Raw genomic sequence first — 144179 nt, forward strand, 5'->3', positions numbered from 1 at the left:
TAAACATTCACTCCCTTCACCACCGGTGCACGGTGGCTGCAGTGTGTACCATCCACAGGATGCACTGCAGCAATTCGCCAAGGCTTCTTCGACAGCACCTCCCAAACCCGCGACCTCTACCACCTAGAAGGACAAGGGCAGCAGGCACATGGGAACAACACCACCTGCACGTTCCCCTCCAAGTCACATACCATCCCATAAACGAATTTAAAAAAAGAACAAGTACAGTTCAGTGCCTCTTTGATCCAGCACTTGCTCCAGTGCTGGATGGTCATTGGGTCAAAATCCTAGAACTCCCTTCCTAACAGCACTGTGGGAGCACCTTCAGCACACGGACTGCAGCGGTTCAAGAAGAAGGCCCGCCACCACCTTCTCAAGGGGCAACTAGGGATGGGCAATAAATGTTGGCCTCGCCAGCGACGCCCACACCCCGAGAATGAATATTAAAAAGAAGTTACATGGCTCAATGGGAACTAAATTAATGATGCGGCTCTCTGGCTGGATGAAAACCTAGAGTGAAATGAAGAATTGACATTTACCTGGGCAATCTCCATCAATCTCTACCTGCAGCACCATTAGTATTTTGGGAAAACTAATACAACCGATTTCTGATGCTGTCAAAAGTCACAATCATCTGTCTTTGTGTTCCTGTGAAGAGGGTTGATGCCAAACAAAGCTCTTTAGAATGTGGAAATGTGTCAACTGACCAACCAGTGCAGGATTACATAGAATTTACAGCACAGAAACAAGCCATTCGGCCCAACAGGTCTGTGCCAGCGTTTATGCTCCACACGAGCCTCCTCCCATCTTACTTCGTCTCACCCTATCAACATAGCCATCTATTCCTTTCTCCCTCATGTACTTATCAAACTTCCCCTTAAATCCATCTATGCTATTTGCCTCAACTAGTTCACGTGGTAGCAAGTTCCACATTCTAACCACTCACTGAGTAAAGAAGTTTCTCCCGAATTCCTTATTGGATTTATTAGTCACTATCTTATATTTATGGTCCCTAGTTTTGGACTCCCCCCATAAGTGGAAACATCTTCTCTACGTTGACCCCATCAAACCCCTTCTCCCCTTTCTTTCGGCCAGAAATGATAGTGTATTTGTCGAGAAAAAAAGTTTGAAAATCCACAACATCTGAAAGAGAAAAGTAGGTTAACATTACAGATGTGACCTTTCATCAGCAGGTCCCACCAAAAATGTTAGGCTGGCTTTCTGTCAGATGCATGTCCCTCACTCACTGCTTAAACCCCATTTGTAATAAATGGCGATGCTGCACTCCCACCAGAGAGGGCGCTGCGTTTAAGGGCAAGCGTTGGTCCTCCGAGCAAGGGGAGGCTGTGGTCCTCCACCTTCCCGTCAGGCTCCGGTCCTCCGGGCAAGGGGGAGTCTGTGGTCCTCCACCTTCCCGTCAGGCTCCGGTCCTCCGGGCAAGGGGGAAGTCTGTGGTCCTCCACCTTCCCGTCAGGCTCCGGGGTGGAGAAGATGGCGGCGTCCATGGGCAGGCTCCTGCGGGCGGTGGAGGAGCCCCTGGGACGGGGTGTGAACGCCAGCCGGCAGGTACAGCAGCCTCAAAACATCGGGGGTTGGGGGCTGCAGGTTTCGGTAATGGCGGTCAAGGTGAAGCGAAGGCCCGCGTCCGTCACCATGGAGCCCGGCCAAAGACTCCCTGCGGCCCACCTCCATCAGCCGCGGGCTGCCTGCTTCCTAACTCCTCATTTCTAAAAGCCCCGAGGTTGCTTTGACCTTGAGGGCGGGGATGTAAACCTGACAAATTTCTGAGCCGCTCTGGGCAACCTGTTGAAGTGACCTCTGTGAAATTTCCGACACTATCAATGAACATTAAATCAAAAGCAAAAAACTGCAGATGCTGGAAATCTGAAATAAAAACTGAAAATGCTGGAAATACTCAGCCGGTCAGGCAGCTTCTGTGGAGAAAGAAACAGAGTTAACGTTTCAGGTCGATGACCCATCGTCAGAACTGCAGTATTAGTCAATGAACAGACTCTTATTTGACCTCTTGCCTCTTGAAGGTCTTGACTCTTCTTGGCTGGGGTAGATCTGCAGGGCTGCACTCTGGTACCTCTCCCAAGTGGCTATGAATGAGTGAGTCTTGACCGTGAATGGTGACAGGCTATTCAACTGAATGGGGCATCACAGCCAAACTCGTTCCTTGTACACTTTTCTCCTCCCTAGCCGAGAGACTTTTTAAAAATTTGTTCATGGGATGTGGGCGTCACTGGCAAGGCCAGCATTTATTGCCCATTCCTAATTGCCCTCGAGAAGGTGGTGGTGAGCCGCTGCCTTGAACCACTGCAGTCCGTGTGGTGAAGGTTCTCCCACAGTGCTGTTAGGAAGGGAGTTCCAGGATTTTGACCCACTGATGATGACGGAACGGCGATATATTTCCAAGTCGGGATGGTGTGTGACTTGGAGGGGAACATGCAGGTGGTGTTGTTCCCATGTACCTGCTGCCCTTGGCCTTCCAGGTGGTAGAGGTTGCGGGTTTTGGAGGTGCTGTCGAAGAAGCCTTGGCGAGTTGCTGCAGTGCATCCTGTGGATGGTACACACTGCAGCCACGGTGCGATGGTGGTGAAGGGAGTGAATGTTTAGGGTGGTGGATGGGGTGCCAATCAAGCGGGCTGCTTTATCCTGGATGATGTCGAGCTTCTTGAGTGTTGTTGGAGCTGCACTCATCCAGACAAGTGCAGAGTATTCCATCACACTCCTGACTTGTGCCTTGTAGATGGTGAAAAGGCTTTGGTGAGTCACTCGCCGCAGAATACCCAGCCTCTGACCTGCTCTTGTCGCCACAGTATTTATATGGCTGGTCCAGTTAAGTTTCTGGTCAATGGTGACCCCCAGGATGTTGATGAGGGTCTGTTTCATGCTGTGAAGGAGTCTGTTTCTTTTTAGACCAAAGGCTGTTTCTTCCCCCCCACCGCCCCACCTTAGCTTTGTGATTCATAGAGGCAACTTCAACCACTTGCATTTCTATAGTATCTTTAACAGGACGCTGCACAAACAGGTGTAAGGAAAATGGACGCCAAGCCTGGAAGTGCGAGATTAGCAGTGAGATAGAGTTTGGCCTAAGAGATGAGCTTTGAGATCTTTAAAGGTGGAGAGAGAGATGGAGAGTTTTAGAGAGGAAGTTCCAAAGATCAGAACCAAAGTGGCTAAGAGCTCTGCTACCAGTGATGAGGGGGGGAGAGGAGGGAATACACAGAATGGAACGAGCATTCAGGAGGGGATATAGGGCTGGAGCAGATTTCAGAAAGAGGGTGATTTAAGACCATGGCGGTATTAATAGACTAGAAGGATTTCGAATTCAATGCATGGGGGGATGAGCAGTCAGTGTAGGTCGGTGAGAGTGGGGGCCATGAGCGAGCAAGATTTAGTGTAGAACAAGATACGTGCGGCAAAATTCTGGTTAATGTTGGAAATTATAGTGGGTGGAGGATGGGAGGCCTACGAGCATTGGAGTATTCAAGTCTGAAGGTGAGAATGGCAAGTGTAAGGGTTTTCAGTGCGTGAGAGGCTGCTGTAGCGGTGGATGGTGTTGGGGAGGGGCAAGTAAGCAGTCTTGGAAAGGATATGAGGCTTCAAGCTCAGCTCAGGGTCTAAACAGAGGCCAAGATTGCAACCAGTCTGAGAGTCACCAGGGAGGGAGATGGTGTCAGTGGCTGGGGAGCAGAGATTGTAACTGGGGCCAAACACACTGGCTTTGGTGTTCATGATGTTGAGCTGGAGAAAACTGAGACTTTTTTAAGATTGGATGCCAAATGAGCAATCTAAGAGTACAGAGTCCTTTGAGGGGGTCACAAAAAGTGGTGGAGAGATAGAACTGGGTAGCATCAGCGTTCATGTGAAAGCTAATTTCACGCCAGCAGATGTTGTTGGCCAGAGGCAGAACGTAGATGAGGAGGTTGGTTACCATGTCGGCTTAGTAAGAACGTTGGCTGCAACGCATTGTATGAAAATCATAGTTGTGCGCCCCTTTGGCTCATCGCATCAAATTGCTCCTATCTCTACGACCAGCAGTTTACTTTCATATTGTGCTGCTAATGTAGCTTCATAAGGGAAATCAGATCTTGAGTAAGAATTGGAAGAGTTAATTGCAGGGACTGAAGGTGTCGGCAAAGATGCAGATTTTGAGGAGAGCTTTGAAGGTGGAGAGAGAGAGAAGAATGCGGAAGGGTTTAGGAAGAGAATTCTGTAATGCAGGGATGTGATGGTTTTAGACTCTGATGGAGCAGATGCAGGAAGGTGGGATGCACAGTAGAGCAGAGTGAAAGTGCAAACTGCGACATATGACTGGAGGAGGTTGCAGAGGTGGACTGTGGAGGGATTTGTAAATAGCCAGTGCTTCATCCCAGTCTTCTATACACGTAAATTAATTGTGAGATTAATGGTAACAAAAGAATATTTGTCTGCCTGACAGGTTTTCCAGGGCTTGGAAGCACTGCTTAGTCCTGTAAAGCTGTGTGCCTCTGCTACAGTCATTCCCGTGAGAACTAAGAGGAGACATTATGTTCCACCACGTAAACAGGACAACTCTGCTGATCAGGAGCAAATAGCACGAGCTGCGGGAATGGTGATTCGACAGCAGTACATGGAACGGTCTATCAATATATCAAGTACAGGTACAGGGGATCCATCATTAGCAACACAGTTAAAGGCATGTACTGCATGATCTTTAGAAGGAAACCAAATTGCTTCGGAAGAGTTGTGAACGATTCACCTTCAGTATCCGAGGAAGGTTACGATGATGTCACGGTGGTTTATTTTCTGTATCTTGGGTCGGTGACTTTTTAATTTAAACAAATGACCCTCCCCTCCTGCGGACATTGACCCATCCTCTGGCACAGTCCTGCTAGTACTGGACACCCTCTCAGCCAAATGGCTGCTCTTCATGTTTGAGCCTGGACATTGAGTGTTGGCAAGTGATTTGATTATGGAGGGCAGCTCAGTGACCGAGTGGGTAAATTCACTGTCCATTGTGGTACTGAACTTTATTGACCAGAAGATCTTAGAGCACAGAAAGAGGCCATTCGGCCCATCATGCCCGTGCCGGCTTTTTGAAAGGGCTATCCAATTAGTCCCACTCTCCTGCTCTTTCCCCATAGCCCTGCAGATTTTTCCTTTTCAAATACATATCCAATTCACTTTTGAAAGTTACTATTGAACCTGCTTCCACTGCCCTTTCAGGCAGCGCATTCCAGATCACAACAACTTGCAGCGTTAAAAAAAAATTCTCCTCATCTCCCCCTCTGATTCTTTTGCCAATTACCGTAAATCTGTTTCCTCCGGTTACCGACCCTCCTTCTAGTGGAAACAGTTTCTCCTTATTTAGTCTATCAAAACCCTTCACAATTTTGAACATTTCAGTTTGTTCCTCAGTATTTTCTTTCCCCCATTTACTCTTGGGACGTGGATGACGATATTATGAGCAGCATTTATGCCTCATCCTTGGTTATCCCGAGGACAGTAAGAGAAGACTAAGAACTTGCATTTAGATAGCACCTTTCACAACCTCAGGACTTCCCAAAGCCAGTCAAGTACTTTTGGAGCGTAGTCACTGTTTGAATGTAGGAAACACGGTATAGTGTGCAACTGGAGTCACATGTAGGCCAGACCAGGTAAGGTTCACAGACTCCCTTCCCTAAAGGACGTTAGTGAACTATCTGGGTTTACATGATAATCCGACAGCTTTCATGGTAATTTTTCTGGTGCCACAATTTGACACGGTCGATTGCTAGCCCAGTAACGTAACCACAAAGCTACCGAGCCCTTGTAGGGTTGCCAACTCTATTGTGGTCTATTCCTGGAGGCTTACATCCTGCCTCAAACTGCCCCGTCCCCACACTCTCGCCGTTGGTCCATCCTCCAGGCGCACTGCCTTCGCACAGCCAATTGGAAAGGGAACAGACTCTTTGATGCCCATTTGGATTAATCTTGACTGTTAGTGAAACAGTTTGTTTCCCCCATCTCCGTTATTTTTATAACTAACAAGTTAAAGTGTTCAAAGAAAATGGAAAAAACCCACTAATTTGTTTAATGCTCCTCTGATCTTTCTTTCGGGTTACAAATAATTACAAAGAATGTACAGCACAGAAACAGGCCATTTGGCCCAACTGGTCCATGCTGGTATTTATGCTCATTGCGTGCCTCCTCCCTCCCTACTTCATCTAACTCTATTAACATATCCTTCTATTCCTTTCTCCCTCATGCGTTTATCTCGCTTCCCCTTAAATGTATCTATGCTAGTCGCCTCAACTACTCCATTGTGGTAGCACATTCCACGTTCTTACCACTCTCTGGGTAAAGAAGTTTCTCCTGAATTCAAGAGTTGCTTGCAGCAGTGTCCTGGAGGTTAATGTTCAATTCCTGGAGACTCCAGGACAATCCTGGAGAGTTGGCAACCCCAAGCCCTTATCTTCGTCAGGCTGGCAGTGATGGGTTAGAGGAGTAATCAGCCGGGGGCTCCACTGCGTTTTTCCATCTACTGGCTAATTGCCAGAAGTGGATGTGTGCGGATGTTGGGTGAGATCAGGATCAGGCCGATCTGCGATGCCCTCCGTAGCCAAATGGCTTACTGACACTCAAAGTCCAGGCTCATACATGGAGGATGACCACTTGGACAAGGGGTATTGCAGGGCGGCTAAAGCCTTTGGGACAGTGCCATGGCGCAGTTCAAAGCTTGCAGGAGAGAAGGGGAGAAAAACTGGTCAGTTTTCTGTTCTTAGTACACAATTGGCAAATACGTATTCAGTGTGAAAGCATTTAATTATAATGAGATTCATTATAAGAGGGTTGCACGTATATGTTTTTAGCATTCATGTTGCCGGCTGGTGTGGTGGGTGCTGACTCTCTGCCTTCAAGAGGGAGCTGGACCGGTTCCTGACTGGGGCAGAGATCGCATCATGTAGAAGGTAAATGTCTTTATAGATAATACATTGTCCGTGTGATCTCCCGGACTGGTCTCGATTACGTGAGCGGGTCGGTGAGGAATTTTCCAGAGTAGTTGTTCCCTTATTGGCCCTGGGGTTTTTTCTGTGATTTTTTTTTTTGGGCCTCCCAGGTGATTACATGGCTGAGGGGTGGGCGGGGGTGAGTGTGGGGGGGATGTTTGGAAGTGATGCTCCGACCATCATGGCGTGTAGGGCAGGCTTGATGAGCCAGCTGGTCTTTCCCTGCCCGTTAATTTTGTATGTTCGTATGTTAATCGCATTGTTATTTATTTTTTGTAGCTGGAATATTCGATCCATACATTCCACCGGAAGGTGATGCTCGCATGTCCTCTCTAACAAAGGCAGGTCTTAAACAACGTGCAGAGCAGATCAAGCAACAAGCGACCTCACAGCTTGCGTAAGTTGCCCTTGTGCATTTTCATTGAGTAATGAAGTGTTCCCATCTGATTCCTTCTCAGCCCATGGAGCGCAGGCACAGGTGGTAGATGAGGTAACTGTTAGGAATCCTAGTTATTTATGTTAATGTATGTGCTAACGTTCCTCAATAAAAGTGAATTTGCAAACAGCAGATGGCTTTATCACAGTATGGGGATTAAACATAGCTCAGTGGGTAGCACTCTCACCTCCGAATCAGAAGGTTGTGGGTTCAAACTCCACTGCAGAGCCTTGAGCACGTAATCTAGGCTGACACTTCAATGCAGTTCTACGGGAGTGCTGCATTGTCGGATATGCCGTCTTTCGGATGAGATGTTAAACCGAGGCCCCGTCAGCCCCCTCAGCTGGATGCAAAAGATCCCATGGCATTATTTCAAAGACGAGCGTGGAAAATTGTCCTGGTGTTTTCGCCAAAATTTATCTCTCAAACAACATCATTAAAACAGATATATGTCCATTCATCTTACTGCTGATTGTGGGATCTTGCAGTAAACAAATTGGCTGCTGCATTCGCCTGCATTGCAACGGTGGCTACATTACAACGGTACAGAATTGCTGTGAAAAGTTTTGGGACGTCCTGAGGTTGTGAACGGCACAATATAAATTCTTTTGGAACAGTAGAGAAGTGAAGTAGTTGGATTACACAGCGTGTAACAGTGTTATTTTATCGCTGGAACTGGGACTTGAAATTGGGCCAGATAGACCGAGATAAAGTAATCTTGCTCGGCTGTTAAGGTTCACCAGAAATAAGTTCAGGAAGACTCAATCCGTGGGGACTTGTCCCATTTTCAGAATTAATTAATGTTAATTTCACAAACTCAATCAGGTACCTGAAGGAGAAAAGGTGTAGCGAATAAAAATGTTACACTGTTGGAGTAGTGAGGCTGGTGTGAAGCGGTAGTTATGCAGAAGTTATGCTGCAGCTATACAAAATCCTGGTCAGACCGCACCTGGAGTACTGTGAGCAGTTCTGGGCACCGCACCTTTGGAAGGACATATTGGCCTTGGAGGGAGTGCAGCGTAGGTTTACTAGAATGATATCCGGACTTCAAGGGTTAAGTTACGAGGAGAGATTACACAAATTGGGGTTGTATCCTCTAGAGTTTCGAAGGTTACGGGGTGATCTGATCGAAGTTTATAAGATATTAAGGGGAACAGATAGGGTGGATAGAGAGAAACTATTTCCGCTGGTTGGGGATTCTAGGACTAGGGGACACAGTCTAAAAAAATTAGAGCCAGACCTTTCAGGAGTGAGATTAGAAAACACTTCTACACACAAAGGGTGGTAGAAGTTTGGAACTCTCTTCCGCAAACAACAATTGATACTAGCTCAATTGCTAATTTTAAATCTGAGATAGATAGCTTTTTGGCAACCAAAGGTAGTAAGGGATATGGGCCAAAGGCAGGTATATGGAGCTAGATCACAGATCAGCCATGATCTTATCAAATGGCGGAGCGGGCTCGAGGGGCTGAATGGCCTACTCCTGTTCCTATGTATCAGGTTCACTGTACATGGTGGGAGGAGGCATGTGTTTCACCTGAGCCATCATGTACCTGGTTATCTTTAGGTGCAAAAAGGACAATGAATCGCATCCTCCTGGACCATTATCTTGTTGGTTGTGTCCTCACCAAAACCCAAAGACGGAATGATTCACTGACTTCACTGAACCTCGTGGTGCCATCGAGAGCCAGACAGACCCCTGGTTCAGTCCCTGGTTTGCGCTGAGATAGCTGACCAGCAGTGGTGTTGGGATGAGGGTGTTGCAGTTTGCCCCAATGTCCCCAGGCTAGGAAGGGGAAAACTCAGGTTCCTGTTTGCTGTGTACAGCTGCCTGCTGGAAATTGCATGTGTGTGGACATTGGGAGAATCCAATATAGAATCATAGAAATGTACGGCACAGGAGGCGGCCATTTGGCCCATCGTATCTGTGCTATCGGAAAAAGAGCTATCCGGTCTCATCCCACTTTCCAGCTCTTGGTCCGTAGCCTTGTAGATTCCAGCACTTCTAGTGCATATCCAAGTACTTTTTAAATGAGTTGAGGGTTTCTGCCTCTACCACCCTTTCTGGCAGAGTTCCAGTCCCCCACCACCCCCTGGGTGAAAAAGTTCTCCTCAACTCCCCTCTAATCCTTCTACCAATTACTTTAAATCTATGCCCTCTGGTTATTGACCCCTCTGCGGGAAATAGGTCCTTCCTATCCACTCTATCCAGGCCTCTCATAATTTTATACACCTCAATTAAATCTGCCCTCCGCCTCTTCGGTTCCAAAGAAAACAACCCCAGCCTATCCAATCTTTCCTCATAGCTAAAATTCTCCAGTCCTGACAACATCCTCGTAAATCTCCTCTGTACCGCCTCTAGCGCAATCACATCTTTCCCGTAATGTGGTGACCAGAACTCTACGCAGTACAGTGATGCTGCCATTGGTTGAATAGCCTGCTGATGCTCATTGCCTGGACTCGTACACGAATAATAGCTACTTGGAAGAGGTACTGGAGGGCTATTGGTGTTCGTAGAATCGTACCCCAGTTCGAGTCACTTTGAGAAAGGTGGGGTGGTGCAGGGTAATTGAAGTCTCATGGCTAAAACCAGGCAGAACAGGTGGATATTGTGCTATGATTGAGCTGCGACTGATGAGATTATTGGAATGTATCCTTTTACTCCATCTTAATGTTTTCATTCTTGGCCAACAGAGAGGTCACTCTTCAGTAACAGCTACTAATGGTCTTTCTTTTAACAGAGTCCGAAAGGTGAAAGAATACGATCGCGAATTCAACACAAAAGACTTTGCCTCCAAGGCCCAGGACATTTACATAGAGGCACACAGCTGCCTTGCGAAGTGAGTAACGTTTCCACTGACTTTTGCAAAAGTAAATAAAAATGTAAAACCATTGTCCTGCGTTTCCTTGTGACAGGAGGGCAAGGGATTTGAACAAGGCATACTTCAAGTGACTGTCTCTGTAACCTGCTCCAGCCCTACAACTCTTCGAGATCTCTGCGCTCCTCCAAATCTGACTTCTTATCCATCCCCGATTTCCATCGCTCCATCACTGGGGGCCATGCCATCAGCTGCCTCGGCCCAAAGCTCTGGAATTCCCTTCCGAAACCCCTCTACCTCTCTCTCCTCCTTTAAGACTTTTCCCAAAGGTAGAGGAGTCTATAACGAGGGGGCATAGATTTAAGGTGAGAGGGGAGAGATACAAAAGGGTCCAGAGGGGCAATTTTTTCACTCAAAGGGTGGTGAGTGTCTGGAATGAGCTGCCAGAGGCAGTAGTAGAGGCGGGTACAATTTTGTCTTTTAAAAAGCATTTGGACAGTTACATGGGTAAGATGGGTATAGAGGGATATGGGCCAAGTGCAGGAAATTGGGACTAGCTTAGTGGTATTAACTGGGCGACATGGACATGTTGGGCCGAAGGGCCTGTTTCCATGTTGTAAACTTCTATGATTCTAAGACGCTCCATAAAACCTACCTCTTTGATCAAGCTTTTGGTCACATGTCCTAATATCTTTTTATGTGGCTCGGAGTCAAATTTTGTTTGCTAACTCTCCTGTGAAGCACCTTGGGACGTTTTACTATGATAAAGGTGTTATATAAATGCAAGATGTTGTTGATATCCCAGCCTTGATTGTGCTGCTGGGGAGTGAATCTGCAAAGTAGAAGAGCGAGAGGAGAAATTGGAGAGGGGTTCATTCTAGACCACTGCCGTGCAACTCCTATTGACCAACTGCACGGCACCATTGCTAGACAGTGCGCCCCTGGTCACCTGCCCAGCTTTCAACTGGGGAATGGGAAGTGGTGCCCTGGGCAAGGGCACGCATTCATCTACTGCTTGTTAACTTCTGGGCAGAGGAGATTTACTAGAACGGTACCAGGGATGAGGGACTTCAGCTATGTGGAAAGACTAGAGAAGCTGGGGTTGTTCTCCTTAGAGCAGAGAAGGTTAAGGGGAGATTTAACAGAGGTGTTCAGAATTGTGAGGGGCTTTGATAGAGCAAATCAGGAGAAACTGTTTCCACTGGCAGGAGGGTTGGTAACAGATTTAAGATAATTGGCAAGAGAACCGGGGTGGGGGTCGGTGGTGGGGAGGAGGGAAAATGTTTTTACGCAGCGAGTTGTTATGATCTGGAATGCGCTGCCTGAAAGGGCGGTGGAAGCAGATTCAATAATAACTCTCAAAAGGGAACTGAATAAATACTTGAAGGGCAAAAATTTGCAGGGCCATGAGGAAAGAGCAGGGACGTGGGATTAACTGCTCTTTCAAAAGAGCTGGCACAGGCATGATGAGCTGAATGGCCTCCTTCTATGCTGTAAGATTCTATGATTCCCTGCTGTATTGTACTGTAACTGAAAAGAATTTGTGCATTTACTTCCCTGAGGAATCCACAAGCACAATTGATGTGATTTGTTTTATTTTTGTTTACAGTTTTGACAAAGTAGCCCTTCACAGGTTGGTGACAGAGAGATGTTACCCGGTAAGTTCAGTTTCTCATTCTGTGACTTTACCTCTGCAAGTTTAAAAATAAAATTGGCTTTTGACAGGGTGGGAGGATTGATCCAAGTTGCTAGACGGGGGTACAGAGCAGCCTGGATCAATCCTCCCCCCTGTTGAGGAAAGTAGACTAACCCGAATCACTGGTCTTCCCATCAGGATATGGTGCGTGGCAACAGATACAAGACCATCCGCTGGAAGTTTTTGCATTCGCTGGAGGCGCCGAGGGTTGTGCACGTTCGATGCCCTGACATGGTCCACAAAGGGAACCTGTACGGTCAAGTCACTGTCCGATTCCACACCCAGCAGGTATTCATCAGCTGTATTTAGTATGGACCGAGGACCAGTGAATGTGAGAATCATGAAAGCATAGCTAAGACTGGCAACGGTAGTCTGGTACAGTATAGAAGCAAGTGATATCCAGGCTTGCTTATCAATGTTAATAGAATTTACAGCTCAGAAACAGGCCATTCGGCCCAACTGGTCCATGTTGGTGTTTATGTTCCACACGAGCCTCCTCCCACCCTACTTCATCTCACCCTATCAGCATATCCTTCTATTCCTTTCTCCTGCATGTGTTTATCTAACATCCCCTTAAATACATCTATGCTATTTGCCTCAGCAACTCCTTGTGCTCTCTAATGCCACTTCACCCAGAGACTGCACATGGTCTTTTACTCTCCGTGTAGAGATTGATTAGTATATTATTAAAAAAATCTTGCGTATGATGTGTTCTTCTTGTCAAGATCGCTCAGATCCGGGGTAAACCGCCTCCTGCAGCTTCCCAGTGATGCCATCAGTGGGTTAGGTGATTTTCACTGTGACAAGTGGAATTTTGCACAGAGTTTCTCTTCTTTTTGTTTCAAAAAAAATTGTTTTAAGACACGACACTTAAACGGAGGTCACACTGCAGACGAGATGTCTGGGTCATTGGCTCCGGCTTCTTTTGAAAGAGCCGAAGTATGTTAACATGCTGCAGGGAAAAGTCTGCTTGCTTTGGATCAGCAATAAATCCATTAAGCTGACGGTGCTTTGAACCAATGTGCAAATGGAAGGTGTCCAATGCTTATTGTGGGTTGCAATTGTAAAAATTGCCAGACCTAGAAACTGTGGGCCAGATTTTGCTGAAAAATAACAGCGTCCGAATGACACATGGAATTATTAATGCGCAAATTGGCCAGCAACTTGTAGCGAGGGAGCGACACCCCGTGTATTGCAAATCGCCACAAGTTGCTGGCCGATTTGCACAGCTCCACCATTAGCTTCACGAAAACCGTGTCTTGCTCTTAACCTCCCCGTGAGTTTCATGAAGTACATTTGTACATTCATTGCGCATTAAACTCGCCACAGAAAGTTTGGTCTAGTAATTATCAGCGTTAGTGTCCTTTTAATGACTTGATAACTGTTAATGACTGCCAATCAACCTCTCTGGCCCAGAAAGTAAACAATTATAAGTGCGGAGTCTCATTCCTTCAGGTTGTGAATTGTATTAGGAGATATCTGACTCTAGCCATCTACATTTTCTACTGAAACGGTATTGAAATTGGTGCATATTCTTTAAAGGAAGGGAGCTGTGACAATCATCATGGAGTTCAGGCATTAATTTGTGCTTTTCCTTAAACTTTGCTTGTCCAGCTGTCCCTGTTTTGACACAACAATCCCATCGTGCGCCCATTATTGACAAAGCTGAAAAGCTCTGATATTGTTAGAATGTTAACTGTAGCAGCGGAGAAACAATAAACTGCTATCTCTGTCCCCAGACTTTGGCGATTTACGACCGGTTTGGCCGGCTGATGTACGGCAATGAAGATCTGCCGAAAGATGTCCTGGAGTACGTGGTGATTGAAAGACACTTGGTCAATCCCTACGGCTTGTGGAGAATGCACGGAAAGATAGTACCTGCATGGGCGCCACCCAAAGATCCTATCATTAAGGTAATCTGTGTGGGTTATTGTACCTCAAATAATGCAACGGGCACAGGACCTGTTTGGAGCCAAGCGATGTGTATATGCTGCGAAATACTAATCATATTATTAAAATCAAATGTCTCAATATCTGAAGGATGTGAAGTTCATTTGACTTGTGAGCTTATTAATTGAGACATGTGAAGGGAGGAATATAGGATAAAGGAGTATGCAGAGTAATTGGATTAACATGGTTCTCCAATGAATCGTAGAATCTTGCAGCACAGAAGAAGGCCATTTGGCCCATCGTGCCTGTGCTGGCCCTTTGAAAGAGCTATCCAATTAGCCCCACTCCCCTGCTCTTTCCCCATAGCCATGCAAACGTTTCCTTTTCAAGTTCGTATCCAATTCCCTTTTCAAAGTTATTATTGAACCTGCTTCTATCACCGTTCCAGATCATAACAACTCGCTGCGTAAAAATATTTCTCCTCATCTCCCCTATGGTTCTTTTGCCAATTACCTCAAATCTGTGTCCTCTGGTTACCGACCCTTCCACCAGTTTCTCCTTATTTACTCTATCAAAACCCCATATAATTTTGAACACCTCTATTAAATCTCCTCTTAACCTTCTCTGTACTGAGATGCAATCTGTGATTTTTTTTTGTGTTAAATTTCTGTTTTAATATATATCGGATAAGTGCTCACTGGCAGACTATCGCTGGAGATGGTCATGTTTGAACAGCATCCAGTTTTTAAGACTTTCCTCCAATGCTGTGATACTTCCTGATAGTCTGCATCGCTGTCGTGTGCAGATTTGCAAGTCTTGGCGAAACATCAGAAAATACTATTTGTTGAAGTAATTGCTTTGCACCCATTAGAGCATTAGGGAGCTCACCTCTTCAATATAACCCCGGAAGAGTTGGGCAGTGAAGCTCATCTCGTCTGGGGCTCGTCCTGTCACTGTTTGGACTGTTCAATATCGTGGAGTTTCACTTGGTACCATCAGAGTAAGTTCGCTGTCGGAGGAAGTTTGGTGATAGTCAGGTTCGGCTTTTCTTTCACGCTGTGAAAAGGCCACCACTTTCAACCCCGCGTCCTGTACAATGCTGTGAACCCATCCACAGCTAACAGCATTCGCTGAGGATACTTTTGCAGCCATTGTGTCCTCTTCACATTTGTGACAGTGTAGAGTGACGAATTGTCAAAGTAATGTTGATACAAACTGCAGGACACCATATTTTAATGTATTAAAAATCGTGCATCTGTGCACATTTCCTGCCAAGTTTTTCCATTATAAATTCTTATGTCCAGGTTTGTAATGGGAGGTGCCTACGTAAAACCTGCAAGGCTGTAATTACACTCCCCCCCCCCCCCCCCCCCCCCCCACAGTGGAGGCACTGCAGTACCACCACGGACGTAATTACAACATGACAAAGTTGAATGGACAGTTTCTATTAGAAGTGTGGAATAGAAATTTATCATGGAATATATAAACAAGGATTGAATCTATGACTTGTAATTCAGTCCCTGTTTTAATCTGCGCACCTTGGTCTAATTGTCCCTTGCCTTCTAACCCCACTTCACCTAATGGCTATTATTTGATCTTGACTCCCCCATGTGTAACGTTGCAGAAAATCAACTAGTTTTTAACGCAGTAGAGAACTGGGTGGCTAATAGTGTGTAGTGTTTAATTTCTATGTCATGCACAGCCTCTATATTTGTGTTATGAGGAATGTTCTAGATTTCAAATACTGAGCTCTGAATAACCTAATTTCTAGTGTGTCCGTCTCATTTGCTTGTTTTTTTGGAGGGAGGGGGAATTACTGTAAAAGCTTTTAATTCATTGAGTTTCATAACAGTCAAAATGAAGTTTAATCCACCCAAACCAAAATGATAATGGACAATCATGAAGTGTCACCAGCAATTCCCAAATGGTGACAACAGCTGTGATTATTAAGCAGCCAGTGTTAGCGATAACAACAGGAAGTTTGAAATCTGGTCAAAAGGACACAAAATCATTCCGAAACCAGCAATGTTGATAGATTCCTCTGCAACTAGAGGGCAAAAAGAGTCGTCATCTCTTAAACCAGGAGGAGATTTTGCGAAAATTCTCGGAGAGCAACGCCTGGAAACACCACGAGGAGAGACTTCTTTTAAAAGCTTGGCCCTGCTCGCTTAAAACGTGCCACTGAGTGTCAATCTGCGTGATGGTAGGTGATGGAATTACTGATGAATCCTGTGCTTCTGATCCACTGCCCTGATCCAGACACCACCTGTGTTGTGCTGTACTGGAGGAAAAAATTGCCAAGTGTGCAACGATTTTATTTATAGAAATATTTATTTTGTTTTGTTTCTTTTAAACTCCAGACCATTATGATCCCTGGACCCGTGCTGAAACCGTGGGAAGAGTTTGAGGCGAAGAATACCGAGATTCCCAAACCTGAATCCATACAGTGGAACAAGTGAGAAACTCTGCGGGAGAGAGAGAGACTAAAAACCGTGTTTGCACTCCATCGTATTTCATTCAGTGCAGCGGACACAAGTTACATTTTCACACACCCACCTTCCTGTGTTTACCACCTCATTTTGCCCATAAAATGGACAGTGCCAAACCTCTCCAACAATAGTTTGGGTGTGTTGGAAGCAACACTGCTGCTAGCCCAACTTTGTTTCATTCACATCAAATTTCCTACTGAATCACTTTAAACCCAGAACCAAAGGCTGAATTCATTTACCCCAGTCTAATCTCAGCTCAAGTTTCTTGCACTATTTTTTATTCCGCGCATTTTATTTCTAATCAGCTAGCCCCAACCCAGTACATTACAGCTACGGTAAACTGGGTTTAATTCTAGATGTACCTACAGAGGCTTAATTTAAAAACGATAGTGAACACTGTCTTAGCCAGTCTTTATACTGACAGCAGAACGCTTGTGCCCATTTACTGTTGCATCTAAACATTTATAAGGTGAGTAGCTGCCTATAGAGAACATAGAATTCATCCCAAGGTAGTGATTCTAGTTTGGTTTTCACTGCATCCCGTACAGAGTAATTAATGCCCAGGAATGAGTAACAAAATTGTAATTTAATGGAACAAGTTTGGAAGAAGTCATGAACTCTGAGAGATGCCTAGAGTGGTCTATAGGAGTCAGTTGAACCCTAAGTTAGATGCTCGCCTTGCAACTTACTCTCTTGGGGGAAAAAGCTCCAGAAAGAATGAAGGGTGCAACTTTGTAAGTGACGGTAATTACAGTCCTTGGTTTTGCAGAACACTGGTTCAGAGTCTAAAGTTTGATGTTTCTATTTGATAACAATGAATAATAAATCATAAATCAGATAGTGTGTGTGTATGAGGGATGTAATGCATTAGAGCATCAACACCGGCTGTGCTGTGGAGCGGTGGGACTGGGTTCCTATGTAGTGAGACCATGCACTTCCCCATGGGGGAAGGAGGGCACGTGAGTCAGAGAGAGAGAGAGAGAGACCCCACCACATATACTTTCCCGTGGGTGATTATAATCTACACCAACATACATCTGGGAGCAGGTTTCCTCTCCACCGTTATGGTGCACTGAATGATCTGGAGGGAGGCGTGAAGAAAGGGGAGAAATTGTAAAAATACATTGTGACGATAAAATTTGAATTGTTTTGAAAACATTTCCTTGCAGTTACAATTTTCATTTTTATTGATTAAGGCCATGGTGCTAATTGGAAAATGTGCTATAAACATAGATGTCTCATACACAACACAAGACCTGCAACATCCTTATTTGATCTCGGATATCTCTGAACTGGTGTGATACTTGCATTGGATATTCTGGCCAATTTTGCTTCCTTCCTTTATGTGTTTCCCCTTGTGGCACTTGCCATTCACGGGTTGAGATGAACAGTAGGCATGCAATCCTCTCCTAAGCTGCTGCCATTTCTGCCCTTGAGCCATTTGCTGGTAAGTGACGTGTGTTAACCCACCCGTTGTTATTCCTTATTGGGGAAGTGCTGAGTGAAACTGGAAATGCCCTTCTGATGGGATTTGAGATTGGGCACCCGCTGTATAGGAAATGGAGCACTTCTCTAAATTTATATTTTTCGGTGAATTTCAGAACTCAACCTGAAGGATGTTAGTGTAAAAAAAAATTGAAATGTTTCATTTTCCATCACTTATAGCTAGCATGAAGCATTCTCAGGCCTGTTATCTCACAAGCTGGATACAGAGTAAAGCTCTTTCTAACTCAGTGATGTGCTTTAATTCCCAACCCCAAAAGACCACCCATTAGAGCATCAGTGTGAATTTTTTTTCCTCATTTTTGCACAAACCATCCTTGTTGACTGAATGAAATTGCCAGTTTACTGCTAAATTGTGGGCAGTTTTGTGCCATGGACTCGTGCACAAGGATGTGGGTTAACTCTTCCCCAAACTCTGTCACCCCGGGACTTTTACAGCTGGCAGGGAGCGGTGATTTTCATCCCACCAGTCTGGGTGGAATTCAATCCCAGGTTCCAGAAATGCAGTAAGATATGTAGAACTTCATTTGTATAGAATCTGTCCTATCCTCCGGACGTCCAAAGTACTTTACAGCTGGCGAATTATTTTGAAGAGTGGGGGTCACTGTTGTTTTGTCACAAGTGTAGCAGCGAATTTGCAAGCAACAAGGTCCCACAAACAGCAATGAGATGGATGATCAGTTAATCTGTTTTTGGTGGTATATTTGGTTGAGGGAATAATGGCCAGGGCACCAGCAGAACTCCCTATTCTTCATTTAAAATAAAAATGCCACAAGATCTTTTATGCCCAACTGAACAAGCAGATGGGACCTTGGTTTAGCTTCTCATCTGAAAGATGGCATCTCCGACAGTGCAGCACTCCCTCGGTAGTGCACTGAATCGTCAGCATAGTTTGAAGGTCAAGTGTGGTAATGCACTGTAACACTCAGTCCCTCAGCTCTACTGCGTTCAAATCAGTGGAAACATTCTACTTGTGACAGTAGAATTTTTTGCCAAGAAGGTGTTAATTTATAGCATTATCTTTGCACCAGTGCCTTAAGATTAGTTGATAACTTCAACCGACTGTTGAATCTTGCTGGCTGTGTTCATCAAGGACAAAACTGCTCTACCCTCAAAAATATTTTTAATATTTTCGAAATTTTCTTTTTGACTTGTATATGGAAAGTTCTGGGAACATATTTCAGATTCATGGGGGGGCCATTGCTCTGGTGTGAAAGGCCTCGGCTGCCAGAATATATTCAATGTACCGTCTGTTTGCAATCTGTCAAAGGGATATAACTTGAGCCTGTCAATTTGACTCATCTCAGTGGAAGTTATGAAATAATCTTTACTGAAGAAAATATTTTAAATAAATTGGGAATCAATTGGAGCCTGAGCGAAATCCCTGTATAAAATAATGACCCATTGCCCGTGATACTGTTCAATGGCATTGGGTTTGTTGCTTTTTATAAAGGTATAAGTTCCATGGCACGATGTCAGAGCGTTGAGACACTAAATTAATCACCAGTAAACCAAAGCGGTGATAGACAAAGGAAGTGGATTATTCCCTTGTCATCTCAGTGGTAGATGTGTGGGATCTGCTAATGACAGGAGGAAAATTGAGGTTTTCGAAGATATACTAAAATTAGCCAAGAAAGATCATTGCTAAATCACGTTGCTTCCCTCCAGCAGGACGGTTCAGTGACAGAGTGAGTATTAACTGTGGATCGGGAAAATGCAAACTAGTCATTTTATAACCATTTTAGAACATTTGTGTTTTAGTTCACCGTGGTTTGAGAGCATGGACTTGGGATTTGCTCACACACTAAGACCTGTTTGGGCTAATCCCACCTGGGGTAGAATGGACTAGCAACCCAGAGGTGGTGAGTTCAAATCCCACCAGGCCAAGTAATGAAATTAAATTCAATAAATCTGATCTGATCACATCATTCAAGTCCATTGTTCAGATCTAAGAACAAATAACAATAATAAAGGAGAACGTCTTCACATCGAACTCGACATCAGCAGATAGAACTTGCAGGTTCAATCCTGGTCTCTGGTGCGATTGCCTATTGGTCCACTAATGTCCTTCCCTACCTGCTTTAGCCAAACCTGACTCCATTCCCAAACTACATGATTGACCTTTAGCTGCCCTCAAGTAAACAAAAAAAGTTGGCATCCCCTCAGGGCAACGAGGGATTGGCAATAAATTCAGCTTTGGGAGTGTTGTCCACATCCTGAGAACTCATTAAAAAAAATATGAGTTGGGACAGTAGTTGGAGTGCAATGATTGGCCTCTCTGTACCTAGGCTAGAGATAAATCAGCCAGGGATAATCCTCCAAATTGCTATCCAGTGGAAGGGCATGCATCTTTTTTGTCGGGTAAGTCTTTGCTACAATGCCCTGATGTGCATGACCCAGGATGTTAGGCTTTCATCTGGTAATATAATGTGGTGTGAATTTGGGCAGTTGGGAGGTAAATAGATTGAACTTTATTCCAGGGTCCAATTGGAGCACATTATCTTAGAACAGATGCAGGCACCGGTATAAAGAGAAATATTTCTCCATCTAATTCCATTGGGAAGCCACCGAAACAAACCCGGGATCTGTAGTTTTAATGAAGCCATTGTCTTTGGTCCCTGCCACAAACTCCATTCCCTGGCCACCGACTCCATCCCTCTCCCTGGCCACTGTCTGAGGCTGAACCAGACCGTTCACAAACTTGGGGTTCTATTTCACCCTGAGATGAGCTTTCGATCACATATCCGCTCTATCACCAAGACCGCTAACTGCCACCTCCGTAACATCGCCCGTTCCCGTCCCTCCCTCAGCTCATCTGCTGCTGAAACCCTTTGTTACCTCTAGACTTGATTATTCCAATGCTCTCCTGGCCGGCCTCCCATCTTTCACCCTCCATAAACTTGAGCTCACCCAAAACTGCTGCCTGTATCCTAATTCACACCAAGTCCTGTTCACCCATCACCCCAGTGCTCGCTGACCGACATTGGCTCCCGGTCTGGCATGCCTCGATTTTAAAATTCTCATTGTTTTCAAATCCTTTCATGGCTTGCCCCTCCCTAACTCTGTAACCTCCTCCAGCCCTAGAACCTTCTGAGATCTACTGCGCTGCTCCAATTCTGGCCTCTTGCGCATCCCCGATTTTCATCGCTCCACCACTGGTGGCCGTGCCTTCAGCTATCTAGACCCTAAGCTCTGAAATTCCCTCCCGAAACCCCTCTGCCTCCCTACCTCTCCTTCTTTAAGACACTTCTTAAAATCCACCTCTATGCCCAAGCTTGAGGTCACCTCTCTTAATATCTCCTTACGTGGCTCGGTTTTTAATTTTGTTTGATAATCGCTCCTGTGAAGCGTCTTGGGATGTTAAACCATGTTAAAGGTGCTACATAAATGCAAGTTATTGTTGTTTTCAATGTACTTGTGTTAGGCCATCAAACCATCATCACCACTATCTTAAGGGATTTGCAATATGAATGTGATTGCTTAGTTGAGAGTAGACTATTTAGTTGCACACAAATCTATTATTAGCCACACCTTTTGGGAAGAAGCTGTTTATTATGTTGCACAATATGTATTTACACCAGAAATTCTTGCATCCAATGAATTTAGCTTTTTCCCATATCTTGGACAAGTTCACATAAAAATGACACATTTCACGATCCCTATATATTTAGCTTTGGCATCTCAACAAACTCATCAAAAACCCATAGGACAGCTGACAGTCGAATCACTAACATTCTCTGCCTTTTGGTTTTCCAGCTTCCTTATTTTCAGGTTGGTTTGCTGCTGTCCCCTCCACATCCCATGGAGAAATTGAAGTTAAATTACGTTCAGCTTTTGTACCAGTTTGACTTTCTCCAGTTGCTGATGTTTCTGTTTCCCAGGGACAAATATTTGCAACTTTTGATTTATCTATGGGCAGTGATTTTTCCTCTTTGCTTCCGGTATCTCCTGTGTCCCAGGGGCAGATATCTGCAACTTTAGATTGATCTATGGATGTTTCTCTGCTTCCGGTATCTCCTGTGTCCCAGGGACAGATATCTGTAACTTTAGATTGATCTATGGATGTTTCTCTGCTTCCGGTATCTCCTGTGTCCCAGGGGCAGATATCTGCAACTTTAGATTGATCTATGGATGTTTCTCTGCTTCCGGTATCTCCTGTGTCCCAGGGACAGATATCTGTAACTTTAGATTTATCTATGGATGTTTCTCTGCTTCCGGTATCTCCTGTGTCCCAGGGACAGATATCTGCAACTTTAGATTGATCTATGGATGTTTCTCTGCTTCCGGTATCTCCTGTTTCCCAGGGGCAGATATCTGCAACTTTAGATTTATCTATGGATGTTTCTCTGCTTCCAGTATCTCCTGTGTCCCAGGGGCAGATATCTGCAACTTTAGATTTATCTATGGACAGCGCTGTTTCTCTGCTTCCAGTATCTCCTGTTTCCCAGGGGCAGATATCTTCAACTTTAGATTTATCTGTGGACAGTGGTTTTTCTTTATTCTCTCTATCCATCACCTTTCCTGGTGCCATCGTAGGTTTGAAGGACAGTCCAAATCGTTTAGGTTGCTGCAATGAATCATCTGCATTCTTTGTCTTCAAGGTGCCATGCACAAGCGATCCCAGAGTAGCAGCACAAACCGATGAAGTCCTTCCCTTCGTCTGATCTGCACTTGTGCCCATTGCTGATGTCTCGTCTAAAATCATGTCCCAAGGACAAATGATTGCATTATTAGTTGATGTTTGTTTTAAGAGTGACATATATCTTTGCCGCTTGCTTCCTTTATCTCCCGTGTTCAGTGGAGAGTTATCTGCGACTTTAGATTTATCTGTTGTCTGTGATTTTTCTTTTTTGCCCTTGGTCTCTCCAGTTTCCCATGGGCAGATATCTGCAACTGTAGATTTATCTATCGGATGCATTGCTTCTGTTATGTTCTCCTTTTCTTTTTCCTTGCCTTTATTGCCCTTTACTTTCTCACTTTCTTTCCCTGACTTCTCTTTCTTGCTATCCTTCATCTTTTCTGGTGCCATCAGGAGTTTCAAGGACAGTCCAAATCCTTTAGATTGCTGCAATAAATTATTTGTATCCGTTGTCTTCAAGGTGTCACGCACAAGGGATCCCGGAGTACCAACACAAAACGATAAAGACCTTCCCTGCTTCTGATCTGCATTTATGCTCATTGCTGACTTCTCTTCTACCATAACATCCGACGGACAAATGATTGCACTATTAGTTGATGCTTGTCTTAAGAGTGACTTATATCTTTGCTGCTTGATCCCTGTATCTCCTGTGTCCAACGGACTGTTAACTGCGACTTTAGATTTATCTATGGACAGTGATGTTTCTCTGCTTCCGGTATCTCCTGTGTCCCAGGGGCAGATATCTGCGACTTTAGATTTATCTATGGACAGTGATGTTTCTCTGCTTCCGGTATCTCCTGTGTCCCAGGGGCAGATATCTGCAACTTTAGATTTATCTATGGACAGTGATGTTTCTCTGCTTCCGGTATCTCCTGTGTCCCAGGGGCAGATATCTGCAACTTTAGATTTATCTATGGACAGTGATGTTTCTCTGCTTCCGGTATCTCCTGTGTCCCAGGGGCAGATATCTGCAACTTTAGATTTATCTATGGACAGTGATGTTTCTCTGCTTCCGGTATCTCCTGTATCCCACGGGCAGATATCTGCAACTTTAGATTTATCTGTGGACAGTGATGTTTCTCTGCTTCCGGTATCTCCTGTGTCCCAGGGGCAGATATCTGCAACTTTAGATTTATCTATGGACAGTGATGTTTCTCTGCTTCCGGTATCTCCTGTATCCCAGGGGCAGATATCTGCAACTTTAGATTTATCTGTGGACAGTGATGTTTCTCTGCTTCCAGTATTTCCTGTGTCCCAGGGGCAGATATCTTCAACTTTAGATTTATCTGTGGACAGTGATGTTTCTCTGCTTCCAGTATCTCCTGTATCCCAGGGGCAGATATCTGCAACTTTAGATTTATCTATGGATACTGATCTTTCTTCTTTAATCTCTCTATCCATCATCTTTCCTGGCGCCATCATAAGTTTGAAGGACAGTCCAAATCGTTTAGGTTGCTGCAATGAATCATCTGCATTCTTTGTCTTCAAGGTGCCATGCACAAGCGATCCCGGAGTACCAGCACAAACCGATAAAGACCTTCCCTTCGTCTGATCTGCATTCATGCCTGTTGTTGATGTCTCGTCTAAAATGATGTCCCAAGGACAAATAATTGTACTATTTGTTGATGCTTGTTTTAAGAATGACATATATTTTTGCCGCTTACTTCCTTTATCTCCCGTGTCCGACGGACAGTTATCTGCGACTTTAGATTTATCTCTTGATTGTGATTTTTCTTCTTTGCTCTTGGTCTCCCCAGTTTCCCTTGGACAGATATCTGCAACTGTAGATTTATCTATCGGACGCATTGCTTCTGTTACGATCTTTTCTTTTTCCTTGCCTTTATCGCCCTTTACTTTCTCACTTTCTTTCCCTGACTTCTCTTTCTTGCTATCCTTCATCATTCCTGGTGCCATCAGGAGTTTCAAGGACATTCCAAATCCTTTAGATTGCTGCAATAAATTATTTGTATCTGTTGTCTTCAAGGTGTCACGCACAAGGGATCCCGGAGTACCAACACAAAACGATAAAGACCTTCCCTGCTTCTGATCTGCATTTATGCTCATTGCTGCCGTCTCTTCTACCATAACATCCGACGGAAAACTGATTGCACTATTAGTTGATGCTTGTCTTAAGAGTGACTTATATCTTTGCTGCTTGATTCCTGTATCTCCTGTGTCCAATGGACTTTTATCTGTGACTTTAGATTTATCTATTGGACCCACTGCTTCTGTTATGTTCTCCTTTTCTTTTTCTTTGCCTTTACTGCCCTTTACTTTCTCACTTTCTTTCCTTGACTTCTCTTTCTCTCTATCCTTTGTCTTTCCTGATGCCATCATAAATTTGAAGGGCAGTCCAAATCGTTTAGGTTGCTGCAATGAATCATCTGCATCCTTTGTCTTCAAGGTGCCATGCACAAGTGTTCCTGGGACACCAGCACAAACCGAAAAAGACCTTCCCTTCTTCTGATCTGCACTTCTGTCCGTTGCTGATGTCTCGTTTAAATTGATGTTCCAAGGACAAATTATTGCACTATTAGTTGATGCTTGTTTTAAGAATGACATATATCTTTGCCGTTTGCTTCCTGTATCTCTCGTGTCCAACGGACAGTTATCTGCGACTTTAGATTTATCTCTTGATTGTGATTTTTCTTCTTTGCCCTTGGTCTCTCCAGTTTCCCTTGGACAGATATCTGCAACTGTAGATTTATCTATTGGATGCATTGCTTCTGTTATGTTCTCCTTCTCTTTTTCCTTGTCTTTATTGCCCTTTACTTTCTCACTTTCTTTCCCTGACTTCTCTTTCTTGCTATCCTTCATCTTTCCTGGTGTCATCAGGAGTTTCAAGGAAAGTCCAAATCCTTTAGATTGCAGTAATGAATTATTTGCATCCTTTACTTTCAAGGTGTCATTCACAAGCGATCCCGGAGTACCAACACAAACCGATAAAGACCTTCCCTGTTTCTGATCTGCACTTATGCCCATTGCTGATGTCTTTTCTACCATAACATCCCATGGACAAATGATTGCACTGTTAGTTGATGTTTGTTTTATGAGTGACATATACTTTTCCCGCTTGCTTTCTTTCATCGGACCATCTGTTTTTACTTGATCTATCTTTTCAGAAGGTAATTCTGTTCTCTTAGCCTTGGGAGTTACTTCTTCCTGCTCTCCAGGTCGAATGTCTTCTGTTCTTGAAGATTCTACTGATTTGCCAACTCTTGGTGATGTATTGGCTCCCCGGTGCATGTCCATTGACACTTCAGCTTCACGTTGCATCGTTGATGTCTCCTTCACATCCCAACCATTAACATTGCTAATACTATCTTGATGCAAACTTCGATGCTTCTTCACCAATTCAGCAAATCGTTTTCTGTTCGCATTCGGCTTTCCCGACGAGTGCGAGATGTCAACGCTGTTGCTTTTGATCGGTGTACAGCTGACGTGTTTGTGAACCGTTGTCTCAGAAGGTGGAGGTCTCATGCTTTGAAAGTCCCAGGGGCAAACCAGAGTCTTGTTCGAGTCGTCTTTTAACAGTGATCTCACTGATCCTTGACGGAGTTCACTGGCTGCTTGCTGCCTGACTGAGTCAGACATTTTATTTGCTTCTTCCGACTGTGCTGCAGCTGTGGAAGGCTGTAGCTTAGTGGGTGTTTGCTTGTCTGAATGCTTCTTTTGAACTTTGTCCCCCATTTGTTTTGTGTTCTCTTCATACTTTTCTGTGAGCGTCAGTGTGTTTTCTTTTGCATAAGTAAGAACACTAAGAGATTTGTGCAGCGTGGTTGCCTTGGTGTGTAATGGGTTATCTACAGTTAGGTTATGTGCACTAATGGACTTGCACACTAAAGGGGCAGCATCTAACGAATCAGCATCTGTTCTCTCGGAGGCCTTCTTAGCCAACTTCTTCCTCATCATAGAGTCCAGCAGGGAAGGGTCTCTGCTGGAGGAATTGGTTCTGCTGATGGGGCCATCCCGATGGTCCCTCACATGGTCGTAGGTACTGTGAGATTTTCTTATTGAGAAAAAACGATTTTTTATGGAGTCGTCTTTCACTCTCATGCTGGAGCTGGAGGATTCATAAAGCTTTTTCCTGTACGAGCCTGGATAGCTCCCTATTCCAATATTTGCACCTCTCTCATCCCTGCTGCACCGTCTGCTCATTGACTCAGGAATTTCAGTTATGCGCCTTATGATGGAACGACCTAGGCTTCTTCTGGTACTCCTCTTCTTCTGAAGGTGTGGGTTGTTGGCTGTCATCTTCTTTGTTTTATGTACTTCTAGTTGGGCGTAAAGCCTTTTCAGTTCATCCTGCAGAAGAAAAATAAGAGAACGAAGCATTAGTGTTTTCCAAAAGCTTCAGATTAGCCTGGCAACATCTTTTCACCTTTCTGTGAGGTTTATCTTTCATGGAGGGGACTATATGACAGCAAAAGGGGTTGGTGCTCTATTGGGATTGCAGTGGAGAGGCAACAAAAATCACTCCTTGTTTATACCCTTTGTGACCTCACTACTAGGGTTGCCAACCCTCCAGGATTGGCCTGGAATCTCCAGGGATTGAAGATTAGTTTCCAGGACACTGCTGCGAGCAGCACCCAGGAGAAAAATCACAGGGGCGTGAAAAAACAAGAATGTTTTTTTTCTCATTTTCTTTGGACATTTCTGCTTATTAGTTATAAAAAAAGTTGGGGGAAAAAGGCTGACTGAAAGTCAAGAATCATCCAGTTGGGTAATGAAGAGTCTTTTTGCTTTCCAACTGACGGGACACCGTGAGGATGGACGTGTTGGGCGACCAATGGTGGTGGCGGAGTGGTTGGAGGCAGGAGGTCGGGTGATGAAACTGCCAGGAATACATTCATCCAGAGTTGGCAACCCTGCTCACGACGGCTTCATTTGTCCAACAACACCTGATCCACGATCGCCACTATTGTTCTTGGGATGGTTGCTCCACTGCTGATCTTGTTGCCAATGTTACGAGCCTCTGGAATTCTGCTCCTGAACATTTTGTTAAATCACCTGCCATTGCTTTGGACATCTCACTTCTAATCACATTGCTAACAGACCAAAAAGGACAAGAAGGGACCAGCCCATTGAACCTGACTCACCCTGGCATGGCCCAGCTCCCGCCCACCACCACTCCCACCCACCCTAGCCCCCCAACCTCCCGGCAGTCACACAATCTCCCAGAAGAGGCCAGTTCAGGAAAATACTCAGGGAAATTCCTCTCCGAGCCCTGAAGGCGATTAAGCAAGATCCAGGAAGCCATAAGTGACCGAATGATACCCAATGACTCATCAATCTTCTCTTTGTAGATAGGTTTGCCACAATCACGTGACCTCCTACCAAAGCTATGTTCCCAGCTATCTAGTTTCCTCTGAAGCTGCGCTCCCTACATTATAGTTCAGAAGTTTTCAAACTGTGGCCTCTGGGCCGGTGAGATGGTCTCAAACGATACACACAATCATCGGATTTCCATATGAGACGTTAAACCGAGGCCCCGTCTGCCCTCTAAGGTGGACGTAAAAGATCCCACGGCATTATTTTGCAGAACAGCAGAGGAGTTATCCCCGGTGTCCTGGACAATATTTATCCTTCAACCAACATCACCAAAACAGATTATCTGGTCATTATCACATTGCTGTTTGTGGGACCCTGCTTTGTACAAATTGGCTGCCCCGTTTCCTACATTACAACAGTGACTACACCTCAAAAATACTTCATTGGCTGTAAAGCGCTTTGGGACATCCTGAGGTCGTGAAGCAGGACCATGTTAATGCAAGTGTTTCTTATGATGTATTCCTTTATTTGATAACTTACCAGCATGTTGGTTAGGATAATAACAGTGTTGCAATGACAGAACTATTTCACTTTGGGCTGCAGACAATGATTTTTGAAAGTTAGGAAAGCAATCAGTTCATATGGCTCCTGGAATAAATGTACCACCTTTTGTGACACTAGGAAAATCTCAAATTCAATTCCCTGTCTTTTTTTTTAATATTAATTCTCGGGACGTGGGCGTCGCTGGCAAGACCTCATAAGTGGTTGAAAGTTACTTGCTTCTAGGGGCCTGCTGGAAAGTAGGATTTCTTCCCCCCCCCCCCCCCCCCACCTCAGCAGTGACCGACTTATTGTGGACGTTAGGGCCACCTCGTTTCAATTCCTTTCCCGTTGCTCACCCTGATATCATCTGGGTCCAGGCTATGATCACTCCAGGCAGACGTGATACTGGTGTTGAGATAGGAACCAGAGCAACGCATGTCCAGCTCCTCCTCATATACCTCAGCCGCTATGTCCTCCCTCAGAGGTGCTCCCATATGGATGAACTGCAAACAGAGATGAAAGTTAAGAGAGCTGAGTAACAATCTCACTGGGAAACAACAATCTGAACAACTCCTTCACACAAAATCTCTTTTTGCTAAACAGGCCTTACCACTGTATTTACCGCGAACGTTGTTCATGTTAACACATTGTAAAATTATTCTGAAGGAGTTGGCCCTTTTTAATGTCAAGATGATAAAAACAGTGGGGCAGATCTGTGGTGAGATCATTGGGCGAAAAACAGGTGATAGCGAATTGGCCACTTGCTTCACACCTGGCCCGATTTTCTTTTCCAAAAGTTAAAATTACCCCCAGTGAGCTTTCAACTTTTCAAGCCTGTGCATGGACTTTTCAGCCTCATGAGAGCAGAGGCTCACAAGATAGTAAATGGTAGAAGGGGTAAATTCAGAACTTGCTTCAAGTTCGACCATGACTGTAGGTTAAGGTGATTTATGTTTAAGATTTAGATCAGGAATTTGTGCTCAGGTTTATGGGGTGGGGTTTGAACTCACAACCTTCGTGACTTAGAGGCAAGAATGTCACCAACTGAGCCACAGCTGATACCTTGGAAAATATAACCACAGCCTCAGCCATGCAAATGATCACATTTATCCGAGCGCCTGCTTCTTGGTGCAACTTAATGCAAGAGGTGTAGATGGAATTCAGTAGTAAATGTGTGAAATTGGAGTATATTTTCAGCTTCAAAGCCTGGGTGGTGATCCACTGAAGCAAGATCACCTTCACGTTATAGAATCCGTCCCTAATCTTATTCCTTTGAAACCGATGGAATGATAATCAGCCATTTTGCCGCCCGGTGTGGTGAAAACGGAAATTTACCCCCACCGCCTCTCTTTGTTTTCGGAAAAAAAAAAGGCATTAATACCTTGGGGATGAAGAGCAGAATTAGTGTCACCGTGACAGTGAGATGAGAATGCGCGAAGAAGAGTAGCAGCATCCAATCAGGATGAAGAGTCGTCGCCATGGAGAACCTAGGGGAAGAAATGGACCTCATCTTAAAGTCATGGTTAATGAAAGCAACGATCTGATAAATTGGAAGGATGAACACCATGAGAGGAAGCTCGGTTTTTAAAAGCTCAATTTAAAAAAAAATGATGAATACGCTTACAAAACACATGTACGACTCATATACTCCCTGCACAGAGTGTGGGGGATGTAAGGTGGTAGGGATGGGGCAAGACCATGGAGAGATTTGAAAACAAGGGCAGGAATTGAGGAGCCAGTGGTTAGGAGAGGATGGGACTGCGTGTGGGTGAAGATGTGGGCTGTACCGTTTTGGAAGAGTTGAAGATTGATGGTGAAACTGGGGAAGTCAAGCCTTGAAGTGATGAAGGAATGGATTAGGGTTTCTGCAGTCGAAAGGGGGAGACGGGTGGAGGCGGGCAATGCTGTGGAGGTGGAAGGAACCAGCTTTTGATAATGGAGTAGACATTGGAGAAGGTGAGCTCAGGACTGAACAAGATGCGAAAACTCTGTTTCAGTCCTGAGATGGCAGTCAGGGAGGTTGATGGAGTTGAGGGCAGAGGCATAGAGGACCGGGTGGAGGCCGAAAAAGATAGGCTCAGATTTGCCGACATTCAGCTGGAGGAAGTTTTGGCTCATCCAATTGATTTAATTTCAGACAGGCAATTTGTGCGTGTGGCAGCAAACTTTAAATCAATGGAGGAAGGAGTGAGGTAGAACTGGATGTCATTGATGTATCTGTCAAAGCTGACCCCATGCTTCTAGATAATATTGCTAAGGCATAAGGGTGAAATTGAAAAGTAAATTAGGAAAGCAAAGAGAGGGCATGAAAAAATACTGGCAAGTAAAATTAAGGAAGACCCAAAAATGTTTTATAAATGCATCAAGAGCAAGAGGATAACTAAGGAAAGAGTAGGGCCTGTTAGAGACCAAAAAAGTAGCCTATGTGTGGAGGCGGAAGATGTGGGTATGGTTCTTAATGAATACTTTGCGTCTGTCTTCACAAAAGAGGGGGTCAACGCAGAGATTGTAGTTGAGGAGTAGGAGTGTGAAATATTGGATGGGATAAACATGGTGAGAGAGGAAGTATTAAGGGGTTTAGCATCTTTGAAAGTGGATAAATCGCCAGGCCCGGATGAAATGTATCACAGGCTGTTAAGAGAAGCACGGGAGGAAATAGCGGAGGCTCTGACCGTCATTTTCCAATCCTCCCTGACTGCAGGCATGGTGCCGGAGGATTGGAGGACTGCTAACATTGTACCGTTGTTTAAAAAGGGAGGAAGAGATAGACCGAGTAATTATAGGCCAGTCAGCCTAACCTCGGTGGTGGGCAAATTATTGGAATCAATTCTGAGGGACAGCATAAATTGTCATTTAGAAAGGCATGGGTTAATAAAGGACAGTCAGCATGGATTTGTTAAGGGAAGGTCATGTCTGACTAACTTGATTGAATTTTCTGAGGAGGTAACAAGGAGGGTCGATGAGGGTAATGCGTTTGATGTAGTGTACATGGATTTTAGCAAGGCTTTTGACAAGGTCCCACATGGCAGACTGGTCAAAAAAGTAAAAGCCCGTGGGATCCAAGGGAAAGTGGCAAATTGGATCCAAAATTGGCTCAGTGGCAGGAAGCAAAGTGAATGGTTGACAGGTGTTTTTGTGACTGGAAGACTATTTCCAGTGAGGTTCCGCGAGGCTCAGTACTAGGACCCTTGCTTTTTGTGGCATATATTAATGATTTGGACTTGAATGTGGGGGGCTTGATCAAGAAGTTTGCAGATGGTACAAAATTGGCCGTGTGGTTGATGGTGACGAGGAAAGCTGCAGATTGCAGGAATATATTAATGGACTGGTCAGGTGGGCAGAAAAGCGGCAAATGGAATTCAATCCAGAGTTGTGTGAGGTAATGCATTTGGGGAGGACAAACAAGGCAAGGGAGTACACAATAAATGGGAGGATGCTGAAAGGTGTAGAGGAACAAAGGGACCTTGGAGTGCATGACCACAGATCCCTGAAGGTAGCAGGACAGGTAGATAAGGTGGTTAAAAAGGCATACGGGATGCTTTCCTTTATTAGCCGAGGCATAGAATATAAGAGCAGGGAGATTATGCTAGAACTGTATAAAACATTGGTTAGGCCACAGCTTGCATACAGTTCTGGTCACCACATAACAGGAAAGATGTGATTGGACTAGAGAGGGTAGAGAGGAGATTTACGAGGATGTTGCCCGGGCTGGAGAATTTTAGCTATAAGAAAAGATTGGATAGGTTGGGAATGTTTTCTTTGGAACAAAGGAGGCTGAGGGGAGATTTAATTGAGGTATATAAAATTATGACGGGACTAGATAGAATCATAGAATCATAGAATCATAGAAGTTACAACATGGAAACAGGCCCTTCGGCCCAACATGTCCATGTCGCCCAGTTTATACCACTAAGCTAGTCCCAATTGCCTGCACTTGGCCCATATCCCTCGATACCCATCTTCCCCATGTAACTGTCCAAATGCTTTTTAAAAGACAAAATTGTACCCGCCTCTACTACTGCCTCTGGCAGCTCGTTCCAGACACTCACCACCCTTTGAGTGAAAAAATTGCCCCTCTGGATCCTTTTGTATCTCTCCCCTCTCACCTTAAATCTGTGCCCCCTCGTTATAGACTCCCCTACCTTTGGGAAAAGATTTTGACTATCGACCTTATCTATGCCCCTCATTATTTTATAGACTTCTATAAGATCACCCCTTAACCTCCTACTCTCCAGGGAATAAAGTCCCAGTCTGTCTAACCTCTCCCTGTAAGTCAAACCATCAAGTCCCGGTAGCATCCTAGTAAATCTTTTCTGCACTCTTTCTAGTTTAATAATATCCTTTCTATAATAGGGTGACCAGAACTGTACACAGTACTCCAAGTGTGGCCTCACCAATGCCCTGTACAACTTCAACAAGACATCCCAACTCCTGCATTCAATGTTCTGACCAATGAAACCAAGCATGCTGAATGCCTTCTTCACCACCCTATCCACCTGTGACTCCACTTTCAAGGAGCTATGAATCTGTACTCCTAGATCTCTTTGTTCTATAACTCTCCCCAACGCCCTACCATTAACGGAGTAGGTCCTGGCCCGATTCGATCTACCAAAATGCATCACCTCACATTTATCTAAATTAAACTCCATCTGCCATTCATCGGCCCACTGGCCCAATTTATCAAGATCCCGTTGCAATCCTAGATAACCTTCTTCACTGTCCACAATGCCACCAATCTTGGTGTCATCTGCAAACTTACTAACCATGCCTCCTAAATTCTCATCCAAATCATTAATATAAATAACAAATAACAGCGGACCCAGCACCGATCCCTGAGGCACACCGCTGGACACAGGCATCCAGTTTGAAAAACAACCCTCGACAACCACCCTCTGTCTTCTGTCGTCAAGCCAATTTTGTATCCAATTGGCTACCTCACCTTGGATCCCATGAGATTTAACCTTATGTAACAACCTACCATGCGGTACCTTGTCAAATGCTTTGCTGAAGTCCATGTAGACCACGTCTACTGCACAGCCCTCATCTATCTTCTTGGTTACCCCTTCAAAAAACTCAATCAAATTCGTGAGACATGATTTTCCTCTCACAAAACCATGCTGACTGTTCCTAATTAGTCCCTGCCTCTCCAAATGCCTGTAGATTCTGTCCCTCAGAATACCCTCTAACAACTTACCCACTACAGATGTCAGGCTCACTGGTCTGTAGTTCCCAGGCTTTTCCCTGCCGCCCTTCTTAAACAAAGGCACAACATTTGCTACCCTCCAATCTTCAGGCACCTCACCTGTTGCGGTGGATGATTCAAATATCTCTGCTAGGGGACCCGCAATTTCCTCCCTAACCTCCCATAACGTCCTGGGATACATTTCATCAGGTCCCGGAGATTTATCTACCTTGATGCGCGTTAAGACTTCCAGCACCTCCCTCTCTGTAATATGTACACTCCTCAAGACATCACTATTTATTTCCCCAAGTTCCCTAACATCCATGCCTTTCTCAACCGTAAATACCGATGTGAAATATTCATTCAGGATCTCACCCATCTCTTGTGGTTCCGCACATAGATGACCTTGTTGATCCTTAAGAGGCCCTACTCTCTCCCTAGTTACCCTTTTGCCCTTTATGTATTTGTAGAAGCTCTTTGGATTCACCTTTGCCTGATCTGCCAAAGCAATCTCATATCCCCTTTTTGCCCTCCTGATTTCTCTCTTAACTCTACTCCGGCAATCTCTATACTCTTCAAGGGATCCACTTGATCCCAGCTGCCTATGCATGTCATATGCCTCCTTCTTATTTTTGACTAGTGCCTCAATCTCCCGAGTCATCCAAGGTTCCCTACTTCTACCAGCCTTGCCCTTCACTTTATAAGGAATGTGCTTACCCTGAACCCTGGTTAACACACTTTTGAAAGCCTCCCACTTACCAGACGTCCCTTTGCCTGCCAACAGACTCTCCCAATCAACTTCTGAAAGTTCCTGTCTAATACCATCAAAATTGGCCTTTCCCCAATTTAGAATTTTAACTTTTGGGCCAGACCTATCCTTCTCCATAGCTATCTTAAAACTAATGGAATTATGATCACTGGTCCCAAAGTGATCCCTCACTAACACTTCTGTCACCTGCCCTTCCTTATTTCCCAAGAGGAGGTCAAGTTTTGCCCCCTCTCTAGTCGGGCCATCCACATACTGAATGAGAAATTCCTCCTGAATACACTCAACAAATTTCTCTCCATCCAAGCCCCTAATGCTATGGCTGTCCCAGTCAATGTTGGGAAAGTTAAAGTCCCCTACTATTACCACCCTATTTTTCTTGCAGCTGTCTGTAATCTCCTTACATATTTGCTCCTCAATTTCCCGTTGACTATTTGGGGGTCTGTAGTACAATCCTATCAAAGTGATCTCTCCCTTCTTATTTTTCAGTTCTACCCATATGGACTCAGTGGGCGAACCCTCGGATATATCCCCTCTCACTACTGCCGTGATGTTCTCCCTAATCAAGAACGCAACTCCCCCTCCTCTCTTACCTCCTGCTCTATCTTTCCTATAGCATCTGAATGGATAGGAAGGATCTATTTCCCTTAGCAGAGGGGTCAGTGACAAGGGGGCATAGATTTAAAGTAATTGGTAGAGGGATTAGAGGGGAGTTGAAGAGAATATTTTTCACCCAGAGGGTAGTGGGGGTCTGGAACTCACTGCCTGAAAGGGTGGTAGAGGCAGAAAACCTCAACTCATTTAAAAAGTACCTCGATGTGCACTTGAAGTGCCGTAACCTACAGGGCTACTGACCAAGTGCTGGAAAGTGGAATTAAACTGGATAGCTCTTTTTCAGCTGGCATGGACATGATGGGCCGAATGGCCTCCTTTTGTGCTGTAACTTTCTCTGATTCCATGATAGCATTTGGTCATGAGGAGGGGTGTCAAAGATGGGACCCTGAGGCACACAGGAGGTGACTGTGAGCAGAGGCCATTGGCTGGAATGCAGTGCCTTTGGTGAGTCAGGTGAGAGAGTGGGACCATAGAGCAGTGCTCTGAAGGTGGACTGCAGAGGAGAGACATTGGAGGAGTGGTCACTTGTCTTGAAGGCAGCAGGGAGGATGAGGAGAGAAAGGAAAACAGTGATCTTGGTGCTGTGGGTTGGGGAGAAACCGGAATGGAGGAATATGAATAAGGAGTCAAGAGTGAGAAGGGAAGCATCCCATTCCAGGACTTGAGAGGAAGCTGAAGTTGTGAGTCAGGGCTGTAGTTGCAGAGATTGGATATGGTTAGGGTGGGTTCCTTGAGGAGGGGAGTAATTATAGTGGCTCTGAAGGAGGTGGTGACGATGCCGGACGAGAGAGATAGGTTGTTGATGTTGACAAATATGGGGGTGAGGAAGTGAAGTTCGGGAGCTCGGATGGGAAGGCAGCTAGTGGGCCTCATGAAGGAGATAAGTGAGCTGAAGGCTGAGGGGGAGGCAGAGTGAGAAGCTGCAAAGAATGGGAAGGGTGAGGGTACGGTTAGATAGAGGGCAGATGGGGGAGCTGGGAGTTTGAGTGGGAGTGGAGGCAGTCAAAGATAACAGCGACTGCAATGCAGTTCACCTTCATTGGGAAGCATGAGGAGTAGAATGGTACCAGGTGTTAATTGTATGATTTATAGCAATTAGTGTTTTTTTTTTATTCGTTCATGGGATGTGGGCGTCGTTGGCGAGGCCGGCATTTATTGCCCATCCCTAATTGCCCTTGAGAAGGTGGTGGTGAGCCGCCGCCTTGAACCGCTGCAGTCCGTGTGGTGACGGTTCTCCCACAGTGCCGTTAGGAAGGGAGTTCCAGGATTTTGACCCAGCGACGATGAAGGAACGGCGATATATTTCCAAGTCGGGATGGTGTGTGACTTGGAGGGGAACGTGCAGGTGGTGTTGTTCCCATGTGCCTGCTGTCCTTGTCCTTCTAGGTGGTAGAGGTCGTGGGTTTGGAAGGTGCTGTCGAAGAAGCCTTGGCGAGTTGCTGCGGTGCATCCTGTGGATGGTACACACTGCAGCCACAGTGCGCCGGTGGTGAAGGGGGTGATTGTTTAGGGTGCTGGATGGGGTGCCAATCAAGCGGGCTGCTTCGTCCTGTTAAATTGCATTCAGGTGGGGCCTATCAGTTGGGGACTCTCTGATATCTATTTATATGGAAACTTATCTAGGGTGTGGAGCTTGTAATATGGATCTTTGTGAATAAAGGCTCGGAAGCAACTGAAGACCAGGTTCTAGTATGCTATCCTTCACCACCGGACTATTCAGCTTGGAACACCAGCGATGAAAGACTTCAGTTACGTGGCGAGACTAGAGATACTATGATTATTCTCCTTAGAGCAGAGAAGGTTAAGGGGGGATTTAATAGAGGTGTTCGAAATCACAAAGGGTTTTGATAGAGTAAACAAGGAGAAACTGTTTCCGGTGGTAGAAGGGTCACAGATTGAAGGTAATTGGCAAAGGAGCCAGAGGTGAGATGAGGAGCAATGTTCTTAGGCAGCAAGTTGTTATGATCTAAAATGCACTGCCTGAAAGGGAATTGGGTTAATACTTGAAGGGGAAACATTTACAGGGCTACGGGGAAAAAGCAGGGGAGTGGGACTAATTGGATAGCTGTTTCAAAGAGCCGGCACAGGCAGGATGGGCCAAACGGCCTCCTGTGTGGTATCGTTCTATGATTCTATGAATTCCTGTCAGTTTCAGACTGAGGTGAAGTCGAAGGGTGAGGTTGGGGGGAGGGGGAGGTGAGGGAGAGGTTGAGGAGGCAGTTAGTGATGGAGAAAAGGAGTTTGGAGTCGTTTCTGCTCTGGGACAATCTTAGTGTAGAAGCGGTTTTGGCCAGGGAAAGGAAGTGACCGTACGACGACACCCAGACCACGAGCGCCCAGTGCGTTCAATGACCTGTTGATTTGTGACTGCGGGGGCGGCTGCTATGGCAGATGGGAGACTGCACATGACCTGAAGGGCGGTGGAGGAGGTGGGGGGGCGCGAGGGTACAGATGAGTTACAGAGAGAATCAATTGATACTTAAATCAGGCTTCCCCATCAATGCATCAGCGACTGTTTTGCTTTTTAAAAGAAACTTCATTTTACCAGACTCGACCGTAGCAGACGCTCGCTGATAATAGGCCTGAGGGCTTTGCTGTGGAATTTCCTCTAGCCTTTCTGTTAAATCACGTGAAAATCTTTCTTTGTGTAGTTAAAAAAAAATCAACCTAGGCCAGAGGGCAAATAAGAGCAGAAATAACATCTATTTTAACCCTTTAAGAACTGAAGTAGCATGTCTGCATAAAGTAAACAAAATGAAAAAAGATTACAGCAAAAACTTGCATTTATATAATGCCTTTAATGTAGTAAAAAGTCCCAAGGCCCTTTACAGGAATGATTATCAATCAAAATTTGACACCAAGACACATAAGGAGATATTAGGACAGGTGAATAGAAGCTTGATCAAAGAGGTAGGTTTTAAGGAGCATCTTAAAGGAGGAGATAGAGGCGGAGAGGTTTAGGGAGAGAATTCCTGAGCTTAGGGGCTAGGCAGCTGAAGGCACGCCAAATTCTTTTCCCAATGTTCTCCCCTGGAGGCACTAACGCTTGCTGGGAAAACACTTACGTAGGCGCCAGCAGCCATCTGGGAAGCAAGTCCCCATTCTTCAGGTGTGAGCCTAGATGGTTAGCACCGGCAGGCTACTCGACAGTGGGGGGACTCACAGTCAAGGCCGACATCTGCCAGCAATTAGGAATAGAACATGGCTAATTTTCCTGTCTTGCTAGCCTTCGATCACTGAGGCAAATCGCAGCACCCCAACTGAGATCAGCCAACTCAGTGCAGACTGGGGATTGAACCCAACGCCATCTGATCTGTATGGCTCAGTACCGCACCAAGTGTTATATTTATCTGCTGTGCCATTAGGGGAGCTGACTGATATCAATTAAACATGCATCATAACATGCATTATAATAACGAACGTAATACCTAAAGTATAAAGGTAATATCTCCCTCTATTACTTTTAATTACTTTAAAATTTTGTTCGATAATCACTCCTGTGATGCACCTTGGGATGTTTTACTACGTAAAAGGTGCTATATAAATGCAAGTTGTTGTTGTTGTTAATAGTACTGCCCACTACCCCATTGGTGGCACTATGCCAGGAGTAGCCCAGGTTTGTCAGTCATTTTTGGCCTGTTGCAACTAACACAGTGAAAAGATAAACCATTTCCTCTAACTGTGAGCAAGACCACGGCAGATTCACTAGCGAGAATAAAATTTGTCATAGATCTGCTGCAGACTCTTAGTGGGACCCCATCTGGAGTAATGTGTTCAGGTTTGGGCACTGAACCTCATTGGGAGAGGCTATAGCGAAGATTCATCAGAATGATACCCTTTGATGGTGGAATCCAGAACATTAGGGTTAGGGTCTTAAATTTAGAGCTAGGTCATTCAGGACCAAAATCAGGAAGCAAAGGTTAGTGGAAATCTGGAACTCGCTCCCCCAAAAGGCTGTGGATGCTGGGGGTCAATTGAAATTTTCAAGACTGAGATCGATGGATTTTTGTTGGGTAAGGGTATCGAGGGATATGGAGCAAAGGCGGATAAATGGAGTTGAGATACAGATCAGCCATGATCTGATTGAATGGCGGAACAGGCTCGAGCAGATGAATGGCCACCTACTATGTTGAACCAAACATTCATCCTTAGCAGGAGATTACCACTGGGGCTAGATGAGAGAAAGAAAAGAAAGACTTGTATTTATACAGCGCCTTTCACGACCTCAGGACTTCCCAATGAGCTTTACAACCCAATTAAGTTCTTTTGAAGTGTAGTCACTGTTGTAACGTAGGAAACGTGGCAGCCAATTTGCGCACAGCAAGCTCCCACAAACAGCAATGAAATGAATGACCAGATCATCTGCTTTAGGTGTTGATTGAGGGATAAATCTTGGCCAAGATATCGTGGAGAACTTCCCTGCTATTCTTCGAAATAGTGCCATGGGATCTTTTATGTCCACCCGAGAGGGCAGACGGGGCCTCGGTTTAACGTCTCAACCGAAAGACGACACCTCCAACAGTGCAGCACTCCCTCAGTACTGCACTGGGAGTGTCAGCCTGGATCATGAGTTTAAGTCTCTGGAGTTACAGTAGAGTTTCACATTACCTGACACTGTGGAAGGCAGCAGACATGAGGATTTCATTGTGGATGGCAAAGCCCATGAAACGTGGCTCATGGTACGCTGATGGTACTGTTCGCACAGTGTAGCACAGATAACTGCCCCAACATAGGAAGAGGAACTCAGCTGTCAACAGAAGGTACAAGAGAATTAAGAGTAGAAATGGGCATGTTCTCATTGGAAAAGAGAAGGTTGAGAGGTGATATGATTGCTATTTAAAGGATTCTAAAAGCACTCAATAATGTAGACCATGACCAGCTGCTTCACCTTGTCCAGTGCGGTAGAACCAGAGGACACGGCCTGCGCTTGAAGGGGGTAAATTCAAAACTAATCTGGGGAAACAATATTTCAGCGAGCGAGTGGTCAATCTATGGGAGACAGTAGAAGCAGTTAATATTGAGTCAGTCAAATGCAAATTAGATAGATTTCTTTCAGAAAATAACATTTTGGGATACAGTATATGAGTAATTGAAGACATGACATGTGGTAAGTGTAATTTGCTTGGGAGGAACAGGTGACTTTGGACCTATGGTTCCCAAAGCTCTCCATCACTGGGATTTTCCTTGTCTCATGTCTGGGTCTGTTGTAGACAAATTGATAGAGATTGATTGCTCTGATTAGTCAACAACTCAATTATTGTAGTATCATGCAACTATCAGGATGGCAGAAGGTGAACTAGATGGACCTTAGTCTTTTTTTTAATCTAGCAACTCCTATGTAACAGATTTAAGGATCTCCCAATATATATGAGTTAAAAATCCTGCTGGGGCTCAGCTCCTGTTATCTGGGCCTTGAAATTATGCTGTGCAAATATTAGTGTGCCGACACTTCACACATCTGTAGGACATTTCCCTGTCTGCTACTTATTTTAAATAGCCTCAGCTAAAATAGCATGTAAAGGAATTTCATATGAATGTGTTTTGTGTTTCTACACTAATATTCGCATGGTATGATTTCAAGACCCTCCTGTTTCGAGGTCAGAAAATATCTTTAAGTGACAGAGACTGAGGCCAGTGGGGGGGGGCGTGGGGGGAAGGGGGAGAGGGGATGGGGGGAAGGGGGAGAGGGGGAGAGGGTAGGGTTGCCAACCCTCCAGGATTGTCCTGGAGTCTCCAGGAGTTAGATTTATCTCCCGGACACTCCATATGCAACCCGGAAAAAAAAATCATGGAGCCATTAAAAGAAATTGTGTGTTTTCTTTCATTTTCTTTAAACACTTTTGTTTACTAGTTATAAAAATATTGGATTGGGCGGGGCGGTTGGAGGCAGGAGGTCATGTGATGAAACTTCCAGAGTTGGCGAGTTTAAGAGAGGGGAATGTTATACGTTGAAAAATTTTGAAAAGTATCAGCAGTGTGGAAAGAGAATAAGACGATGTAATTGGTGGCTGGGTTTGCAATTAGCTTAAAAACTGCCCGTTAGAATTACCGCTCAGTCTTATTTTTTTCAAAACTTGCTCCTCATCCCCAAAATGGCCAGTGGGAACCAGGAGAAAGAGAAAGCGAACTAAGTTTATTTTAGGGTTAGATAAGCTGGATAAAGGGTCAAAGTCAAATTGGAAAGCAATATTATAACAGAAGGAGAAAGGGAGAGAAAGAAGAAAGAGTAGTATTTATACACCATCATATTACATCTCAGAAAGATCTCAAAGTGCTTCACATATAATGAAATGAACTTTGAATCACTGTGACTTGTCATGTGGGTAAATTTGACAACCTGTGGGGAAAATAGGATGTGCAGATTAAAGTGTTCAAAATATTTTATTTTCAATTCGAGTTATGACGGCCACTACACTCCAAACGTAATTCACTGCGTGACGTGTTTTGAGATGTTTCAATATTATAAGCTGCAGTGTAAATGCAAGTGTTCCTTTTATGTTTGAAGTGTTTGTGTAGCGTTAGTATTACAGTAACTGAGCTGATCCAGACATTGAGGTACTTGCATTAATGTAACACTAATGTGAGGCGTGACCCTGTGGCAATCAATCCCAGTGTGAGCCTGTGGCTCTGGTGAGATCACATCTGGAGTACTGTGTACTGTTTTGGTCTCCTTACCTAAGGAAGGATATACTTGCCTTAGAGGGGGTGCAACAAAGGTTCACTAGATTGATTCCTGGGGTGAGAGGATTGTTCTATGAGGAGAGATTGAGTAGAATGGGCCAATATTCTCTGGAGTTTAGAAGAATGAGAGGTGATCTCATTGAAACGTATGAAATTTTTAGAGGGCTTGACAGGATAGATGAGAGGCTGTCTCCTCTTGGCTGGAGAGTCTAGAACTAGGGGTCATAGCCTCAAGATAAGCGGTCAGCCAATTAGGACTGAGATGAGGAAAAATTTCTTCACTCAGAGGGTTGTGAATCTTTGGAATTCTCTACCCCAGAGGGCTGTGGATGCTCAGTCGTTGAGTCTATTCAAGACTGAGATCGATGGCTATTTGGACACTTAGGGAATCAAAGGATATGGGGATAGGGCGGGAAAGTGGAGTTGAGGTAGAAGATCAGCCATGATCTTATTGAATGGTGGAGCAGGCTCGAGGGGCCGTATGGCCTACTCCTGCTCCTATTTCTTATATTCTTACATTAAGAGAGGATGGGAGGAATGTGGATTTTTTTAAAAATAGAAATAAATCCATGAGTAGAATTCTCATTGAAACTGGCCGCTAATAAGCAACTATTTTCTTTAGAGACCTGGGTTAACAGGAGATCTGAGAGGGGCTCAAAATTATAAATGGTTCTGAAGGGCAACTAGCGATGGGCAATAAATGCTGGCCTTGTCAGCGATACCCGTAGCCCGAGGATTAATTTTTTAAAAATTAATCAATCTTCAAATTACTGCCTTCCTCCAAAAAAAATCCCTCCCCCACATCAGCAGCACATTGTAGCTACGGAGTATGTGGCCACCTTGGTTACTATGACGACAAGCTTTAAAACCCAATAGAGATTAACAGGTGAACTGGCTAGTTTATTCTTCAAAGCCCATTCCCCCCATTCCCCCCATTCCCTTGTAGTGAATGGAGTTGTTCCACTCAAATTGGGACCTGTTTGAGAATCTTTCTCACTGTAATACATGTAATATCATATTACATAGATTTTACAGCACGGAAATAGGCCATTCGGCCCAACTGGTCTATGCCGACATTTATGCTCCACATGAGCCTCCTTCCACTCCTCTTTATCTAACCCTATCAGCATATCTTATTCTTTTCTCCCTCATGTGTTTATCTAGCTTTCCCTTAAATGCATCTATGTCATTCGCCTCATCTACTCCTTGTGGTAGTGAGTTCCACATTCTAACCACTCTCTGGGTAAAGAAGTTTCTCCTGAATTCCCCATTGGATTCATTAGTGACTATCTTATATCTATGACCTCTCGTTTTGGTCTCCCCCACATAGATACAAAAGGATCCAGAGGGGCAATTTTTTCACTCAAAGGGTGGTGAGTGTCTGGAACGAGCTGCCAGAGGCAGTAGTAGAGGCGGGTACAATTTTGTCTTTTAAAAAGCATTTGGACAGTTACATGGGTAAGATGGGTATAGAGGGATATGGGCCAAGTGCAGGCAATTGGGACTAGCTTAGTGGTATAAACTGGGCGACATGGACATGTTGGGCCGAAGGGCCTGTTTCCATGTTGTAAACTTCTATGATTCTATGATTCTATCTACCCTATCGAACCCCTTCATAATTTTAGACACCTCTATCAGGTCACTCCTCAGCCTTCTCTTTTCTAGAGAAAAGAGCCCCAGCCTGTTCAGTCTTTCCTTTCTGTTGCTCTGTCGAGTCCAATGACAATATTAGGGAGGCTGAGCAAGCATCTCTCATTAAACTGAGCAGCTTGGACTCAGGAGCTGTCACAAACAAAACACAGAACTGTCGAGCCCAAGCTGCCGTCTTTAATGAGAGATGGTTGGTCCATTTACCCAGCATTCCCTGCTGGCATACTTTGTTCCACATCATTGGTCCAAAAGGGGCAATGCTGAACATTTGATTGACACCTGGATACAGACAGAAGAGCTGCAATGACCTTGACTGCACCAGGAGCAATTCATCAAACCTTACAGCTTTTGTCATCAAATCTGGTCCATATTATTCGTTACCAGCTGTCCGATGAAGGGAAGGCTAATTTAGAAACTAAGGGATTTACAGACAGTTTGTGCGTTTCCTTCTCCCCAGAGTACAACTGAATGGCACTACCATTTGCTTGCATCTGATTTCAACGCAAGCATCATTAGCCCAGATTGTGAGCTAGTTTTATATTGTGTGAATTCTTTTTTTTTTACTTACCAAGGTTAGGAATAACAGTGGTGCGAAATGAACCATTGCAGGCACTCAATGTCAGATATAGCATGGTTTAGAGGCGGTGTAAAGTTCCCTGTACTCTGGCCTAACAACCTACCTCAACCCCAAACTCAGAAGAACACCAACGTGACATTTTGCCACTTGCTTAGTATCAGCTCTCCTTGTGACCTATCTGAGTGAAATGGCCAAATTAGAGATCCGTGTGTACTGGGAATTTGATTGATGTCCCACTTACAACCATGAGAGAGAGGAGGCTGACAGGATTTGAACCCAGGTGTCAAAGATGCAAGCCATTTTACTCCCTTGCAAAAAAAAGAGTTCACAATGGGAAACATCACAGCATGTAGCTTGCTTATTGAGTGATGTCTTAAAATGGGAGTGGGAAGTAAAGAAGATTTTAAACAGCTTGCTGACAAGTAATGCTGCTGCATCTAACAGTGGTTAAAAATGTTGGAATATAAATAAAAGAAAAAAGAAAGTTATGCATTTATTTTGCGCCTTTCATGACCTCAGCACATCCCAAAGCGCTTTACAGCCGATTAAGTACGTTTTGAAGTGTAATCACTGTTGTAATGTAGGAAACGCGGCAGCCAATTTGCACACAGCAAGATCCCACAAACAGCAATGTGATAATGACCAGATAATTTGCTTTCCCGGTGTTGGTTGCAGGATAATTATTGGCCGGGACACCGGGGAGAACTCCCCTGCTCTTCTTCGAAATAGTGCCATGGGATCTTTTACGTCCACCGGAGAGGGCAGACGGGGCCTCGGTTTAACGTCTCATCCGAAAGACGGCACCTCCGACTGTGCAGCACTCCCTTAGTACTGTTCTGTGAATTAGAGTCAAATCAGGTACAGAAAGAGAATTAAAGAGAGGGAAAGAAAGATTGGACTAAGGGAGAGAGAATTTTTTTTTAAATTTTAAAAATCTATCAGATCAATTTAGTACCTGCAGGAACGAGACTCCACAGTTTCTATTATTCCCTTTCTGGGTCGGAGAGATTGAATGGCATTGCGGGAACATAAATCTTGTAATTAAAAAGGTCCTTACGCTGTTAAATACAAGCCCAAGCTTTTTGTGGCGATTTTAATTTGCTTTAACAACGCCAATACAGAAATTTCTTGAGGCTAACAGTGGAGTGGCACAGATTGCCCAGCATTTTGTTGCGATTTGCAACTCAGGGTGTATCTCTTCCTCGTTACAAATTGCTGGACGATTTACACATTAATAACGCGAGCGCCATTAAACTAGCCATTATTTTCCTAGCAAATTCTGGGTCATTAGAGTGTTAAATATATTAATAGATACTTTGCCAATTATATATTTTTCACATAGCCATTGTGGAGCACTATGAACAAAAATGTTCCTCTTTGGCCGACAATTTGCTGAAAACACTTGTAAGCACAAGAAAATAAAACCAATAGTTCCTACCAATGGCTGTCATGTAGTCCCATCGATCGAGCTGGCACATGTTAAATGTCTGTCCGTCTGGAGTTTGTGACTGGATGACCAGTGGGATTTTCCTGTCCATGTTCTCCCAGGCAGCCACCGTCCAAGCAACAAGGAACCAACAGACAGTTATCATGATGATACCCAACATCTTCAGCACCCTGTAGCAAGTCATGTAGGGAACCCGCTGGGCAGTGCGGGATAGGAACACCTTCAACACTCTGGAGAAAAAAGAGTGAGAGATGAAAAGGAGGGGGGATGAGGGGGAGGGAGAATGAAAGAGAAAGAAATGAAAAGAGATAGGAGGAGGAGAGATGGAAAGGGAGATTAGAAAACACTTCTACACACAAAGGGTTGTAGAAGTTTGGAACTCTCTTCCGCAAACGGCAATTGATACTAGCTCAATTGCTAATTTTAAATCTGAGATAGATAGCTTTTTGCCAACCAAAGGTATTAAGGGATATGGGCCAAAGGCAGGTATATGGAGTTAGATCACAGATCAGCCATGATCTTATCAAATGGCGGAGCGGGCTCGAGGGGCTGAATGGCCTACTCCTGTTCCTATGTTCCTATGGAGAGATACAAAAGGAGGAAGAGACAGAAAAGGAAGGTGTGAGAAAAAGAAACATGCAGAAGTGAGGAGAGGGAGAGAAGAATAAACAACAACAACAACTTGCATTTATATAACGTAGTAAAACGTCCCAAGGCACTTCACAGAAGCAAGATTCTGGAAGTTAATGAGTTAATAAGTTAAAGATAGAGAGAGGGAGAGATAAGAACATAACATGTGGTGTGGGGAAAGGCCATTCAGCCCATCATCTCCAATGGACCATGTATAATTTGCATTGTCATGCTTCTTAACTTATTTCAATTTCCCGAGGGAGGCGATTGAACACTGTTAAAATATCGAGAAGCCAAAACTGCGAACTTCCCCTCGATAACATTGCCACATGGTGAATCACATGACAGATATTGCTTCAGCAAATTATGTAATCATCTGTGCCTAAAATTATCTTGGTAAGTTTCAATTCCATTTCTTGTCAGATGGAGAACGCATTAACTTTCAGAATGTTGCATTGTGGCAACACTGACATTGCGATGTATGGACTCCCACAGACACACCTCACATCATTAAGATTTCAGGTCAATCTTGTTCCATATGGTGAACTGTAGGTTAACACTGGCCCAATAATGATCTGATCCCAGTCCCTTGGCAGTGCCTCACTCGGAGATGCACAGAGATTACCAGGGTACAGTACACGGTAGGAGAAGTGGCAGAAAATGTACAATGATGTAACCCAAACCATCGATGAAACATTTCACGTGTCTTCTCCTTTCTTGTCTCTCTTCCCCTCTTGAAAGTACGGGGGGGGTTACCCTCCAGCACTTTGCCCAAATGTGTGGGCCTCGACACTGAGTGTCAGCGGGCTATCTGATTGCAGAAGACATCACAGTGCACTCATGCGCCCCTGGAGTGATTAGAAGTGGGAACCCTGGTTGATTTTCCCTTTCCTAACCAAGGGGTGCTTTGGCCAACTGTGACACCTCCACTGCTGATCAGCTCGCTCAGCACAGGTCGGGATCCTGGTCTGTATGGCTTTACCCCTGAGTCATTTTGGATGGGTGTAGGGAGGAAGAAAAGATCGAGCACCTCCATGCCCAGCTCCCCCCCCAAAAAAAAGTTTAGATAAAGACTTGTTAAAAGTAACAGACAAGTTGACAGCTTCTAAAATAAGTCATTGACACCTTCGTATGAGCAGTTCAGTCCTGGGCACCGCACCTCAGGAAGGATATATTGGCTTTGGAGGGGGTGCAGCGCAGATTCACCAGAATGAACCGGGAGCTAAAAGGGTTAAATTATGAGGACAGGTTTGTATTCCCTTAAGTGTAGAAGATTAAGGGGTGATCTAATTGAGGTGTTTAAGATGATTAGAGGGTTTGATAGGGTAGATAGAGAGAAACTACTTCCTCTGGTGGGGGGGGGGGGAGTTGAGAACAAGGGGGCATAACTTTAAAATTAGAGCCTGGCCGTTCAGGGGTGATGCCAGGAAGCACTTCTTCACACAAAGGGTAGTGGAAATCTGGAACTCTTTCCTCCAAAATGCTGTCATGGTTGGGGGTCAATTGATAATTTGTTTTTTGTTGGGTAAGGTTAAGGGTTACGGAATCAAGCCAAGTAAATGGAGTTCAAGTACAGATCAGCCATGATCCGATTGAATGGCGCAATAGGCTAGAAGGGCTGAATGGCCTCCTCCTGTTCCTGTGTTCCTAGGCAGACAGAATAGTGGGAAGGTGATGGCTTAGCATTGAAACAGGTCACAGGGAAACATGGGCAACAGTGCAGCACACAGGACACAACAGGCAGTCTGGGTCTTCAGACAAGGCTGCTGGTAGCTGGTTTCACAGGGACGGGCTAGAGGTTACATGGATCACAATTGCTTACAAATGTACCTCACAGGATGATCGAGGCCCAGTACTGCTAACAAAAATAAAATGATCTAACTGAACCTGTGCTCTTTTCAAACCACTTACAGAAGGGCCGGGTTTAAAGCGTTTCGTTGTATTAATAATTGAACAGCTCCTACCGAGGAAACACAATGCTACATTCTATTGCCAATTCTCCATGGTATTTTTCTTTCCAATTTCAATTCTCTTGTTGCCTTTTCACCGTGCGGTCTTAAAGGGACAGTTCCTGACAACCAGTCTTTTCCAATCCTTTGCTCGTTTGTTTTCAATCACTTCCTGTTTCTAATGGGATATTGATGCAGAGAATAAACAAGCACAGCATCGCCTGTCCACATAACTTCAAGCACCGCCCCGCAGGCAGCCTGTCAGCTTATTTTCACTGTGATAGTTTACATACCACAGTTTGGTGGGATGTGCTTCCTCTCCCCACATGGTCAGTTAGGAACATGAGGAGACCATTCAGCCCCGCGAGCCTGCTCCGCCATTCAATTATACCATGGCTGATCTGTATTTCAACTCCATGTACCTGCCTTGGTTCTGTAACCCTTAATACCCCTTGGCCTAACATAAATCTATCAATCTCTGTTTTGAAATTTTCAATTGACCCCCAGCCTCAACAGCTTATTTGAGGGAGAGAGTTCCAGATTTCCACTACCCTTTGTGTGAAGAAGTGTTTCCTGAGAGTTCCCAGTCGTTGCTGCACAGTGAGCGAGACCCCCCCACCCCGCCCCGATCAAAGGGGGAGCAAACGGAGCAGGAGCCACCCCCACATTGCTCTCTCTCACCTCCTGGTGGCTGTTTACAGAATGACAGTTACAGAGTCCTGGGAGCAGCTCCTCCCAAACACTGTCAGGGGTCATGGCATCAGGGAACCCAAATGAATAGGGAGAGAAATTAATAAAGTATTCAAAATATAGATTTCAGACCTATCGTGTTCAAAAGCTTCAACTCTAACCTAGGAAATACTAGCCAATCTCCCATGGCATTGCACATTCAATAAGATCATGACTGATCTTCGACCTCAACTCCACTTTCCCACCCGATCCCCATATCCCCTGATTCCCTTAGAGTCCAAAAGTCTATCGATCTCAGTCTTGAATATACTCAACAACTGAGCATCTACAGCCCTCTGGGGTAGAGGATTCCTAAGATTCACGACCCTCTGTGTGAAGAAATCCCTCCTCATCTCAGTCTTAAATGGCCGACCCCTTATCCTGAGACTATGACCCCTAGTTCTAGACTCTCCAGCCAGGGGAAACAACCTCTCAGCATCTACCCTGTCAAGCCCCCACAGAATCTTGTATGTTTCAATGAGATCACCTCTCATTCTTCTAAAATCCAGACAGTATAGGCCCATTCTACTCAATCTCCCCTCATAGGACAACCCTCTTATCCCAGGAATCAATTTAGTGAACCTTCATTGCATCGCCTCTAAGGCAAGTATATCCTTCCTTAGATAAGGAGACCAAAGGACCAAGTATAATCTACGGTGAATCAGGATTAGAGGGTGGGGGAATAATTAGACCAGGGCACGCAGATATAATTCAGGCCCTATTCTATACTGAGACATTCTGTCCTTGTTTTTATATTTCCATTATAAATTTCTATGTCCACATTTATAATGGGAATTGCCTATGTAAACTTGTCACACTGTAAATACACCCTCCCACCAGTGGTGGCGCTGCATGCCTCCACTGGCAGGAGTGCATGAGTACATGGGAATTTGTAATGGAAAAAGTTGACGGGCACTGCGTGCAGCTATGAGATTTTTTATAATATGGTAGTTTGTTAATTCAATCCAACCCATCAATCAAATATAATAACTTCCTCAGATAAAAGTGCTACCCGTGTACACAGACTAATTTAACACCAGTATACCGTGAGGAGGTACATCAGAACTCTGATTGCGACATTCAACCCTGGTGACCCTCAGTGGGCACCTAGATCCACCCAACAGACGCAACGTTCATCCAGTGACCTGACCGTGAGGGGGTACATCAGAACTCTGATTGCGACATTCAACCCTGGTGACCCTCAGTCTTTCAGTGCACTGGTACCTGTAAATCTTCAATGTTACGGTTCCGTAGTTGATTGAGAAGCCCAGCATTCGCACCCATCGCAGGAGAACACATCGGAAAACACTGGGCTGGAAATATAGGATGAACACCTGATGGGAGAATGCAAACAGAGGCATACTTCAACATGGCCAAACATAGAATCAGAGAATCGTAGAATGATATGGCACAGAAGGAGGCCATTCGGCCCATCATGCCTGTGCCAGCTCTTTGAAAGAGCTGTGCAATTAGTCCCATTCCCCTGCCCTTTCCCCATAGCCCTGCAAATTTTTCCATTTCACGTATTAGTTATTATTGAATCTGCTTCCACCACCCTTTCAGGCAGTGCATTCCAGATCATAACAACTCGCTGCATAATTTTTTTTCCCTCATGCCGCCTCTGGTTCTTTTGCCAATGACCTTCAATCTGTGTCCTCTGGTTACCGACTCTTCTGCCACTGGGAAATAGTTTCTCCTTATTTACTCTTTCAAAGAATGTGTGAAAGATTCAGGTGATCTGATATAAACCGCAGGCTAATGAGTTTCTGTTAAAGCGTTCATCGAATGCCCAGATCCAGTTCCACTGGACTTGGGGGACAATATACATTGACCTTACATTTCACTGTGATGCAGATTACCTGTTCTCTGATCCCACCTCCATGTACCCTAGGCCACCTGTTTTGCTATATGCCATTGAGAGCAGTAGCCCAAGATCTAACATTTGCAGTATTTATACCCAGGTGCTGCCAACTCAATTCCGTCAAACTTAAGGCTTTATCACTTCTCCCTTGGTTCAATTGGTAAGCGCACCATGGAGGGGGCTGGACGGACCAGGAAGATCTTGTCGATCTGTGTTGAGTCAGCAGCGTAGCAACGTGGACTAGGGGGATGGGGCTTGTCTCCACGGTTTCCAGGGCTCAGCACCCTCGATGGAAGGTGTGTGGTTGTTGATGTTGGGTGAGGAACAGGATTGGGCTTGGCTGTGAAAACCCCATGAGTGAATAGCCCGTCTACACTCTTGAAGAATGGCCACTTGGGTGAGGTAATGGGGAGAAGGAGATTTTTTAAAAAATCAGGGTGCTGAGTGACCAGTGATCTGTGTGACCAACGATGAGGGAACCTCAACCTTCAACGCAACATGAAGGGATGGCACAATATTGCACACACTCAATTTTTTTTAAGACGTCAAATTAAAAAGCTAACTTTTCATTGTCCAAAAATGCTGGGATTATTTTCACTTTTGATTGATTCTAAATCCCATTCTGCTTCCTTTTTTAAATTTCAAAATGGAAGTGGCTTCTGAATTTGTACTGCAGTGAGTAAACATCACTGATCATACGTGTCAGCTGTGGCTCGGTAGGTAGTGCTCTTGCCTACTGAGTCAGAAGGTCGTGGGTTCAAGACCCCTCCAGAGATTTGAGTGCAAAATTTAGGCTGACACTCCAGTGCAGTACTGAGGGAGGGGCTGTCTTTTGGATGAGACGTTAAACTGAGGCGCTTTGAGATGAATATAAAAGATCCCATGGCATTATTTTGAAAAAGAGCAGGGGAATTCTCCCCATTGCCCTGAGCAATATCTATCCTTCAATCAACATCACTAATCTGCTCCTTATCTCATTGCTTTTTGTGGGATCTTGCTGTGCGCAAATTGGCTGCCGCGTTTCATACATCACAACAGTGACTGCGCTTCAAAAGTACTTCATTTGGGACATCCTGAGGTCATGAAAGGCATCCAAATCCCAGACCGATAGGATAAAGCTCTCCTCCCTCTGCTGGCTGTAAGGGTTTGTATGAAATGAGTTTGACAGTCTCAGCCTACACCCTGGTGGGTCTCCAACCACAAACTGCCCCTGCCTTGACAAGCAGGAAACCCCAATCAGAGGCCACAAAGATGGCTGACTTGGAAACAGAAATGTCACAGTGGAGCAGCGGACGGCGCTCTTCGAATGATGGCATTACGGTAAATTGGGGTATATTTTCTGTCATTTGTTAATTTTATTAAGAAACAGACACAAGTATAAAAGGGGAAACCCTTGCTTTATATTTACTTTTTTTGCTTAAAATCGTTAAAATGTTGAACATATATACCCCATTGTCAGGACGGTGTGGAGGGATGGTTTACTCTGCATCGAGCCCGTGCTACACCTGAGCTGAGAATGCTACACAATGACACATCCCAATCTTACCTTCAAGAGGACAAAACTGTGCCAAAAAAAGGGAATGAACATACTGGAGGGAGAGGGGAGAGAGGCGATTACCAATCAGTCCATCTTCACATCAAATCAACCCGAGCTGTTGGAATTACAGCTTTAACAGTTAAAAATAAAACTGACTAATCCTCCATCAGAAATGAGATGCCAAAAAGTGAGCAATTATCATTATAATGCGTCAAACATATAAATTCGACTTTCCAAATTTAGACTGAACCATCTGTCAACCATCTACAAAGAAAAGCTCTCGCTGTAGGTAGTGATTCACCAGCGACATAATTGCTTGCCCCAATATTACACTGTCAAAGTGGCACAATGAGATCTGCCTATATTCGAGGATCGAGCACTGCTCAGTAACAGAGAGGAAAAGGGTCATTCAGAGCTCTTGCTGAAGGGACGGCTGAAAGAATGGGAAAAGAGTCGGCATTTGAATGTATCATGCTTGTTTTCGTGCTTTCTTACACAGTCTTGTGTTGTATGTGCAGATTGTGGCAATTGGATAGATACTTGAAAATTTGCAGGGCTATGGGGAAAGAGCAGGAGGAATGGGACTAATTGGATAGCTCTTACAAAGAGCCGGCACAGACATGATGGGCCGAATGGCCTCCTTCCGTGCTATATGATTCTTTGAATCAAAACGGGGTTCACGTCCCACTTCAAGTGCAGTGGAACCCTATTCTCCAAAGGTTGAGTAGAGACGAGATGCCTGGAACCGAGCATCTGCCCACTGTCAGGGAGGTATCTGGGACAGGGGCTGCTCAGTGTGGGGGGGTGGGGGTATCTGGGACAGGGGCTGCTCAGTGTGGGGGGTATCTGGGACAGGGGCTGTCCAGTGTCGGAGGGGGGGGGTATCTGGGACGGGGGCTGCCCAGTGTCGGGGGGAGGGGGAGGTATCTGGGACAGGGGCTGCTCAGTGTGGGGGGGTGGGTATCTGGGACAGGGGCTGCTCAGTATGGGGGGGAGGAGTGGTATCTGGGACAGGGGCTGCTCAGTGTGGGGGGGAGGGGTGGTATCTGGGACAGGGGCTGTCCAGTGTCGGGGGGGGAGGGTGGTATCTGGGACGGGGGCTGCGCACTGTCAGGGGGTATCTCTGAGTACCTGGGTGGAGTTGATTCTGAAGATTCTGCCTTCCCTGATAAAGCTGCTACTTCAGTACTTACTGGAAAATACAGGAGGATGGATCCAGCAAGAATTGTCTCCAACAGAACCAGACCTGATGCTCTGATTTTCTGTGAAGAAAGAAAAGGAAACGTTTTAATTTTCTGGCAAGATGGTGTTTCTACAGGCAGGTGATATTGACTTGTGATTCTTACACTTCAAACAATAAATGTGCTCTCTCCCAACCCCTCCCCCTCCCTATACCCTGGGTAGAAGTTTGTTAATGTCCATCCAGTTCCGAAAAAAATGTGAATCTGCAGCAAGAAAAACCCAAGCTTGAGCTGAGTCACAAGAGTGATGGATGTGGAACTTATGCAGCTGAAATATTCCACAGGTTATCTCTTTTTGGCCTAGTACAAAAATGAATAAGCAGTTTGATGTTTAGTCAGTGTACTCTCCATCCTTATAAACAGTGTTCTGCAAAGCACCAGCAATAAAACTGTTGGAGCCTTACTAACCGCACTCAGAATCTCTGGGTCCCAGAGTTACATTTATATCAACAAATGGACCACATTTGGGAACTGTGGACTTTCCATTTAAAAGTGCTAAGGTAGAAATGATTGAATGGATCAGACCAGCGTCTACAAACTGAGCTGTCACTCTTCCAATCCGGTAGGGTTATGTATTTAAAGAAAGAAAGAACTTGCATTTATATAGCACCTTTCATGACCGCTGGACATCCCAAATCACTTTTACAGCCAATTAAGTAATTTTGAAATATAGTCACTGTTGTAATGTAGGAAACAGGGCAGCCAATTTGCTAAAAGCAAGGTCCCACAAACAGTAATGTGATAATGACCAGATAATCTGTTTTTAGATGTTGGTTGAGGGGTAAATATTGGCCAAAACACCGGGGAGAACGTCCCTACTCTTCTTCGAAATAGTGTTGTGGGATCTTTTACGTCCACCTGAGAGGGCAGACGGGGCCTCGGTTTAACGTCTCATCCGAAAGAGGGCACCTCCAACAGTGCAGCACTCCCTCAGTACTGCACCAAGAGTGTCAACCTGGATTTTGTGCTCAAGTCCTGGAGTTGGACTTGAACCCTAGCAGCCAACAGACCTACAAATTACTTTTAGAAAAGTTTGGGAAGTGAAAATATAATACAGTGGTGTATATAAACCATCCAAAACTCTTGATTAGATTCTAGCTTGCAACTCACAGCCAGGTATCCTTTATCATTCTATATTTAAACCTTCTGAACGGCTCATTTAGATTCCAGTCTCTAACTCATCCTAGTTATCCATTATTCTATATGTGAACCATCCAAACTCCTCAATTAGATTGCAGCCTGTAATGCATCCCAAGGTATCCATTATTCTATATATAAACAATCCAAAATATCTCAATTAGATTCAAGCCTGTAACTCATGTCCTGCTGTTCATTATTCTACATAATCAAGAAGAAAATCTTAATGAGGTTCCATCCACCTGAGGTTCCATCCACCTGAAGTGGGATAGTCAGACAGGAGGTCAGTTTAACGTCTCATCCAAAGGATGACACCTCTGACAATGTAGCATTCCCTCAGTCCTGCACTGTAGTATCAGCTGAAATCTTATTACGGGGCTCCAGCCAACAACTTCTGACCTAGAGATGAGAGTGCCACTAACTGGACCAAGCTGATCCACACATGTGTTTGGTAACCCAATCAAACGCTGTGATGTGTTAACGCTTCAGTTAAAGTGACAACCTGTCAGCTTCTACACTTTAATGCTAAGCTTGCCACTGTTTCAAAATTCGATTTTAAAATTCACATCCTTGTTTTCAAATCCCTCCAAGGCCTCGCCCCTCCCTATCTCTGTGACCTCCTCTAGCCCTACAACCCTCCGAGATCTCTGCGCTCCTCCAATTCTGGCCTCTTGCGCACCTCCGACTTTCATCGCTCCACCATTGGCGGCCGTCACTTCAGCTGCCTAGACCCTAATCTCTCCGTTTCTCTACCTCTCTCTCCTCCTTTAAGTCACTCCTTAAATCATACCTTTCTGACCAAGTCACCTGTCCTAATATCTGCTTATGTGGCTCAGTGCCAAATTTTGTTTGATAATCCCTCCTGTAAAGTGCCTTGGGATGTTTTACTATGTTAAAGGTGTTATATAAATGCAAATTGTTGTTGCTCAGTTCTTCTGGTCAGTTCCTCCTCATCTTCCAATTCCTTGGAATCAACTCTGTGTGACATTCTCAACTTCCGTCCAGTACCTACCCCCAGTGGTCACTCTTCACGTGTGAGTCTAGTCAGTAAATGTCAGCAGATTACTTGACTATAGAGGTGGGGGAGGTGGGAAGGTCATCACGGCCAAGATTTCTTTTTATTCGTTCATGGGGTGTGGGCATCGCTGGCGAGGCCGGCATTTAGTGCCCATCCCTAATTGCCCTTGAGAAGGTGGTGATGAGCCACCTTCTTGAACTGAGTGGCTTGCTAGGCCATTTCAGACTCAACCACATTGCTGTGGGCCTGGAGTCACATACAGGCCAGACCGGGTAAGGACGGCAGGTTTCCTTCCCTAAAGGACAATAGTGAAACAGTTGGGTTTTTACGGCAATCCGGTAGTTTCATGGTCACCATTACTGATACTAGCTTTTTATTCCAGATTTTATTGAATTAACTGAATTTAAATTCCCCAGCTGCCGTGACGGGATTTGAACTCATGTCTCCCGGATTATTAATCCAGTAACATAACCACTATGCTACCATGCCCAATGTCACCCGATGTCCGCACCCTCATCGTCTCCAGTAGAAGTCTTTGCATTGCATCGTAAGGAAGAACCCTGAGTGATTCGCTCCCACCTCCTTAACCCAGGGCATTGAGGCCAATTGTAGTCCTCCTACTCCCCTTATTGCAAAGGGGTTGGAGTACAAGAGTAAGGAGGTCTTGCTGCAATTATAAAGAGCTCTGGTGAGACCACACCTAGAGTACTGTGTACAGTTTTCGTCTCCTTACCTAAGGATTCCTGGGATGAAAGGGTTGTCCTATGAGGAGAGATTGAGTAGAATGGGCCTATACTCTCTGCAGTTTAGAAGAATGAGAGGTGATCTCATTGAAACGTATAAAATTCTTGGAGGGCTTGACAGGGTAGATGCTGAGAGGATGTTTCCCCTGGCTGGAGAGTCTAGAACTAGGGGGCATAGTCTCAGGATAAGGGGTCAGCCATTTAAGACTGAGATGTGGAAAAATTTCTTTGCTCAGAGGGTTGTGAATCTTTGGAATTCTCTACCCCAGAGGGCTGTGGATGCTCAGTCATTGAGTATATTCAAGACCGAGATCGATAGATTTTTGGATGTTAAGGGAATCAAGGGATAGGTCGGAAAAGTGGAGTTGAGTTAGAAGATCAGCCATGATCTTATTGAATGAAGGAGCAGGCTCGAGGGGCGTATGTCCTACTCCTGCACCTATTTCTTATGTTCTTATGCCCCCACAACTGAGATCATCTAATTCAACATAGACCAGGGATCGGACCTGGTCTCTGAGGCTCAGGACTCCTCTCTAATCTGTATGCTTTGATGCATTTTCTTTGATACGTGTCACAGGTATTGGGGTTCAGACAACATAAACCACAGGGGCATTACTCTGTGATTAATGACCTTATCTGGACTCCTAAATATCTCATAGCTTGTGTCAGCCGTGGCTCAGTGGGTAGCACTCTCGTCTCCGAGTCAGACGGTTGTGGGTTTATGTCCCACTCCAGAGACTTGAGCACATAATCTAGGCTGGCGCTCCCAGTGCAGTACTGAGGGATTGGTCCACTGATGGGGGTGCTGTCTTTTGGACAAGACGTTAAACCGAGGCCCCGTCTACCCCCTCAGTTGGATGTAAAAGATCCCATGGCACTATTCGGAGAAGAGCAGGGGATTTCTCCCCCGGTGTCCAATATTTATCCTTCAACCAACATCACTAAAACAGAGATTATCTGGTCATTTATCACATTACTGTTTGTGGGACCTTGTTGTGCACAAATTGGCTGCTACGTTTCCAACATTACAAAAGTGAACACACTTCAAAAGTACTTCATTGGCTGTAAAGTGTTTCGGGATGTCCTGAGGTTGTGAAAAGCGTTATATAAATGCAAGTCTTTCTTTTTAATATTCATTTCATGTGCATTTTTGTGATCGGGGAAGCTTTGAGCAGGGACAAGGTGAGAGAAAGGGCACTGTTGTTATAATGTGGAGCTACCGGTGATGGACTGGGATTGACAGTTGTAAACAATTTTACAACACCAAGTTATAGTCCAACAATTTTATTTTAAAATCCACAAGCTTTCGGAGGCTTCCTCCTTCCTCAGGTGAAGGTGAATTCACCTTCACCTGAGGAAGGAGGAAGCCTCCGAAAGCTTGTGGATTTTAAAATAAAATTGTTGGACTATAACTTGGTGTTGTAAAATTGTTTACAACTGTTGTTATAAGGATAGAAGCCTGATCTTCAGTTGCTTCCAAGCCTTTATTCACAGAGCTCCACATTACACCCACCACACCCTAGATCAGCTCTCATATAAATGGATACAAGAGAGTTCCCAATTGATATGCACCACCTGAATACAATTAACACTAATTGATATAAATCACATGGCTACAATTAACTGTCTTTGCCAAGGGCCTTTGGACTGAAGTCAGGTTGTATAAATTTAGGAGGTGAGGGAGGGGAGGAGAGAAATTCATTATAAAACCTGAGACGTGACACTTTGAATGTGGCATTCCCCAGTTACACGTAATCTGACAGTGAAACATCAATCCTGGATGACAATATTACTCTAATAATATTTTGTTTTAAGGAAAAACACAAGGGCAATAATTTTTAGATGAAAATAACCTCTGAGGGGGTTTTAAGTCCTAAGAGTTTAAAACATCGATATCTTTCACAAAGATTAAATCTTGGGCAGAGATGTAGAAGGTTTCTTTATCCTCTATCGATTGGCACTTGGTGCTGAATTCTGCCACTTTATCATCGGTGCCCACCTGGTGGAGAGATGCCAACAGACAATCCTTATTGACAAGAGAGGAGCTGCTCAGTCTCTGGTGACTGACGACCTCCTGTTGTTGGGCCTTTTGTTGAAGTGTATTGATCTATAAGCAGCGTGGGGCTGCTTCACCTTTCAAACGAGCATTCCTTTTGTCGTTCGCCCGCCAAGGGTGGACTTTCAAAAAGTGCAAGAAATCGAAAGCCGCAGGTTATACCGTGATCTGACCTTTGCTCGCAGGGGTTAGTGAGGAGAAGGGGCAGCTGTCAGCTTGGTTCAGTAGCTTGAACTCCTGCTTTCAAGTCAGAAGACTGTGCGATCAAGCCCTACTCCAGGATTTGAGCATGTCGGGTTTTTTTTTACGCTGCGAGTTGTAATGATCTGGAATGCACTGCCTGAAAGGGCGGTGGAAGCAGATTCAATAATAACTTTCAAAAGGGAATCGGATAAATACTTGAAAAGGAAAAATTTGCAGGGCTACGGGGGAAGAGTAAGGGGACTCGGAGTAATTGGAAAGCTCAAAGAGCTGTCACAGGCACAATGGGACCAAATGGCCTCCTCCTGTGCTGTATCATTCTATGAACAGTGCTGGAGATGGTTAAACAGTGTGATCATTCAGGAATGGTCCAAGTATGAAAATAAAGCAGAGTCACAGGAATTACTGGTTTGTATTTTGTGAATATTAGTTTTTGTATTTTTTTTGCTGTGCCTCTAATCTCTGCTTCACACACTGACCTCTGAAGGAAACCCAGAAACAGGGGCCATTCTTATTTGTTGCAAATTGCAACCGTCGGTTAAATTAAAAGAGGAAGCAAAAAAAAATAAACTGGTCGTCGACAATAGGTGCAAGTTTCTGCTCCTTGCTGAACAGTGACAGACGCCCTTTGAAACCCAGACATTTTTGGCTGAACAAAGAATTTAATGAGCAGCACAGAACCCGGATTAGTGCAGAGGGCAAAGTCTCAATTCAGAGTGGCTTGCTTAAAAAATAATTCAACTCTAGTGGGCCATTGGCTTTGGTATGGGTGGATGGAGAACGTGCTACCTGGTGGAGAAGACAGCTCTTCCACCAAGGAGGCACCCTTCACCCTATCACAGACCTCTTCCCTATTGTTCTTTGCCTGCCCCCCTTTTCCCTGGCTCTGCCTGTGCTTAAAGGCTGTTCATCTCCAACATCTCCCAATTTAAAATTCTCATACTTATGTTTAAATCCCTTCATGGCCTTTCCCCTCCCTATCTCCGTGACCTCCTCCAGCCCTATAAGCCCCAATTCACCTTCCCCTCCCCAAACATTTCATTCCTTTGACTCTGCCTATAATGCATTCCCCCCTCCCTTTACCCGACCATTGGCGGCCGTGCCTTCAGTCACCTGGGCCCATTCTCCAGAATTCCCTCTGTAAACCACTCTGTCTCTCCACCTCCTTCTCCTCCTTTAAGAACCTCCTTAAAACTCTTGGTCACCCTTCGTAATAACCCCTCCTTTGGATCAACATCCATTTTTTTTTCATAATACCTCTGTGAAGCTAGGGTTGCCAACCCTCCTGGATTGTCCTGGAGTTTCCAGGAAATAAAAACTAATCTCCAGAGCACTGCTGTGAGCAACCCTAGAGAAAAATTATAAGGGCATTAAAAAAACAGTGTTTTAAAAAAAATTCTTTGAGCACTTTTGTTTACTAGTTATAAAAATATTGGACATGGGATTTGACTGACAGTCAAGAATCATCCAATCGGGTAATGAAGAGTCTACTTGCTTTCCAATTGGCCGTGGGAAGGCGGGGCACCATGAGGATGGACATGTGAGGCAGGGCGGTGGAGACAGGCGGTCATGTGATGACACCTCCAGGAATTTGTCTAACCAGAGTTGGCAACCCTGTGTGAAGTGCCTTAAGATGTTTTCTCTATATTAAGGCCGCTTTATAAATGCAAGTTGTTTTGCTTTGGGCTGAGTTCATCCTGATAATGTTGTGGGGCACACGCATGCACACATGTACACACAACAAATGCACACATGTACACACACGTACACACAAACACACACATACATATATACACACAGAAACACACATAAACAAAAACACACATACATTCAAACAAACACACGTGCACACAAACACACACACACACATGTACACACAAACAAACACACACATGTATACACAAACACACATAGACGTACATAAACAAAAACACACATACACACAAACACACATGTACACACAAACAAACACATGCACATACAAACACACGCACATACAAACAAACAATACACACAAACACATGTACACAAACACACACACTTGAACACAAACACACATATGTACACACAAACAAACACATGTACATACACACATGTGAACACAAACTCACATACATACACACAAACACACACGTACATACAAATGTAAACATACACACAAACATACACACATACACACAAACAAACACACACACTTACACATAAGCAAACACACATACGTACATACTCAGACCACGAACTGACTTACCTTGTTGTTTCTGAAGTGATAGACCACCAGCATACTGATGAACACTAACAACATGCAGAAAGCTTGGAGGGACAAGACAGCCAATCTTAAGTGCCCATCCTCCTGGGTGAGACATGGAGCATCGCTGACACACGAGCCACATCCGTCCTTACATGGCAGACATTGAAACAGTCTCCTGGGCTCCCCAACAGCATATCGACTGAAGTAGGAGATGTGCTTATCATCTTGCCCTGCAATCATCACAAAAGAGAGGCTTAGAACCTCGGGGTCACAGTATAGCCTGAGCAGCACAGTCAGCAAATCCTGATATACAAACACCGTCAGGTACAATAGGCAGAATAAAATCGGACTGTTTTCGATTAACGAATCTTGAAAATATAGAACAGCAAGAGATAACTTTCTAATACACCTCCTTTCATTGTGTACATGGGATTCGATTTTAACTTGAGGGGGGTGCAGTGGGGGGGGGGGGGGGCAGTTAAAATGGAGCGAGGGATTTACTCACTCCTTCCCATGCCCCGATCTGACCGACTGCAATTTTAAATTGGGCCTCCCCTCCCCAGACTTCCTCCCCCAATTGTGATCACCTCTGGGCCCTCCACCTCCACCCCCACCCCCACCCCCACCTCCCCCCTACCTCACCACATACCTGATTGCTGGGGACGGTTCCCGCCAATTCCTGGCCCCGGCCTTCTGCTGCTCAAATTCCCGCTCCCGCTCGCCGGCCAGGCAGTGGTTCCTGCCGGGATCAGGTGTGAGTCGGAGCCTGGATTTGGAAATGTGGCCCGGGAGTCAAAATCTCTCCGGGCCTCGGCGGGAGAGTTTGTCAGTCGATCGGGCCCCGCTCCTCATGAACCGACTCCCCAACCCCCCCCCACAACCCAATGCACCGATCTTAAAATCGAGGCCATGATCCCTGTCCAATGTCAACTACATTACATTTATCCCTTTGTTAAAATCCATAGCCTGTCTGCTTAATGGGCCAAATTACCACTTAAACTAGAGATCAAAGTTAACAAGCCTTAAGCAAGACATGAGGGGAGAAGAGTTTTTCCCTCACTAGAATAGTGGATATGTGGAATAAACTCCCATCAAAGGTGGTTTTAATGCTGTGCTGATTGGCACTTAAAGCTGGATGATTATCTGGTTAGGGTTGGGTTTGTGTCTGAAGGGATAATGTGGTGGATGGAATGGTGTGAGTAGCATGAAGGTTCCTTAGCTGCTGGGACCATGGAGATGTTAAGCAGAGCAATTGGTCACGGATGTGTGAGGTGAGGTTACATTTTCTTGGGTCTATTTGATTTACCTTTGGGGATTAGGGAGGAACTTTGCAGAATATTCCCTTATAAGATTAACTGAGGAGGGCGGGGCCAGGTCACACGTGGTCAACAGGCTAGCATGCCTTCTGGAGTTCCAGTCTTTCTATCTTCTTGTGTATCAGTTCTCAGAAGAGGATTGGATACTTACTATTGAAGCTGTTGGTTGAGATAAGATTGGGGTTGTAGTATCCTTTCTTACAGACACACTGATACGCTCCCAGTTGAAACCCTCGTCCTTTGAGTGGAGTACACTGGAATTGAAAGAGACATCAAGTAGTTTGTTATTTATCCCTTTACCTCGAGGCACCTGAGCCGAGTTGTAGCGGTTTATATGTCTGTATTGATTCATGTCACTCCCTGTTTGAAAAAGGAAGCAAATCTCTAAATTTTAGGTTGGCATCTACATATTTTTCTCTCCCAATTTTCCCCCTCCTCTCCAGAAGGCCCTGACCCACAGCGAGAGTAGAGTTCAAAGGGTGCCTTCAGGTACTTGCCCAAATGGCTAATCTTCACGTGTGGACTCAGATGGTGAAATGCTGACCGGCTTCTTGACCATAATAGGTATGCCTGATCCTCTTCATCTTAGCTCTGTCAGCGGTAACTCAGATGGGAGCACTCTCGCCTACTGAGTCAGTAGGTGGGTTCGAGCCTCCGCTTCAGAGACTTAAGCACAAAATCTAGGCTAACACTTCCAGTGCAGTACTGAGGGAGTGCTGCACTGTTGGAGGTGCTGTCAGTTGGACGTAAAAGATCCCATGGCACTGTTTTGAAGAAGAACAGGGGAGTTCTCCCCATTGTCTTAGCCAATATTTATCCCTCAACCAACATCACTAAAACAGATGACCTGGTCATTTATCTCATTGCTGTTTGTGGGATCTTGCTGTACGCAAATTGGCTGCTGCATTTCCTACATTACAACAGTGACTACACTTCAAAAAAAGCCCTTTAGGATGTCCTGAGGTCTTGAAAGACACTATAAAAATGCAAGTCTTTTCTTTTATCTGATGGACACATGCACTTTCCAGTGGGGCTACAGGTTGGCAACCAAAAATGGGACGGATGGGTAACTTTTCCCCCTCTCCATAACCCAGGGTGCTGAGCCAATTGTAGTGGCCCCTACCACTGTCACAACTCAGACCAGCTAATTCAGTACAGCCTGGGGATTACACCTGTTTCTTTCTGGTCTGTTTCTCTCAATAGCTGCTCTGGGCAGTATATTTACCCACTGCCCAATCTGAATGTCGGCTACCAGAAGACGATTTCTTATAAACATTTAGGTAGATGAGTTAAAAGGCGTCATTTTCAGCAGATATAACAAACAATGCCCTCAGAGATATCATCTCAAAAAAAAATCTGCAATCCTGGAGGGAACACAGCAGAAAGGTCACTATATAAATATTAAGCAGCTGAGAATGTCATCCACGGGGTTGATTTGCAGAATGTTTCAGGAACGTGCTACCTGGGGCACCGGGCTCTGAGGTCAGCCCATGTGATTCTGCTTTGTCGATCAACTCTCCCTAATTTAGAAACAGTTGGAAAGGTCACATCATATTTAGAGGGGAAAAAAGCCACTTTCTGTTAATCAACTCGTGATTAATCAACTGTGATTGGGTAATGGTTTGCCCCAAATCCAAACACTTGTCATTAATATGCTAGCCACATGCTGACAAGTCACCACGTTTCAGGCAATGCTGTGTCGTATGTGCAACTCACTGTGTTATTCAAACAGTTTCTATTTTAATTTTTTTTTTTTACAAACTTTATTTTGTTTTGTTTCCCTCCAATTCGCTCCCCTCTACTCTTGAAGGTGTTGTCTCCTTGCTGGATTACCATTCCGTGGGCACTGTCTGCTGCTTCCTTTTCTCCCACCTCCCCAGTCTGGGTTTTGTGGCTACTCATCTGTGGAAGGCATCACACCTGAAGGAGTCCCGCCCTCACCCAGCATCTATGCTTTTTTAAAGTTCATTTTGGGGATGTGGGCGTTGCTGGCAAGGCCGGCCTTTATTGCCCGTCCCCTAGTTGCCCCTGGAGAAGGTGGTGGTGGGCCTTCTTCTTGAACCGCTGCAGTCCGTGTGGTGAAGGTGCTCCCACAGTGCTGTTAGGGAGGGAGTTCCAGGATTTTGACCCGGCGACGATGAAGGAACGGTCGATATATGTCTAAGTCGGGATGGTGTGTGACTTAGAGGGGAACGTGCAGGTGGTGTTGTCCCCATACACCAGCTGCTCTTGTCCTTCTAGGTGGTAGAGGTCGCGGGTTTGGGAGGTGCTGTCGAAGAAGCCTTGGCGAGTTGCTGCAGTGCATCCCATAGACAGTACACACTGCAGACACAGTGTGCCAGTGGTGGAGGGAGCGGGATGTATGCACAGTCTCTGGATGGTGATCAAAGCAGCAACCTTGACTAATTGTTTCTCCTCCTTGGCCCTGGAATGTTGAGGCTGATTGTAAGTAGCCTGGTTTAAATTTGCTAACTTGGCATAGCCAGGGGATTGAGCCAGTGATTGTCTCGGTCTGTAGAGTCCAGCACTACACCAATTAGTGCTCTTACCAGCTGAGCCCACGGGGGAAAGAAATATTTTATTTTTAATCAATTGGTGCATGCAAGATTTTTTTTCGTGGCAAAATTGGACTTCAAAAGGCATTAGCACTTAAAGAGATTATTGAAATCCCAGGATAAAAGAAGCAGGCATTAGGAAATCAAGGTTAAACATGGAAAATCCTCCTTAAAAGCTAAATGGACCTTAATGCTAACAAAGCAAAAAATCCATTAAATCCTCAGTACCTCTGTGTGGAATCAGTGGTCAGTAATAGCTCTCCAGCCAGTGTTAGATTTACACGCCAATCTGGAGAGCTCACTCTCACTCGGTCTGGTAGAGAAATGAAATCCCAATACTGTTTGTGCAAAACTCTGCTGCATGTATCTTGTCCCGTGCCAAGTCCCACTCGCCCTTCACTCACACCCTCATGGGTATCAGCCGAGGCTCAGTGGGCAGAACTCCTGCCTCTGAGTCAGAAGGTCGTGGATTCACCTCCCATTCTACACTACCCCAGCACAGTACTGAGGGAACGCTGCACTGTCGGAGATGCCGTTTATCGGATGAGACATTAAACCGAGGCCTCATCTGCCCTCTCAGGCGGATGTAAAAGATCCAACGACATTAATTCGAAGACGAGCAGAGGAGTTCTCCCCCGGTGTCCTGGCCAATATTTATCCCTCAACCAACATCACTAAGAACAGGTTATCTGGTCATTATCTCATTGCTTGTTTGTGGGATCTTGCTGTGCACAAATTGGCCGCCGAGTTTCCTACTTTACAACAGTGACTACATTTCAAAAGTACTTCATTGGCTGTAAAGCGCTTTGGGACTTCCTGAGGTCGTGAAAGGCGCGATAGAAATGCAAATATTTTTTTCATTTTTCTTTCTGCCACTGACCTACATTGGCTCCCTGTCCCCCAACGCATTAAATTTAAAATCTTCATTCCTCATCTTTAAATCCCTCCATGGTCTCGGTCCTCTGGCCCTGCTCCTTTATGCTCTCAGATCCCCTTTGCTTCTCTACCACGTTTAGACTTTTATTATCCAAGCAGTATGTGGCCCCCTTATTCTTCCTACCAAAAAGTAATACCTCACACTTATTTATATTGAAATTCACTTGCCAATTACATGCCCATTGTGCAAGTTAATGTCTTCCTATATTTTGTCGCTGTCCTCCTCGGTATTAACTATACCCCCCAATTTGGTGTCATCTGCAAATTTTGAAATTGTATTTCCGATTCCCAAGTCCAAATCATTTATGTAAATGCTGAACAACAGTGATCTCAGCTCCGATCCCTGTGGTACACCACTTCCCACCTTTTGCCAGTCTGAGAAATTACCATTAACCCCTACTCTCTGTTTTCTGTTTTGTAGCCAGCTTGCAATCCATTCTGCTACCTGTCCCCTGACTCCACATGCTCTGACCTTAGTCATGAGTCTACTATGCGGTACCTTATCAAAGGCCTTTTGAAAATCCAAATATATTAATCTACTGCATTATCCTTGTCTATCCTTTCGGTTACTTCTTCAAAGAATTCAATAAGTTTGGTCAAGCATGACCTTTCCTTTTGAAGTCTGTGCTGACTATTCTTTATTATATTTCCGGTTTCTAGATGTTTTTCTATTACATCTTTGAGTAAAGATTCCATTATCTTTCCTACCACCGACATTAAGCTAATTGGTCTATAGTTCCCTGGGCTTGTTCTATCTCTCTTTTTAAATATAGGAATTACATTAGCTGTCAACCAGTCCTCTGGCACTATTCCCTTCTGTAATGAATTTTTATATATGTGTAATAGTGCCTCTGCTATCTCTTCCCTGACTTCTTTTAATATTCGCGGATGCAATCCATCCGGACCAGGGGTTTTATCCTCTCTAAGTTTGATTAGTTTATCAATTATCTCCCCGCTTCCCATCTTAAATGTCTTTATATCTTTTTTGATCTCTTCTTCAAATCTCATGCCCACCATGTTAGTCTCCCTGGTAAATACTGAGGCAAAGTAATTATTTAATAATTCTGCCTTTTTGTTGCCATTTCCTGTGAGTTTATCGTGTGTATCCCTTAGCGGCCCTATACTGACTTTCTTTTGTTATTTATGTAGAAAACTTTACTATTTCTTTTCATATTCCTTGATAATTTAATTTCGTAGTTTCTCTTTGCCTTCCTAATTGTTTTTTTAACTTCTTTCCTAACCTTTTCGTGTTCCCTTTTGTCATCCTCTCCTTTCTTGTCTTTAGTGTATGCTTTTTTCTTTAGTTTCAATTTTGCCCTTGTTTCTTTATTCATCCATGGTTAGTTTGTTCTTGCTTTTTAGTGGGATATATTTCTACTGGACTCTATTGATCACCGTTTTAAATGTTTCCCACTGCTGTACTATTTCTTTGTTTATCAGTAAATTTTTCCAGTCTATTTTCCTTAGTTCGATTCTCATCCCCTGAAAATTAGCTTTTATTACTTTGGTCTTTGTCTTACTTATGTCCTTCTCAATCTTTATCTTAAACCTTATTATGTTGTGATCGCTATTGCCTAGATGTTCTCCTTTTCTGGCTTCTCTGATCTGTTCTGGTTCATTTCCCATTACTAGATCCAGCTGTGCTTCCTCCCTTGTTGGGTTTTTTAATATACTGGGTAAGAAAGGAGTCCTGAACACATTGTAAAAATTGCTTTCCCTGTATCCCTTTACCTACCTCTTCTTGCCAGTTTATTTGGGGATGTTAAAATCTCCCATGATTATTATTCTATTTCCTTTACTCATTTCACATATTTGCTCACAGATTTCTTCCTCCACCTTCTTTCCACTATTAGGTGGTCTGTATTATAACCTTTCTTTACATTAAAGGTGCGATATAAATGCATGTTTTTTGGTGGCATTGTGCAGTCTGTTGTGTCCCCACTGTCAGCCCCTATTTCTCACAGTGCTTTGTAAACAGGCTCTTTCTTCCCCCCGAAAACTTGCAGTCTCTCCTCCTGAATTAGCAGATTCTTGCTGGAGGAGGCTTCCTCTGCCAGTGATGGCTCTGCAGCATCTCGCTCAAAGGTCATTCTTCATTTGCAAGCCTAGACATTGAGTTTCAACATGCAATTCAACCTTAGTAGGCATCACAACTGAACCTGATCCAGTCCACATCTGGTATCTACAAAGGTCCACTTTCTAGCAGAAGAGACTGGATAGCAATTAGGAGCGGGAATCCTTGCTGCTCCCCCTCCGCCCCTCTCACTAGCCCAGGGGTACGCAGACCACAGGTATCAGCACCCTTACTATTGCCCCAGTTCAGATCAGCTCACTACAGTCGAAACTATGGGGTGAAATTGGTCTACGCCAGTCAATGGAAATCAGGCACTGTGTTAAACGGGCTGCAGATTCACGGTGAATCCATTTTGCACTAATTATATTGTTTGGATCGATTTCACGCCCTAGGGATTAAACCTTGGACCTTCCTGAACTCTATGGCCCTGCACCATTCTAGATAGTGCATAGACCTATTTAATTTTAAATTTAATAGAGGTGTTTGATACAGCAAATAAGGAGAAACTGTTTCCACTGGCAGGAGGGTCAGTAACCAGAGGACACAGATTTAAGTTAATTGGCAAAAGAACCAGAGGAGAATTGAGGAGAATTTTTTTACAAAGCGAGTTATTACGATCTGGAATGCACTTCCTGAAAGGGCGGTGGAAGCAGATTCAATAGTAACTCTCAAAAGGGAATTGGATAAATATTTGAAGAGGATACATTTGCAGGGCTATGGGGAAAGAGCAGGGGGAGTGGGACTAATTGGATAGCTCTTTGGATAGAGCTGGCACAGACTCGATGGGCTGAATTGCCTCCTTCTGTGCCGTATGATTCGATGAAGTGAGTTGCAATAGTGAAACAGGTAAATGAGGAAAAAAAGGATAAAAATTTATAAAATAACAGTCAAACACTGTATGATCTGACAGACAGTCACTCCGAAAGCTGATTTGGACAGACAATTCTCATCCTTTGGATGGGGGTGGGGGGGTGGGGAAATGATTTCAGAATCCCTAAATTATCATGATATCTGTAAAAGCTTGAGATTAGAGGGTTTAGTTATTTTTCCCAGCACTTGCAAGGCTGCTGTCACCGAGTGAGTCATCTGTTGAAGGGATTGAACAGGGAGATCACGCAAACCTTCAGGACTGTGCTATTTTACTGAACTCATGTCATCATGACATACACCCAGAAAGGAGCGAATGCAAAAACTATTTATAAGCGGATGCTGTTTACAAAGAATCACGGCCGAATTGGCAACTGGAGCTTAAAGGGGCATTGTCATGGTTACAAGGCAGTTAACTGTCTTTTATGCGGTGAAGGACTCAGTGTCTGAATGATCCTGCTTGTGACGCTGGTCATGTCTGTTGCTAAACATTAATTATTTTTTTAAAGTCAGTTTTAAATAAAACACAACAGTAAAATCACAAGGCGCTGTGTCCAGTCTGTGCTAGAATACCTGACAGCAAATCCCTGATGCTGATGTTTGGCTTCAAAAACTGGAAATGTTCTCCACTCCCACAGCACTGAGGTCCCCACTCTCATAAACACAATAATTCAGACCCTGCAGCCAATTTGCACACAGCAAGGTCCCATAAACAGCAGCGAGATAATGACCAGATAATCTGTTTTTCAGTGATGTTGGTTGAGAGATAAATATCGACCAGGACACTGAGAAGAACTCTCCTGCTTTTCTTTGAAATAGTCATAGAGAGTCATAGAGTCATAGAGTTATACAGCACGGATAGAGGCCCTTCGGCCCATCGTGTCCGCGCCGGCCATCAAGCCCTGTCTACTCTAATCCCATATTCCAGCATTTGGTCCGTAGCCTTGTATGCTATGGCATTTCAAGTCCTCATCCAAATGCTTCTTGAATGTTGTGAGGGTTCCTGCCTCCACAACCCTTTCAGGCAGTGAGTTCCAGACTCCAACCACCCTCTGGGTGAAAAAGTTCTTTCTCAAATCCCCTCTAAACCTCCCGCCTTTTACCTTGAATCTATGTCCCCTTGTTATAGAACCCTCAACGAAGGGAAAAAGCTCCTTAGTATCCATCCTATCTGTGCCCCTCATAATTTTGTACACCTCAATCATGTCCCCCCTCAGCCTCCTCTGCTCCAAGGAAAACAAACCCAATCTTCCCAGTCTCTCTTCATAGCTGAAGCGCTCCAGCCCTGGTAACATCCTGGTGAATCTCCTCTGCACCCTCTCCAAAGCGATCACATCCTTCCTGTAGTGTGGCGACCAGAACTGCACACAGTACTCCAGCTGTGGCCTAACCAGTGTTTTATACAGCTCCATCATAACCTCCTTGCTCTTATATTCTATGCCTCGGCTAATAAAGGCAAGTATCCCATATGCCTTCTTTACCGCCTTATCTACCTGTGCCATGGGGTTTTTTACCTCCACCTCAGAGGGCAGTTTTTGGTTTAACATCTCACCCAAAAGACAGCACCTCTGACAGTGTAGCACTCCCTCAGTACTGCACGGGGAGTGCCAGCCTGGATAATGTGCTCAAATCTCTAGAGTGGGACCTTCGTGACTCAGAGACGAGAGCACTGCCCACTGAGCCACAGCCAGCACTTATAGGGGGAAATCTATTGGTGCGTCAGACGGCTAAATTTATGGTCTATGTCGCCGATCTCACCGTTGCAGGAAGATTTGGGCCAGTGAATTTGCTGTGATATAGATGGGCACAGCACACTAGTGCTGCAGTGACTCAAATTCACACTGTCAGGTCATTTAAATAGAATGCACACACAGGCAAGGTGCAAATGGTTTGCTGATTGAGGAGGCAGGATATTTGGCACAACCCTTAAGAGCACCAAGGAAATTTTGTCCAATCCCATTACTCGTATTATGTGTCAAAACTGGGCCCTGAATTAAATCCAACAGAGTTTAAGCAATAACTCATTGACAGGATACAGGGGTAAAACAATAAATACTAACTCCAGTGTTAATTCTTCAGTAATAAAGGAACTGATGGGTTTTTTTCATGTATAATTTAGTAAAAGTCTGCATGTGTACTAATTCATTTTTAATGGTGTTCATTTTAAACTGCTTCACTGCACCCAGGAAGATTTTAATCGAAAGGCAGGCCCTGTTGCCATATTTCATAATCAGGAAGCAATTAAGAGAAATTAATCAGTGCAATATGTCGTAATCAGGTGTTTGTTCACCTCAGGGTATGGAAAACAGCATCAATGAAGATGTTTGATTTAAACTATTATCTTAGGGTAATTTACTTTAAAATAAACTTCGATCAATAATGTCCGGTTCTGTGCTTCGCTGAGATTGAGCGAATGGGCTGTGGGTTCTCACCAAAATATGTCTCCAGTGCATTGGCTCCAGTGAATTGGTCTTCAATAAGGATCCACCTTATTTCCCTTTTCTCCCCTCCTCTCGTGAAGATGATGACTTCACTCGGCTGGCCACCCCTCCAGTACCCTGTCTAGGTGGGATCCTAGACAGTGAGGCTGTTGGACCATTGCGGGTATCACAACTGAGCCCAATCTTATTCACACCTGACATTCGCGTGCAGGCACTCTGCAGCGCCAATCACTGGCTATCCATCAGGAACAGGACGCTTGGCTGATTTTTTTTCCCCGGCCAAGCTCAGTAGCACTGGGGCCAATGCTAGTTCTATTGAGACCTCAACATGGACTGGGAATCATACTCAGGGGTGGTGATTAGTACCACACCACACAGGGCATCTACCTGCTGAACCATTGGGAAGTTTCTACCCAATTTTGACCTTCCTTCTCTTGTTCAGCAGAACGTTTGGAATGCATGTAACGGTCCCTATTGAAAGATCCAAAAAAGAAAGAATTGCATTTATATAGCGCCTTTCGCGATGTCAGGGCATCCCAAAGCACTTTACAGCCAATGATGTACTTTTGAAGTGTAGTCACTGTTTTTAATGTAGGAAATGCAGTAGCCAATTTGTGCACAGCAAGGTCCCACAAACAGCAATGTGATAATGGCCAGATAATCTGTTTTAGTGATATATTGATTGAGGGATAAATATTGGCCCAGGACACCAGGGAGAACTTCCTGTTCGTCTTCAAATAGTGCAGTGGGATCATTTACATCCAGCTGAGAGGGCAGGCAAGGCCTTGGTTTAACATCTCATCTGAAAGAGCAGCACCCCCTCAGTACTAGCACTGAAATGCCAGCCTAGATTTTATGTTTGAGTGTTTGGAATGGTATTTTGAACCCACAACCTTCTGACTCAGAGGCAAGAGTGCTACCAGTGAGCCACAGCTGACACTAATAGCCACACTTGAGTCCAATGCAGCTTCCTAATATGGAGTTTAATTTACAACACTCCACACTAGAACTTAACAAAGCTTCTCTCTTTATTTTTAAAATTCTTCTCATGATGCTTTGCAAACTTGATCTAATTGGGCCGCATGGCCTGTTTCTGTTCTGTAAAATTCTATGTAGTAATTAAGAAGTGAGAATGATCCGGTTAACAAAATATAAAGAATGGACAAGGCAGAATTGGTTTCAGACCAACTGAAACTGAATCCAAAGGTTGAAATTTGGAGTTTCCCAATTGATTTGACTCTTCAAAACTTGGATCATCAAAAACTCTCCAACATCGAGCCCACCTGATGGCTTAATAGGTAAATAAAGTGCCCCATACGGACTGGACTTTCTCAGATTCAATCCCAAGTTTATGTTATCTTCTCAACTGGAGCAGGAGTAGCTGTGCTACAGTTGGTTTCAGCATCCTGGGCAAGGAAGAGGAAATATTGACAAAGATCCCTGGTCTTGATTACTATCCAGTGAGCTCTGCTGGGAAGAGCATGTGTACAGAGATAAGTCGAGGGTAGCATTGGGCCTGTGATGTGACTAATGATCGAATAACCTGCTGACACTCACTGTCTTAGGCTAACATTTGAAGAATGACCATTTGGGCCAACTCCAGCACTTGTGGTTCAGGGCTTTCAGGAGAGGGAAGGAGAAAAAAAATGGACATGGTGGGGGAGAAAGAATTCAGCTTTTGAAAAAAAAAAGGTGCATAAGGCTAGTGGTTTGGGATTTTAGGGAAAAATTGACAGAATTATGGGACACAATCTATAGAGGGATATGGGCCAAGTGCAGGCAATTGGGACTAGCTTAGTGGTATAAACTGGGCGACATGGACATGTTGGGCCGAAGGGCCTGTTTCCATGTTGTAACTTCTATGATTCTATGATTCTATGATTCTAATCCCCAAAATACCGCAAAAAATCTCAGACAATCAAAATGGAATTTGACTTATCATCATAAATCAGTGGGCCTAGTAATGCCCTTGTAAAGATGGAATCTGCTGTAGTGTTGGATAATCCCCACCCTCCATCTCAAATTGTAATCTCACAAACATTGGGCCACAATTTGCTGGCAAAATAACAGCGCGTTTAATGGCGCACACTGTTAGTGTGTAAATCATCCAGCAATTTGTGGCAAGGAAGAGATACCCCGTGAGTTGCGAATCGCCACAAGTTGCTGGATGGTTTGTGAAAACGGCATCTCACTGTCAATCTCCCCATGAGTTTCAAGAAATTGTTGCATTTGTACATTAATTACCAATTAAACTCACCGCAGAAAGTTAAGACCGGTACTTAACAGCGTAGGGACCCTTTTAATGTCGAGATTTATGTTCCTGCAATGCCGCTCAACCTCTCCGGCCCAAAAAGGGAACAACTGAAACCGTGGAGTCTCACTCCTTCAGGTAGTAAATTGCTCTTAGAGATTTGTAATTTTAATTTTTTTTTTCTTACTTTATCTTTCTTTTTTTTTCTCTTTTAATCCAATCTTTCTTTCCCTCTCTTTATTTCTCTTTCTGTACCTGGTTTGAATCTAATTCACCCAATTTACTTCTCCGTTGTTCCTCTGTTACTTTCTGAACCCTGAAATTTAATTGGTTAAAGAGACAGACTGTTGGTCCAGTAGTTCACCAAGGTTCCAGATGTCCCATTGCCCTTTGCTATGCCGTTACTATCTTGCACTTACAGCAATTTGCGGCGCAAAAATTTTTCGAGCTGAAGGGTGAGGGGAAAAGTCTAACTAACGGGGCACACTGCGAGATGCTCCACTCCAGCAAATTCTGGCCCATTATATTTTGGAAGATTGCCCCTTTCAAAGGTAACAGGTGCTAAGTACAGAGACATTGTGCAGGTAGATGACTCCCTACAGGTTCTAACTGCTAAGTTGCCATCTTGTGCATTCCCCCTCTGCCCCCCGATCCCGGTGTCTCTCACTCTCAGTTACATGCAGAGGTTGACGGGTTTGTTAATTTCCAAGTGTTCTCACTAAGTTGGATTCTTTCTGTTTTGAAATGGAACATTGAACACTTTACAATGGTTGTGTGGAGACTGAATTCTCCAGTCTCAACTAACTTTGAATGTCAGGGCTGGTTTAGAATAATAAAACCATGACTGTATTATTGAGTAGGTAATTTAGAGATGCTCCCTTAACTAATTGGACGCTCCCTTAACAATTAGTATGTGGTAGTGTATCAAATAGGTGACCGGTTAAATCCAGAGGTCAGGATTCTGCAAGATGGAGTTTGTGAACTTAGTGTTAGTGAATCTGCTTTCACACTGAATATGTGTGAATATTATCTACCCACGAACAACAACAACTTACATCTATATAGCGCCTTTAATGTAGTAAAACATCCCAAAGATCTTCACAGGAGCATTAACAGACCAAAAAAAAAACAATTGACATCGAGCCAATAAAGGAGATATCAGGACAGGTGACCAAAGAGGTAGGTTTTAAGGAGCGTCTTAAAGGAGGAGAACGAGGTAGAGAGGCGGAGAGGTTCATGGAGGGAATTCCAGAGCTCAGGGCCTAGGCAGCTGAAGGCACGGCCGCCAATGGTGGAGTGAAGGAAGTTGTGGATGTGCAAGAGGCCAGAATTGGCCTTTAAGTTGAATTTGTTTCCGTTTTCAGAGAGTGTCTCTCTCTCTCTCGCTCTCTTAATTTTCAATAGTCAATTTTTAAAAAATTGGTCAATTGCTCTCTTATTCCTCCTAAATGAAAATTAAGCCAAACCCTCTTGCTCTTCCTTCATCTTGTAAAATTCTCACTTCGACTCGGTTTACGGTTCGTTGTAATCCAACATTACAGTGCAATATTTTTCTACACCATCTTAATGCAAGTTGTTGTTGAAAGAGAAAGGTTTGAAATCATTTTATATCACAGCTTCTGCTGACAAACTCCATCTTGCAGAATCCTGACCTCTGGATTTAACCGGTCACCTATTTGATACACTACCACATACTAATTGTTAAGGGAGCGTCCAATTAGTTAAGGGAGCATCTCTAAATTACCTACTCAATAATACAGTCATGGTTTTATTATTCTAAACCAGCCCTGACATTCAAAGTGTCAGGTCCACTGAACATTAATCAAAATATTTACTCAGAGACTCTCCAGTTCGATGGTGCATTCTTAGCATTTCTGGATGCTGTGATTCTGAAGTGGAATTTATTTCAGCCTTTGCAAGCCCAGATAATCTGCTTTAATGATGTTGGTTGAGGGATTGGCCAAGACACTGGGGTGAACTCCCCAGCTCTTCTTCGAAATAGTGCTGTAGGATCTTTTACATCCACCTGAGAGGGCAGATGGGGCCTCGGTTTAACATCTCATCTAAAAGATGGCACTTTCGCCAGTGCAGCACTCCATCAGTACTGGCACTGAAGTGTCAGCCTAGATTATGTGCATCAAGTCTCTGGAGTGGGGCATGAACCCATGCCTTTCTAACTCAAAGGTGAGAGAGAGCTACCCACTGAGCCACAGCTGACATCTGCAGAAGTTATGCACTGTGTTTTCCTCTGCTGCCTAATCTTAGCAAAAAATAATTATTGTTTAAGGATGAGTTAGGAACCCTACTTTATACCTAAATCTACTTTTGTGCTAAAATTGGTGAATGGAGTGAAATATAAATGGAGCCATTTGTTTTCACGGATTTGTTAAATGTACAATTCTACTGATCCTTATGAACTTAGTCCTCAGATATTCACTATAAATGGGTAATAGTTTCACCACAACAGGAATGTTCAACAGTCTTTGACATGGTAAGTACATTGGAACTTTGAATTGTTTTTTGCTATAAGAAGAATTTCACTGTATTTGAGTTGCACTGTATTTAAGTTGCACTGTATTTGAGTTGCGCTGTATTTGAGTTGCGCTGTATTTGAGTTGCACTCTATTTGAGTTGCGCTGTATTTAAGTTTCACTGTATTTGAGTTGCGCTGTATTTGAGTTGCGCTGTATTTAAGTTTCACTGTATTTGAGTTGCGCTGTATTTAAGTTTCACTGTATTTGAGTTGCGCTGTATTTAAGTTTCACTGTATTTGAGTTGCGCTGTATTTAAGTTTCACTGTATTTGAGTTGCACTGTATTTAAGTTTCACTGTATTTGAGTTGCGCTGTATTTAAGTTTCACTGCATTTGAGTTGCACTGTATTTAAGTTTCACTGTATTTGAGTTGCGCTGTATTTAAGTTTCACTGTATTTGAGTTGCACTGTATTTAAGTTTCACTGTATTTGAGTTGCACTGTATTTAAGTTTCATTGTATTTGAGTTGCACTCTATTTGAGTTGCGCTGTATTTAAGTTTCACTGTATTTGAGTTGCGCTGTATTTAAGTTTCACTGTATTTGAGTTGCACTGTATTTAAGTTTCACTACTGTATTTGAGTTTCACTGTATTTAAGTTGCACTGTATTTGAGTTGCACTGTATTTGAGTTTCACTGTATTTGAGTTTCACTGTATTTAAGTTGCACTGTATTTGAGTTTCACTGTATTTGAGTTGCGCTGTATTTGAGTTTCACTGTATTTGAGTTGCACTCTATTTGAGTTTCACTGTATTTAAGTTTCACTACTGTATTTGAGTTTCACTGTATTTGAGTTTCGCTGTATTTGAGTTGCGCTGTATTTGAGTTGCGCTGAATTTGAGTTTCACTGTATTTGAGTTGCGCTGTATTTGAGTTGCGCTGTATTGGAGTTTCACTGTGTTGGAGTTGCGCTGTATTTGAGTTTCACTGTATTTGAGTTGCACTGTATTTAATTTGCACTGTATCAAGAGTTAGAGTTTGTGCCACACAATTTGAAACATGAAACAGACAACAAGACCACTATTGGAGTCCATTTGGAAAACTCTCTGTGTCTTTTTCAAATGCTGATGGGCCACAAGCATCAAGAAAACAGTGTCTGTTAGGGAACTGATATCCTCCAGGAATAAACTGAAAGCAGCCCCAGATTTCATTTTATTCTCTTATTTCGTTATCGTATACAATCCCCCATTGGCTACGTCCATCAATCTGGTGTCAGGCCGACAGCTGCACTGTATCCAAGCAGGGAGATTACATTATTAAACTCTTGATGCAACCGTCTGCCTCATCTTAATTCACTTCCTGTTTCCCTGAGGGTCCGGTGATGTATCATTGCTGTCATGTTCGTCATGTTGCTATTAATGAATTGCTCAGCATCTGCGACATCTGTCCCACTTCTCACATTCCCTACCCACTTCTATTCCTCATCTTCAAACTTGTGTCTGACAACTTGCGTTTCTTTTCATTACAAATACTTGAGCTACACTTTGACGAATTTAAACCCGTCCGTTCTATTTTTTTTTTTTGCTCCCCTCCAAATTCTCCTCTTTTTTTCTGACTGCCCCTCCCAAGTGTCTGATCTTCACGTGTCAGCCTAAGACGGTGAGTGTCAGCGGATAAGTTGACTGAATGGCATCATCGCCCAGCCCCATCCCGTCTCTCACCCAGTGGCTCCATGTATATTTCGAGGAGGGATCAGTGGATAGTGAGCAGGATCAGGGACCCCTGCTGATTTCCCCCCTCCCATTCCGCGCCCAGGGGTTGTAAGGCCAATTAAGGTGCACCTACTGCTGACCAGCTAAGAGCACAGACTGGGTCTGTGGGGTAAGTGACGCAGTGGGAGGGGTCTTTAACCACTATATCATTGCCGAAGTGTGAAATTCTGTTTATCCACTTAGTTCGTTCTCCCCCCCTCCCGCTCCCCCCATCTCCTGCGGTGGCAGAGCGTTTTAAGCTAGGGGTTGCTAACCCTCCAGGATTGTCCTGGAGTATCCAGGAATTGAAGAGTAATCTCCAGGACACTGCTGCGAGCAAACTCAGGGAGAAAGATCATAACGGCATTAAACAAAATTGTGATTTTTTTTTCATTTTCTTTGAACACTTTCATTTATTGGTTGTAAAAAAAATTGGAGCTGGGGGGAAAATGCTATTTAATTAACAAGTCAAGATTAATCCAATTGGGGAACAAAGAGTCTGTTCCTTTTCCAATTGGCATAGGAATGCAGTGTGCCTCAGTACTGCACTGGGAGTGTCAGCCTGGATTTTGTGGTCAAGTCCCTGGAGTGGGACTTGAACCCACAACCTTCTGACTGAGAGGTGTAAATACTACCCACTGTGCAACAACTGACGATGCAAGTGGATGTTGTTGATGATGGTTCCGCCAGTTGGGGTTCAGGGCTTCAGGTTAACTTTCTGCAACTCAGTCATGATAGTCGCCGAGCCCTGGATATGGGAGGGCAGATTCTTGTACCCAGCCTCCAGCTATTGTCTTCCAGACGCTATCCCAGTCTCAGGGTTTCGTTGTCAGCTATACACCAGGCATCCTTAGAGCAGAGAAAGTTAAGGGGAGATTTGATAGAGGTGTTCAAAACGATGAGGGGTTTTGATAGAATAAATAAGGAGAAACTTTTTCCAGTGGCAGGAGGGTCATTAACCAGAGGACAGAGATTTATGATAATTGGCAAAAGAACCAGAGGGGAGATGAGGAGACATTTTTTCACGCAGCAAGTTGTTATGATCTGGGATGCACTTTCTGAAAGGGCGTTGGAAGCAGATTCAATGAATAACTTCCAAAAGGAAATTGGATAAATACTTGAAGGGGAGAAAATTTGCAGGGCTATGGGGAAAGAGCAGGGGAGTGGGACTAATTGGATAGCTCTTTCAACGAGCTGGCACAGGCACAATGGGCCGAATGGCCTCCTTCTGTGCTGCATGATTTTATGAACCGCCTTCAACGTGGTGCAAGGACATACGTAGGGCAGCCTAAATGTACCAGCCACCTTGATGATGTAGATGTGAAAATGGTGTGCCTTCAGGTTGGGGCACGGTAATCGGTCTCAGTCCCCCAGGAAAACCAGGCCTCTGGGTGCTGATCGCTATCCAAATGATCCCTGCGGGGAAACGCACATGTGTAGATGCTGAGTGCAGGCTTGGCATGTGATGTGCCCCCCGGTTGAATGGCCTGCTGGCACTTGCTGTTGAAGCTTACACAGCGCCTTCCAGAAAGGAGGCCAAGACATTTGGAACAGAATAGATCTGAATAAGATACCTGCTGACGACCAGTACCTAAGGGGTTTATTGATACACCTCTAAATCACAGCACAAATCAATATAACATATGATAACATAAGAAATAGGAGCAGGAGTAGGCCATACGGCCCCTCGAGCCTGCTCCACCATTCAATAAGATCTTGGCAGATCTTCTACCTCAACTCCACTTTCCCGCCCGATCCCCATATCCCTTGATTCCCTTAGTGTCCAAAAATCCATCGATCTCAGTCTTGAATATACTCAATGACTGAGCATCTACAGCCCTCTGGGGTAGAGAATTCCAAAGATTCACAACACTCTGAGTGAAGACATTTTTCCTCATCTCAGTCCTAAATGGCCGACCCCTTATCCTGAGACTATGACCCCAAGTTCTGGACTCTCCAGCCAGGGAGACAGCCTCTCAGCATCTACCCTGTCAAGCCTGTTCAGCAGATATCATCTGCTAAAATAGCCCTATACTTTGAGGCAAAAGTTTCCAGAATGTTCCGAGGCTTGTTTTTCCACTGGCAGCAGTGGTGAATGCAGTATTATTGTAATGAGATGAATAACATTGAATAGAAAAGGCTGAAATTGCTAAATATGCTAATTTGCTCAGGAGCTGGGGTTTTGGATATTATGAGTTTGTGAATAATTTCTATTTATGGTCGGAGTCTATTACGTTAGTCAAATGGAAAGGCAAGTCCGGCGGAGGGTAATCTTTTGGTTCAAAACTACTTCATTGAAAAAAGATGTAAACTGAGAAAAATTGTCTTTGACATTGAAAGAGAAAATTTTCAGAGCAAATTTGAAGCAGTGTTTTGTTTTGTTCACATGCATGAATCACTGTGCTATCTGGGAGCCCTGCTTCCTCCCACCCTATTGGAAAACATCAAACCTCCCTTCAGTGCCTTTTCTTGGTTGCATGAGGAAACTCACTGTGAGCAACAACAACAATAACAACTTGCATTTATATAGCGCCGTTAAGATTGTAAAAGCGTCCCCCAAGGCGCTTCACAGGAGCAATCATCAGACAAAATTTCACACCGAGCCACATAAGGAGATATTAGGACAGGTGACCAAAAGCTTGGTCAAAGAGGTAGGTTTTAAGGAGCGTCTTAAAGGAGGAGAGAGGGGTAGAGAGGCGGAGGGGTTTAGGGAGGGATTTTCCAGAGCTTAGGACCTAGGCAACTGAAGGCATGGCCGCCAATGGTGGGGTGATAGAAATCGGGGATGCGTAAGAAGCCAGAGTTGGAGGAGCGCAGGGATCTGGGAGGCTTGTAGGGCTGGAGGTGGTAACAGAGGTAGGGAGGGGGCGAGGCCATGGAGGGATTTGAACACATTGATGAGAATTTTAAAATCAAGGTATTGCCGGATTGGGAGCCAACGTAGGTCAGTGAGCACATGGGTGATGGGTAGGCGATACTTGATACCGTTCAGATAAGGGCAGCAGAGTTTTGGATGATCCCTCTGCCCTGTGGCAGACTTCAGGCGGATGTCAAAGTTCCATGGAACGGAATTATCCCAGCATTCCTCCCCCAACCAATCCCAGCAAAAAAAAATCATTCATCTCGCCTCGATTTTAAAATTCTCATCCTTGTAGAGGCGAGAGTGCTCCCACTGAGACACGGCTGACATCTAAGACGAGACAATGCATGTTATCAGGCTATTTTTTCATGGGGTTCTTCACAACCAGATACCTGCACACCTCCATTTTCCCACAGGGGTGACCAGAAGCAGGAATCCTGGCTGATATATTTTTTTCACCCTATTCCTAGCCCAGAGATAATGAGGCCAATTGTAGATTCCCCATTATTGCCCTGGCTGAAATCTGTTAATGTGGCACCAACTGGCAATTGAACTCCAGGTCGGAAGAGCTCTGTTCCACCGAGAGGCAGTGCATTTACCAAATAAGCATTGGAAGGAACCCTTAATCTTTAAAATCATTTTAGGTTAAACGACTTGTCGAATCTAATGCTTTCAAAGAGTAGATTTTCACTTTGACCCAACAGTCAGACTTTCAAACGTCCCACTGCATAGTCACAAAACCTCCAAATCAAGCCTCCAATCCCAACTCTGTACCAACCATCCCTACCTCTGTGCTGTTTACGTCACACTGATGGGAATCTGCAAACCAGCTGTTCCCAGTGGAGCACTGGTCAATATCCACACTCTGCAGATTGACGTCAATCCGAATCACTCCTCTGAAACAGAGAAAGAAAACACATAGTCAGAGGCAAACAGTTCAATTCCTGGCAGATCCCAAGATTAAAGAGGATGTCTCATCATGAGGACCCCCTTTATAGAAGGATTCTCATCATCAGGACCCCTTTTAGAGAGGGAGTTTCATCAGCAGGACCCCTTTTAAAGAGGGAGTCTCATCATCAGGAGCACTTTGAGGAAAAGAGTGTGACTATCTTTGTGCATATTGAGTCTTCAGGGGAGTTAGTGGTGTTTTCATCTCTTAGATCTGGATTTGAATGCAGCTGAGACTGGGAATGCAAGTCTCTCTCCATGGAGTGTAGGGGACACTGAATGAATTGGGACAGACTTGGCTAGTGGGTTTCGGTCCAAAATCAGAGAAGCCATAATATTGTCCTGGCCAATACTTATCCCTCAACCAACATCACTAAAATACAGATTATCTGCTCATCATCACATTGCTCTTTGTGGGAGCTTGCTGAGTGCAATTTGGCTGTCACTTTTCTTACAATACAACAATGACTACACTTCAAAAGTACTTCATTGGCTGAAAAGCGCTTTGGGACATCCTGAGGTCATGGAAGGCTCTGTAGAAATGCTAGATATTATTATTATTATTATTATTATTAATAATAATAATTATAAGGGTAACAATTATGGGAGATGGAATTTTCATACTGGTGCAGGAGGGGTGCCTTTCCAAAGGTGGTATTAAGGTCCAATATTAGAGCTGGGTAGAGGGAGCTTTACACTGCATCAGGATTTACTATACGTGACTTTCTGTTTGCCGGCCAATGCTGTTAGAGGGGGAGGAGGTCTGGGTGGCATGAGGGGTATGCCCTCCCATTTCTATATCTGAGTTTGGAAGTTTACAATGTGAAGATTCAGGGTGGAAGCAAGGCAGCTTTCCAATCCATTGTACAGAGAGGGAGTACACTACAACAGCAAAGCACCATGTACACCACACCTACTAGTTTCTATGGGGGTCATTTTAACTTTGAGCAAGAGTGTAAAGTGGCCGATATCGAATTGGCCGCCCATTGCACGCTCCACCTGATCTTCCTGTCCACTGACTTCAATGGAAAGGAAGATCAAAATGGGAGACCAATTCGATATTGCCAGTTTTACACTACTGACCAAAGTTAAAATTACCCCCAATCAGAGCTGGGATGGAAATGTCAATACTGGGCAGGGAGGGGAGCAGATCATACCGTCCTGTAACAGCACAATGGGGAGACTTCCCCACACACCCACAAACAGCCCACGCTGCTGAGTTCCCAATCTCAATGGCAATGCCGTGGGAAATGGATGACTGGAGACCAGGCAGTCCCCATTGAAAGAACCAAGAGAGAAGACACAGGAAGAATTGTCCCCAGACCACTCTCCTGTAAGATTTTATAGACATCGAGGTTTATAAAACAATCAATTTCTATTCAATTGTAAACAATTTTACAACACCAAGTTATAGTCCAGCAATTTTATTTTAAATTCACAAGCTTTCGGAGATTTTCTCCTTCCTCAGGCAAATGTTTCAAGATCTCCTTGAAGCCTACGCATTTATACATATTGAACAATACATGGTGTTTACAGACTGCCCCTGCAACTGCCCGTTGCCAAGGCAATCACCGTGTTCAGACAGAGAGGTGTTACCTGCAGAACCTCCGAATACACATTCAACAAAAAAACAAACAGGGAAAAAAAACAGAGAAAAAAAAAACACAGAGAGAGGCAGAAACATCCGGAAGGCAGAGAGAGCCAGCAAATGACCCATTATATTAAAAACAGATAACATTTGTTCGCTGGTGGGGTAACGTGTAGCGTGACATGAACCCAAGATCCCAATTTCTATTCAGTGAGTGGCCTGTTTTTCCACATTACTTTGCTCATTTTTAGCAGATCACACAGGACTATTAGTGAGAATGCCCTTCTCCTTGTGACTTGTATTTTGAAATCACAAAGTCCAATATGAGAGTATATAGAGGTACCAATTTTATCATAAATTGTTGTAATTTTTTTATTTCTCATAGTTAAACTCCCCTTTTTCAGCCCATTATTTGAGATCATTAGGATTTGAATTGCAAGGAGTAAAACACTTTGCAATATTTGCACCCAGTAAAAGTTACTGGATCAAGCACTCAATGTGAGAACTTGAATTTATATAACACCTTTCACGACCTCAGGATGTGCCAAAGTGCTTTACAGCCAATGAAGTACTTTTTGAAGTCCAGTCACAGTTGTAATGTAGGAAATGCAGCAGCCAATTTACACACAGCAAGTTCCCAGAAATGGCAATGTGATAATCTGGTTTTTTTTTAGTGATGTTGGTTGAGGGCTAAATATTGGCCAGGACATCGGGGAGAACTCCCCCTGCTCTTCTTCGAAATAGTGCCACGGAATCTTTTACGTCCACCTGAGAGGGCAGACGGGGCCTCGGTTTAACGTCTCATCCGAAAGATGAAAAATGGGAGGGGGTTACTTGTTCGTCAGCTTGCTTTGCAGAACGGTGTGTGGGGGCAGGAGCTTAGAGAGAGGATGCAAAATAATTTTAAACATTTAGGGGGAGAAAGAGCGGGAAAGGGAAGAGAGCGAAGAAACCTGCAAGACACAGATTAAAAAGAGACTTTGAACTGGAGCATAAAATGAACCAATAGTGGAAGTGAGCTCCTGTAAAAAGTAATTATTGATTTTCATAGGACTTTTAATGTGATGGGCAATGTAAACATATTTGAATTGCCTGGAGTTAATGTCGCAGAGCAGCAGACAGGCATGATGGACAAGTACATGGATGGGAACAGAAAGACTGACAAGACTGAACGGCTGAGACTAATGAAGAGTGAAATGGAATATTTTACTCTAGTGCACATTGATAGTGTGGCCAATAACCATTCACCCCAGGATTGCTCTTCAATTCTTCAAAGATAGATAACTGTAGTCTCTTGTAATTCCTACCAGCAGTTACCACCTCCTATCTTTGATATCTTCACTCTTGGTCCTTTCTCATCTATCAACATTTTTGACCTCACTGTTTTCTCTACTCTCAAATGGGATTCCCACAAGTTGGGCTGGTTGGGATGCTGGGCTGTGGCCCTTAGGTAGGTCTTGGGAAGGTGACAGGTGTTTGGGAGGGAGCATTTCTGCTCCTCCTGGCTCTAACATCAAGCTAAGTTTAAAAACTAAACACTTAGCGTTTGGTTGGCGGCCTCCAGCTGTCCCTTTAAGGACCGTTGGTTAGACTGCAGGAGAACCCAAAAAAACAGGCGGAGTTTGCCCAGCACCTTCACCGCTCAGTTCTGCCGAACTTCGGAGTGGGGTCGTGAAACAGGCATGAAGCCCCTCGTTAGAGTTGCCAACTCTGACTGGACATATTCCTGGAGGTTTCATCACATGGCCTCCTGCCTCCAACTGCCCCACTCAGTCCAACAGTCTTTTTTCCCCCATCTTAAATATTTTTATAACTAATAAACTAAAGTGTTCAAAGGGAATGAAAAAAAAATACAATTTTGTTTTTTATTGGCCCTATGATTTTTCTCCTGGGTTGCTCATGGCAGCGTACAGGAAACACAGGAACATAGGAATAAGCGTAGGCCATTCAGCCCATCGAGCCTGTCCTGCCATTCAATGAGATCATGGCTGATCTGTATCCTAACTCCAGCTTTAATTCCTGGAAACTCCAGAACAACCCTACCCCTCATTAGTATATGCCGCCAGGGACACCTAAATATTGCCCGAGCCAATATGGCGTCAGACGTATTTCAGGCACCGTTCAGGCGCAGGACATAACACCGCAAAATTGGAGCTTTTGCCGCAAATTTGGCGCAATTTCTCCCTCATTGGCAAGAGCTACTCACACATTAAACAACACATCCCAGACGTTCAGACGCCTTTAATTAAAAATGGAATTTTAATTACACTATTAATTAGGAAACCAGTATAGGAATTTGTTTACAAATTTTACTGCATGTTACAAAAATTGTCATCTAGAATGTGATTTATATAATTAATGTGAATCTAATAACGTACTAATTACAGAGAAAACAAATTAACATTTTTGGCAGAGGACTCAATGCTCCATATATCTATATATATATCTATATATCCAGACCCACTATTCTCTCTCTTAATTTCTGCTTTTCACTAAAGTGTTTTTTTTCACTTCTTGTCAATGTCTCCTCTACCTCTCCTGAAGGCGTCACTCTTCTTGGGGTACAATTAAATGGGTGTTGACAACACCCTGGTATCGTATGAGAGATTATGCGGTGAATGTCAGCGAACCTTTCCAACACTAGCAGATGTCCTATAGAACCGCTCACAGTAAGTCGAAGACGGGAGCTTTATAGCATGTAACGCATGATATATTATTCTGCTGCTGCAGTGTGTAAGCTGGAGAACCTCTTTAAGGTCATTAGGTTTAATTGTTGTGCCTTCCTAAGGTCATTTAGAGACTAATTCGACAAATCTTCAGGCTCATTGGAGGTCAAACTAGCTTTCTTTCTTTCCTTGTACTTTTTTTTAAATGTGACACAGAAATTTGCACATGTGAAGTGTGGCAGGTACATCTCAAAGCTTATATATAACTACAAATATAGGGAATGTTGAACAACATGGCACAATTTAAAATTAGAGCTAGGCCACTTAGGAGTGAAATCAGGAATCGCTTTCTCACACAAGGGGTAGTGGAAATCTAGAGCTCTCTCCCCCAAAAGGCTGTGAATGCTGGGTCAATTGAAATTTTCAAGACTGAGATCGATAGATTTTTGTTAGGTAAGGATATCAAGGGACATGGTGCCATGGCGGGTAAACGGAGTTGAGGTACAGGTCAGACATGATCTAATTGAATGGTGGAACAGGCTTGAGTGGTCTATGTATATAATCCACACAAAATACAGATGTAATACTGTCTGAATTGCAGTGATTTGAGCACATTCTTTGATCAATGCTTCAAATAAAAGGATGAAACAGAAAGTAAGTTTGCCCCTGGAGTAATGGTGCAAGTTAACACCTAGATTAATTAGCCATGTAGCGAGCTGTGAGTGTGTGGAGTAATGATTGGGAAGCTAGTAATTAGAAGTTAATACCAACCTACCATCTTGATACAGTAACTGTGAAAACAATAAGTAGAAAGTTCACAATTAAATCCATAAGAAAAAGCCACTGGACCATTGATACCCGTCACTCTCGTGGCCCTGACTCCCCCATTATAACATCCAGCTGGATTTGGAATGTGCCTAATGGATTTGCTTCCACTTGAATAAAGAACTTCTTCCTTTTATTTGTTTTGAATTTTACTTTTCATCAATTTAAAATGATCTCCTTTGCTCCCCCTTCGTGGCCTAATTTGAAATATTATTCTGGGTTTTACATTTAATATTCCTCATTGAATTCCGCCCTTAACTTTCCCTGTAGATCGTAGAGCTTTAGATTCTGTAGCCTTCCCTCACAGCTGATTCCCTTTACACTAGTTACAGGGCAGAGATATGTTTTTGCACCAGAATTGAACACACTGCTCTGTGTGGTCCAACCTGTGTATTTCAAGACTTCAGCATTATTTTTGAGAGCTGTATTCTACTGTTCCAATTATATGATTGCAGGATTCTGTTTGTTTCACCACATTGTCCGGACATTAACTCCCAAATTCCCTTCTTTACCGATGAGATGTTAAACCGAGGCCCCGTTTGCCCTCTCAGGTGGACGTAAAAGATCCAATGGCACTATTTCGAAGAGCAGGGGAGTTCTCCCCGGTGTCCTGGACAATATTTATCCCTCAACCAACATCACTAAAAAAACAGATTATCTGATCATTATCTCACTGCTATTTGTGGGACCTTGCTGTGCGCAACTTGGCTGCTGCGTTTCCCTGTATAACAACAGTGACTCCAACTTCACAACTACGTAATTGGCTGTAAAGTGCTTTGGGACGTCCTGAGGTCATGAAAAGTGCTATGTAAATGCAAATTCTTTTTTTAATTAGAGTCCAGTAATTTTTTCCTTCGATAAATTTGCGGAACAGCCTCGAGGGGCTGAATGGCCTACTCCTGTTCCTATGTTCCTAAATGGAGGTGATCCTCTCAGACCTCTGCTAATCCAGGCTCTGTCATGGGTGAGGGTTTCGGTTGCTATTGGGATGTTGCTGGATGAGTGTTACTCTCGACATCTGCCATGAGACTCTGTGCTACACCGCACAACACGTCGAAGTGATATATATTAATGACCTGGACTTGGACATACAGGGCATAATTTCAAAGTTTGCAGATGACACAAAACTCGGAAATGTAGTAAACAGTGAGGAGGATAGTGAACAGACTTCAGGAGGACATAGTCAGACTGGTGAAATGGGCAGACGCATGGCAGACGAAATTTAACGCAGAGAAGAGTCAAGTGATTCATTTTGGTAGGAAGAATGGGGAGAGGCAATATAAACTAAATGGTATAATTTTAAAGGGGGTGCATGTACACAAGTCTTTGATGATGGCAGGACAAGTTGAAAAGGCTGTTAAAAAAAAGTTTACAGGATCCTTGGCTTTATAAATAGAGGCATAGAGTACAAAAGCAAGGAAGTTATACTAAATCTTTATAAACACTGTTTAGGCCCCAGCTGGAGTATTGTGGCCAATTCTGGACACCAAACTTTAGGAAGGATGTCAAGGCCTTGGAGAGGGTGCAGAGGAGATTCACCAGAATGGTACAGGGATGAAAAATTTCAATTATGTGGAGAGACTGGAGAAACTGAGGTTGTTCTCCTTAGAGCAGAGAAGAATAAGGCGAGATTTGATAGAGGTGTTCAAAATCATGAAGGGTTTTGATAGAGTAAATAAGGAGAAACTGTTTCCAGTGGCAGAAAGATCGGTAGCCAGAGGACACAGATTTAGGTAATTGGCAAAAGAAACAGAGGCGACATGAGGAAAAAAAATTTTATGCAGCGAGTTGTTATGATCTGGAATGCACTGCCTGAAAGGGTGGTGGAAGTAGATTCAATTGGGACTCTACTTTCAAAAGGGAATTGGATAAATACTTGAAGGGGAAAAATTTGCAGGGCTAGGGAAAAAGAGCAGGGGGGGAGTGGGATTAATTGGCTAGCTCTTTCAAAGAGCCAGCACAGGCACGGTGGGCCGAATGGCCTCCTTCTGTGCTGCATCATTCTATGATTCTAAATGCTCCGACTGTAATGTTACTCAGCTGTGACTTGATAGCAACACAATCCTGAAACATTAATCTCACTGAGAGCTGTCAGGATTTTCCAATAACTGGCCAGCAAGATATTATAAGCCCTCGAGTCAGGAGCCGGAATGAATCAGCAATGCATTCGCTCTCATTACAGCCAGATAGCTCACAGGTGCTCTTATGAAAAGAGAAATGAGAAAATGGCTAACCGATCTCATCTGAGGCAGCTACAAATTCCCTGGGCTGGGTTGGGCTGGGTTGGAGTGGGGGATGGGGGGTGGATGCGGCTGGTGATAAAGGGTGGAGGGCCAAGTAAATCGGCCAGCTGATGACTATCCAGTGACCTGTATTGTAAGGTCCACATCTGGTTATCAGATGAGTACAGGATTGGACTCTACTGTGATGTTCACCACAGTCGAATAGCCTGCCATGCTCATTCTCCAGGCTTACACAAGAAGAATGGCCCCTTCGATGAGGGACTGGACTAACAACCTAGAGCTTGAGAGTTCAGATTCCACTATTTTGAAATTAAGTTTAATAAATCTGAGTAATTTGTGGCTGGCACCAGAAAAAATGATCATGAAAGCTGACTGATTGTCATCAACAGAACTCAAAGAATCACTCGGGGAAGAAAAGAGACTTGAAATCAGCATTTTAGCCAATCCATTCTGATATCACCCTATCCCGTTCAGGTGGATATTAAAGATCCCATGACACTAGTCAAAGAAGAGCAGGGAGCTCTCCAGGTGCCCTGGTCAGCATTCATCCCTCAAACAACACCCGACAGATCAACTACTCATTCATCTCACTGCTGTTTGTGGGATCTTGCTTTATGCAAAACTGGCTGTTGTGTTTCCTGCCTACACTTAGAAATTAATTGATGTGAAGGTCCTTGATTCATTGCTCAGAGATGCGATAAAGAGATGTATAAATAAAAGTCTTTCTTTACTTGTTGTAGAGGGTTGTTTTTCAAACTGGAGGCCTGTGACCAGCGGTGTGCCTCAGGGATCGGTACTGGGTCCGCTGTTATTTGTTATTTATATTAATGATTTGGATGAGAATTTAGGAGGCATGGTTAGTAAGTTTTGCAGATGACACCAAGATTGGTGGCATTGTGGACAGTGAAGAAGGTTATCTAGGATTGCAACGGAACCTTGATAAATTGGGCCAGTGGGCTGATGAATGGCAGATGGAGTTTAATTTAGATAAATGTGGGGTGATGCATTTTGGTAGATCGAATCGGGCCAGGACCTACTCCGTTAATGGTAGGGCGTTGGGGAGAGTTATAGAACAAAGAGATCTAGGAGTACAAGTTCATAGCTCCTTGAAAGTGGAGTCACAGGTGGATAGGGTGGTGAAGAAGGCATTCAGCATGTTTGGTTTCATTGGTCAGAACATTGAATACAGGAGTTGGGATGTCTTGTTGAAGTTGTACAAGACATTAGTAAGGCCACACTAGAAAGAATGCAGAAAAGATTTACTAGGATGCTACCGGGACTTGATGGTTTGACTTATAGGGAGAGGTTGGATAGACTGAGACTTTTTTCCCTGGAGAGTAGGAGGTTTAGGGGTGATCTTATAGAAGTCTATAAAATAATGAGGGGCATAGATAAGGTAGATAGTCAAAATCTTTTCCCAAAGGTAGGGGAGTCTATAACGAGGGGGCATAGATTTAAGGTGAGAGGGGAGAGATACAAAAGGGTCCAGAGGGGCAATTTTATCACTCAAAGGGTGGTGAGTGTCTGGAACGAGCTGCCAGAGGCAGTAGTAGAGGCGGGTACAATTTTGTCTTTTAAAAAGCATTTGGACAGTTACATGGGTAAGATGGGTATAGAGGGATATGGGCCAAGTGCAGGCAATTGGGACTAGCTTAGTGGTATAAACTGGGCGACATGGACATGTTGGGCCGAAGGGCCTGTTTCCATGTTGTAAACTTCTATGATTCTATGATTCTACTTTTTAAAAAGTATTGAGGATAAATAACCATTAAATGACAAATTAGTAATGTGATAAATTTTCAAATGCAGACAGCAGCACCTTTTACACTGACTGACTTGATTAAACAGCTAGTTATCGTACGCACCCAATTACTCTAAAAGCCAGCTGCTCGCTAATGTAATTACACATAGGAACTGTAACAGAAAGACGTGAACTGCCAATGGATTAAAAGCGATTAAAAGAAAGAACTTGCATTTATATAGCACCTTCATGACCTCAGGGCATCCCAAAGTGCTTTACAGCCAATGATGTACTTTTGAAGTGTAGTCACTGTTGTAATGTAGGAAACGTGGCAGCCAATTTGCGCACAGCAAGGTCCCACAAACAGCAGTGTGATAATGACCAATTAATCTGTTTTAGTCATGTTGATTGAGGGATAAATATTGGCCAGGACACCGGGGAGAACTCCCCTACTCTTCTTCAAAATAGTGCCATGGGGTCTTTGATGCCCACCCGAGAGGGCAGACGGGGCTTTAGTTTAATGTCTCATCCAAAAGACAGCGCCTCTGACATGACAGCACTCAAGTATCAGCCTCAATTATATACTCAAGTGGGACTTGAACCTACAACCTTCTCACTCAGAAGCAAGAGTGCTACCCACCGTGCCACGGCTAACACATTAAGTACTGTAAATGGATGCTCCACCCGGATTGAGAACCCATGGTTGGACTCTGTTACAAAGGCAGTTTGAAGTTGTCAATGGATGGAGTAAGGGGTGTGGGTAGAAGGTGCCCTCCTCTCTATATCCCCTGCCACACCCAAGACTGGAATCATAGATATTGAATATGGGGAGGTACAGAGTGATTCCTGTTTTGCTATCATTGGTCATAGACTTGTGGAATGACTTATCACGAAGAGCCATTGAAGTGGACCAAGTAAACAGGCACAACAGGACTTTGCTGGCACTGTCAAGGATGTCAATACCTTGGAGAGACTCCAAGCTAAAGAAGGAGACATTGGGACAGGTGACCAAAAGGTTTGGTCAAAAAGGTAGATTTTAAGGAGTGTCTTGAGATTGGGGAGAGCTGGGAAGGTGGAGAGGTTTAGGGAGGGAATTCCAGAGATTAGGGCCTAGACGGCTGAAGGCATGGCCGCCAACGGTGGGGCAAAATTAATTCAAAACAAGGTGTGGTCACAGCCTAGCCGATGTTGAGTCCAGCTCTGGGAGTAGGAACATTACTCTGATTTTAATATCTACATTTATCTAAACAGTTAAAATTAATTTGTCATAATGATATTGGTGGAATGACATTATTAGTGACTGCACATTGAACACATTCTGCCTGAATGCTCCTGTTGACTCATTTCTCTCTGATGTATAAATAAGACTGATTCTGCTATTTTTTGCAATCTACTGATGGGTAGAACCATAGATATTTGCAGCATATCTATGGCAGGAGGCTATTCGGCCCATTGTGTCTGTGCCAGCTCTTTACAAGGGCATTGCAAAACAGAGAGAGCAAGTGTTAGACCTGTACTGAAGGTTGCTGAATTTTAAATCAATGATTTTGTGGTGCTGTGGTACCAGAGATTTTGGAATCATAAAATCTTAAAGCACAGAAGGAGGCCATTTGGCCCATCGTGCCTGTGCTGGCTCTTTGAAAGAGCTATCCAATTATTCCCACTTCCCTGATAATTCCCCATTAGCCCTGAAAATTTTTCCTATTTAAGTATAGATCCAATTCCCTTTTGCAAGTTACTACTGAATCTACTTCCACCACCCTTTCAGGAAGTGCATTCCCGCTCATAACCACTCACTGCGTAAAAATAATTCTCCTTATCGCCCCTCTGGTTCTTTTGCCAATTACCTTAAACCTAAAGAGTAACAGGATGTCGGTTTGCACCAAATCCTCACCTGCTGAGTCCCTACTGTTGGCTGTACCATCAGGTGGGTCTCCCCATGCCATACATAGCTGATAAACGTTCCCATGCTTCTGCAACATTGGACGTTTCTTCCCCAGCTTCCTTGTTAGTAAATGAGGTGCAGCATGGCGGTGGTGGGGGAATATATCAAAGTAAGAAATGAGAATGGGGCTTTCCTGAAGTCCAGTAGATAAAGAACTGTACGGATCCATACCAACCTGGGAACTCCCATGTTCCATCTCTGGTCTGAGCTGAGTTGGCTAACATTTTGGGATACAGTATATGAGTAATTTGAGACAGGACATGTTGGTAAGTATAGCATGCTTGGATGGAACATGTTTTTTTTTATTCGTTCACGGGATGTGGGCGTCGCTGGTGAGGCCAGCATTTATTGCCCATCCCTAATTGCCCTTGAGAAGGTGGTGGTGAGCCGCCTTCTTGAACGTAACCCTAACCCAAAGCTCTCCACCACTGGGGGTTTTTCTCGCCTCATGTCTGGGTCTGTTGTAGACTAACTGATGGAGATTGATTGCCACGATTAGTTAACAACTCCATTATTGTTGTATCATGCGACTACCAGGATGGTAGAAGGCGAACTAGATGGACTTTAGTCTTATTGCATCCAGCAATTCCTATGTTCCTATCTCAGTCAGAACGGCAGTGGGTTATTACAAATGGAGGGAAAAATCAGCCAGGATTGCCACTGCTGGTGGCTAGCCAGTGACCTCTGCTGGAAAGGTCATGTATGGATGTCAGTTGAGGACAGGATAGGGCTCGGCTGTGAAATCCCCCCAACGGTGATCGGTCTGCCTGTGCATTCTGCTAATGCTCACTTAAGTATCATTGGGCTGCCAGTGCCAATGGAACTGTAACCCTGCAAAAACCAACAACTTACAAGTATGGTGGCATAGTGATTATGGTAATGGATGAGGCAACCCCAGATGTGGTGAGTTCAAATCTCACCAGTGATAAACTATGAAATTGAATTGGTTCACTAATGTCCTTCAGTGAAGGGAATCTCCCTCCTCTACCTGGTCTGCCCAATAAGTACCTCTAGTTGACTCTAAATGCCCTCTGAGGTGGCCTAGCAAGGCAATCAGTTGTCAGGGAAATTGGAGGGAGGAAGGTTTTAAAAATGACTAGACTGTAAGAGTTCCACCAGTAAACTGTGTGAAACGATAAGGGACTCTGGGATATTAACCACAAGATTTAAAATGAAATCAATGTAAATATATTTTCCCCTCAGGAACAGACCCCCCTTCCCCTCCCACACACACAGAAAAATAGCAGAATTATACCTTTGGGAAATGTCTGTGCCTACTAGTCTCACTGAACAATTATTAATTTCACTTCTGAAAACGAACAATGAAAGTGGCAGCAATTAGAGCAACTGCGTTAATTAAATATAAAAAATGACTTTGATGTGAGAGTGGATGATTCATCTGTCTATAGAAAGGTTGATGCCAGGAGTGACAGTTCAGTATCACACCCCCATGCAGTTTTTACCATTCTGTCTATTATGGGATAGAAAAACATCAGTGGCTGCAACAGTCAGTCCAGTTGAACAGTACATGCAGGACTGAATGTGTATGAACCCTCTCTGATAACTTTGAAAGAAGCTGAGTGAATATATTGCTTAAATTTAATTCTCATCTTGTTAAATTCCTGTTTTGCTGCATTTTTTTTTTGCGGTTTGAGAACTTTCCATTTATTTTTATATAGTCTAGCTTTTTAAAGAAAAAAGTTAAAAACAGAAAATCCAGGAAAAAAAAGGCAGCAGGTCAGGCAGCATCTGTGGGGAGAGGAAGGTGGGGTTAATGTTTCAGGTCGAGGACCTTTCCTCCTGCATGCTTCCAGCATTTTCTGTTTTTATTTCAGACTTCCAGCATTTATGCCCTTTGGGGCTTAAAGGGTTAAATTATCAAGACAAGTTGCATAGGCTTGGGTTATGGTCCCTTGAATTTAGGAGGTTGAGGTGTGATCTAATTGAGGTGTTTAAAATGGTAAAAGGATTAAATAGGGTCGATACAGAGGAACTATTTCTTCCGATGGGCGAATCCAGAACAAGGGGGCCAATCTTAAAATTAGACCTAGGCCATTCAGGAATTAAATCAGGGGGCACTTCTTCACACAAAGGGTAGTAGAAATTTGGAACTCTCACCCCCAAAAAGGCTCTGGATGCTGGGGGTTAATTGAAGTGTGCAAGACTGAGATTGATAGATTTTTGTTAGATAAGGGTATCAAGGGATATGGAGCAAAGGCGTATAAATGCAGTTGAGGTACAGATCAGCCATGATCTAATTAATTGGCGGAACAGGCTCAAGGGGCTGAATGGCCTCCTCCTGTTCCTATTCCTATGCAGTATTTTGCTTTTTAGTTTTTTTTTTAACCGCAAACCGTTTTGGGGAGAAAGGGGTGAGGAAGGGACCTGTACAATCTTCCTCATCGTGATGTCATGTGAGAGGGACGCAATGATGCAATCATTTCATTGTATGCTGGCAAGCAATAATAAAAAAAAGGTTTCGCTAAACACTTTTTTCATGAAGACAATGTCCCTTTAAAAAAAAAACCCAGACAATGCATTCTGTGTAGCTCCTGTTTGGAGGAAGCAGAGAGATGGATTGTGAAGCAAGGAGATGGGTTAACTGCCCTCTCAATTTCTAACTAATGTGCAGGATAGGGCAGGTTAAACATAATAGGAAACCAGTCACATTTTTGTGCTTTTTCCAAAGGCTATTTCAAAATAGAACACCTTTGGCATGGAAATGGATATATAAAAGGTTGTTGACTTCTGACCAATGTGAATAGTCCAGATTTGAGAATGCAACAATTTACTTAGCTTTGGTGCCAGCCTAATGTGTGTGCCTTTATTTGGAGATGCCGAGAGGAATGTGGAAGCGCTCCCATTTCGGGGTATATAAATCACAAGATAAAATCGACTTGAAACTATAATTTGCCACCCAGTCCATTCGTGCTTTTGTAGGAATTTCCTTTCATCCCCAGTCCTGGCACATTTTCGCGGCTGCCTGAAGGGATTTACTGTTTGCACCGGGAGTAATAACAATAAGATTTTTTTTAAAAAAATCATCTTGCACAAATAAAAAGTGGAACGGAGATGGGAGGAGTGGAATGTAGGAAGAGAAGGAAGAAAGTTTAAGAGACGGGAGAAAACAAAACTGAAGCGAAAGATGAGGTAAAATTCGAATTAAAAACGTTTTAAATCCAATTGAATTCTTCAATCTCATCTGATCAGAATTTCTACCGAAAACAATCCCTCAATATTTAAGTTAATGTTTAGTCTGGGGTGAGTTTTCTCTGCGCGGTGATCAGGTAAAATCGCTTTCGCTGAACCAGTGACTCAGAATTAAAAACACAAGAAGAAATCTTGTTAAACTTACTTAAACTCGGGACTGAGGTCAGGCTTCAGTCCATAAAATGAAGATGACATGGTCATCATCCACCTGGGGATTAATTTATAATCTTCACAATCTAAGAACGGGCTGGACCACTTGACGTGGCTTTTATCGATCGTGTAGCTGTCTCCTTGGTTCCATTTGGGAGTGTCCAGTGTTTTAAGATCATTGTACAAGATCCTCTTGTTGAGATAAGGCGCCCTTTGGTATTTTAGTCCATTAAACCACTCGCTCTCCGAAGTCTGGTTCTCCAGGTAGTCCGAGGTGGAGGACAGGTCCTGGAGGAAGATCTCATTCTCATACCTGGTTACCTGGAGCACCAGCTGAGATTTGGAAGGTATGGTTGGGACGTCAAAAGTCAGCATCGCCCTGTAGATCTTGGGATCTCCTTCAAGGATGCTCCTCACTAAGGCATGGTACCACTCGATGTCTTCCTTGACACTGGACTCCCGAATGTCATTGGTCTGAAAGACCATGTTGAGGAAGTTGGTGGCGTGGATCATGGTGTCTATCGCCCCGTGCACCAAAGAGTGGAGGGTCACGGCTGGTTCGCCTTTCATGCCTCTGACCTCCACCCGCCTTGTGCAGTTAACCTGCGATAGTTTGGAAGGATCTCCCGAGTAGAGGAAATAGGTGGCAGCCTCGGATGTCTCCGGATCTGGTTTGTCCAAGTTGCCTTCTGGAGACGTGACCAGTATGGAGATCTGCGATACATTCCAGTCCCTGAAGAGCCTAGTCTTGGGGTTGGTCTTGCGGTTCTGAAACCCCCCGAACCCACCAAACACCCCTATGTGGATATAGAGAATCACACGGAGCATAGACATGGCCAGATGTTGTGGTGCGTGTGACTCCTTCCCGGTCAGGTTACAGTCCAATCTCCCAAACTGGAAATCGACGTACCGATAGCAAGAGGCATTTAAAAGGCTTGGCGATGACCATGGCGGGGACAGACACACCTCAACCAACCGCACAAGTTGTCTTGCTTGGCTTTGACGAGACTCGTGCAGTTGCCATTCATTTTCTCTTTTGGTCCCAAATTATCAAGACTTAAGATGACTCCAGTCTTGGTGGGGTGTGCGAGTCATGCTATCCTTGGACTGTCATTGATCGCGTCTTCATCCAATACAACAGCAACACATGGGAGAGCTGATGGTGCAGATGTGTTGCTAGAAACTATATTCCGTCTACCTTTGCCTCCATCGCCCCAGCTCTGGACCTGAGCGGGCTATCAGATCAGGAAGGCTGAACCTCTGCCTTTTAACATCACATCTCCTAATGTCATGCCTTTTAATCGAAGTACATTACAGGGAAATGTTAAAAATAGCCCAGGCATAAAAAAAAAGTGGGAAAGACCATTGCAGCAGGGGCATTTAAAAAAATCTCGATATTTTCATTCTCAAATAGAGCAACCTCGGTGATGGAAGCAAATCGCTCACCATGGCAACGGGAGACATGAAATCAACACGCCCGACCCATTCATCATCAGCCCGGGGCTGGGTGATTGACATTTATCAGGCCAAGCCTCCTCTCGATCTGGTCTGTGAAAAAAAGCATCTCACTACAACCTTGGAACACCCTCTCACTGTGAATTGGTAACAACTGAATATTGTCTCCGTGTCAATCACAAACTCATTTGTTTCACCACTGGTCCAAGAAACTAGAATTTATCCCCTTCACTATTAAGGTACATTATTGCAGTAAAGTTAATTGTCTTTTGCCGTACATTAGACTGTTTGAGGGCAGTAAGATTTAGATATCTCCCTTTGTTGCCCTCTCCATACTCGCGTCTGAATCCAGATGTAATCCTGTAATCCGACGTTCCCAATGGATCCACTTTGCAGCTTTTTAAAATCGGTGCGTGTTCAGACAAATAAGTCCTGCAAATTTATGTGTCGTTTTGCAAATTGTTAATAAGCAAAAAAGCAGAAAATGCAAACCGGGGGAATGTGCAACAGCGCTGCAAACAAGTCCTTGCAGATCGTCTCTCACTGACGCTTGCTGGAAGGTAATGGCAGAAGAGGCGAAGCAACTAGTGCAATTGGTGCCGGTGGTGTGTGCGTGTGCGCCTCTGACCAGGTCTTAAACAATAGGCTGTACGTGCAAGAACAGTCGTGCATACCAAAGTTTTTTGTATAACGAACATCAATCATCCAAGAGTGGGAATATCCCCCCCCTCCCCCCGCCCTTGGTACAGTAAAGATTTGGAAGTACCAGTGTCACAAGTGCTTGTTCGGAAGGTCAAGATAAGTTTTTTTGGTCTCTCGCTCTATGGGTCATATTATACAAACTGAAAATGCTGGGGAACGCTCAACAGGTCAGGCAGCATCTGCGGAGAGAGAGAAACAGAGTTAACGTTTCAGGTCGGTGATCTTCCATCAGGCCATATGATACTACAGGCAGGTAATGGGGGATGGCTGTACCAGGGCCACTGGGGGTGGGGGAGGTGTGTGTTTGTGTGTGGGCTGGGGGGGGGGAATGGGTGGGCTGGTGCTTGGGGTGGAGACCCCTTATCGGTACACGCCGGAGGAGTTGTCCGCACCCCTTGGGTCTCCGCCACATTCCCGGGCCACGGCTATTCTGCTGTCACCATTTACACCTCCTCTGGACCAATCTTTTGTCTCATGTCCCATTATCACCCCCGCCCCCCGCCTTTGCCTTGTACCATCATCCCCTTTCCACTTAATCACTCCTGCCCTCCCCCCTATCACAGACCTTTCCCATTTGTTCTTTCGCTGCCCTCCTTTTCCCTGGCTCTGTATTTGTTTAAAAGCTGTTCATCTCCAAAGTTCTGATGTAAGGTCATCGACCTGAAACAATAACCCTGTTTCTCTCTCCACAGAAGCTGCCTGACCTGCTGAGTGTTTCCAGCATTTTCTGTTTTTATTTTAGATTTCCAGCATCCACAGTATATAAAGAATGGACACATACAGCGTACTTTATATAGAGGATATACACTGGATATATATATATATATATAAGGCTGGATTAGGAAGAACACTTGCTTACAGTATAGGCAACAACAACAACTTGCATTTATATAGCGCCTTTAACATTGTAAAACGTCCCAAGCCGCTTCACAGGAGCGATTATCAGACAAAATTTGACACTGAGCCACTAAAGAGATATTAGGACAGGTGGTCAAAGATATAGATTTTAAGGAGCGTCTAAAAGGAGGAGAGAGAGTTAGGGAGGTGGAGAGATTTAGGGAGCGAATTCCAGAGCTTAGGGCAACTGAAGGCACGGCCGCCAATGATGGAACGATGAAAATCGGGGATGCATAAGAGGCCAGGATTGGAGGAGTGCAGAGATCTCGGATGGTTGTGGGGCTGGAGGAGGTTACAGAGATAGGGAAGGACGAGGCCATGGAGGGATAGACAAAAGTTGCCTGGAGGTACAGACAAATAGATACTCTCAGAGATGTCTTTGAACTATACTGTAAAAGGCAGCTGCAATTTGTGGAGAAACAACCGATGTAATTAACCGCCCCCCAGTGTAGTTATGTTTATGATGCCCTTTGTTCTGAGTTAGCTTCAAAGGATTTAGAACGGGATATCTGTGGCTGACTTTATCTCAGTCAGTCTGAAGGCATCAGGATTTTGACGCTGTTCAGAGGCTCCATGGCAGCGTTCTGATTGTGAGAGTTATCGTGTTCCAGGGATCAAGTTTGTGTTGAGAACTTGTGCAGGAGAAGCACAAGTTTTTCTTGTTTCTGACATTTTGAGGAGCTTGGAGCCCAGCCCAGAAAGCAGACTTTCGGTCTAGACACACACTTGAAGAATGGCCTCTTGGACAAGGTATCAGAGGGTAGCCAGTGGCCGTGGAATGGTACCACAGCAGGAGCCCACTTGTAAAGTATCACAACTGAGCCCCATCCTACCCTTATTCCTCTTCCAGACTCGTGCACTTCCCAGCAGGGGGTCACCAGGTAACGAGAGGAGGGGGAGGATTTATAGGAGAAAACATTCCCCATTAGTGAATGGCAAGTTATTCCTCGACAAATTTGAAATGATGACGGCATGAATTGTTTTAATCCTGCAACATGAAAAATCCCCAAAACAGAACAAAACAAGTCTAAAAATTAATAGTAAAAACCCCCCAAAGTCTGATAACAAGGCAGGAAAATTACAAATGATACGATTTAACTGCTTAAGCTTTGTGCTCAGTTCCCAGGTAGATCACTTGTTTTAAGTTCACTCCCAGGTTTTTATTATCTATTTATAAGCCTCATTTATAACCATGATTTTTTTTAACATTTCCTCCTTTTCTAGCAATTTTTCCCTCTTCTCCTGTCCCGAAGATGTTGACTCTTCGTGTCAGAACATAGGAACAGGAGTAGGCCATTCAGCCCCTCGAGCCTGTTTAATGGGATCGTGGCTGATCTGTATTCTGACTCCATTTACCCTCCTTGGCTCCATATCCCTTAATGGCTAGCAAATATCTATCAATCTCAGAATTAAAATTATTATTGAGTTAGCATCTACTGCTTTTTGTGGGAGAGAGCTCCACACTTCTACCACCCTTTGTGTGAAGAAGTGTTTCCTAACTTCTCTCCTGAATGGCCTGGTTTTAAGATTATGTCCCCTTGTCCTAGACTTCCCCAACCAGCTGGAAAAGTTTCTCTATATCTACCCTATCAGTTCCTTTCAAAATCCTAAAAAACCTCAATCAAATCTCCCCTTAACCTTCTATACTCCAGTGTAATGCCCTCCAGTGCCTTGCCCAAGTGGCCATTTTTCGCACATGAGCCGAGCGAACGTAGTTAGGCTGATCGACCAGTGTGGCCATCGCAGCCATGGCCTGATCTTGTCCTCACCCAAAGTCCATGGGCGCCCACAGTCCGGCAGAGGTTTCTGGTTAACGATCAGGATCGGGAATCCCGGACAATTATCCCTTTCCTACGCCAGCTGAGTCCAGCCATAGCACTGGACTGAGATCAGCTAACTCAACCCAGACCCCGAATCAAACCTAGATAAATTAAGTGAACTTCCACCTCCGTAACATCGCCTGTCTCCGTCCCCTTGCCTCAGCTCATCTGCCATTGAAACCCTCATCCATGCCTTTGTAACCTCCAAACTCTACTATTCCAAAGTTCTCCTGGCCGGCCTCCTATCTTCTACCCTCTGTCGATTTAAATTCATCCAAAACTCTGCTGTCCGTAACCCAACTTGCACTAAGTCCTGTTCACCCATCACCCCTGTGCTCGCTGATTTGCGTTGGCTCCCGGTCCGGCAACACCTTGATTTTAAAATGATCAATCATATCTTCAAATCCCTCCATTGCCTCGCCCCTCTCTATCTCTGTAATCTCCTCCAGTCCTACAACCCTCCGAGATCGCTGCGCTCCTCCAATTCTGACCTCTTGTGCAACCCAATCTTAATCGCTCCACCATTGGCGGCCATGCCTTCAGCTGCCTAGGCCATAAGCTCTGGAATTTCCTCCCTAAACCTCTCGGCCTCTCCCTACTTCTCTCTTCTCCTTTAAGATGCTCCTTTAAACCTACTTCTTTGACCAATCTATTGGTCACCTGTCCTACTATCTCCTTATGTGGTTCGATGTTAAATTTTGTTTGATAATCGCTCCTGTGAAGTGCCTTGGGATGTTTTACTATGTTAAAGGCGCTATATAAATGCAAGTTGTTGTTGTTCTTTGATGTGGAGATGCCGGTGATGGACTGGGGTGGACAAATGTAAGGAGTCGCACAACACCAGGACTATAACCTGGTGTTGTACGACTCCTTACATTTGTTGTTCTTTATAAGTTTCCAGCTAATTAAATATTTTTTTCTGAGTTCCATGAGTGGGGGACAAAAAGATATATTTTACAACAAGTGTTATTTTAACTTGTGTTAAGATTACAGTGGAATGATTCTAGCTGAGTTGCATTTACAGCTTGGGCCAGCAGAGGTGCCATAGAGACAGGACTGATGGTTCCAGTTTGGGAAAGAGCTGGGATGTTTTCTACTGAACAAGCTCCTCTGGGATTTCAGAATTTGATCTGGATAAAATAGTCTTAGTTAGCACTTAGGATTATTAAAAAAAGCTCTGATATCCAAACTCCCCAAGTGTTAAAGGGCATACATTTTTACTGAAGGGATTGAATACTTTGTTTCCTTATATTGTGGTTTTTGTGTCAATAATCAACTAAAATAAAGTGATTGTACTGGTCACTCCATTAAAAATCAGGACGAAATTTCTTTTCAAGCCTAAAACTAAAATAAGATTAAAATTCGAGATGAAACTGAAACAAAAAATATCATGAAGGTTATTTTTAGGACTAAAACAGCAAAGGTGCATATTTCACAGCTTTTGGAGCATATATTGGGAATTGAACCCGACGGAGGGGTAATTTTAGGGGCTACGGTCAGGGAACCATTACCAGCAATCCCTCAAATTTCCGATTTGGCGCCTGGTGATGCTTTTGCTGCATGCACTTGCAAAATCACCTCCAAACTCTCCATTTTCACTCTAGCTGCAATTTATTATTTCTGAACATTTCCTGCAGTTTTGTGAATTTTGTGAGATGGGTAGTTAATAACAGGACATTTTTTGGAAACGTGTTTTGAAGAAAAAAACCCTGAAAAGACGAGAATGCAACGATCTGGGAAAGAACGTACATTTAAGAATAAAACGAAAACAATTCACCAATTTAGATTAAAATTAGGAATGAATTTCTTTCAAACATTGTGAATAAAACAAAAACAATTTTCATTTCTAATGCACTTGTTACTCGTAAATAAACATTTCTAAGCAGTTTAAAGGGCGGTATGGGCATGGAGTGCGAGTATGGTGACCAACTCTGGTTTGATGTTTCCTGGAGGTTTCATCCTCCAACTGCCCCGCTCGGTCAAACAGCCTTTTCCCCTTTCTCCAATTGTTTTATAATTAATAAATGAAACTGTTCAAAGAAATTCAAAAAAAACTCGTAATTTTTTAATGCCCCAATGATTTTTCTCCTGGGTGTTGCTCGCAGCAGTGTCCTGGAGATTAATCTTCAATTCCTGGAGACTCCAGGACAATCCTGGAGGGGTTGGCAACCCTAAGTATGGAGGCAAAAGATGGTCGGGAAAGGGGCAACAGCGCAGTCAACAAGAAGGGTCTTAAAGTTTTGGAGCTCATCCAAAATTTTGCTTCCCATATCCTAACTCGTGCCAAGTCCCGTTCACCCATCACCCCTGTGCTCGCTGACCTACATTGGCTCCCGGTCTGGGAACGCCTCGATTTTAAAATTCTCATCCTTGATTTCAAATCCCTCCATGGCCTCCCCCCATCCTACCTCTGTAACCTCTTCCAGCCCTACAACCCTCCGAGATCTCTGCGCTCCTCCAATTCTTGCCTCTTGCGCATCCCCGATTTTAATCGCTCCACCATTGGCGGCCGTGCTTTCAGCTGCCCAGGCCCTAAGGTCTGGAATTCCCAACCCATACCCTCTCTGCCTCTCTACCTCTCTCTCCTCCTATAAGATGTTCCTTAAAACCTACCTCTTTGACCAAGCTTTTGGTCACCTGTCCTAATATCGCCTCATGTGGCTCAGTTTTAAATTTTGTTTGATAATCACTCCTGTGAAGCGCCTTTGGACGTTTTACTACATTAAAGTCGCTATATAAATGCAAGTTGCTGTTGTTGTCTATGCTATACGCACGCATTCTTTCAAATCCGACCCTATACTAGATGTGCACATCCTTTATAAAAAGTATGTTGTATGTGCATATTTAAATTAGCAACAAGGAGTCAAGGAACATTTAGATATCAAAAATCAAGATATTCCTAGGATCAATCTGGGAGAATAAGGAATGTTGCAGAGCACAATGAGCGAAAGGAAAGTTAAAGGAAACAAAACAAATTTAAATGAATGAAAGAAAAAGAACAGAACATCTGCCACATAAAGAGGGGCAGAGTGGCTTCCCTTCAAACCGAGGGACAATTGCAACCAGTACATGTTTTTTTTTGTGTTAGGAAAACGCTGACGGTGCAATTGACTCTTTACTAAAGTTAGAAATGAAATCAGTGTCTTGAGGGAAGCTCGAGCACACGCAAGGCTCTGCATCATTTGAGCACACAATGGTGCGAAGTCAGCAGTGAAATTAAGGCACTGCTGCCAAACCAATCCCTAGTGTATTAAGGCAGGCCAGCCACTAACACTGAATTGTAGCACCAGTAATGTGCCAGGTACAGCTTGGAACTCAGGGCACAGAAATCGAAACGAATGAACAGTAAATTTAAAACAGATATCGGGGAGCACACTTCTACTTGAAGAGTGATAAATGTTTGCAATAATCTTATGCAATAATCATAAAATGGGCTGTAGAAAGGACTTGCATTTATATAGCACCTATCATGATCTCAGGACGTCCCAAAGTGCTTTTCAGTCAATGAAGTACTTTTTGAAGTGTTGTGACAGTTGTAATGCAGGGAAACGTGGCAGCCAATTTGCACACAGCAAGATCCCACAATAGCAATGTGATAAGGATTGGAATATAATCTGTTTTTTTTTAAATGATGTTGGTTGAGGGATACATATTGGCCAACACACTGGGGAGAACTCCTTGCTCTTGTTTAAAATTGTGCTGTGGGATCTTGAACGTCTGCTCGAGAGGGCAGACAGGACCGCAGTTTAACATCTCATCTGAAAGACAGCACCGCTGACAATGCTGCCCTCAGCACTGCACTAGAAGTGTCAGCCTAAATCTTGTACTGAAGTCTCTGGAGTGGGACTTGAACCCACAACATTCTGACTCAGAGGTAAGAGTGCTACCCACAGCTGACCCCTTAAGAATAACAGCTGTTACCATTACTATTACAGCATTACCCATTGATTTAAATGTACCAGGGACACACCAGTGTTAACAACTGAGGGATTTTAAATCTATTACAGACTGAGGAATCCAGGCTAAGCACCAAGGTTGAACGGAGAGTAGAAGACAAGATAAATCAAGAAGTAGCAGCTGGGTGAAGTCGAGCTTGGACTTTCAGTAGCCTATAGATTGGAAGAGGAAGGGAAGACTGAGAAAGATGAGGAGTTCCACAGTGTTGAGATCCTGGAGATGAAAATTGGGTCGGAGATGGTCCGATGAGCCTTGATTTCAAGATTGTGAGGATGCGGGGAGAAAGAGGAACGTGCAGGATGGCATGTTAGGAGATCAGGAAGAACAAGTGAGGAAGCGGAGAAAAGTTGTTTGGGCATTTTATACAGTAGCTTCCTGAGATTCACAAACAACACTAGCAGGTGATCTTGAGTGACAAGCAGGGCTGGCACTTGAACTTACAACCATCTGTTTGGGAGGTAGACGGTTTACCCCCTGTCGTACTGGGATCTCTCAAACATCCTGACTTTCATTTTAAGTACCAGTTTAACAGCTGGTGATGACTAGTAAGTATGCTGGTATATTTCTTAACCGTTTCGTAGTCCCCCTGTGTAAGCTCAGCTCTCTCACTTGTGCATCAGAACGTTGTTTAATGCTCGAGCCTCACAGTGCAGTCTGAGCTAGGCTCACACTCCAGTGCAGTGCTGTGGGAGTGTTGGACCTATTCGGGTGACGTGTTAAACTGATGTCCCTTTGCCTGTTTCTGCTGGTCTAGGTCAATGTTAAGGTCCCTTGGCACCATTCAAAGAAGAGCAGGAGGTTTTACCCAGTGTCCGGCCAACACTCTTTCCTCAAACAACACTATCAAAAAAACCCAATGAATTGACACTTCATCTCGTTGCTGTTTGTGGGATGCTGTGCGTTCAGAATGGCCACTAACATAACAACAGTCACGGCTCTTCAAAGGGTAATTCATTATGTGAAGCATTTTGAGATGTTTCAACCTGATAAAATGTTACACAAATACAATTATTATAATGCAAACGAAGATCTTGTCCGATAACACTGCTGTGAAGCGCCTTGGGACGTCTTTACTACATTAAAGGCACTATATAAATGCAAGTTGTTGTTCTCAGGTAGATGTAAAAGATCCTGTGGCACTATTTCAAAGAGAAGGGGAGTTCTCCCCGGTCGCTCAACAACACCTAAAAATAGATTATCTGGCCTTTATCACATTGCCGTCTGTGGGACCGTACTGTGCACAAATTGGCTGCAGTGTTACCTACATTACAAAAGTGATTAAACTTCAAAAATACTTCATTGGATGTAAAGTGCTTTGGGATGTTCTGAGGTCATTTTAGTGATGTTGGTGGACAGATAAATGTTGACCAGGACACCTCTGCTCTTCTTCAAAATAGTGCCAAGGGATCTTTTATGTCCACCTAAGAGGGCAGACAGGGCCTCAGTTTCACATCTCATCCAAAAGAATGCACCTCCAACAGTGCAGCACTCCCTCAGTACCGCATTGATGTGACAGTGTAAATTACATACTGAAGACTCTGAAGTGGGACTTGAACCTACAATGTTCCGATTCAGAGATGAGAGTGCTACCACTGAGCCAAGGCTGACACCGAAGGGAGAAATAACCCATGCCAAAAATATTTGGCTGGGGTGGGGGGGAAACATTCCCCTCACCCCCATTAGTTGTATCCATGTTTTAGAGCTGCAGAAGGAGGTTAAATTTTAAAGAATAAATGGGTCTCCTTACAGGTAAGAGACAAGATAGTGAGAGAAGAAGCTAAAAGTGGCATGTCCTCTGTGGTATTGGAGGAGAAGGAATTGCACCTACCTTTGTGAGATTACTAATGAAATGGTCATTAAAAAGTGAAGTCATTGAATATTCATAAGGCAACGAGACTAGATGGAATGCATCCAGGAATACTTAATGAAATGAGGGCAGAGTAGGATGAGCTGTGGTGGAAACTTTCTGTAGTACATTAAATACATGAGGTAATTCTAAAAAATTAGAAAAGTATTCCAATTTTTAAAGGGCCAGTAATATAATCCTGGGAATTATCAGTCCATTATCTTGAAATCCGTAACAGGAAATAAATTTGAGACTTATATCAAGGAATGAAGAAAATATAATTTTAAGAAAATGTAAGTCTTTCTTTCTTCAATTAAGAAAATATAACAAGAGTCAAGGCAATAATCCCAAGTCAACATAAGCTTATCAAAGGCAGGTCACTGTCTTAACAAATTTAATGGAATTTTTAGAGGATGTAATTGAATTGGATGTGTATAATGTTATGGATATTTGATGTCTTGATTCTCAGAATGCATTTGTTAAGTCTGTCACAAGAGATTTGTGGTTAAAATGAGTGGAGTATGTAAATCTGATAAATTGGGTAAATAACAGGAAACAAAGCATAGTGATGGCTATTCTAATTGAGCAGTTATGACCACAGACTACTGTAGGAACCAGTTCTAGAATCTTCCATGTTTACAAAACATTTTAATGAATGTATTAAAAGTAGAATGTCTAGTTCTGTGATGAAGGATTTTATGAATACAAAATAGTGGCAAGCATGCCTGAGATTTTCCTGATATCTGCTCCCAGTGGGCGAGGCTCCCTACAGGGGGTGCGCATTTGTAAAAACGACCCTCATAAGTGAATCCATCCAATGCAAAGATACATTCAGTGATCTCCCAGCAATGAGCCACGCTCAAAAAGTTGGAAAATTGAGGTAATGGTGTTATAGCCTTATTTCTGAGCCTCACTCCCTTCAAATGTGGCCTCCTCCTGGCATTGAACAAGTTTTGGGAACAGCGTGCTTAACTGGCCCCCAGCCATAGGAGGTGCATAGCCTAGTGAGACCTGTACAATGAGAAAACTCAAGGTAATCCATGCATAAGAATCTTTAGGAAAAGAAAAAGTCATTGATGAGCTGAAACATATAAGATCCTGAGGGGACTAGAAGGGGTAGATGCTGAGGGGATGTTTCCCCTTGTGGCAGAGACTAGAACTAGGGGCCACAGTTTAAAAATAAGGGGTCTCCCGTTTAAGACGGAGATGAGGAGAAATTTTTTCTCTCAGAGGGTCGTGAGTCTGTGGAACTCCCTTCCCCAGAGAGTGGTGGAGGCAGGGTCATTGAATATTGTTAAGATGTGGAGATGCCGGTGATGGACTGGGGTTGACAATTGTAAACAATTTTACAACACCAAGTTATAGTCCAGCAATTTTATTTGAAATTCACAAGCTTTCGGAGGCTTCCTCCTTCCTCAGGTGAACGTGGAAACGTGGGTCTGTATCCTGAATGTATCATTTCCACGTTCACCTGAGGAAGGAGGAAGCCTCCGAAAGCTTGTGAATTTCAAATAAAATTGCTGGACTATAATTTGGTGTTGTAAAATTGTTTACGAATATTGTTAAGGCTGAGTTAGATAGATTCCTGATTAACAAGGGAGTCAAAGGTTATAGTAGGTAGATGGGAAAGTAGGGTTGAGGTCACAATCAGATCAGCCATGATCTTATCAAATGGCAGAGCAGGCTCGAGGGGCCGAATGGCCTACTCCTGCTCTTAATTCGTAAAAGCTGCCACTTTTTCATAGATCTTAACCCCACTAACCCACCTATGTACCATATCCCTCAGTCTCTTCTGTATCCTGAATGTATCTAGTTATCTCTGGACCTTTCCCAATAACTTATTCCACTGCTCCATTACCTTTGGGTGAAATATTTTGCCTGGCTCTCATTCTTACTCCTAACTTCCTAATTTTTAACTTGTGTCCATGGTTTTTGAATCCTTCACTTTAGTGAACAATTTGCCTGGACCAACTTTCTCAGTCCCCTTCATGATCTTGAAAACTTCAATCAAGACACCTTAAAGTTTCTTTTCTAAAGAAAACAAACCATGCTTCCTTAACCTTTCTTCTTAACTTAAATTCCTGATACCCAGAACCATCTTTGTTCTTCCCAATTCTCCTTGAAGGTAGAATAATCTTCTTATGATTTGGTTAATAAAACTATATACAGTACTCCATGTGGGGTCTAACCAGTGCCATAAAGCAACAATACAATCTCTTTCAATAAGTACTCTACCTCTCAGTCAGCAGAGCCCGATACCTAGTCTGCCTTTTTGCTGTAGTCAATCACTGTGCTGATGATTTTACCCTGTTAACCACTTGGTCATTTTCTTGATCAGGATCCTCAAAAGAAGCAAAGACAAGATACAGATTCACCTCGTAAAAAAGCAAAACTGTAACACAAGTGTTCTCAGATTTCAGATATTTCGATATGATTTGGAGTGGAAAGAAAGAGAGAGAGAAAAGAAAGATAGAAAAGAAAGAGAGAGAGAAAAAGAGAGCAAAAGAAAGAAAGAACTTGTATTTATATAGTGTCCTTCGCATCCTCAGGTCATCCCTAAGTGCTTCACAGACAATGAATTATTTTTGAAATGTAGTCACTGTTGTTTTGTAAGGCAAACTGCAGTGGTCTCCAGGGGTCCTGCTTACATTCATAAACTTCTTGAGTTTCACTCCCTCAGTGTAGGATGCTATCTGAAGCCCTTGAATATGTAACAACCTTGTAACACGTCCCATACCCCTCTGTTATCCACGCTTCAGTACTGGATTTCAGCGAAAGTATGTTATTCGTAAGGGCTGCAGCTATTTTTAATTTGAAGTCAAATCAACAACTGAAATTGCCTCCTAATTGAACCCTTGGGCTGTTGCTCGGTCCAGGAAAACCCCAGTATCCCTGGGCTGATTGGACTTGTTTGTATTCGGCTCACACACTGTGACACTCAAATAAATAATATGACAGTAATAAAGCTTCTCTAACTTAAGGAACAGTGTTAGTGCTGAAATACTGTACGCCTCGATTATCAAATTCTCATTGTGGTTTTCAAATCTCTCCATGGTTCTCCCCTCCCTATCTCTGTAACCTCCTCCAGCCCAACAACCCTCCGAGATCTCTGCGCTCCTCCAATTCTGGCCTCTTGCGCATCACCTATTTTCAGCATTCCACCATTGGCGGCCGTGCCTTAAGCTGCCTAGGCCTTAAGCTCTGGAATTCCCTCCATAAACCTCTCCGTCTCTCTACCTCTCTCTCCTCCTTTAAGACGCTCCTTAAAACCGACCTCTTTGACCAAGCTTTTGGTCACCTGTCCTAATATCTCCTTATGTGATTCGGTGTCAAATTTTGTTTGATAATCATTCCTGTGAAACGACTTTGGACATTTTATTACGTTAAAGGCGCTATATAAATGCAAGTAGTAGTAGTAGTAGTAGTAGTAGTAGTAGTAGTAGTAGTTGTTGTTGTTGTTGTTGTTGTAGTACCCTGAACTGCTACCTTCATCGAAAGCCCAATAGACTCACACAGGGATAGTAGAGCCGTCCAGACCAGGAACTTCCCGTGCTCAGTTACTGTTCTATGCTGAGTTAGCCAATTTCAACTGAGGCAAAATCATCCAGAGTCCCAGCTTCTGATCAGTGTCCAGTGACTACTGTAGTGACCCTGATGCAGTATCAGGCCTCCATATGGGGCAATGCCTGGGCAACAGCAACCAAAATGTTATTAGATTCAACTTAATCAGCCAGAGCAAAGTTGCTGAAAACTTAATGCTAGTACCAGTCTTCAAGAGGACTAGTTTTGTATAACAGGCAGAAGACTTGAATCAGGTCAATTGAGCAGCCTCACCAGGAGAGAACATTACCAACACAGAAGCGAAATGTAATATTGAACTGAAAAGCAGAGAAGTTATGTTAAACTTGTATAGAACCTTGGTTAGACAACACTCGGAGTATTGTGCACAGTTCTGGTCTTTATTATAAAAAGGATATAGAGGAACTGGAGAAGGTGCAAAAAAGATTCACAAGGATGATACCAGAAACGAGAGGATATACTTATCAGGAAAGACGGAACAGACTGGGGCTCTTTTTTCCAGGAAAGAGAAGGCTGAGGAGTGACTTGATAGAGGTTTTTAAGATTATGAAAGGGTTTGATAGGGTAGATGTAGAGAAAATGTTTCCATTCGTGGGGGAATCCAAAACTAGAGGTCATAAATAGATCGTCACTAATAAATCCAATAGGGAATTCAGGAGAAACTTTTTTACCCAAAGAATGGTTAGAATGAGGAACTTGCTACCACAAGGAGTAGTTGAGACAAATAGCACAGATGCATTTAATGGGAAGCTAGATAAGCACATGAGGGAGAAAGGAATAGAAGGATATGCTGATAAGGTTGGATGAAGAGGTGTGGGAGGAGGCTCGTGTGGAGCATAAACGTCGGCATGAACCAGTTGGGCTGAATGGCCTGTTTCTGTGCTGTAGACTCTATGTAACTCTCGGTAATCTTTGAAACCATTCCAATGCAAAAAGAAGCTGTGTACATCCCAGAGTTGAAAGAAGGGCACAAGGTAAAGCAAATGGATTATGTGTAAAGACAAATCAGATTCAAGCAAAGTTATCTTTAAAGATAAAAGAAAGTTGTTTTCAGGAGAACAGGGAAAGATATCAAGCTCAGCTGAAGGCAACGAAAGCTGCTGTTGGAGTATCCAATAGGCAAATCCAAAAGGAGAAGAAGATAGTGGATAATTTTGGTAGTAATAGCAAAATCTTTTTTTTTAGCAATGTTAGGAGTCAGAGAACCATTAAGGGCTGTATAAGGGCCATTGAAGGATTCCTCAGGGCAGATTCAGGTGGAGATGCAGGATACAGCAGAAGATTTAAACAGTTACTTTGCATCAGTCTTCACTCCAGAAAATGATGCTAAGTTACCAACAATGCATTGTACAGTTGATTGTAAAATGTCAAAGAGGACGTGGATCTAGTCCTGCAGAGAATAAGGGGTCTCAAAACTGATCGGGCATCTGGACATGTCGGCCTTCACCTGTTCTCTGCGAGCCCCATGATCATATATTTAACAGCTCATTGGGATCTGGGATTGTCCCATGGAGTGGAGGGAGGCCCATGTGGTGCCGATATTCAAAAAAGGGCAATGAGTCAGAACAGGGAAATTACAGGCCCATTAGCTTGACTTAGGTTATAGGCAAGTGACTAGAAGGGGTCATTTGAGATATTCTATATGACCACCTGGACAGAGAAGGGGTTGATAGAGACTTTCAACATGGCTTCTGGAAAAGAAGGTGCTGTCTCACCAACCTGGTTGAATTTTCTGAGGAAGCTACGAGGTTGGAGTTATAAATTGGATAACCAGGTAATGAAGGATAGAATACTAGAGCCTGGTCTTCAGTTGCTTCTAAGCCTTTATTCACAGAGCTCAACATTACACCCACCACACACCATGGATCAGCTCTCATATGAATGGATACAAGAGAGTCCCCAATTGATATGCAGCACCTAAATACAGTTAACACTAGTTGAAATAAATCACATGGATACAATTAACAGTTGTTGGATTTAGGTAGCTTGGTTTGGCATTGTATACCTGGATTTTCAAAAAGCTTTTGAGAAGGTGCTACAATAATAGGCTACTTATTAAGATATAGTCCTGTAGGGGAGAGATTGATGGAGGTTATGGTGCTCAGTGACTGTATGGGACAGGCTCGGTGGACCAATTGGTCTTTTCCTGGCTGCCATTTTCCGTATGTTTGTATGACTACTTGATGGAGGTGTGATTGTCTGGAAATCAGGTGGGGCCAGGATCAGGATCGGCTGGATTGTCCAAATAGCCTACTGACCCCCTTTGCCATAGCTCACACATGAATAATGGCCACTTGGGTGAGGTACGGATGGTGAGGTTGACCCACACCTGTGGAACTGTATCCAAGCAGAGTGTCAGTACCTCAGGAGAGGAGGGGAGAAAACTGGTGAGAAAAAAGTGAACTAAAAAAGCAAATTACTAAGATAAACTCATAAAGAACAACAACTTGCATTTACATAGTGCCTTTAACATTGTGAGATGTCCCAAGACACTTCACAGGAACATAATCAGACAGAAATGGACACTGAGCCAAAGAAGGAGACATTCGGACAGGTGACCAAAAGCTTGGTCAAAGAGGCAGGTTCTAAGGAGCATCTTAAAGGAGGAGAGGTTTAGGGAGGGAATTCCAGAGCTTAAGGCCTAGGCAGCTGAAGGCACGGCTGCCAATGCTGGTGCAAAGGAGGTGGGGATGCGCAAGAGGCCAGAGATGGAGGAACACAGAGTTCTCGGAGGGAATCACTATCCAGTAATCCCTATTTTAAAAGTGTGCGGAGATCAGGATTGGATTCAGCTGTGATCGTCTGCCGACACTCACTTTCCAGAATCACACACCAAGAATAGCCTTGTGAGTACTGGAAGGTAGTGCCTCTTAGGGAGACACGTCCCAGTATGAGTTAGCATCTTTAGGGGAGGGAAGAAAATACGGAGTAATTTCTCAATGCAGTGTAAGTGAGACCAAGTGATTCTGCTTTTGAGGTTTGGTTTTGTATTTATTTTCTACTTTTATAAAGGATCCTGTGATTATAAAGTGCCTGTATTGAGCTGGTGGATTTTTGCCTCCTGGACTGAGTATTGATTGTGACATAATTTCCTGTGCACTGTAGCTTTTATTGTGTTGTCTGCTTCTCTGTGTTTTGGTTTTGTGGGCTTTTTTCCAGCTTTTTGCTTTGCAATTTTTGCATTTATGTTTTGTATTTTCAGGCTACTACAGTTACTGAAAAGACAAAATTTGTCATTTCAGTTTATTTGTAATAACCAAAAAATATTAGAAATGTAAAACTCCATAGTGGTGAACTTAGTGAAACTATTGCCATCTATTTTGAGAAACTCATTGATTACTGAATATTAATTACGTAGTAACTCTAAATTTGAGCTTGGTGCTACCTACAGCCTCTGGTTATGTCTCTTAAATCTCCACCTACTTTAGAACTTGATTTTATTTAAGCAAGATGTATTCTTTCTCCTGCAATTTCTCCTCCCCTTCCCTCTCCTCTCCTCTCTTCACCTCTCTGCCCCTCCCGTCCCACCCTCTCCCCTCTCCTCTCCTGGCTCGCACTGGGTACAGATCTGTTGGCAGCTGCCACCATCATGTACTTTGTCTAAGTGCCCATTCTTCATTTGTGAACTTAGACAGTGAGGGGGTAGATAGTCCTCTTCAGTGCGGGGGCATAAGTGCTTGGAGGGGCAGAAGCCCCCACTGTACAATTGGGCACAAGCTGCTTGTGCGTTTCCGTCCATTCATTTTATTCTCTCTTTCTGTTTGTCAATTAAGCCATTGCAAATAGTTTTATCTAAATCATCTGCCTTAAGTTGATACTTTTTCCTCTCATAATTTTCCCCTTGTTTTTGGCGTCGTCAAGGAGACGGGATCCTAGTGCTGGGAAATGTGAACTGTTTTTTCCATTTTGAGCACCTAATGTAAGTGTGAAGCCCCCCCAGGACAGGTAGACCAGGGTTACATAAACTTGAGCTCGTCCAAAACTCTGCCGCCCGTATATTAACTTGCACCAAGTCCCGTTCACCCATCACCCCTGTGCTCGCTGACCTACACTGGCTCCTGGTCCGGTAACGCCTCGATTTTTAATATTTTCATCCTTGTTTTCAAATCCCTCCAAGGCCTCGTCCCTCCCTATCTCTGTGACCTCCAACAGCCCTACAACCCTCTGAGATTTCTGCGCTCCTCCAAATCTGGCCTCTTGTGCATCTCCGATATTATTCGCTGCACCATTGGCGGCCGTGCCTTCAGCTGCCTAGGCCCTAAGCTCTGGAATTCCCTCCCTAAACCTCTCCTCTTTACCTCCCTCTCCTCCTTTAAGACGCTCCTTAAAACCTACCTGTGACCTTGGTCACCTGTCCTAATCTCTCCTTATGTGGGTCTGTGTCAAATTTTGTTTGATAACGCTCCTGTGAAGTGCCTTGGGATATTTTACTATGTTAAAGGCGCTATATAAATGCAAGTTGATATTGATCTGCAGAGTAAAGCTCCCGCTACTCTGTCTTAGACTGTGCCTTTGCTCCAATGTCAGTAAAGCACCTTCTACTTCACCATTCTCCACAACAGCCAACCCAAGTAAAACGGACAACTTAGTGCCAGTTTTATGCCCTGGTCCCCTGACCACCAGGTAAGTATTGGCTAAAGTCCATTTAGGCTGAGATTCCCATCTCATCACTGTGCTGGATTCAAATGCAGATCTCAGATGTGACTAGATTGCTTGTAATCAGTTCTGCCATTCATATAATGTTATTTTTCTTAAATTCCCAGTCATGTGAAAAATATACAAATAAATGTTCATGTAAAGAGAATATACATACAATACCCAGGATACTCAATACACATCTATGATATATCTCGTTCATCTTAGTTAAATGCATATTTTAAGGGGAACCATTCCGCGCCTAATTTCTAACAAAGCTACATGTGCAAAGTAATTGAAATCCTGTGCAAGTCTCCAATGTGGGCAAAATGCATCAGAGTTTTAAACGTGACCTTTCATCTCAGCCGGAAATCCGTTTCATGTTAGTTGAAAGCGCCTAATGTATTTGGAGCTTGCATTTTATTTATCGTGTATATGTAATTGAATATATATTTATATATTTATTTCAGAAGCCTGTGGTTTTGGATTTTGCCTGTAGTGCTTTTTTAAAATGAGCCGGGCACTGTGACCTTTGCAATGCACAGAACGTCAGCACAAGGATGGGAGGAGATTGTATTGAATTTGCGGAAGTGTTAGCGGGTGTGGCTTAAAACACACACACACACAAGCTGATCTATTTTATGAAGATTTTTTTGTGTGTGTGTTGTTGCAGAATGCTCGATTGTGGGGAGAGCAGATTGAAGGAAGAAACAGCGGCCCTAGAAAAAGCAGTCTTAATTGCTGCAAAGTGGGAGATGGATGGATGAAAGGGGGAGCGAGCGAGGGATCCAAGGTGGGAGAGTAGCAACTGGCCGTGAAGGCGGATAAATAGTTAATGCAATAATAATTGAGCTGCAAAAAAACACACACACACACACACACACCCAACGTGCACCGGTCCTGAAATGATGAATCCGCAGGCTGCGTCCGATTTTGTTCTGCTGCATGTTATTGCTCCGGATTTTGAGGAGAGGTCGGAGTCCGGGTCCGGGTCCGGGACCGGGTCTGGAGCCGGAGCCGGGGTCGGGGTGAAGGCGAAGTCGCTGCCCTTTGATGTGAGCCGCCGCCCGGCCGGATTGTTACAAGATGCCAGCTGCAAATTGCAACATTTCGACTTCCCCGGAACAAAAGGATCTCGGCCGCAGCTGATGGTCTTCCGCAACCTGGTGCGTGCCGAGGACGGGCTGGGTCCGGGGCCGGGGCCGGGGCCGGGGGCCGAGAGGGAGGAAGGTACCCGGGGAGGGAACGGCGGCGAGGGATGTCGACCGTGCCGGGGCTTCGATCTCCTCGCTGCCGCCGCCTCCTCCTCCAGCTCCTCCACCACCACCACCGGCGGCCTCGGAGGAGGGGTTGAAGGTCTCGATCCGTGCCGGGCTCGTGTCACCTACCCCCGGGTGAAGCTGGCACCGTCTCCCCCCAGCTCCCCGGGCTTGTGCCCGCGGCACCGGGGCGGCTGCTGCTGCTGTTACCCGTCGCCGGGCTCGGGGAGCGGCGCGGCCGCCGACCGGCTGCCCGACACCGGATGGGGCGAGGGCAGAGTCTTCGAGCTGGCCCGCGACTTCGGCGACTTCACGGTGGGATCGGGGCGAGGAGGAGGCGGCGGAAAGTGGTCCGAGGAGCCGGGCTGCGAGTGCTCGGGGCTGGGCGCCTCCAACAGCCCCCACCGACTGGCCGAGGACCCGACGGAAACCAGCGACGCGGTGTTGGTGTTGGAGGGGATCGAGCCCGGAGATGCCGGGCTGGAGAGCCTGGACATCAACGGTTGCTTAGATACTTGTGAGGAGGACACGGGCAGTCCATCCAGGGCCAGCCCCGACTCTCAGATCAACATCTTTTGTAACAACTTGTCAGAACTGAAAGCCCAGGGGATGAGTGGAGACTGTCAGATGTACAGAGACCAGCGGGCATTAGCCTCGGACCTTGACCCTCAGGGCAACAGCAACAAGGGGAGAGAAAGGAGGCTTTGGACCGAAGGAAGTGGCACTCAATGTGACCTCAGTAATGTTGCTCTAGACACTGATTCCTCCTTCGAATTGAGCAGCTCTCCCCAGCAGAAAGAAGACAGTGACACATCGGACCTGCCCAAAGTGCGAGTTGGCAGATGTGCCAGTTCCCCCAGCACTGGTTCTTTGGCCTCCTTGAGGGACGGCGATGACAAGCTGTCATGGCGCCTTCCTGGCAAGTCCCGAAAGAGTTCACTGAAAAACCGCCTCAGTAAACTCTTTAGAACTAAAAGCTGCAACGGGTCAAGTAATCCTGGAGCTAAACGACATTCCATGGACTTGGAAACATCGTCTGGATGCCTAGTGGAGATGTCGAAATTGCAAGAGGGTTATGACATGAGAAGGTATCAATCCTCATTTATGTTTTTCTGTTAAGTGTTCTCTGAGGAGGGGGGGGGGCTTATTTTAAAAGAAAGACTTTAATTTATAATGTTACACCAGCTAAACCAGAACACACTGTTGTATAATGTGGGATTTTAGTAAAGTGTACTAATGGGTGTGTGAAATTCTGATACTGTGTTCAGGTGAAAATCATCCAGCAGTACAATTATGGATTTTAGCCTTTCCAAACTTGGGTTGGATGGATGGAGAGAGCCCTTTGAGCTGTATAACTCCAGACTGAAGTATCAGTGGTTACAGGTTTATCACTGGCTGTGGTGTTGGTGGTGGGAGCAATTTGAGGTCACACACTAAAAGTATAAAAAAATGAAGGTAGCACACAACATCAAAGTGTATTGTCTTAACGTCCAATTTTTCCTACAGTACCATTGTAGCAATGCCCTAAAAAGGCCCAGTGGTACACCAGTGTTGTAATAATGGCTGTTGGTGTTGTGTGCTGTACCCTCACCAAACAAGCCTGTTTCCCAGTTCATGAGCAGGAATGCCACAGAACTGTATGCAGATTTCAGGCTTAATTCAGTTGCCTTTATGTACTAGCCCAAGCTCGCATTACAGCATCCCAGTTGTCATAGTAGAACTGTTAATGTTCATTTTTGAGGGGTAGGGGTGAAAGAGATTCTCATAAGTTAAATGGGTCTGCTCTTAGTCTTCTCAACATCTTTCCCATCCTATTTTATTCGTAGTGCAAGAAAAAATATAACTTGAGGCACCCGCCCCCTGCCAGTTTCTCCTGAAAACTGTGACTCATGCTGAGGCATTGTTTTGTTCTCTGGACGTGGGCGACATTGGCAAGGCAGCAATAATCACCCATCCCAAGTTAAGAGTCAACCACATGGTGTGGGACTGGAGTCAGACATAGACCAGAATAGCAGAGATGACTGGTTCCCTTTCCTGAAGGACATTAGTGAACACTTACATTGAGTCTACAGCACAGAAACAGGCCATTCAGCCCAACTGGTCTATGCTGGCATTTATGCTCCACACGAGCCTCCTTCCTCCCTACTTCATCTAACCCTGTCAGCATATCCTTCTACTCCTTTCTCCCTCGTGTGCTTATCTAGCTTCCCCTTAAACGTGTCTATGCTATTTGCCTCAAATGTTGGGTTTTTACAGCAGCTTCCATGCTCATTTCTTCCAGTGGCTGCTCGCAAAGGTGCGGGTTCATGGAATTCAATTTCATAACTTCCCGTGGTGGGATTTATTAAATTCAATTTCACAAAAAGCAAATGGAAATATAAAATTAGAAAAGGTGGTATCAGTAAAAGTGACCATGAAGCTGTTGTAAAAATCCAGCTGCTTCACCAATGTTATTTAGGGAAGGAATCCTGCGGTCCCTTACCTGGTCAGGCCTATATGTGACTCCAGTCCCACACCAATGTGGTTGACCTCTGAAGTGACCTAGCGAGCCATTTGATTGTATCAAACCTCTTCAAAGACCACCACCATCTCAGGGCAACTAGGGATGGGTAATAAATGCCGGCCTTGCTAGTGACGCCCACGTCCCGAGAATTAATTTTTTAAAAAAGCTGCCATGGTGGGATTTGAACTCAGTCACTGGGTTGCTCGTCCAGTACTGTAACCATTAGAATACCGTACTCAGTGGTTTGATTCTGTGGATGACAGCAGCCTTCAATCCCTATTGAACTGGCTTTACTTTTATGTGTGAACGTGCATGGTGAGTGTCGACCTGCTATTTGATCGTTGAATAAGTGGACAAATTGCAGTCGAGCCCAATCGTGTCCGTACTTGCAGGCTTCACACTTCCACTTCACAGCCGGGGCCACTGGCTGACTTTCCCGTTCCTTGGTCTGGGGATCCTCAGACCAATTGTAGCACCCAATTCTGCCGCCATTCCTGAAAGGAATCAACTTCATCGACAGGAATCGAAGCTACAGCTCTCCTAATCTGTAATGTAACTATTGTCATATTTTGTTCCTTTAGAAGGTAATACTGTATGGTGTGATGTACTGTTGATACAACAGTCGTATAACACGCGGAAAGATCACAGATGTGTTATATTTGGTCAGTCCATGAGTTGTATTACACTGGTCGTCATGGAACATCTGTTTATATACTGCAAAAGAGTTGAGAAATGTCTGCGACTCCATTGTATGGGACTTTTAAATTAATACTAGTGACTGTCCCATGGTCGTACTTGCAGTAAATCAGAGGATGCACTACTTTTTAAGGACAAGAATGTTACACCATGTTAACATAATGCTGCTAAAGTGTAGTTGTGTATCCCTTTAAGGCTACAAAATGAAATTGCTCTGCACTCTTAAAGTGAAAGATTGGGTCAGTTACAGGTCAAGCTGTAGATCGGAATCTTGGCTTTGTATGTGGCAAAATCTATTAAAGAAGCCATTGATATTCTGGCTTCATTATTAAGTGTGATACAGAAACTTGTATTAGACAGTGTGTGACGTCTGGAACGATGACCTATATTTTTAATATATTACCAGTACCGATGCTCACAGTGAGTCAGATGATACGCTGTTTTAAAATAATTGGGGTTTTATTGACTAAGTGTGATGAGAAAAGCATTACAGGAAGTACATGTGACAATTACAGGAAGGAGCTTGAACACGGAGGTTGGGAAAGACAGAGTGAGCCTCTAATGGAGTGAGGGGTTTCAACTGGGAATTTGGTGTGTGTGGGTATTAGATGCAGAGGGGGAAGGAGGTGCTAAGTGATTCAAACCAAGGGACTATAAATGAATCTATCAACTTTTAAAACTTAAATGAAAATATACATAAAATTTTAAAATAAGACTTAGACTGAGCGGAGCATAAAGGGAGCTGCCTGAGGGATCAAAAATCAAGAAAAAGTCAACAAAGAGCACTGAGGGTAAGTCAGTAAGTATTTAGTTCATTGGTTAATGTTTTTAGTGGTTAGTGTCTTTATTGGTTGGCGTTTCAGTGTTAGATAAATGGTAAATTGCCTCAAAGCTGAAGAGACAGTTTAAATAACCGTTAGCTAACATGGCAGGACAGCTGGGGCCCATCACATGCACATCCTGTGCCATGTGGGAACTCCAGAGCACTTTGTGTGCCTTCGAAAACCACATGTGCAGGAAGTGCCGCCAACTGCTCGAGCTCGAGCTCAGGGTTTCTGAGCTTGAGGGGCGGCTGGTGTCACTACAGTGCCCACGGGAAGCTGAGAGTTTCGTGGCAAGCACGTTTCAGGAGGTGGTCACCCCGCAGCTACAGAGAGCTCAGGCAGAGAGGGAGTGGGTGACCACCAAACAGATTAGGAGGAACAGGCAGGCAGGCAGGGCAGGAGTTCCCTGGCACTCACAAACCAGTACTCAGTGTTGAATACCAGTGAGGGTGTTGACCCCAGGAGGAGTGCAGTCAGGAGCAAATCCATGGCATCGTGGGAGACTTGGCTGCACAAGGGGGCACAAGAAAGGCAGTTGTATTAGGGATTCGATAGTTGGGGGGCTAGGCAGGCATTTCTGCAACCCCTGACACGTGTTGCCTCCCTGGTGCGAGGGTAAAGGACATCACTGAGAGGATTCAGAACATTTTGAGGGGGGAAGGGGAACAGCCAGAAGTCATGGTCCATGTGGGAACCAATGACATAGGTAGGAAAAGGGTCGAGGTCCTGCTGTCAGAGTTTCAGGCGAAAGGGAGGAAGTTAAAAGTGGCAAGTAACATTCGTGCCAGGCAATGACCATCTGCAACAAGAGAGAGTCTAACCACCTCCACTTGACATTCAAAACCCCACTATCAACATCCTGGGGGTCACCATTAACCAGAAACTTAACTGGACCAGCCACATAAACACTGTGGCTACAAGAGCAAGCCAGAGGCTGGGTATTCTGTGACGAGTGACTCCCCTCCTGACTCCCCAAAGCCTCTCCACCACCTACAAGGCACAAGTCAGGAGTGTGATGGAATACTCTCCACTTGCCTGGATGAGTGTAGCTCCAACACTCAAGAAGCTCAACATCATCCAGGACAAAGCAGCCCGCTTGATTGGCACCCCATCCACCATCGTAAACATTCACTCCCTCCACCACTGGCGCACCGTGGCTGCAATGTTTACCATTGACAAGTTGCACTGCAGCAACACACCAAGGCCTCTTCGACAGCACCTCCCAAACCCGCGACCTCTACCACCTAGAAGGACAAGGGCAGCAGGCGCATGGGAACAACAACACCGACATGTTCCCCTCCAAGTCACACACCATCCTGACTTGGAACTATGTCGCCGTTCCTTCGTCATCGCTGGGTCAAAATCCTGGAACTCCCTACCTAACAGCACTGTGGGAGAACCTTCACCACACGGACTGCAGCAGTTCAAGAAGGCGACTCACCACCACCTTCTCAAGGGCAATTAGGGATGGGCAATAAATGCCGGCCTCGCCAGTGATGCCCACATCCCATGAATGAATTTTAAAAAAAGCAGGATTTCAAAGTAATCTCTGAACTACTCCCAGTGCTATGCGCTAGTGAGTATAGGAATAGTAGGATAAGACAAGTTTATGTGTGGCTGCAGCAATAGTGCAGGAGAGAGGGCTTCAGATTCCTGGAGCTTTGGGACCAGTTCTGGGGCTGGCAGGAGGGATCTTTTTAAGATGGACGGGTTGCATCTCAACAGAGCTGGGACCAATGCCCTCGCAGGGAAGTTAACTAATGCTGTGGGGGAGGGTTTAAACTAATTTGGCAGGGGGTTGGGCACCAGGATGAAACATTGGAGAGGAGAAACAAGGTGTACAGAGGACTGGGAGGGACAAGTAGCACTAGAGTAGAGAATAGTTCAGAAATATGGATCAGACAGGGGGCAAATGTGAGGCAGTCTAAGATGAGTTTGGAGTGCATGTGTGTAAATGCACGTGACGTGGTAAATAAGGTTGGTGAGCTGCAGGCACAAGTCGCCACATGGGGCTATGATATAGAGGCAATAACAGAGACCTGGCTCAAAGAAGGGGAGGATTGGATACTTAATATTCCTGCTGTAAGGTATTCAGGAAAGATAGGGAAGGAAAGAAAGGAGGTTGGTGGCGGTGGGGGGGGTGCTGGTGGTGGTGTTAGTATTGATCAAATAAACTATTATAGCACTAGAAAGTGTTGATGTAGTTGAGGGGTCAAAGACAGAATCTATGGTTAGAATTAAGGAACAATAGAGGAGCTATTACACTACTGGGTGTGTACTATAGGCCACCAAATAGTGGGAAGGAGATAGAGGAGAACATTTGCAGGCAAAGTATAGAAAGATGCAAGAGCTATAGAGTAATGATGATGATGTGGGACTTCAATTATCCCAATATAGACTGAGGCAGTAATAGTGTAAAGAGAGGGAGGGATTCCTGAAATGTGTTCGAGAACTTTCTTGATCATTGTGTTTCCAGCCCAACCAGAAAGGAAGCAGTGCTGGATCTAGTTCTGGGGAATGTAGTTGGGCAAGTGGAGCATGTTTCAGTGGGAGCATTTGGGGAACAGTGATCATAATATCATCAGGTTTAGAATAGTTATGGAAAAGGACAAGGAACAATCAAATGTGAAAATGCTTAACTGGAAGAGGGCAAATTTAAAAGGGATCTTGCCCAAATGGATTGGAATCAAAAATTGGTAGACAAAACAATATCGACAATTGGAGGCCTTCAAGGAGGAGTTGTTTCGGGTACAGAGTAGACACATCCCTACGAGGGGGAAAGGAAGGGCATCCAAAGCTAGAGCTCCCTGGGTGACTAAAGATAGAGATTAAAGTGAAACAGAAAAAGGAGGCTTATGATGAATGTAAGGTTCATAATACAGTAGAGAACCAAGCTGAATACAGAAAGTACAGAGGAGATCTAAAAAAGGGATTAAGAGGGGCAAAGAGAGAGTATGAGAATAGATTAGGGGCTAACATAAAAGGGAATTCAAAAGTCTTTTATAAACATATAAATAGTAAAAGCGTAGTCAAAGGAAGCGTGGGACAGACTAGGGGCAAAATAGGAGATCTTCTTGTGGAGGCAGAGGGCATGGCTGAGGCACTAAATGAATACTTCACATCTGTCTTCACTAGAGAAGAGGATGCTGCCATTGTAGCAGTAAAGGAGGAGGTAGTAGCGATGTCGGATAGGATAAAAATAGATAAAGAGGAGGTCCTTAAAAGATTGGCAGTACTCAAAGTAGAAAAGTCACCTGGTCGAGATGGGATGCATCCTCGGTTACTGAGGGAAGTAAGGGAAATTGCAGAAGCTCTGGCCACAATCGTCCAATCCTCTTTAGATATGGGGATGGTGCCAGATGACTGGAAGGTTGCAAATGTTACACCCCAGTTCAAAAAAGGGGCGAGGAATAAACCCAGCAATTATAGGCCAGTCAGCCTAGTGTTAGTGGTGGGGAAGCTTTTAGAATCAATAATCTGGGACAAAATTAATTGGCACTTGGAAAACTATGGGCTAATAAATGAAAGTCAGCACAGGATTGTTAAAGGAAAATCAAGTTTGACTAACTTAATTGAGTTCTTTGATGTAGCAGAGAGGGTTGATGAGGGTAGTGTGGTTGATGTTCAAAAGGCATTTGATCAAGTACCACATAATAGATTTGTTAGCAAAATTAATTCCCAAGGGATTAAAGGGGCAGTAGCGGCATGGACACAAAATTGGCTTGGGGACAGAAAGCAGAGAGTAGTGGTGAACGATTGTTTTTCAGACTGGAGGGAAGTATACAGTGGTATTCCTCAGGGGTCAGTATTAGGACCACTGCTGTTTTTGATGAGTATTAATGGCCTGGACTTGGGTATACAGGGTATAATTTCAAAGTTTGCAGATGACACGAAACTCAGAAATGCAGTAAACAATGAGGAGAATAGTAACAGACTTCAGGAGGACATAGACTGGTGAAATGGGCAGACACATGACAGATGAAATTTAATGCAGAGAAGTGTGAAGTGAAGCATTTTGGTAGGAAGAATGAGGAGAGGCAATATAAACTAAATGGTACAATTTTAAAGGGGGTGCAGGAACAGAGAGATCTGGGGGTGTACATACACAAATCTTTGAAGGTGGCAGGACAAGTTGAGAAGGCTGTTGAAAAAGGCATATGGAATCCTGGGCTTTGTTAACAGAGGCATAGAGAACAAAAGCAAGGAAGTTAAGCTAAACCTTTATAAAACACTGGTTAGGCCTCAGCTGGAGTATTGTGTTCATCTTTGGGCACCACACTTTAGGAAGGATGTCAAGGCCTATGGTGCAGAAGAGATTTATTAGCATGGTACCAGGGATGAGGGACTTCAGTTACCTGGAGAGAAGCTGGGGTTGCTCTCTTTCGAACAGAGAAGGTATGGGAAATTTGTTAGAGATGTTCAAGATCATGAAGGGTTTTGATAGAGTAAATAAGGAGAAACTGTTTCCAGTGGTAGAAGGGTCGGTAACCAGAGGTCTCAGATTTAAGGTGATCAGCAAAAGAGCCAGAGGCAACATGAGGAAACATTTTTTTACCCAGCGAATTGTAATGATCTGGAATGCACTGCCTGAAAGGGTGGTGGAAGCAGATTCAATAGTAACTTTCAAAAGGGAATTGGATAAATACTTGAAGGGAAAAAAATTATAGGGTTATGGGGAAAGAGCAGGGCAGTGGGACTAATGATATAGCTCTTTCAAAGAGCCAGCACAGGCATGATGGGCCGAATGACCACCTCCTGTGCTGGACCTTCTATAATACTATGACATGTTATATCCAAGATTTTTAACGCTTTACAAGCCGATGCTTATTTTTAAGAAGGGAAATTTCATAGTCGCTACCTGCTTTCACTGAGGTACGAGCCAGAGGCACAGTCTTGTATTTTTTGTGGGGTGGGGGGGTGGAATTGAGTAGCCGAGGTGTAGGTGCCAAGGCCAGGACTGAAAAGAGTTGAAGAGAACAAAAGATAATCAGTGGTAGTTAGTAACGTCAAGCTTGCATTTTAAAAACCTGTGAGATGAAGGAAGGAGAGAAGTAATGAGGTCGACATTTTGAGATCCTGAGAGAGAACCAGTTAAGAGTAGGAGTTGGTGTGAGCAGTCTTGATTTCAGCACAGTGATGATTCATGGAGGAGTGAGTGGGATGCTGTATTTGGAGTTTGGGAGGAATAAGATGGGCAAGTTTGGCGGAGCATTGATCATAATACTGTCGATACAGATATAAAGTTGAGAGAGATTGCCATGGAGAGGGAGGTGACATTGGTAGGATTCTGTGTGGCTCCACAGTTATAAACTGTCTGAGACACTGTTTAAATCAGTTCAGGATGTTCGGTTGTCTTTAATCCTTTTGAAGAGCTGTCTTGCTGAAACCTGCCCGGCCCTGTCTACTTTGATTCTGTCTTCCTCCCTGCCCATTCTGTTTAACAAAATTCTAATGCGTATTAGCCGTGGGAGGCAGCATCCAGAGTGAGAGCTGAAAGCACGACAATATTCTGACCTGCGTTAACATCATCTACAGAAGGTGATTCTTAGTTAAGGATTTTGAAGATGTTGGTAATGATTTGACGTGTGGGGTGTTTGTAGTGTTGGGACAATGATCATTGTGGTACAGAGATTAAATCAATTAGAAAGAGATGGGTTGGTTGGTGGTTTGGGGGGGTGGTGGGCGGTGGGTGGGTAGGAGGGACGGGACATTCAGGTAATTGGCAAACGAACCAGAGGCGACGAGGAAAAATATTTTTATGCAGCGAGTTGTTATGATCTGGAATGCACGGCCTGAAAGTGTGGTGGAAGCAGATTCAATAGTAACTTTCAAAAGGGAATTGGGTTAAGTGCTTGAAGGGGAATTTTCAGGACTATGGAGAAAGGGTAGGGGGAATGGGACTAATTGGATAACTCTTTCAAAGAGCCGGCACAGGCACGATGGGCCGAATGGCCACTTTCTGTGCTGTATGATTCTCAGCAGCTGCTAAAGGCAGAATTTTGCAATGAGCGTTTCTAATTTGGCAGTGATTTGTTCCTTTGCAAAATAATAAACTCTGGTCCCTGATTCTTCCGGGTCTGTCGGAGGAAATTAATTGGGGAGGAGTCACTTCCGACATTTATTTATTGCACCTTTATTATTATTATTATTTAATCCAGGGTAAAGTTGAGTGAAATGGTGCAGACCTCTCCTATGTAATGACTTAAGTGCACGATCTGGGTCAAACAGAGTTTATCACAGAGTGGATTATATGTAGAGAGCAAGAATTTACAGATTTATACAATCAATGACGGACAGGAAAAGACCCTTTGGTCCATCCAGCCTGTCCCACACAATTTGTGACACCTTGTGTATCACAATATATCCACTCCCCACCCCACACAGGAAATCATGTGATCTCCTGGGAGGGGCGAAAAAGCAGATTTAAAAAAACCCAGGCCAATTTGGGGGATAAAAATCTGGGAAATTCCTCTCCAACCCCCATTAGGCGATTGAAACTAGACCAGGAGATCGCTCTGGCCCTGATAATTCAATGCAGCACCTACTTTTTGTGCAAGGTACCCCAGAGGGCTGTGGAGGCTCAGTCATTGAGTACATTCAAAACAGAGATCGATAGATTTCTTGATATTAACGGCATCAAGGGATATGGGGATGGTGCAGGAAAATGGCGTTGAGGTAGAAGATCAGCCGTGATCTTGTTGAATGGCGGAGCAGGCTCGAGGGGCCGGATGGCCTACTCCTGCCCCCAATTCTCATGTTTTTATGAGATGATCTCCGCCCGAGCCAGAAACAGGTCCGGCTCTCGCTTGAAGGAATTCAGCGAATCGGCGTCCACCGCACGAGCCGACAGCCTGTTCCAGGTCCACTATTCTCTGGGAAAAGAACCACCTCCCGACACGTAACCTAGATCTGGCCTTGTACAACTTAAAATTGTGGCCCCCCTGGTCCTTCGTAACATATTTAATTGGAACAAACTGTTAGCTCGAACACAATCTATTCCCTTCATCATCCTGTAAATCTTGATTGACCAAGGACAGAAGATGTGCAGACAGCTGATTGAAGGGGAATGGTGGAGGGGGGGGGGTGGGGAATACAGTGAGTTCCCGAGCCGTCTTAGTTGTAACGTGGATTCAGATCAGCATGTGCAAACGTTGACCTGTGCTGTAATAACACCGAAAGGTTCTTATGATCACCTGAGCATGGGGAACTGTAATGGTTCATGTTGTCAGCTGAATCCAGCAAGTTTGTTGCTGCCCCAAGAATCCTCCACGTAGTGTTTGTTAATGATACACATGGCGCAGTGTTGTTCACCCTTTCAAACCTTTCTTGGACGAGAGTCACGGTCATGAACTTGTGTCGCCCATTACGAACACCTTTATAGATGCTGGTTTTTCTTTCTTGTTCATCATCACATGACTTGGGGAAAGGTCATATTTTGACATCATGGTAGTTCTTCCTAAGAAACTTCGGTGAAGGGCTGAGGCCCATACTGAAGGGCACTAAAGGAAAGAACTCCCATTTATATTTAGTGCCTTTCACAACCTCAAGACACCCCAAAGCGCTTTGCAGCCAATGAAGTACTTATGAAGTGTAGTCTCTGTTGTAATGTAGGAAACGCAGCAGCCAAAATGTGCACAGCAAGATCCCACAAACAGCTTTGTGACACATGACCAGGTAACCTGTTTTTAAATGATGTTGGTTGAGGGATAAATATTGGCCAGGGCACCTGGAGATCTCCCTGCTCTTCTTTGGAAAAATACCATGGGATCGTTTTACATCTGCTTGAGAGGGCCTCGGTTTAACATCTCATCCGAAAAACTGCTCCTCCGACAGTGCAGCACTCCCTCGGTACCGCACTGAAGTGGTAGCCTAGATTTGTGGTCAAATCTTGAGTGGGGCTTGAACCCACAATTTTCTGACTCAGAGGCAAGAGTGCGACCCACTGAGCCAACGCTGACACGCATTATTTTGCCTTGTCTTTACCCTATTCAAACATGATAAGTGTCCTGCCTTATGGGCCTCAACCCTTTACCCAGGTTTTTCAGTAAAACTTTAATATCGGATCACAGGATTGACTACAGTGTAATCCACCCAGAGATGTAATATACTGATAAGTATACCTGGTTAAGTTGTGTTAGTGTCTGATATGATCCAGTATATAAAAGTTGAATGGGGATAAAGGAACTGATTAATTTGCTAAGATCGATACTTGGAGCTTGTACAGTAGGAGAGAGTGAAACCGGTGAATTGGAAGATTCTGCTGCGGTAAAGTCTGTGTTTATCTCCTTTACGCTCTCTTCAAAGTGAGTTTAGAAAACCAGGCACCAAAAAGAAAAAGCAGCAAATGCTGGAAATACACAGCAGGTCAGTCCACATCTTAACGTTTTGGGGAGTGTACCTGAAACTTCATAACCAGCTCTAATGAAGGGTTCACACCTCAATCTTTGTCCCCGTCATTTCTCTTTACAGACACGGACTGACCCGCTGTCTATTTCCAACAGTTTCTATTTTTGTTCTGAATACGGTGTATTTGATAACGTAGAGCAGAAAGATCCGACTCCAGGGGCCTGGGAATACCGTAGAATCTTACAGCACAGAAGGAGGCCATTTGGCCCATCGTGCCTGTGCCAGTTCTTTGAAAGAGCTATCCGATTAGTCCCACTCCCTTGTTCTTTTCCCCATAGCCCTGCAAATTTTTCCTTTTCAAGTATTTATCCAATTCCCTTTTGAAAGTTGTTATTGAATCTGCTTCCACCGCCCTTTCAGGCAGTGAATTCCAGATCAGAGCAACTCGCTGGGTAAAAAAATTTCTCCTCATCTCCCCTCTGGTTCTTTTGCCAATTATCGTAAATCTGTGTCCTCTGGTTACCCACCCTGCTGCCAGTGGAAACAGTTTCTCCTGATCTACTGTTATCAAAACCCCTCATGATTTTAAACACCTCTGTTAAATCTCCCCTTAACTTTCTCTGCTCTAAGGACAACAATCCCAGCTTCTCCTGTCTCTCTGCGTAACTGAAGTTCCTCATCCCAGGTACCATTCTGGTAAATCTCCTCTGCACCCTCTCTAAGGCCTTGACATCCTTCCTAAAGTGTGGTGCCCAGAATTGGACTCAGTGCTCCATTTGATGTATATTAATGACCTGGACTTGGGTACACAGGGCATAATTTCAAAGTTTGCCGGTGACGAGAAACTCTGAAATGAAGTAAACAGTGTGGAGGATATTAACAGACTTCAGGAGGATGTAGACAGACGTGAATGGGCAGACACATGGCAGATGAAATTTAGCACAGAGTAGTGTGAAGTGATTCATTTTGGCAACAAGAATGAGGAGAGGCAATATAAACTAAATGGTACAATTTTGGAGGGGGTGCAGGAATAGAGAGACCTCGGGGTGTACGTACACAAATCTTTGAAGGTGGCAGGACAAGTTGAAAAGGCTGTTAACATGGCATACGGGCTCCTTGGCTTTATAAATAGAGGCATAGAGTACAAAAGCAAGGAAGCGGCAGACAAGTGCCAGGCAATGACCATCTCCAACAAGAGAGAGTCTAACCACCTCCCCTTGACATTCAACGGCATTACCATCGCCAAATCCCCCACCATCAACATCCTGGGGGTCACCATTGACCAGAAACTTAACTGGACCAGCCATATAAACACTGGCTACAAGAGCAGGTCAGAGGCTGGGTATTCTGCGGCGAGTGGCTCACTTCCTGACTCCCCAGAACCTTTCCACATCTACAAGGTGCAAGTCAGGAGTGTGATGGAATACTCTCCACTTGCCTGGATGAGTGCAGCTCCAACAACACTCAAGAAGCTCGACACCATCCAGGACAAAGCAACCCGCTTGATTGGCACCCCATCCACCACCCTAAACATTCACTCCCTTCACCACCGGCCCACCGTGGCTGCAATGTGTACCATCTACAGGATGCAGCAACTCGCCAAGGCTTCTTCGACAGCACCTCCCAAACCCGCGACCTCTACCACCTAGAAGGACAAGGGCAGCAGGCACACGGGAACAACACCACCTGCACGTTCCCCTCCAAGTCGCACACCATCCCGACTTGGAAATATATCGTTGTTCCTTCATCGTCGCTGAGTCAAAATCCTGGAACTCCCAGCACTGTGGGAGAACCTTCACTACACGGACTGCAGCGGTTCAAGAATGCGGCTCACCACCATCTTCTCGAGGGCAATTAGGGATGGGCAATAAATGCCGGCCTCGCCAGCAACGCCCACATCCCATGAACGAATTTTTAAAAAGTTATGCTGAACCTTTATAAAACACCGGTTAGGCCCCAGCTAGAGTATTCTGGGAACTGCACTTCAGGAAGGATGTCAAGGCCTTAGAGATGGTGCGGAGGTGATTTACTACAATGGTACCAGGGATGAGGGACTTCAGTTACCTGGAGAGATTGGAGAAGCTGGGGTTGTTCTCCTTAGAGCAGAAAAGGTTAAGGGGAGATTTGATCGAGGTGTTCAAAATCATGAACTGTTTTGAATGAGTGAATAAGGAGAAACTGTTTCCACTGGCAGGAGGGTCGGTAAGCAGGGGGACACAGATTTAAGGTAATTGGCAAAAGAACCAGAGGCAACATGAGGAAAAACATTTTTACTCTGCGAGTTGTAATGATCTGGAATGTGCTGCCTGAAAGGGCGGTGGAAGCAGATTCAATAATAACTTTCAGAAGGGAATTGGATAAATACTTGAAGGGGTAAAATTTGAAGGGCTGTGGGGAAAGAGCAGGGGAGTGGGAGTAATTGGATAGCTCTTTCAAAGAGCCGGCACAGGCATGATGGACTGAATGACCTCCTCCTGTGCTGTATCATTCCATGATAGCTGAGGCCTAACCAGTGATTTATAAAGGTTTAGCATAACTTCCTTGCTTAATGTATCTGGGCCAAGTGCCTGTGGGAAACGTGATGCACTGCAGATGACGCAGCGACATTAATGACAGCTACTGCCGTAGCGAGAGCTTGTTTGGAGATTTCAGAAGGAAGTTGTTGAGCTAACTGTAAATATCTGCAGCATATCTCTCTGAATTTGACATTTGAGTTGCTACTGGGATAGGTAAAATTTAATTGGAACAAGTGTATGCCTTGCAGTCCCTGTCTCTGGGGAACTTTATTGACACAATAACTTAGAGTTGGAGTTGAGCAAAGAGTCATCCGAACCTCCGTCACACAGTGTTTTATTTTTATTTTCCAATATTAGCTTTTTATTTTCTCCATCTCAATTTTCTCTATTAACTGTTGCTGGGGTACAGTTCCAGGGAGATGTGCAGTCTCCAATACTTCACCCAACTGGACATTCTTGCTTAGTGAGACTATAATCAGGCTATTCGCCTATAGGGGGCATCCCAGACAAGCCCAATCCTGCTTGCTCCCAATGCCCATTCGTACTTTCCAGCTCAGGGTAACTTCTTTACCCAGCGAGTGCTGAGAACGTGGAACTCACTCCCACAAGGGGTAGTTGAGACGAATAGCATAGATGCATTTAAGGGGAAGCTAGATAGGCACATGAGGGAGAAAGGAATAGAAGGTTATGCTGATAGGATGAGATGAAGTCGGAAGGGAGGAGGCTTGTGTGGAGCATAAGGCATGGACCAGTTGGGCCGAATGGCCTGTTCCTGAGTTGTAAATTCTATGTAAAGATCACAGTTGATGGACCTCAGCACTCAGGGGAGACACATTACAGCACGTCCACTGCCCTTCCAACTGAGATTCACTAACCTGGCACTTTCCTGCTCTATGTGGTTTTAGTGATTCATCACCTTAACCCGAGCCAGAGGCCAAACCTTTTTCTTAAAATATCTGCATTAATCCTTCATCCAATTATTGCAGAGTAACGGGGACTGGAGAATTGGGTCATTTTGTAGAAAGGAAGTGACCTTTACCCCTTCACTGCCCCCTCCACAATTACAGTTGCATCTCGCACAGTCTGCAGAGAATCTTCACGGTGTTACACATCACGTGATGGGGGTCACAGATCGTCGGGGGGGGGTTCAATGATCACCCCGGAGAGGGAGAGGGGATGCAGGGGTCGCTCACCCCATTACAGTTGCGATACCACATCTCGCACAGTCTGCAGAGAATCTTCACCGTGTTACACATCACGTGATGGGGATCAGTTCAAGAAGGCAGCTCGTCACCATCATCTCAAGGGGCAACTAGGGATGGGCAATAAATGTCGGCCATAATCTGAAATGAATGATTGGAAAAAAGGATGGGTACAAATGAGGATGTACATTTCACCCAATTTAAATCATCAGTCTAGAAATACTTTGCAATTCTTCCATCACTGCGCCCAACTGATTCATAAATGATGACAGTATTTCTGCCTCCACTGTTTTGCCCAGAAATTCATTCAATTTGTTTGGGGGGGTGGGGGAAACGGCGGTGTGTTTGTGTATGTGTGGTGTGTGACTTCCTGATAACAGCCCTGAATGTGCCTTTTAGCAGCTTAAACCTGTCTTCCTTTTTCCAGTTGCCATGGTTCTATTGGAGGTCGTGTTCTGGGTCAACCTTTTCTGTAAAGGTCACTATCTTAAATACTTCAGTCCAACAATGAGCCCCTCTTGCCCCAGACCAGCTCTGCCAGAGGTCATAGAGTCATACAGCACAGAAGGAGGCCATTTGGCCTATCGTGCCTCATTGAAAGAGCTATCCAGTTAGTCCCACTCCTTTGCTTATTCCCCATAGCCCTGAAAATTTTTCCTTTTTAAGTATCTAATTCCCATTTGCAAGTTACTATTGAATCTGCTTCCCCCACCCTTTCAGGCCGTGCATTCCAGATCATAACAACTCGATGCGTTAAAAAAAAAACTTCTCATCTCCCCCATGGATTTTTTTCCAATTATCTTAAATCTGTGTCCTCTGGTTACTGACTGTCCCACTAGTGGAAACAGTTTCTCCCTATCAAAACTCCTCATTCACCCCCCCTGGTATATCCACTCAAAATATTAACCTGACCTTTTCTCTCTCGGATGCTGATGGACCTGCCGTGTATTTACAGCCTTTTCTGTTTCTCGTTCTGGGGATGGGGTGTGTTGAGAATTGTAAGTACGGGTTTTTTTTTTTGAATGTGTCCTCTGTAGTCTGGAGGGAATGTGCGATGTTTGTTTTGGTCTCCGGAGCAGAATGGTTCGTTCCGGTGTGGAATTTCATCACATGGTGCAGCCTTTGGCTCCCGATGGCTGGGAAGGTTTCTGAGAGAGAAGTGGGACTCGCTGCTCGGCAGGGGGGAGGGGGTTGCGGGTAGGGGGGCAGGGTTTAGAGGGAAAAATATCTGCAAACACCTCTCCAACACAGTGCGTGATCTCCAGAGCTACTGCATAATAACACGTGAGTGTGTGTTATATGTGCACACGAGTGTGAGTATGTCTCGCAGTTTTAGGCCAATTCCCGTCTACTCTGTGCGTGTGAGTAATGTTTTTGAAAGATTACAACTTTTTCCCGCTCCAGTTCTCTCCTACCCGACCGGTGCTCCCTCTTTCTAGGGTACAGACCTACGGACCGTGCCCTCCCTCCAGGAGCCCAGTCAGCTCGGGCCTCCACCACCGATCACCATCCAGTGATCTCTGCCACAAGGTTATGTCATGAAACCTCCGGGAAGATGTTCAACCAGAGTTGGCAACCCTAGCGTCCAGACAGTAACCTGCCACCATCGTGACGTTCGTCTTGTTCAGAGTTGCATCCAGAAAGTTCCTTGTTTGTCCTATCAAAGTTTTACATAGAAACAAATTAGTCTATAGGAGCGGTGTGGACTGCTGTGGTAAATTTGGCCGGTCACAGTATTTGATATTTATTGACACATCGTTGTGTGAGCTTTGGCTCAGTGGGTAGCACTCTTGTCTCCGAGTGAGAAGGTCATGAGTTCAAGTCCCACTCCAGAGATTTGAGTGCATAATCTAGACTGACACTCCCAGTGCAGTACTGAGGCGGGGCTGCACTGTCGGAGGTGCCGTCTTTTGGATAAGACTTTAAATCGAGGCCCCGTCTGCTCTCTCAGGTGGATGTAAAAGATTCCATGGCACTGTTTCGAAGAGCAGGGGAGTTATCCCCGGTGCCATGTGGTAACGACCAGATAATATGTTTTTGGTGATGTTGGTTGAGGGCAAAATATTGGCCAGGACACCGGGGAGAACTCCCCTGCTCTTCTTTGAAATAGTGTCATGGGATCTTTTTGTATCCAGCTGAACAGACCGATGTAGCCTTTTAGCATCTCATCCAAAAGACGACATCTTCAACAGTCCAACGCTCCCTCAGTCCTGCTCCGAAGTGTCAGCCGGAATTATGCCCTGGAGCAGAGTGTAACCTCACAATCTTCTGACTCAGAAGCAAGAGTACCGCCACTGAGCCAAGCTGCCCACCTCTTTATTCCGCTCCCAGCAAAACCATTATTCAGACTAAATTCTTGGACACAAGGTTAATGGAGAAATGCCCATCCTCTTCCCACAACAACAACTTGCATTTATATAGCGCCTTTAACGTAGTAAAACGTCCCAAGGTGCTCCACAGGAACGTTATCAGACAAAATTTGACACTGAGCAAAAGGAGATATAAGGACAGGTGACCAAAAGATTGGTCAACGATGTAGGTTTTAAGGAGCGTCTTAAAGGAAGAGAGAGAGGTGGAGAGGTTTAGGGAGGGAATTCCAGAGCTTAGGGACCAGGCAGCTGAAGGCACGGCCGCCAATGATGGAGCGATTGAAATCGGGGATGTGCAAGAGGCAAGAATTGGAGGAGCGCAGAGATCTCGGAGGGTTGTAGGGCTGCCTCCCCCAACCAGCATCTCTGTCCTAAAAAGCGGTTGATTTGGTGGTGCTGCTCTCGTCCAGCCCAGGCACCTCGCTTTCTGCACGTTGCAGGCTGAGAGATATGGTCAGGACACCGTGGAGTCGGCCATTCAGCCCCTCGAGCCTGTTCCGCCATTCTATTAGATCATGGCTGATCTGTACCTCAACACCTATCTTCGTTCCGTATCCCTAGATACCTTTGCCGAACAAAAATCTTCAAAAAGTTTTGAAATTTTCAATTGACCCCCCAGCCTCAGCAGCTTTTTGGGGGAAGAGAGTTCCAGATTTCCACTGCCCTTTGTGTGAAGAAGTGCTTCCTGACATCACCCCTGAACAGCCGAGCTCTAATTTTAAGATTATGCCCCCTTGTGATTTCTGCTTGGATAATCAGAGTCTAAATGGGGTAGAGGAGCAAAGGGATTCAGGGATACAGATGCCCAAATCTGTGCATAGACGCCTCCTCATCCTCACACCCCCACCATTGGTCATCTGACACATCCATCCTCACCCCTGCCCCACCTTCCCATGGCCAATCGAAAAGCAAACAGACTCTTAATTACCCCACTGGATAATGCTCGACTGTCAGTCAAACAGCCTTTTCATCCCGTCCCCAGTATTTTTATAACTAATAAATGTTCAAAGAAAAGGGAAAAAAAAATCTCACTTTTTTTTAATGTCTCTGGTTTTTCTCCCAGGTGTTTGCTCATAGCAGTGACCTGGAGATTAATCTTTATTTCCTGGAGACTCCAGAACAATCCTGGAGGGTGGGCAACCCCTCGGTGCGTCGGAAAGAAAGTGAAGTTCAGCGATGAAAGAGTTAACAGCTTTGTTTCCGTGTACCAGTCTTCAGTTGGCAGCATTGCAGTTTGCTGTCAGAACAAATCAGTGAGCAGCTTTGTAATAAGGTTACATTGCAGGGGTTATGTCTGGCCCGGACTGAGCCTTAGAGCTGTTATAAATCTAACTGCTTTAAACACTGTTACACAAAGGCCCATCCTCGGGTTCTGTTTTGATTGCGTACTTACTTATTTTAACTTAATTTATCTGGGAGGTCTGAAAGGATTCGTTATTGCGCCAAAGGTCGAGTTTGAAGCTTTGAGATTTCAATCTTTACGTATTCCAATACACCCATAGCAATATGGTGCCTGCACTTTAAAGTTTAAAAACAAAACTCTGAATTGGATTTGGGAAGGAAAAGGGACATAAACCAGAAGAAACCCCACGTGCGATTGTGTTGATTTCAGATTCCAAAATGGCCACCTTGTGTCTGCAGGATCTGAAATGGTTCTTGGAGTGGTGTCGCAGACTGATTTGAAATGTTTGGAGACATTTGAAAGATTATATTTCTCTGCTGTTCAAGAAAATATCATTCTCTCCAGGAAATTACTTCAGGAAAAGCCGAAGCGTTTTCTTGAAGCCCTGCAATTTTTAGCTTCAGAACCTGTTGAAATCAAACCTTTTTGAGCTTTCCCTTATTGGCCTGAATCATAATTACATATTATTATTATTATTATTATTATTCGTGTAATAGCCCAGCAAGAGAATTGCAGTGATGCTAATGAGCATAGTAAAAGCAAAGGGCCTCCCATAACATCACTGGTTGGGAGGCAGTTCTGAGCGTATTGTGACCTGTTGCAGGCCTCTCTCGAGGTTCATAGCTTAATGGAATGCTTGTGGACCCACCTCTCGTGCAATGGGGTCAGCTGTGGGTCATTGGCAGCACGCTCACTTCTGAGTCAGAAGGTCGTGAGTTCACGTCCCACTCCTGAGACTTCAGCATGTAATCGAGGCCGACACTCCCAGTGTAGCACTGAGGGAGTGCTGCAGTCGGAGGTGCCATCCTTCGCATGAAACGTTAAACTGAGGCCCCATCTGCCTTGTCGCTTATTTAAGAAGAAACAGATTTACTTAGAATGTACAGCACAGAAACAGGCCATTCGGCCCAACAGGTCCATGCCGGTGTTTATGCTCCACACGAGCCTCCTCCCTCCCTACTTCATCTCACCCTATCAGCATATCCTTCTATTCCTTTCTCCCTCATGTGTTGATCTAGCTTCCCCTTAAATGCATCTGTGCTAATCGCCTCAACTACTCCTTGTGGTAGCGAGTTCCACATTCTAACCATTCTCTGGGGAAAAGTTTCTCCTGAATTCCCTATTGGATTTATTTTTAGTGACTATCTTATATTTGTGACCCCTAGTTCTGGTCTCCCCCCACAAGTGGAAACATCTCCTCTATGTCTACCCTATCAAACCCTTTCATAATCTTGAAGACCTCTATCAGGCCACCCCTCAGTCTTCTCTTTTCTGGAGAAAAGAGCCCCAGCATGTTTAATCTTTCCTGCTAGGAGGTATAACCTCTCAGTTCTGGTATCATCCTAGTAAATCTTTTTTGCACCTTCTCCGGTGCCTCTATATCCTTTTTATAATAAGGAGACCAGAACTGTGCACAGTGCTCCAAGTGTGGCCTAACCAAGGTTCTATACAAGTTCAACATAACTTCTCTGCTTTTCAATTCTATCCCTCTAGAAATGAACTCCAGCACTTGGTTTGACTCTTTTTTATGGCTCTATTAACCTGCATTGCTAATTTACCTGGTCATTATCACATTGGTTTTTGTGGGACCTTGCTGTGAGCAAATTGGTTGCTGCGTTTCCTACATTACAACAGTGACTGCATTTCAAAGGTACTTCATTGACTGTAAAGCGCTTTGGGACGTCCCGAGATTGTGAAAGGCACAAACCTTTCTTTTATGATGGGCTGCACCAGAAATTGCCCCCAGGGCTGAAGTTTCTGCACTGTCATTAAAAATAATACTTGGATTTATATAGTAGAATAACCAAGCGTTCACTGACAAGGAGAGGGTTCAGGTACAAACCTTAATTAACAAATCAATGATGGTTGCAGTGGTGTTACAAGGGAGTAAGATTTCTCTGATCCAAATGCTCATAAAACATGAGGAAACAGTTTAGGCAATGGGATCCCTTTCTAAAAAAAAATGCTGGATAAATTATCAAATGGAGAACTGGATTGGTGGTTCTAGGGACAGGTAAAGACAGATGATCAAATAGTGCATGGGGCACAATGCAGCTGGAAGGGATGAAAAGGGGGAGGAGTTGCCTGTGAGGCAGCAGGAGAAATTAGGACAAAATGTTGAAGCTATGAAAATAGATAAATATAGAAAGAACTTGCGTTTCTCTCGTGCCTTTCAGAACCTCAAGATGTCGCAAAGCACTTCATAGGCAATCAAATACTTTTTGAAGTATAGTCACAGTTGTAGTGTGGGGAAACACGGCAACCAATTTGAGCACAGCAAGATCCCACAAATACCAATGAGATAGATGATCAGATAATCTGTTTTAGTGATGTTGGTTGAGGGATAAATATTAGTGAAGATACCGGGACAACTCCCCTGTTCTTCATACGTCATAGAATCATAGAATCATAGAAGTTACAACATGGAAACAGGCCCTTCGGCCCAACATGTCCATGTCGCCCAGTTTATACCACTAAGCTAGTCCCAATTGCCTGCACTTGGCCCATATCCCTCGATACCCATCTTCCCCATGTAACTGTCCAAATGCTTTTTAAAAGACAAAATTGTACCCGCCTCTACTACTGCCTCTGGCAGCTCGTTCCAGACACTCACCACCCTTTGAGTGAAAAAATTGCCCCTCTGGATCCTTTTGTATCTCTCCCCTCTCACCTTAAATCTGTGCCCCCTCGTTATAGACTCCCCTACCTTTGGGAAAAGATTTTGACTATCGACCTTATCTATGCCCCTCATTATTTTATAGACTTCTATAAGATCACCCCTTAACCTCCTACTCTCCAGGGAATAAAGTCCCAGTCTGTCTAACCTCTCCCTGTAAGTCAAACCATCAAGTCCCGGTAGCATCCTAGTAAATCTTTTCTGCACTCTTTCTAGTTTAATAATATCCTTTCTATAATAGGGTGACCAGAACTGTACACAGTACTCCAAGTGTGGCCTCACCAATGCCCTGTACAACTTCAACAAGACATCCCAACTCCTGCATTCAATGTTCTGACCAATGAAACCAAGCATGCTGAATGCCTTCTTCACCACCCTATCCACCTGTGACTCCACTTTCAAGGAGCTATGAATCTGTACTCCTAGATCTCTTTGTTCTATAACTCTCCCCAACGCCCTACCATTAACGGAGTAGGTCCTGGCCCGATTCGATCTACCAAAATGCATCACCTCACATTTATCTAAATTAAACTCCATCTGCCATTCATCGGCCCACTGGCCCAATTTATCAAGATCCCGTTGCAATCCTAGATAACCTTCTTCACTGTCCACAATGCCACCAATCTTGGTGTCATCTGCAAACTTACTAACCATGCCTCCTAAATTCTCATCCAAATCATTAATATAAATAACAAATAACAGCGGACCCAGCACCGATCCCTGAGGCACACCGCTGGACACAGGCATCCAGTTTGAAAAACAACCCTCGACAACCACCCTCTGTCTTCTGTCGTCAAGCCAATTTTGTATCCAATTGGCTACCTCACCTTGGATCCCATGAGATTTAACCTTATGTAACAACCTACCATGCGGTACCTTGTCAAATGCTTTGCTGAAGTCCATGTAGACCACGTCTACTGCACAGCCCTCATCTATCTTCTTGGTTACCCCTTCAAAAAACTCAATCAAATTCGTGAGACATGATTTTCCTCTCACAAAACCATGCTGACTGTTCCTAATTAGTCCCTGCCTCTCCAAATGCCTGTAGATCCTGTCCCTCAGAATACCCTCTAACAACTTACCCACTACAGATGTCAGGCTCACTGGTCTGTAGTTCCCAGGCTTTTCCCTGCCGCCCTTCTTAAACAAAGGCACAACATTTGCTACCCTCCAATCTTCAGGCACCTCACCTGTAGCGGTGGATGATTCAAATATCTCTGCTAGGGGACCCGCAATTTCCTCCCTAACCTCCCATAACATCCTGGGATACATTTCATCAGGTCCCGGAGATTTATCTACCTTGATGCGCGTTAAGACTTCCAGCACCTCCCTCTCTGTAATATGTACACTCCTCAAGACATCACTATTTATTTCCCCAAGTTCCCTAACATCCATGCCTTTCTCAACCGTAAATACTGATGTGAAATATTCATTCAGGATCTCACCCATCTCTTGTGGTTCCGCACATAGATGACCTTGTTGATCCTTAAGAGGCCCTACTCTCTCCCTAGTTACCCTTTTGCCCTTTATGTATTTGTAGAAGCTCTTTGGATTCACCTTTGCCTGATCTGCCAAAGCAATCTCATATCCCCTTTTTGCCCTCCTGATTTCTCTCTTAACTCTACTCCGGCAATCTCTATACTCTTCAAGGGATCCACTTGATCCCAGCTGCCTATGCATGTCATATGCCTCCTTCTTATTTTTGACTAGTGCCTCAATCTCCCGAGTCATCCAAGGATCTTTTACATCCACCTAAGAGGGCAGACAAGACCTCGGATTAACGTCTCACCCGAAAGACGGCACCACTGACTGTGCAGCCTCTCAGTACTGCCTAGATTTTGTGCTCAAGTCTCTGGAGTGGGACTAGAACCCACGACCTTCTGACTCAGAGGAGGAGTCCTACCTCTGAGCCAAGGCTGACAACCTGGAGTTTGCGTTCTTCCTGGGAAGTAGGAGTTTTTATGGGAAAGTTTTCTTCAGGAGGTTAAATGGTGGGAGCAGAGTCCATGGTAGAGTAGATTCTACATGGACTTGGGTTTGATGGGCCAAATGGTCTTTTTTTTCCCCATGCATCTTGTGTTGAATGGTTGGTTAACAAATGTCCAGCGTTGCAAAATGGGCATTTAGTACATTAATGGGTTCATCTTGCCCTTTGTCCTAATCACTGTGTTAAAATAGTGCAAATACATTAGCTGGGCACTAAAAAGCCGCACACAGAAGAAACGGAACCCAAAAGAGTTAAGTAGCTTCTGCTGATCATTAAAGCAAACCGACCTTGAGCATAACATAGAGACTCGGAAGCTTGGGCTGCCATGGCGAAAGCATCTCGGGAGTCTCAAGGGAGTTTAGAGAATAAAAGATTTGCAAAATCGACAAATAATATCAATGCAAGTCTTGCTAAGTCTTCCTGTTTCATTTCTATTTTTCATTATGTCACTAAATGATTGGGGGGTGGGGGGGGGGGGGAGAAGGTGGTTCTGTATCGTGCTAATGTTTTCGAGCTGTTTTAATATATTTTGTTACTTGGTTACGCCCATATTTGGGTCCAACTAGGAAGGAGGCATTGCTGGATCTGGTTCTGGGGAATGAGGTGGGTCAAGTGGAGCAAGTATCATTGGGGGAGCATTTAGGGAACAGTGATCAAAGTGTCATAAGATTTAGATTAGTTATGGAAAAGGATAAGGAGCAATCTAGAGTAAAAATACTCAATTGGAGGAGAGCCAATTACAGTGAGTTGAGAATGGATCTGGCCCAGGTAAATTGGAATCAAAGTTTGTCAGGCAAAACTGTAATCGAACAATGGGCGGCCTTTAAAGAGGAGATGGTTCGGGTACAGTCTAGGTACATTCCCACGAGGGGGAAAGGTAGGGCAACTAAAGCCAGAGCTCCCTGGATGACAAAAGAGATTGAGAGTAAGATGAAGCAGAAAAAGGGGGCTTATGTCAGATGTCAGGTTGATAATACAAGTGAGAACCAGGCTGAATATAGAAAGTGAAGAGAAGTGGGAAAAGAAAATAAGATGGGCAAAGAGAGAGTATGAGAATAGACCGGCAGCTAACATAAAAAGGAATCCACAAGACTTTTGTAGGCATATAAATATTAAATGGGTAAACGGGTAAAAGGTGACATAAGAACAACTTTTTTACGGAGTGAGTAATTATGATCTGGAATGCGCCGCCTGAAAGGGTGGTGGAAGCAGATTCAATCGTGGCTTTCAAGAAGGAACTTGATAAATACTTGAAGGGAAAAAATTTGCAGGGCTACGGGGAAAGAGCGGGGGAATGGGACTAACTGGATTGCTCTTACAAGGAGTCGGCACAGGTTCGATGGGCCGAATGGCCTCCTCCTGTGCTGTTACCAATCTATCATATTTGCCAGCACGAGGCACCAGCGGGTGAAGAAAGCGGTCAAGTCCGTGGAGACTCCACGGAACGGCGGCAATATTTCAGGGTTGTTGCTGACCCCTGGCCAGTCCCTACATGCACATCAGTAATAACGTTGCATCCCCAGCACTTGTTCCCAGAGTCACTGCTGATATGGGGAGTTTCTGTTACAAACTGGGTGTGTACTGGGACCTTGTTTAAACAAACTTGCTTCTAGCCTGGATTGCGCTTTGATTGCAGTTCTGTGCACTCTGACCTTGGAATGGAAAGATTTTTTTTTAGTGGAATTTAAAATTAATGAGAAATCTGTTCTCCGACAGTCGATTCTGATGCGTAATTTTATTCAGTGATAAGCTACAAGATAATTTTATTTCAATTTCTTCTCTGAATGCAAGCATCGCTGGCAAGGATGCCTTTATTGCCCATCCCTAGCTGCCCTGAGAAAGTGGTGAGGAGCCTTCTCCTGGAACCACTGCAGTCCTTGTGCTGATATCGCTCCCATGATTGTGTTAGGCAGGGTCGTCCCATGATTTCGACCCAACGCCCATGATCTTCTTTTCTGTACCCTGAGAAAATGTTACTTGTTAACTTATTTTAGAGTAAAGTTCTTTGTTGACCTTGTGTTTCCCTTTCCCTTTCCCCAGGGTATCTTTCCTTCCGTTGTAAAAAAAAATTTATAATAATTATTTTTAAAAGTTAAGAAGAAAGAGCTTTCATTTATAGAGCACCTTTCGTGACCTCAGGACGTCCCACAGCGTGTTACAGCCTATGAGGTACTTTTGAACTGTAATCACTGTTGTAATGTAGGGAGACACAACAGCAATTTGAGCACAGCAAGCTCCCACAAACAGCACTGAGATAAATGACCGATTAAACTGTTTTCACTGATGTTGGTTGAGGGATAAATGTTGGTCAGGACACCGGGAGAACTCCCCTGTTCTTCTTTGAATAGTGCTGTGGGAGATTTTACGTCCACCTGAGTTGGCAGATGGGACCTTGGCTTAACATCTCATCTAAAAGTTGGCATCTCTGACAGTGCGGCACTCCCTCAGTACTACACTGAAGTGTCAGCCTAGATTATGTGAACAAGAACTGAGAGGATATACTTATCAAGAAAGACTGAACAAGCTGGGGCTCTTCTCTCTCTTGAAAAGAGAACACTGTGGGGTGACCTGATTGAGGTCTTTAAGATAATGAAAGGATTTGATAGGGTCGACATAGAGAAGATGTTTCCACTTATGGGGAAGTCCAAAACGAGAGGTCATAAATATAAGATAGCCGCTAATAAATCCAATAGGGAATTCAGGAGAAACTTCTTTACCCAGAGAGTGGTGAGAATGTGGAACTCGCTACCACAAGGAGTAGTTGAGGCAAATAGCATAGATTCATTTAAGGAGAAACTAGATAAACACATGAGAGAGAAACAATAGAAGGATGTGCTGATAGGGTTAGATGAAGTAAGGTGGGAGGAGGCTCGTGTGGAGCATGGATCATTTGGGGCAAATGTCCTGTTCCTGTGCTGTACATTCCGTGCAATCTCTTTGGTGCTATAAAAGTTCCTTCAAGTGGGTTCTAGGCTTCCCACCTGTTGAGTGAGTACTCGCATGCCAACAGTAGTCCTTTGCACAAAGACCGGTCTCGTGCCAATGAAAGAGAAATGGGCACTCCTTCTCCTGCCACCCTCCCCCCTGGTGCCCATTGCCAACCTTTGAGGCAGAGTTAGACTGCAATGATGACTACAATGGCAATTTATGTAGGAAAATGTCCAAAGCTGCTTCACACAGAAAACAGACACCAAACAGGAGCTCAGGAGAATGGCTGGGGATGAAAAGTAGGTTTTGAGGAGGCTTTTAAAAGCATGGTGAAGAAGTAGTGATCAGAGAATTAGAGGGCATGAGACTAGAGATTAGGTGTATTGTGGATATGTGGAATAGACTGCCATCAGTAGCAATAATCCCTTGTCTGGTAACACCTTTAAAATGGAGCTAGACAGATATCTGATTGAGATCAAGATTGAAGGTTATCAGAACAAGTATGGACATTGATGAACAAATACTGTACAGAAAATTGCTTCCTGTGCTGCTGCTGGCACCATGAGCATATCATGTAATCGGAGCTGAACAATGTAGGTTACTCTTCTGATTTTTATTTTTGCTGCATTGCCTTCATGAGTCGGGGAGAGCTTTCACACATTTTTTGTCTTTTATTCAGCACCGTTGGAAGGTTAAGTAAGTTGGAGTGAGTCCTTAACATTGTTGGGGAAAATGTTGGAGAGAGCAGATGTGATGGGCAAATGGCCTTTTAACATTCTTTGTGGGTTTGAGCCTTGCGCCAGGTCTTGAGCACACAGTTCAGGCTGAAAGACCCATGCAGTAATGAGGCAGTGCTGCATCGTTAGGAGATTTAAAAAAAAACAGTCGATGTTCAGTTGAAAGAAAGACTTGCATTTATATAGCGCCTTTCACGACCTCGAGAAGTCCCAAAGCTTTACAGCCAGTGAAGTACTTTGGAGGTCTAATCACTGTTGTAATGTAGGGAAATGCAAGAGCCAATTTGTGCACAGCCAGATCCCGCAAACAGCAATGAGACAATGTCCAGATTGTCTTTTTTTTAGTGATGTTGGTTAAGGGATAAGCATTGGCCAGGACGCTGGGGAGAACTCCCCTGCTCTTTTTCGAATAGTGCCATGGGATCTTTACAACAGTGACTACACTTCAAAAGTAATCCTGAGGTCACGAAAGG

The 144179-nt window shown here is 44.3% G+C and overlaps 3 protein-coding genes across 5 annotated transcripts in view; 2 read left to right on the top strand and 1 right to left on the bottom strand.

Annotated features, from left to right (window-relative positions):
- The first annotated feature begins 1393 nt into the window (after nucleotides 1-1393).
- Nucleotides 1394-17465, top strand: mrpl45 (mitochondrial ribosomal protein L45). The gene is made up of 8 exons (XM_067968762.1): nucleotides 1394-1566; nucleotides 4448-4649; nucleotides 7257-7374; nucleotides 10155-10253; nucleotides 11842-11890; nucleotides 12067-12216; nucleotides 13668-13841; nucleotides 16179-17465. Exons 1-8 carry the CDS (start codon nucleotides 1492-1494, stop codon nucleotides 16275-16277), a joined length of 966 nt encoding a protein of 321 aa, XP_067824863.1. The 5' UTR covers nucleotides 1394-1491; the 3' UTR covers nucleotides 16278-17465.
- Nucleotides 17466-21537: 4072 nt separating this feature from the next.
- gpr179 (G protein-coupled receptor 179) lies at nucleotides 21538-96203 on the bottom strand. Its single transcript, XM_067969154.1, has 11 exons — nucleotides 95365-96203; nucleotides 80841-80949; nucleotides 61999-62101; nucleotides 60532-60761; nucleotides 53081-53149; nucleotides 49714-49823; nucleotides 45173-45411; nucleotides 39435-39573; nucleotides 29645-29750; nucleotides 28620-28766; nucleotides 21538-26754 (listed from the first exon to the last, which is right to left on the bottom strand). Exons 1-11 carry the CDS (start codon nucleotides 96201-96203, stop codon nucleotides 21538-21540), a joined length of 7308 nt encoding a protein of 2435 aa, XP_067825255.1.
- Nucleotides 96204-114884: 18681 nt separating this feature from the next.
- socs7 (suppressor of cytokine signaling 7) overlaps nucleotides 114885-144179 on the top strand; it is an 86288-nt gene continuing 56993 nt past the window's right edge. For all 3 annotated transcript variants that reach the window (XM_067968763.1, XM_067968764.1, XM_067968765.1), the window contains exon 1: nucleotides 114885-116607. In XM_067968763.1, coding sequence (XP_067824864.1) covers nucleotides 115166-116607 — 1442 coding nt within the window. In that variant the 5' untranslated portion in view covers nucleotides 114885-115165. The remainder of the gene's footprint in view (nucleotides 116608-144179) is intronic.

This window comes from Heptranchias perlo, chromosome 30 (genome assembly GCF_035084215.1).
Source record: "Heptranchias perlo isolate sHepPer1 chromosome 30, sHepPer1.hap1, whole genome shotgun sequence".
Lineage (NCBI taxonomy): Eukaryota > Metazoa > Chordata > Chondrichthyes > Hexanchiformes > Hexanchidae > Heptranchias > Heptranchias perlo.

Bases quoted from the DNA above. Each gene is read 5' to 3' on its own strand.
- mrpl45 (XM_067968762.1), top strand. From the start codon at position 1,492: ATGGCGGCGTCCATGGGCAGGCTCCTGCGGGCGGTGGAGGAGCCCCTG. The intron at 4,650-7,256 runs GTACAGGGGATC...TATTTTTTGTAG, and splicing joins TATCAATATATCAAGTACAG to CTGGAATATTCGATCCATAC. The intron at 12,217-13,667 runs GTATTCATCAGC...CTCTGTCCCCAG, and splicing joins TCCGATTCCACACCCAGCAG to ACTTTGGCGATTTACGACCG.
- gpr179 (XM_067969154.1), bottom strand. From the start codon at position 96,203: ATGTCTATGCTCCGTGTGATTCTCTATATCCACATAGGGGTGTTTGGT. The intron at 29,751-39,434 runs GTAATGTGAAAC...TTCTTCCCCTAG, and splicing joins GCTGCCTTCCACAGTGTCAG to GTTCTCCATGGCGACGACTC. The intron at 26,755-28,619 runs GTGAGCAACGGG...TTTCTTCTGCAG, and splicing joins TGGACCCAGATGATATCAGG to GATGAACTGAAAAGGCTTTA.